The 143,481-nt window shown below is 45.5% G+C and overlaps 4 protein-coding genes across 4 annotated transcripts; 3 read left to right on the forward strand and 1 right to left on the reverse strand.

The window, feature by feature from the left end:
* Nucleotides 1-5,876: 5,876 nt before the first annotated feature.
* gpr157 (G protein-coupled receptor 157) lies at nt 5,877-17,330 on the forward strand. The gene is made up of 4 exons (XM_039007514.1): nt 5,877-6,415; nt 14,558-14,771; nt 15,070-15,258; nt 16,067-17,330. The coding sequence occupies exons 1-4, from the start codon at nt 6,039-6,041 to the stop codon at nt 16,304-16,306; spliced, it is 1,020 nt and encodes a 339-aa protein (XP_038863442.1). The 5' UTR covers nt 5,877-6,038; the 3' UTR covers nt 16,307-17,330.
* A 9,084-nt stretch (nt 17,331-26,414) lies between these two features.
* On the forward strand, nt 26,415-45,605 carry ca6 (carbonic anhydrase VI). Its single transcript, XM_039007515.1, has 11 exons — nt 26,415-26,562; nt 27,534-27,713; nt 28,117-28,265; nt 30,592-30,687; nt 35,288-35,354; nt 35,509-35,666; nt 36,685-36,811; nt 37,991-38,074; nt 38,160-38,192; nt 44,009-44,214; nt 44,651-45,605. Exons 1-11 carry the CDS (start codon nt 26,478-26,480, stop codon nt 45,062-45,064), a joined length of 1,599 nt encoding a protein of 532 aa, XP_038863443.1. The 5' UTR covers nt 26,415-26,477; the 3' UTR covers nt 45,065-45,605.
* A 1,923-nt stretch (nt 45,606-47,528) lies between these two features.
* Nucleotides 47,529-74,279, reverse strand: LOC120059546 (solute carrier family 2, facilitated glucose transporter member 5-like). The gene is made up of 12 exons (XM_039008679.1): nt 74,232-74,279; nt 73,387-73,485; nt 72,987-73,147; nt 72,674-72,798; nt 72,006-72,158; nt 71,671-71,796; nt 71,176-71,363; nt 70,086-70,196; nt 63,956-64,057; nt 60,081-60,156; nt 56,703-56,830; nt 47,529-47,753 (listed from the first exon to the last, which is right to left on the reverse strand). The coding sequence occupies exons 1-12, from the start codon at nt 74,277-74,279 to the stop codon at nt 47,529-47,531; spliced, it is 1,542 nt and encodes a 513-aa protein (XP_038864607.1).
* Nucleotides 74,280-87,147: 12,868 nt separating this feature from the next.
* eno1a (enolase 1a, (alpha)) lies at nt 87,148-125,457 on the forward strand. Its single transcript, XM_039007801.1, has 12 exons — nt 87,148-87,281; nt 93,405-93,499; nt 105,320-105,415; nt 108,206-108,264; nt 108,753-108,822; nt 109,077-109,210; nt 111,908-112,130; nt 113,084-113,281; nt 113,858-114,059; nt 124,203-124,311; nt 124,573-124,631; nt 124,883-125,457. The coding sequence occupies exons 2-12, from the start codon at nt 93,415-93,417 to the stop codon at nt 124,944-124,946; spliced, it is 1,299 nt and encodes a 432-aa protein (XP_038863729.1). The 5' UTR covers nt 87,148-87,281; nt 93,405-93,414; the 3' UTR covers nt 124,947-125,457.
* The last annotated feature ends 18,024 nt before the right edge of the window (nt 125,458-143,481 follow it).

Here is a 143,481-nt window from a genome sequence, read left to right on the forward strand (position 1 = left end):
TATATTTTATAATTGAGATTCTTCAAATAGCCAACCTTTGCCTTGATGACAGCTTTGCACACTCTTGGCATTCTCTCAACCAGCTTCACCTGGAATGCTTTTCCACAGTCTTGAAGGAGTTCCCACATATGCTGAGCACTTGTTGACTGCTTTTCCTTCACTCTGCAGTCCAACTCATCCCAAACCATCTCAATTTGGTTGAGGTCAGGTGACTGGGGAGGCCAGGCTATTTGATGCAGCACTCCATCACTCCTTCTTGGTCAAATAGCCCTTACACAGCCTGGAGGTGTGTTGGGACATTGTCCTGTTGAAAAACAAATGTTAGTCCCACTAAGCCCAAACCAGATGGGATGGTGTATCGCTGTAGAATGCTGTGGTAGCCATGCTGGTTAAGTGTGCCTTGAATTCTAAATAAATCACACAGTGTCACCAGCAAAGCACCCCCATACCATAACACCTCCTCCGCCATGCTTAACGGTGGGAAATACACATGCTGAGATCATCCGTTCACCCACACCGCATCTCACAAAGACACGGAGGTTGGAACCAAAAATCTCCAATTTGGACTCCAGACCAAAGGACAAATTTCCACCGGTCTAATGTCCATTGCTCGTGTTTCTTGGCCCAAGCAAGTCGCTTCTTCTTATTGGTGTCCTTTAGTAGTGGTTTCTTTGCAGCAATTCAACCATGGAGGCCTGATTCACACAGTCTCCTCTGAACAGTTGATGTTGAGATGTGTCTGTTACTTGAACTCTGTGAAGCATTTATTTGGGCTGCAATTTCTGAGGCTGGTAACTCTAATGACTCTAATGAACGTATCCTCTGCAGCAGAGGTAACTCTGGGTCTTCCTTTCCTGTGGTGGTCCTCATGAGAGCCAGTTCCATCATAGCTCTTGATGGTTTTTGCGACTGCACTTGAAGAAACTTTCAAAGTTCTTGAAATGTTCCGTATTGACTGACCTTCATGTCTTAAAATAATGATGGACTGTCGTTTCTCATTGCTTATTTGAGCTGTACTTGCCATAATATGGACTTGGTATTTTATCAAATAGGGCTATCTTCTGTATACCTACCCCCCCCCCCCCCCCCCCCCCCCCCAAAACGCATTAAGAAGGAAAGAAATTCCACAAATTAACTTTTAAGAAGGAACACCTGTTCATTGAAATGGATTCCAGGTGACTACCCCATGAAGTTGGTTGAGAGAATGTCAAGAGTGTGCAAAGCTGTCATCAAGGCAAAGGGTGGCTACTTTGAAGAATCTCAAATACTTTTTTGGTTACTACATGATTCCATATGTGTTTTTTCATAGTTTTTGATGTCTTCACTATTATTCTACAATGTAGAATTATTATTTTTTAAATAAAGAAAAACCCTTGAATGAGTAGGTGTTGTAAAAACTGTGGACCAGTAGTGTAATTCAAATCAATATATTGAAAAGTATAGAACAATGAAGATAATACTGTAGCTATAGATATAGCAGTAAAACATTTAAAACACAGGAAGAACAGCTATTTTATAAAAATAGGTACAATTTTCTTGTTTTTTAAATTAACGGATAGCCAGGGGCACACTCCAACACTCCGACATTTTACAAACTAAGCATATATGTTTAGTGAGTCCGCAATATCAGAGGCAGTAGGGATGACCAGGGATGTTCTCTTGAGAAGTGTGTGAATTTTTGCTAAGCATTCAAAATGTAACAAGTACTTTTGGGTGTCAGGGAAAATGTATGGAGTAAAAAGTACATGATTTTCTTTCAGAATGTAGTGAAGTAAAGGTAAAAGTTGTAAAAAATATATAAATAGTAAAGTAAAGTACAGATACCCCCAAAAAAACAATTTAAGAAGTACTATAAAGTATTTTTACTTAAGTATTTTTACACCATTGCACACTCAAACTAAAGGGCAACAGTAGGGCCAAACATAGTCCTTACTGCTTATTTTTAGAAGTCTCTAGCGCAGTTTACCCAACTGAATGGTTTCCGGGTGAATGTTTCAAGGAGAGTCAATGAGGGGTTAATATGTCCAGCAGAGAAACTTTTGTGTGGGTTTCCTACCAGCGTGTAACCAACATTAGCATGAGCAGCAATAGTGCCATCCAAGGTTCGCTTTCAAAATAAAAGTCCCCCCCCCATTGAAACACACGACAACATTCCAAATTTGTTTAGAATTTCCTAAACTTTTTATAGTCCCGTACCCCTTCAAACATTCAACCCTCAGCTGCGTGCCTCCTCTAGCACCAGGGTCAGCGCACTCTCAAATGTGGTTTTTTTGACATCATTGCAAGTCTGCCACACACACTATATGATACATTTATTAAACATAAGAATGAGTGTGAGTTTTTGTCACAACCAGGCTCGTGGGAAGTGACAAAGAGCTCTTATAGGATCAGGACACAAATAATAATTAATAATTTGTCTCTTTTTTTAGGACAGAACAGCAGCCTCTGATGAGACACGGGGTGGGGGCCTATGCATATATGTGAACAACAGCTGGTGCACGATATCTAAAGAAGTCTCGACGTTTTGCTCGCCTGAGGTGGAGTATCTCATGATAAGCTGTAGACCACACGATCTACCTAGAATGTTTTCAGTGGCGCTCCTAGTGGCCGAGGACTTTAATGCAGGGAAACTCAAATCAGTTTTACCTAATTTCTATCAGCATGTTAAATGTGCAACCAGAGGAAAAAAAATTCTAGACCACCTTTACTCCACACACAGAGACATGTACAAAGCTCTCCCTCGCCCTCCATTTGGCAAATCTGACCATAATTCTATCCTCCTGATTCCTGCTTACAAGCAAAAATTAAAGCAGGAAGCACTAGTGACTCAGTCTATAAAAAAGTGGTCAGATGAAGCAGATGCTAAACTACAGGACCGGTTTGCTAGCACAGACTGGAATATGTTCCGGGATTCTTCCGATGGCATTGAGGAGTACACCACATCAGTCACTGGCTTTATCAATAAGTGCATTGATGACGTTGTCCCCACAGTGACTGTACGTCACAACCAGAAGCCATGGATTACAGGCAACATTTGAAATGCTGGTCATGGCTCACATCAACACCATTATCCCAGAAACCCTAAACACACTACAATTTGCATACAAATCCACAGATGATGCAATCGCTATTGCACTCCACACTGCCCTTTCACACCTGGACAAAAGGAGCACCAATGTGAGAATGCTATTCATTGATTACAGCTCAGCGTTCAACACCATAGTGCCCTCAAAGCTCATCACTAAGCTAAGGACCCTGGGACTAAACACCTCCCTCTGCAACTGGATCCTGGACTTCTTGACGGCCCCCAGGTGGTAAGGGTAGGTAACAACACATCCGCCACGCTGATCTTCAATACGGGGGCCCCTCAGGGGTGCGTGCTCAGCCCCCTCCTGTACTCCCTGTTCACTCATGACTGCACTACCAGGTACAACTCCGACACCATCATTAAGTTTGCTGATGTCACATCAGTGGTAGGCCTGATCACTGACAACGATGAGACAGCCTATAGGGAGGAGGTCAGAGACCTGACCATGTGGTGCAAGGACAACAACCTCTCCCTCAACGTGATCAAGAAAAAGGAGATGATTGTGGACAATAGGAAAAAGAGGGCCGAGCACGCCCCCATTCTCATCAATGGGGCTGTAGTGGAGCAGGTTGAGAGCTTCAAGTTCCTTGGCGTCCACATCACCAACAGGGTCCAAGCACACCCAGACAGTCGTGAAGAGGGCACGACAAAACCTATTCCCCCTCAGGAGACTGAAAAGATTTTGCATGGGTCCTCAGATCCTCAAAAGGTTTTACAGCCGCACCATCGAGAGCATCCTGACGGGTTGCACCACTACCTGGTATGGCAACTGCTCGGCCTCCGACCACAAGGCACTATAGAGGGTAGTGCGTACGGCCCAGTACATCACAGGGGCCAAGCTTCCTGCCATCCAGGACCTCTATACCAGGCGGTGTCAGAGAAAGGCCCTAAAAATTATCAAAGACTCCAGCCACCCTAGTCATAGACTGTTTTCTCTGCTACCGCACGGCAAGCGGTACCGGAGCGCCAAGTCTAGTTACAAAAGCCTCCTAAATAGCTTCTACCCTCAAGCCATAAGACTCCTGAGCAGCTAATCAGCTGCTGCTACTCTCTGTTATTATCTATGCATATCTATGCATAGTCACTAAAACCTTATTTGTTCATCATTGTGAATAACTCACCACAGGTTAATGAGAATGAGAAGGGATTTCTTGAAATGATGCACATCACTCTGCAATGTTGGGTTGTATGGGAGAGAGTCTCAGTCTTAAATCATTTTCCACGCACAGTCTGTGCCTGTATTTAGTTTTAATGCTAGTCAGTGCCGAGAATCCATTCTCACATAGGTACGTGGTTGGAAAGGGCATCAGTGTCTTAACAGCGCGATTTGTCAAGGCAGGATACTCTGAGTGCAGCCCAATCCAGAAATCTGCCTGTGGCTTCTGATTAAATTCAATTTTCACAGAACCGCTTGTTGGAATTTTGATGAGGCTCTCTTGTTCAGATATGGGTAAGTGGACTGGAGGCAGGGCATGAAAGGGATAACGAATCCAGTTGTTTGTGTCGTCTGTTTCGGGAAAGTACCTGCGTAATTGCTCACCCAACTCACTCAGGTGCTTCGCTATATCACATTTGACATTGTCCATAAGCTTGAGTTCATTTACACACAAAAAATCATACAATGATGGAAAGACCTGTGTGTTGTTCTTGTTAATGCAGACAGAGAAGAGCTCCAACTTCTTAATCATAGCCTCAATTTTGTCCCGCACATTGAATGTAGTTGCGGAGAGTCCCTGTAATCCTAGATTCAGATCATTCAGGCGAGAAACAACATCACCCAGATAGGCCAGTCGTGTGAGAAACTCGTCATCATGCAAGTGAAAATTATGGTCAGTAAAGAAAACTTTAAGCTCGTCTCTCAATTTAAAAAAAAAACGTGTCAATACTTTGCCCCTTTATAACCAGCGCACTTCTGTATGTTGTAAAAGCGTTACATGGTTGCTGCCCATATCATTGCGTAATGCAGAAAATACACGAGAGTTCAGGGGCCTTGCTTTAACAAAGTTAACCATTTTCACTGTAGTGTCCAAAACTTCTTTCAAGCTGTCAGGCATTCCCTTGGCAGCAAGAGCCTCTCGGTGGATGCTGCGGTGTAGCTAAGGGTCGTCGGGAGCAACTGCTTGCACACACGTTACCACTCCTCTATGTCTCCCTGTCATGGCTTTTGCGCCATCAGTACAGATACCAACACATCTTGACCACCAAAGTCCATTTGATGCCACAAAGCTGTCCAGTACTTTAAAAATATCCTCTCCTATTGTTCTGTTTCCAGTGATTTGCAGAAGAGGATGTCTTAATTGACCCCCCATAAACGTAACGGACATATACCAGGAGCTGTGCCAGGCCTGCCACGTCTGTTGATTCATCGAGCTGTAACGCATAGAATTCACTGGCTTGTATGCGAAGCAGTAATTGTTTCAAAACATCTCCTGCCATGTCACTGACGCATCGTGAAACAGTGTTGTTTGATGAAGGCATTGTCCGTCTAGTTTTTGTTGGCCTTTTCATCACCCAAATGTATAGCCGTGTTGGAAAATCTAAATGAACTGTTTGAAAATGTGTATCACATTTTTATTTGGCTTACCCCCGACGGCATTGCACGTACACCTGGGGGTACGCTTATCTCAGTTTGGGAATAGCCGATCTAGTTCAATTGTGTCATGATTCCACATTTGGATCCGTTTGCATGTTTCGATGGGGGACTTTTATTTTGAAGGCAAACCACCGATTCCATGAGTGTGCTTACGCTAATGTTGTTCACGACACACACATGAACTTTACAACTACCTGGGTACACTACAGTTTTCAGGATCCTTTGACGCGGTGACTTGTTCACCCAAGCAACTAGGCCTATTCGTTGATGGAATGAGTTCATATTGGAATGCTGGAAAACTATTCGTGCCTTATTAGTGAGTGTAGATTGACCTAGCGCGCAGTAGTTTTGGATATCATGGCCGTTGATAATCAGACAGTTGTGTACATTTCAGAACAGATAGTTATTTTGATTTCGTGTGCCCTGTCTTTTTTGGGCTCTTTACTTATTATCTGTACGTACATCATTTGGCCAGATTTGAGGACAACGCCGAGAACACTTCTGGTCTACTTGTCCGTGGCTGACTTTTTGTCTGCGGGCTCGTACGCATACGGAGTTTGGAGTGTCTTTGAATCAAACTCTGTGGATTGCGTCGTTCAAGGAGCGATATCTACTTTCGCCAACACAAGTTCGTTTTTCTGGACTGTCGCTATCGCTATATATCTGTACATTTTAATCGTCAAGTCGAATCAAAGACAAGCTGACAGCTTCGTGTTATGTTTTCACGTTATCAGGTGGGTACTTGCGCTTGATTCATTTTCATATCATAATAATAACAGTTGTATAAACTGTGAAATGTTTTGATTGATTAGATTTAAGTTTGGGATAGGGTCTGTGAAATATCAAGGCCAAGAGTCACCTGATCCAGCTATGTTGTTTCTCTACTCTAGTATGACGCGTTTATGAATATTCATGAGGAATATATTACCTTCCCATACCTGGGCATTTCAGCACTTCTGACGTTAGGCTATTTCACCATGTAACTTGGTATTAATTCCGCGTTCACATGCGAGTCGCAACTATGAAACTGACATTTCCAACCTTCTAACTGGTTGTAGTTATGCACGTGCTGCGTTCAAGGAGTCAGCAAGTCAGACATTTCCGAGTTTTCTAGTTCGGACTAGCATGTGAACGCGGCATATAAATAAGGTCACCTGGTATTGTACATATGGTAGAGGTATTATACATTGTACTATAGTGTAAACTATTGATACTGTTTCAAACCTTATGAAAATTAGACTTTGAGCATCTTCGGGGCTACACCTGAAGCACCTGCACGCCTATTGTCTCCTGTTTACTCAATTAGGCTAAATTAACATCCAATTAATACTCAATTAATGGTCAATTAATACCCAATGACACATTAGAGAATGTTTTGCAGTACACCTTACACCCAGTCCACTGAAATAATAGTTGAATAGACACCACAGAAACACATGGTAGGTTTTTTATTGATAAACAATACAGAAAGGATAGTCTGCCTTTTGGACAATTCTTCACTGAGTTGCTATTTAAGCAATAAGACCTGAGGAGGTGTGGTCTATGGCCAATATACCTCTGCTAAGGGTTGTTCTTATGCACGACGCAATGCGGAATACCTGTGTATATTGGCCATATACCACAAACCCCCCTTAGGTGCCTTATTGCTATTATAAACTGGTTACCAATATAATTACAGCAGTAAAAATATATATTTTGTCATACCTGTCATATACGGTCTGATATACCACGGCTGTCAGCGCTCGACCCATCCAGTTTATAATTTTTTTGTATATAACATCAAAACCCTTTCTCCACCCCAGAGCCCAGGCAATGGACATGCCTTGTCACAATGTGTGTTGTGTTCTATAATGAATTCTTCAGTGATCCCTTTTCTATTGAACCTCACACAACAAGGTACATAGTACATGGATAATAATGTTAGAGGAATTTCATTCCAATGTGTTCGTTAACCAATTCAATTAAAACACTCTGTCCGTTTCTAAGAATTTGTAAGGTTCTTATTTGCATAAAATGGACAGAGACCGGCCACCAAATTAATCAATAGCTTTTATTCTCGAGAGCTCTGTTTATCATTTCCGGTACATTGGTTTATATACCTCACATTTCGTCATAAACGTCCCTCCTCCTCTCAGATACAATGGCAACATAGTTCACAAGTCTTCTTCTCATACATTGTCCGCCACCTGTTATACAATCTACTACAAGGCCAAGGTCTCTCCCCTCCCTGGGTGGGGAGACTTCCACCCCTGTTATACAATCTACTACAAGGTCAAGGTCTCTCCCCTCCCTGGGTGGGGAGACTTCCACCCCTGTTATCAGTTTCACAGTGGTCACAAGTTGTCTGCCACAGTTCCTTGCCTGCTAACAGTCCCTCTTTCTTATGGACAAACATTCTCCATCAGACAGGATATAATTCTGTTAGTTATAATTCTACGTTAAATGTATAAATCCTTTAGTCATTATTCATAAAATTCCCATAACAAATAACAAACGTACAGTTGAAGTCAGAAGTTTATATACACCTTAGCCAAATACATTTAAACTCAGTTTTTCACAATTCCTGACATTTAATCAGAGTAAAAATTCCTTGTCTTAGGTCAGTTAGGATCACCACTTTATTTTAAGAATGTGAAATGTCAGAATAATAGTAGAGATGGATTTATTTAAGATTTTATTACTTTCATCACATTCCCAGTGGGTCAGAAGTTTACATACACTCAATTAATATTTGGTAGCATTGCCTTTTTAAATTGTTTAACTTGGGTCAAACGGTTCGGATAACCTTCCACAAGCTTCCCACAATACGTTGGGTGTATTTTGGCCCATTCCTCCTGACAGAGCTTGTGTAACTTAGTCAGGTTTGTAGGCCTCCTTGCTCGCACATGCTTTTTCAGTTCTGCCCACACATTTTCTATGGGATTGATGTCAGGGCTTTGTGATGGCCACTCCAATACCTTGACTTTGTTGTCCTTAAGCCATTTTGCCACAACTTTGTAAGTATGCTTGAGGTCATTGTCCATTTGGAAGACACATTTGCGACCAAGCTTTAACTTCCTGACTGATGTCTTGAGATGTTACTTCAATATATCCACATAATTTTCCTTCCACATGATGCCATCTATTTTGTGAAGTGCACCAGTCCCTCCTGCAGCAAAGCACCCCACAACATGATGCTGCCACCCCCGTGCTTCACGGTTGGGATGGTGTTCTTCGGCTTGCAAGGCTCCCCCTTTTTCCTCCAAACATAACGATGGTCATTATGGCCAAACAATTCTATTTTTGTTTCATCAGACCAAAGGACATTTCTCTAAAAAGTACAATCTTTGTCCCCATGTGCAGTTGCAAACCATAGTCTGGCTTTTTTTATGGTGGTTTTGGAGCAGTGGCTTCTTCCTTGCTGAGCAGCCTTTCAGGTTATGTCGATATAGGACTTGTTTTACTGTGGATATAGATACTTTTGACCCTGTTTCCTCCAGCATCTTCACAAGGTCCTTTGCTGTTGTTCTGGGATTGATTTGCACTTTTCGCACCACAGTACGTTCATCTCTAGGAGACAGAACACGTCTCCTTCCTGAGCGGTTTGACGGCTGCGTGGTCCCATGGTGTTTATACTTGCGTACTATTGTTTGTACAGATGAACGTGGTACCTTCAGGCGTTTGGAAATTGCTCCCAAGGATGAACCAGACTTGTGGAGGTCTACAATTTTTTTCTGACGTCTTGGCTGATTTCTTTTGATTTTCCCATGATGTCAATCAGAGGCACTGAGTTTGAAGGTAGGCCTTGAAATACATCCACAGGTACACCTCCAATTGATTCAAATGATGATGATGTCAATTAGCCTATCAGAAGCTTCTAAAGCCATGATGACGTTTTCTGGAATTTTCCGAGCTGTTTAAAGGCACAGTCAACTAACTGTATGTACACTTCTGACCCACTGGAATTGTGATACAGTGAAATAATCTGTCTGTAAACAGTTGTTGGAAGAATTAATTGTGTCATGCACAAAGTAGATGTCCTAACCGAGTTGCCAAAACTATAGTTTGATATCAAGAAATTTGTGGAGTGGTTGAAAAAACGAGTTTTAATGACTCCAACCTAAGTGTATGTAAACTTCCGACTTCAACTGTATATGTGATTATAGGTGCCAAGTCAGACTTTGGTTCCAGTACTATTTGAAATCATTTGTAATACTTTATCTGGGTTTGATTGAGCTTGCCTGCTGCAATGAAAGGAATAGAGTAGTTGCAAAAGTGCAACCCCCATCCTGCACTCCAGACAGACCAGAGCAAACGCTGAAATTATTTGTAAGATGTTGAATAGTATTTGAACCAAGTTTTGATCCCAGTACACTTTTTAAAAATATAAACCAGCTCAAAAGGGAGTAGCAATACAGTTGATTGAGGTTTCTGTACCTTCAGCTGTGACCCAAATCCTACAGCGCATTCGGAAAGTTATCAGACCCCTTTTTTCACATTTTGTTACGTTACAGCCTTATTCTAAAATGGATTCAATTGTTATTTTCCCCTCATCCATCTACACACAATACCCCATAATGACGAAGCAAAAACAGTTTTTTAAATATTTTTTTTATCCTTATTTAAAAAAATATTCAGACCTTTTGCTATGAGACTTGAAATGGAGCTCAGGTGCGTCCTGTTTCCATTGATCATCCTTGAGATGTTTCTACAACTTGATTGGTGTTGTCTCTACCTTCTTGCCCTTTGTGCTGTTGTCTGTGCCCAATAATGTTACTGCCATGTTTTGTGTTGCTGCCTTGCTATGTTGTTGTCTTTAGGTCTCTCTTTATGTTGTGGTTTCTCTCGTCGTGATGTGTGTTTTGTCATTTATTTATTTAAATATAGTTATATATGTATGTAAATTAGAATATATATACATTTTTGTCCCCGTCCCCGCTGGAGGTCTTTTGGTCGTCATTGTAAATTAGAATTTGTTCTTAACTGACTTGCCTGGTTAAATAAAGGTTTAAATAACAAAGAATTGGAGTCCACCTGTGGTAAATTGCACTGTCAACTGTGCCAACTGTGGCACAGTTGACAGTGTATGTCAGAGCACCAAGCCATGAGGTCGATGGAATTGTCCGTAGAGATCCGAGACAGGATTGTGATGAGGCACAGATCTGGGGAAGGGTACCAAAAAATGTCTGCAGCATTGAAGTTCCCCAAGAACACAGTGGCCTCCATTCTTAAATGGAAGAAGTTTGGAACCACCAAGACTCTTCCTAGAGCAGGCCGCCCGGCCAAACTGAGCAATCGGGGGAGAAGGAGGTGACCAAGAACCCGATGTTCCTCTGGAGATGGTTGTCCTTCTGGAAGGTTCTCCAATCTCTGCAGCACTCCACCAATCAGGCCTTTATGGTAGAGTGGCCAGACGGAAGCCACTCCTCAGTAAAAGCCACATGACAGCCCGCTTGCAGTTTGCCAAATGCCACCTAAAGGACTCTCAGACCATGAGAAACAAGGTTCTCTGGTCTGATGAAAACAAGATTGAATAGTTTGGCCTGAATGCCAAGTGTCACGTCTGAAGGAAACCTGGCACCAATCCTACAGTGAAGCATGGTAGTGGCAGCATTATGCTGTGGGGATGTTTTTCATTGGCAGGGACTGGGAGACTAGTCAGGATCGAGGGAAAGATGAACGGAGCAAAGTACAGAGAGATCCTTGATGAAAACCTGCTCAGGACCTCAGACTGGGGCGAAGGTTCACCTTCCAACAGGACAACGACCCAAAGCACACAGCCAAGACAACGCAGGAGTTGCTTCGGGACAAGTCTATGAATGTCCATGAGGGGCCCGGACTTGAACCCGATCGAACATCTCTGAAGACCTGAAAATAGCTGTGCAGGTCCCCTCTAACCTGACAGAGCTTGAACGGATCTGCAGAGAAGAATGGGAGAAACTCCCTAAATACAGGTGTGCCAAGCTTGTAGCTTCATACCCAATAAGACTCGGATGTACTGGCCGAATGCACTGTATTTATGAAATGTTGGCCTTACCCATGCCTCCTTTAAGACTCTGTAATGTTTCATCTGTATGTGCTACAAAGCAAAAATGAGTCATATGAAGGTTTACCGTTTTTGTATTTTGATTTTGAAAACTTTTTTTCTACATTTAATTTATAAATATAGAAAATGATACATGAATATTGAACTATTTTTGATTTTGTACATTTTTCAATATATATTTTGAACATAATATACTCTACAAGCATATGCGTTCCAGAGTGGGATTACTGGGGGGGGAGGGGGGAGATATTTCAGTACTTTTTGTATTTATTCGTTTGCTAAAATTGAAACCTGTTTTTGCTTTGTCATTTATGGGGTCTTGTGTGTAGATTGATGAGGGGGGGGAAAACGATTGTAATCCTTTTTAGAATAAGGCTGTTACGTAACAATGTGTAAAATGTCAAGGGGTCTGAATACTTTTTTTAATGCTCCGTATATAATGCCCTGGTCAACAGTAGTGTCCTATATATGGAATAGGGTACCTGAAAGGAATGAGTCCAGAAATATCCTTCAATTATATAACGAGTCATGAAATGTTAAGAGTGAATTGAAGATGTTGGCCCTCAGTGAGTGGAAGATTACCTGAACACGCAGGGCGTCACGGTCTCCCTCAGTGAGTGGAAGATTACCTGAACACGCAGGGCGTCACGCTCTCCCTCAGTGAGTGGAAGATTACCTGAACACGCAGGGCGTCACGCTCTCCCTCAGTGAGTGGAAGATTACCTGAACGCGCGGGGCGTCACGCCCTCCCTCAGTGAGTGGAAGATTACCTGAACGCACAGGGCGTCACGCTCTCCCTCAGTGAGTGGAAGATTACCTGAACACGCAGGGCGTCACGCTCTCCCTCAGTGAGTGGAAGATTACCTGAACACGCAGGGCGTCACGGTCTCCCTCAGTGAGTGGAAGATTACCTGAACACGCAGGGCGTCACGCTCTCCCTCAGTGAGTGGAAGATTACCTGAACACGCAGGGCGTCACGCTCTCCCTCAGTGAGTGGAAGATTACCTGAACACGCAGGGCGTCACGGTCTCCCTCAGTGAGTGGAAGATTACCTGAACGCGCGGGGCGTCACGCCCTCCCTCAGTGAGTGGAAGATTACCTGAACGCACAGGGCGTCACGCTCTCCCTCAGTGAGTGGAAGATTACCTGAACACGCAGGGCGTCACGCTCTCCCTCAGTGAGTGGAAGATTACCTGAACGCGCAGGGCGTCACGCTCTCCCTCAGTGAGTGGAAGATTACCTGAACACGCAGGGCGTCACGCTCTCCCTCAGTGAGTGGAAGATTACCTGAACACGCAGGGCGTCACGGTCTCCCTCAGTGAGTGGAAGATTACCTGAACACGCAGGGCGTCACGGTCTCCCTCAGTGAGTGGAAGATTACCTGAACACGCAGGGCGTCACGCTCTCCCTCAGTGAGTGGAAGATTACCTGAACACGCAGGGCGTCACGCTCTCCCTCAGTGAGTGGAAGATTACCTGAACACGCAGGGCGTCACGCTCTCCCTCAGTGAGTGGAAGATTACCTGAACACGCAGGGCGTCACGCTCTCCCTCAGTGAGTGGAAGATTACCTGAACGCGCAGGGCGTCACGGTCTCCCTCAGTGAGTGGAAGATTACCTGAACGCGCAGGGCGTCACGCTCTCCCTCAGTGAGTGGAAGATTACCTGAACACGCAGGGCGTCACGCTCTCCCTCAGTGAGTGGAAGATTACCTGAACGCACGGGGCGTCACGCTCTCCCTCAGTGAGTGGAAGATTACCTGAACGCACGGGGCGTCACGCTCTCCCTCAGTGAGTGGAAGATTACCTGAACACGCAGGGCGTCACGCTCTCCCTCAGTGAGTGGAAGATTACCTGAACACGCAGGGCGTCACGCTCTCCCTCAGTGAGTGGAAGATTACCTGAACGCGCGGGGCGTCACGCTCTCCCTCAGTGAGTGGAAGATTACCTGAACGCCAGGGAGTCACGCTCTCCCTCAGTGAGTGGAAAATTACCTGAACACGCAGGGCGTCATGCTCTCCCTCAGTGAGTGGAAGATTACCTGAACGCCAGGGAGTCACGCTCTCCCTCAGTGAGTGGAAAATTACCTGAACACGCAGGGCGTCATGCTCTCCCTCAGTGAGTGGAAGATTACCTGAACGCGCAGGTAGTCACGCTCTCCCTCAGTGAGTGGGAGATTACCTGAACCCGCAGGGCATCACGCTCTCCCCAGAACTGCTGATGTGTGCTTCAGTATCACAAGTGACGCAATGGGCTTGTTGAGCATTGCGGATGACAGTGCAGGCGACTACCGACCGACTGATCTACAAATCACCTTGATCATCATAAATAACTGCTCACTTATTATTTTTTTTAGATCAGTCAGTCAGTTACCATTTACCCCCAATGCATCATGGATTTGATTCTCTCGAACATCTCATCTTCGGTTTTAAGGCTCAACATGTAAAGGGGTAGCATGCTGAAATGTTAGCCTTGATCCACACTGAGTGGTTCTGTTTCGTATAGTGAAATAAAAGCAATTCAGTTTACATACAGGGTGCTGAAATGTTACACTGTGTGTGACTCGTGACTTTTCAGGAAATGAGTTGCAGATTTTGGGGTTGCACTTTCAACATGTAGGCTATATAGCGAGGCCTAAGCAGCTTTCCTTGGTAGCATGACATAGTTGCACATAATGATCACCAGACTTTAGAGGAAATGTGTGGCTGGCAAGCTTGTCAGGGGGTTCACAATGATATGTTCATTAATTCATTCATTCTGCTCATCCATCACCGCTTCCTCTTCCCCTGTCTTCCTCTTCCCCTGTCTCTTCCTCCTCCCCTGTCTCTTCCTCCATCTCTCCCCTCCCCACCAGCTGGGGCATCCCTCTAGGTATCACAGTAGCAGCTCTGTCACTGGGCCGTATTGGCTACGATGCATCGGAGGTGTCTGTGGGCTGGTGCTGGGTGAGTATCCAGGCTCCAGACCATGTCCTGTGGATGCTGCTCACTGGGAAGATATGGGAGTTCCTGGCCTATCTCACCCTTCCCGTTCTCTATGTCCTCATCAAGAAGCACATCCACAGAGCGGTGAGGATCTGTTACAATCTATACCCCAGTACTATTGATAAGTGTCACTGGGGTGAAATTTGAGAAGGAATGCATGTAATTTAAAAAATATATTTTAGACAAATTAAAGATTTATTTTTTTTATTTATTTTTTTTAGCTGAAGTCATGATTTCACTGCGGTTTTACATTGATTTTTGCAGAGTTCTCAAGGTGGCTTTACTAATTCCAGTGTAGACTATCACAAACATTTTCTCCATGGCAGGTCTCAAGCACATTTAGCCACTTGATAAATATTCCTGTTTTGTCTCTGTCGACCAGCATGCGGCTCTGTCTGAGTACCGGCCCATCCTGGCCTGCAGTCCTCTGTCCCTTTCCAATATGGCCGACAGGAAGTTGACCCTTATCCCCATCATCTTCATCGCCCTGCGTATCTGGAGCACCGTGCGCTTCCTGCTGATGCTGACTGACTCCCCCGCCAGGCAGAACCCTGTGCTCGTCACTCTACATGTGAGTTTGTATTGGCACATCTCCAGGCCTCATGTTCTATCCTCACCAATGATTCTCAAAACCTGCCGCAGCATTTGTGCAGCATGTGTGCAGCATGTGTGCAGCATGTGTGCAGCATTTGTGCAGCATGTGTGCAGCATGTGTGCAGCATGTGTGCAGCATGTGTGCAGCATGTGTGCAGCATGTGTGCAGCATGTGTGCAGCATGTGTGCAGTAGGGTTTCTGTTAGCCGGTAATAGCCGACTTTTGTCCGATTTAGAAAAGCCAATAAATAAAAATGGCACCGGCCCATTGTCCAGGAGAAGAAACAATCCCATTGTGAAATAATGTTTTATAGCCTCTTCATTGATGGAAATACATTAGACTGGTCATGCTTATCGGTCTGTAGGTTCATTTAGCAAAATATAGTGGAATTAAATTGACGTTTGTGCAGTATATTCGTATCTTATTTACAGCATACAGATACATGGCCTTTGAAAATATATTAGACAGAGCAAGAGCTGTTGCTACAGCATCTTATGGTGCTTTCAAGACAACTGCGAACTCGAAAAATATGAGGTCAAATCATGACATCAGTGATCTTCAGGTCGGAAAGTTGGACCTCTAGAAAGAGGCTTGACTTCCCGAGTTGGAATTCCGAGTTGGATGACCATTTGAAAACAACTTTTCCCAGTCGGAGCTCGTATATCAAATATCAGTACCTAACTGTCTATCCATCCACCAAACCTCTCTTTCCTTCATTCATCTTTACATTCATCCTTTAGTCATATATCTGTCCGTCCATTAATGGTTGAATCTGTTTCTCTAGGGCATTGGGAATACCTTCCAGGGAGCTGCAAACTGTATCATGTTTGTCCTGTTCACCCAGCCAATCCGCTCCCGTCTCCTCACCATGCTCTGCTGCTGCTCCTGCAGGGTCGGGTCTGGGGCCTCCCTCATACCTTCCAACACATCCAACCACAGTGGTTTGGTCCTGGATGTGGAGACCCCCTCACAACCAGAGGACATCCCCAATACCAGCCCTCGTGGCTGGCCGGACGGCTGCTGACCCTGGGTCTGAATGGATGGACGGAGCACACTCGCACCCTGGCTGGCTTTCTGAGACACTTTTCACAATATTGAGCCGAGCTGTACTTGGCTGGCCTGGTTCCACATCCTCTGCTATAGATGCCTGGTGCTGTGTGAAAGGAGAACATCAGAGTTAGCACTGTAGTGTGAAAAGGGCAGGTCTAATAATGTGGGGGGGGGGGGGGGGGTTGGAAACAAGCTTCCTTACTGCAGTCCACTCATTAATGCAAGTGCCCCCCCCCCCCCCCCCAAGGGAGGGTCGCAAATTCTGCAGACGTGTGCACGTTGTACGGCCTCTCCTGACAGGCCACACACTCAACATGCACTTTAGGTGATGAGGATAATTAAAGCACGCATGTCGTTTTTATTTGTTGGTTTTTTTTGGAAGAGATTCCTTGCTGTGCTCAGTCACTAGCATTGGACACATTGGACCATCCATAAGGGTGATCGCCAAGGTCATTCTAGTGGGGAAGTTGTACATAGGGGCTCTGTTCAAAAGTTGTGCACTATATAGGGTGCCATTTAGGATGCACATGTGGATGTATTTTTAAGGGGTTTTTCCAAGGCAACATTTTATATTGTTCTTACTTATCGGTGTCTTCCTATTCTTGTATTAGAGCAACAGACACTGCACAGTGCAATTTAATATTGTTATTTTTATACCGGGTTATCGTTGAGTTTATAGCATTGTTTAACAATGTACTTTGTATCTCAAATTAAATGTTGCATCTACTGTTTTGGTAAATGGCACCATATCACTACTACCAATGACGTTTACAAAAGCCACAACCTACTGAAAGATGGCGTGGAATTTGGCTGTACGAAGAGTCTATGTTCTGAAAAGGGCTCTCACGCAACATGGTATATTGGTAAAGAGGAAAGTAAAAGTTGTGCCTTATCAATAGCCTTCTACTTTGCCAAATCTCTTTCTACTTTATTTTTTATTACTGACGTTTTTTGAAATGTAAATCATAATAAAGACTAATAAATCCACTAAAGACTGATCTCTGAGCTACAACTATCATTTATCCCTCTGTCAACTAGATGTCTTGAACAATGTATTTTAATTAGGCGATTCATTGCTTTTTGCAGAAAAATAACATTTTAAAGCCTTTTATTTAATTTTCTTTTGCTGATGTGTCAGGCCTGGTCAAAAGTAGTGCACTATATAGGAAATAATGATCAAAAGTAGTGCACTATATAGGAAATAATGGTCAAAAGTAGTGCACTATATAGGAAATAATGGTCAAAAGTAGTGCACTATATAGGAAATAATGGTCAAAAGTAGTGCACTATATAGGAAATAATGGTCAAAAGTAGTGCACTATATAGGAAATAATGGTCAAAAGTAGTGCACTATATAGGAAATAATGGTCAAAAGTAGTGCACTATAATAGGAAATAGGGTGTCGTTTTGGATGCAGACAAAGTGCTGCTGTGTGTAGGGGGAGAACTGCTCTCGACCAGCAGTGATTATTGTTTAATTGACCTTTCCAGAGGTCAAGTAGCTGTTGCAGAAGTCACTGATTGAAGAGGGAGGATGGTTGGTAAGTTGATTTATTGATCATTGCTGTCGTCTCTCTAATTGTGATTGATTAGACATGTTATGTGAAGGAAAAAGAGGAAGGTTTTTTTTGTTTTGTCACAAGACACACAGAATAGTTTTTGTGTCTCTGGCTTGGTGGATGTGGTCCTCTGTGGGCAGTCTAACACTGTATGTGGTGTCATTTGCCATGGGGGATCAGTCAGTCCTTCTCCTTTAAGGCCCTAACCAAAACATACAGTCCCTACATTGTGCTCTTGATGTTGCAGTTCAGTTTCCCTTATTTATTATGGGGTCAACAAACAATGGATTATTTGTTTAATAACAACAACAACAAAGCCATGAGGATAGAACCTATTCTAGCCTGGTGCCAGATCTGTTTGTGCTGTTTTGCCAACTCCTATGGTCATTGCAGTGGAGGCTGCTGAGGGGAAGAAGGCATAATGGCTGGGAACCATGTATTTGATACCATTCCGCTGCATCCATTACCACGAGCCCGTCCTCAACAATTAAGGTGCCTCCAACCTCCTGTGTGTTGTCACGTCATACGAGTTTTCTGTAGATCTGGGATCTGTCCTTGTGGAAGGAAAGGCTATGGTTATATGTATCAGTTCTGTTTTAGATGGCCGAGCAGTTAGTCTCGAAACCTAGAGGGTTGCCAGTTTAAATCCTGCGTCTGACAGGGGGAGAAAAAAAATCAGGTGAGAATTGAGCTGTCAACCTTAGGGTTGCTAGTATCAAATCCTAGATGTCATTGCCTGTCTGCTGTTGTGCCCTTAAGCAATGCACTTAACCTATCACAACAGCTGCTCTACGGACATCCCACTGTGCCAGTCCCCTCTCCAACCTGTGTGTGTGTTTCAGAGGGTTTGGGATAGAGCGGAAGTCACATTTCGGTTGCACCTTGTGTACAATTGACAAATAAAGGGATCATATTGAAATTTTATTTTCCTTCAGCTATATAGTATAGTTGACCTTTTGATCTATAGCCAACAGTCACAATGACCAAGCATGATGATGGCTTGGAGGCTGTTGAGGAAGTGTAGTATCTCGTCCCAAATGACACCCCATTTTCTATATAGTGCACTACTTTTGACCAGGGCATTTTTGGGACACTGTCCTAGGTCTGTTTATGCTGATGAAAACGGACAGTAAACTGTTTTGTACCCTTGAGAACAACCAAGGGAGGGGAGGGGGGAGGTGTAAAGACGCTACTGCATTTTTGTCCACGCATACGTCCCAAATGGGACCCTATTCCCGATTGTAGTGGGCCTCTGGTCAAAAGTAGGGCACTATGTAGGGAATAGTGGCCCATTTGGAATGCTGGGTCATACTATGACTTAATCCATTGTGTTGGTCTTGGGAGTGATCGGGCACATTTGGCTGACATTGAAATGGCTGTATGCCCATAGATAGATGGGTTTTTCTCTCTGTCTGGTTGATGCCTATCGACCCACTTCATTCATTAACTTATGACTGGGACCTATTGGAGCAGAAGGGCTGGGGGGGTAGGGGGGCATTTACACACCATCTTAATGCAAGGCCTTCTACTCACAACAGTGTCCATTACAGTGTGTTGATGGCTCTTTGAACCAATGCCAGGTTGAATGTATTAGACCGAAGGTTGGAGGGGGGAAAAAAGGGGTTTGGGTCATAACGTGAAATATCTCACTTGTTAATTAGGGATGAGATAGATAAGATGACTGAGAGATGTTTTCACCACAAACTAATGAGAGATCAACAGCGTTTAATGCTGGAGGTGGACGGTAATAACCTCTTCTCAAGTCTATTCTTTCAGTCTTGCCAACTTGGCAATTAAATGTAGACCAAAGACAAAGTATTCAATCTAGCTAACAGCATTGCGATTTTATGCACAATGACATGTACAATACACAATACATGTGATTGAATCATACTTGAATCAAGCATACTTGAAGGGGTGGCAGGTATCCTAGTGGTTAGAGCGTTGGGCCAGTAACCGAACGGTTGCTGTATCGAATCCCGGAGCTGGCGGGGTAAAAATCTGTTGTTCTGCCCCTGAACAAGGCAGTTAACTGTAAATAACAATTTGTTCTTAACTGACTATCCTTTTTAAATAAAAAACTACTGGTTAGGATAACTAATGTGTATTGCCTAATAGATCGACAGCGCCATCTTTAGGGCACAACCGGTCTGTAACTACACACAGTCTCTGCTCTGGAACGCCTCTGCGGTTTAGCACCGTGTGTAGATACTGACAAGTCCATAGAGCTGGACTGCAATATATGGCCAGTGGGGGGTGCCAACATTCTGTGCAAATGTATATATCAAGGGTACTACCAAAGACAATACAGTATGAAGATAGGCTAAAACTGCTTCTCCAATAGAAATCCCCGATCACACTTGTAGGCGATGTCACGGCGACGTTGGCTAGCAAAACTCAGGTTCACTTTCTGAACGTCATCGTGTCTGCGCATGTACAGGCAGTAAAATCAGAGTCACTCCTTGCGATATAAAGTTGATTTTGACGAAAAAGACATTGTCTCGAATCTAGGTTGTGCCTTTAGATTTCGAGAAAATTAACAACTGGTCTGTTTCGCAAGTGTTACCGGAAGTCTTATGATGTTGAACCTCTGGGTTTAGAAACTCTGTGCAAGTACTGTAGTTTTCTGCTACATTCCAAATCAAATTGTATTCGTCACATACACTCGGTTAGCAGGTGTTAATGCGAGTGTAGCGAAATGTTTGTGCTTCTAGTTCACGACTGTGCAGTAATATCTAACAATTCCCCAACAACTACCTAATACACACACATCTAAAGGGGTGAAAGAGAATATTTGCATGTAAAGTACAGTTGAAGTCAGAAGTTTACATACACCTTAGCCAAATACATTTAAAATTCCTGACATTTAATCCAAGTAATAATTCCCTGTTTTAGGTCAGTTAGGATCACCACTTTTTATTTTAAGAATGTGAAATGTCAGAAGAGAATAGTAGAGAGAATTATTTATTTCAGCTTTTATTTCTTTCATCACATTCCCAGTGGGTCAGAAGTTTACATACACTCAATTAGTATTTGGTAGCATTGCCTTTAAATTGTTTAACTTGGGTCAAACGTTTCAGGTAGCCTTCCACAAACTTCCAACAATAAGTTGGGTGAATTTTGGCCCATTCCTCATGACAGAGCTGGTGTAACTGAGTCAGGTTTGTAGGCCTCCTTGCACGCAAATGCTTTTTCAGTTCTGCCCACACATTTTCTATAGGATTGAGGTCAGGGCTTTGTGATTGCCACTCCAATATCTTGACTTTGTTGTCCTTAAGCCATTTTGCCACAACTTTGGAAATATGCTTGAGGTCATTGTCCATTTGGAAGACCCATTTGCAACCAAGCTTTAACTTCCTGACTGATGTCTTGAGATGTTGCTTCAATATATCCATATAATTTTCCATCTATTTTGTGAAGTGCACCAGTCCCTCCTGCAGCAAAGCACCCCCACAGCATGATGCTGCCACCCCTGTGCTTCATGGTTAGGTTGGTGTACTTTGGCTAGCAAGCCTCCCCCTTTTTCCTCCAAACATAACGATGGTCATTATGGCCAAACAGTTCTAGTTTTGTTTCATCAGACCAGAGGACATTTCTCCAAAAAGTACGATCTTTGTTCCCATGTGCAGTTGCAAACCGTAGTCTGGCTTTTTTATGGCGGTTTTCGAGCGGTGGCTTCTTCCTTGCTGAGCAGCCTTTCAGGTTATGTCGATATAGGACTCGTTTTAATGTGGATATAGATACTTTTGTACCTGTTTCCTCCAGCATCTTCACAAGATCCTTTGATGTTGTTCTGGGATTGATTTGCACTTTTCACCAAAGTACGTTCATCTCTAGGAGACAGAACGCGTCTCCTTCCTGAGCGGTATGATGGCTGCGTGGTCCCATGGTGTTTATACTTGCGTACTTATGTTTGTACAGATGAACGTGGTACCTTCAGGCGTTTGGAAATTGCTCCCAAAGATGAACCAGACTTCTGGAGGTCTACAATTCTTTTTCTGAGGTCTTGGTTGATTTCTTTTGATTTTCCCATGATGTCAAGCAAAGAGGCACTGAGTCTGAAGGTAGGCCTTGAAATACATCCACAGGTAAACCTCCAATTGACTCAAATGATGTCAATTAGCCTATCAGAAGCTTCTCAAGCCATGATATAATTTTCTGGAATTTTCCAAGCTGTTTAAAGGCACAGTCCACTTAGTGTATGTAAACTTCTGACACACTGGAATTGTGATACACTGAATCATAAGTTAAATAATCTGTCTGTAAACAATTGTTGGACAAATTACTTGTGTCATGCACAATGTAGATGTCCTAACCGACTTGCCAAAACTATAGTTTGTTAACAAGAAATTTGTAGAGTGTTTGAAAAATGAGTTTTAATGACTCCAACCCAAGTGTATGTAAACTTCCGACTTCAACTGTATATGGATGAGTGATGGCCGAGGCAAGGTGCAATAGATGGTATAAAATACAGTATATAGTACATGTGATATGAGTAATGTAAGATATGTAAACATTATTAAAGTGGCATTATTTAGAGTGGCATTGTATAAAGTGACTAGTGATCCATTTATTAACGTGTCCAGTGATTGGGTCTCAATGTAGTCAAGCAGCTTCTCTGTTTAGCAGTCTGATGGCCTTGAGATAGGAGCTGTTTTTTCAGTCTCTCGGTCCCAGCTTTGATGCACCTGTACTGACCTCGCCTTCTGGATGGCAGCGGGGTGAACAGGCAGTGGCTCGGGTGGTTGATGTCCTTGATGATCTTTTTTTGGGGTCCTTTTCCTGTGACATCGGGTGTTATGATCCTAATCCATAATATCTTTTGTTTTGCCTTGTTGGTTAAAGAACTTGACCAGGACTCACTTCAATGTGACTAAAATATTATTCTGTACATAGGTTACGTCACAATTTCACACCATTTAACCAACAATTGGTGAATTCAACAAGCAAACTGAGAATAATCTACTGATGTAGGATCTTAATTTGAGCCAGTTTGACACAGCATGAAAATAATCCTGCAGCAACAGGAAATGTAAATTATTATGTGGATTATAACATTTTTTGGACATTTTTTTAGGAGTTGGTACATTTCTCTTAAGGGTTAATGAAGTCTGAAATGTCAAAGTGGAAATGACAAACTTTAGAAGCCTTTAGAAGCCGTCAAAAGTATGTGGACACACCTTCAAATGAGTGGATTCAGCTATTTCAGCCAAATGGTGAAGTGTGATTCATCACTCCAGAGAACAAGTTTCCACTGCTTCAGAATCCAATGGTGGAGAGCTTTACACCACTGCTGGCAACACATGGCCTTGCGCATGGTGATCTGAGGCATTGTGTGTGGCTGCTCGGTCATGGAAACCCATTTCATGAATCTCCTGACGAACAGTTCTTGTGCTGAGGTTGCTTCCAGGGGCAGTTTGGAACTCGGTAGTAGTGAGTGTTGCAACCGAGGACAGGTGATTTTTATGTGCTATGCGCTTCAGCACTCGGAGGTCCCGTTCTGTGAGTTTGTGTGGCCTACCACTTCCGGGTCGGCTCTAGCAGGGCAGAAATATGATGAACTCACTTGTTGGAAAGGTGGCATCCTATGATGGTCACATTGAAAGTCTCTGAGCTCTTCAGTAAGGCCATTCTACTGCCAATGTTTGTCAATGGAGATTGCATGGCTCTGTTCTTGATTTTATACACCTGTCAGCAACGGGTGTGGCTGAAATAGCCAAATCCACTCATTTGAATGGGTGTCCACATACTTTTGTATATAAAGTGCACTCGGAAAGTATTCAGACCCCTTCCCTTTTTACACATTTTGTTACGTTACAGCCTTATTCTAAAATGGATTCAATAATTCCTTTCCCTCATCCATCTACACACAATTCCCCATAATGACAAAGTGAAAACAGATTCCTAGAAATGTTTGCAAGTTTATTAAGTGTTCAGACCCTTTGCTATGAGACTCGAAATTGAGCTCAGGTGCATCCTGTTTCCATTGATCGTCCTTGAGATGTTTCTACAACTTGATTGGAGTCCACCTGTGGTAAATTCAATTGATTGGACATGATTTGGAAAGGCACACACCTGTCTATATAAGGTCCCACATGTCAGAGAAAAAAACAAGCAATCAGGTCAAAGTAATTGTCCATAAGAGCTCCGAGACAGAGTTGTGTTGAGCCACAGATCTGGGGAAGGGTACCAAAAAATATCTGCAGCATTGAAGGTCCCCAAGAACACAGTGGCCTCCATCATTCTAAAACGGAAGAGGTTTGGAACGACCAAGACTCTTCCTAGAGCAGGCCGCCCGGCCAAACTGAGCAATTGGGGGAGAAGGGCCTTGGAGTTTGCCAAAAGGCACCTAAAGGACTCTCAGATCATGAGAAACAATATTCTCTGGTCTGATGAAACCAAGTTTGAACTCTTTGGCCTGAATGCCAAGTGTCACGTCTGGAGGAAACCTGGCACCATCCCTACGGTGAAGCATGGTGGTGGCAGCATCATGCTGTGGGGATGTTTTTCAACGGCAGGGACTGGGAGACTAGTCAGGATCGAGGGAAAGATGAACAGAGCAAAGCAGCAAGAGAGACCCTTGATGAAAACCTGCTCAGGACCTCAGACTGGTACGAAGGTTCACCTTCCAACAGGACAACAACCCTAAGCACACAGCCAAGACAACACAGGATTGGCTTCGGGACAAGTCTCTATGTCCTTGAGTGGCCCATCCAGAGCCCGGACGAACCCAATCGAACATCTCTGGAGAGACCTGAAAATAGCTGTGCAGCGACACTCCCCATCCAACCTGACAGAGCTTGAGAGGATCTGCAGAGCAGAATGGGAGAAACTCCCCAAATACAGGTGTGCCAAGCATGTAGCTTCATACCCAATAAGACTTGAGGCTGTAATCGCTGCCAAACCTCGTTCTACAAAGTACTGAGTATAGGGTCAATGTAAATGTGATATTTCAGTATTAGATTTTGTATTATTTGCAAGCATTTCTAAAAACCTGTTTTTGCTTCATCATTATGGGGTATTGTGATGTCATGATGGCGTATTGTGATGTCATTATGGAGTATTGTGTGTAGATTGATGAGGGGGAAAAAACGATTTAATCAATTTTAAAATATGGCTGTAGCTTAACAAAATGTGTCAAAAGTCAAGGGGTCTGAATACTTTCCGAATGCACTGTATAATGTATAAAGAGTGTGAACTTAAATACCCTTGAGGGATGACATGAAAAAGTAAAGAAAAAAAGCACACACACACACGCACGCACACAGAGGAGGCTTGTGGTTATTTGATTTTCTTTGAGGCAGTAGGGCCTGGTCAGGAGCATGTTGTAACAGGTGGTGCTCCCAGCAAATTATACCTGTTATCCCACTCTCTCTGTATTCAGACCCGTCTAAAGGTTGTTCTGATGCGCTGATGGGTGAAACATCTGTTAGATGAGACTCATTGCTCTGTCCCAAATGCCAACCTATTCCCTATATAGTGCACTACACTGCTATGGGTCCTGGTCAAAAGTAGTGCACTAAGTAGGGAATAGGGTGCCATTTGGGACTCATACACTCTCTGACAGGGTAACATCCCCTCTGGCACACATTATAGTGACAGATGTCAACATGACTGTACTTGCAGGATGTTTCTGTTGAAGTGATGATAGCGGGCTTGGCTTTCCTCATCACTAAGCCAGGCAGTGAAAAAAATATGTTGTGGGAAATTGAACAATATTTTCTAATACATTATTATAGTCAAGGGCAAGTTTGCCTCTCAAAATACTTGGTGAAACACCTGTCAAATATTTCATAATTTTGTCTACAAATTCAAAGTGAATTTATAACATTATTAGAGATCAATATAAATGAATTGTTTCTTAGTGTTGACTGTTAGTGTTAAAAGTTTAATGTCCACCTATTTTCCCTATAAACCCACATCTTGACACATTTGCCATTATAACCATAACAATAAAAGTAACCTATCAATGTAAAATGTGTCTACAATATTATCTCAACACATTAATCAATAAAATAGACTAAATAAATAAACTGGTCTGTTTAGATTATGGGACAAATGTTAACAAGAACCAGATGTGCTTGTGGACCACATTCCCCTTGATCACGATGGTCATGACGCATCCCAAATTAATCCTCCGTTTTAAAAGAAACAATATTATTTACATTAAGTACAATTTACAACAAGAATTTAACAACTGGACAACGAAGGGAGCAAAAAAAACATTCAAAACTAAAAAGTAAAGAGCATTTCATGACATTTCATTCCACAGAACTCTCGATGCCTCCCAAGCAAAAGAGCCATGAGCCTACACCAATATTTGTACACAAAGAGTCACACTTGGGGAAGTGTGCTGTTACCATTTCGTTTTGTAAAACATTTTGGTTAAAGCTCAAGTAATCAATAGTCAACCAGAGGTTGGTGCTCTTGTGTAACACTGTGTTGAGCAAAGGGGAGCAGTTAGCCTGGGGCGTTGGTTTCACGGAAGTTTCAATACCTCCTTTCAGTCGCAGTTGGAGAGAGAGAGAGAGAGAGAGAGAGAAGTGAGGGACGTGTGTATGTGTGTGTCAAGAGGATTTCCATTGAAATGGAGTGCTTCAGTCTTTTGGTTAATTTCATGTTGGTAAGCTTTGCCTCTGCTGGGATAGATGGAATACATTGGACATATACAGGTATGGATTAATTGATGAGCTATATCCTCTTCGTTATCCATTGTGGGGTTTTTTGTGTTTTTTTGGGGGACTCCAAACCCCCAGAAAAAAAAACACAAAGTCTTGAACTCATTCTCAAATATTTCAATTTATTTTTCATGTCTTATTTGTAGAGATGATCAACTCTATGATATTTTAAGTGAATAGAAATAGTTGTAGTTTTAGACATGATAAAACTGATGAAAGTTTGCAATGTGTGTGGTATATGGTCAATATACCAGGGCTAAGGGCTGTCCTTAGGCAAGACGCAACGCGGAGTGCCTGGACACAGACCTTAGCCCTGGTATATTGGCCATATATCACAAACCCCCGGAGGTGCCTTATTGCTGTTATAAACTGGCTACCAACGTAATTAAAGCAGTAAAAATACATGTTTTGTCATGTCGGTGGTATACGGTCTCATATACCACAGCTGTCAACCAATCAACATTCAGAGCTGGAGCCACCCAGTTTATAATTGCTGTTTAAATCATAAATCTCTACCGCTCATGATGACAAACGGGTAACATGACGATTAGATCCTCAGTGTATACTGTAGACGTATATGATTACAGCTAGGAACGATATCATTTGTGTTCATTATCATAGTGTGTAATGTCTGAGCCCTTTCAGACAGCCATTTGGTTCGTGACAGACGTACAGTTTACTGTAATACCTCTCTTACAAACCATCACTCAGACATTTGGCTTTAGAGGTTTTGTGGTTACATCAAGGTGCTGTGAAGGTAGAGGGAGAAACAGAGGAACTTTATACGGCAGTGTTCCGTTGGTTCCTTCTCTCCTCTGCGTGAACAAACTGGCCTCTGTGGGAATGTCTACTTGGACTATAGTTGGAGGCTTGGGCAGCCAGTTTTAGACATTGGGCCAAGTTCACATTGTTGTATTGTTCATCGTCGTCGTTATCATCCATCCGTTCCGTTTCTCCTTCTTCAGAAGGGGCCCTGGACCAGGTGCACTGGGCGGAGGAGTATCCAGCGTGCGGCGGTCGGAGACAGTCCCCGATCGACATCCAGCGGCGGAGCGTGCGTCACAACCCCCGCATGCTGCAGCTCGAGCTCACTGGATATGATGCTCAGAAGGGTAACTTCCTCATGAAAAACAACGGACACTCAGGTAAAAAGTAGTGTGATATGGTGTACCCCCCCCACCCCCCAAAAAAACGGAAATAATGTACAACAAAAAATAAAAAAATTAAACCAACTTCATATACCCGGTGAAGTTTATAACAGTTTTAGATTTGACTGTTTTGTTATAGTGAACGAACAATGAACATTCAATACCATTGAAACATATTTTGTCAACAATAACATCTTCAACATTGTATCTAAATTAGTTAGTATTGGTCCCTTTAACCTAATCTCAATGGGGACTAAGTTTACTTGGATAAAAGCATCTGTTAAATGGCATATATTTAATTAATTCATTAAATGGCATATATTTATTAATTCATTAATTCATTAAATGGCATATATTTTAATATTATTGTAAATATTAAAATGTCTTGTGTTGTGGGCAGTTGAAATCGTCCTCCCTCCCAGCATGGTGATTACCAAGGGTCTCCCTGGGGGCTACACGGCCGTCCAGATGCACCTCCACTGGGGCGGCTGGGACCTGGAGGAGAGCGGGGCAGAGCACACCCTGGATGGCATCAGATACATGGCAGAGGTAGGCTAATGTTACAGATACATTAACCCCCCCCCCCAAAAAATGTATGTTTCTGAACGATTTAAAACAGCAGAGCAAATAGAGGTGCGCTTGACTTGACCATAGTGGAACTAAGGCCTTAACAGCAGCCTTTGTACCATCATGACACTCATTGCCACTCCTCGTCATGGCAACATCAAAAGGAGTTGACCTGATATAGCACAAACAGTTCTGAGACCGGGCTACCTCTAACTCAACAGTGCATCTCCATTATAGCCATACAACAGTCACAAGTCTAGCATAGCAAATGTATTCAAATATTACTTTATTTGATATTGATGTTGAAGGTCATTCGCAGCTGGAAGCTGAATTGCTGTATAAATATTGTAGGCTGAAACAGCTGCACTACCCCGAAACAACTCATCCCTCTTTCAGTTTCTGAAGGATGTCAATACTACATTTTATTATCCATAAAACAATCCAGCAATGCAAATGTTCAATATATATTTATATTTGTATACAGCACCAGTCAAACGTTTCTACACACCTACTCATTCAAGGGTTTTTCTTTATTTTTACTATTTTCTACATTGTAGAATAATAGCGAAGACATCAAAACTATGAAATAATACATATGGAATCATGTAGTAACCCCCCAAAAATTTCAACAAATAAAAATATATTTTAGATTCTTCAAAGTAGCCACCATTTTCCTTGATGACAGCTTTGCACACTCTTGGCATTCTCTCAACCAGCTGCATGAGGTAGTCAACTGGAATGCATTTCAATTAACAGGTGTGCCTTGTTAAAAGTTAATTTGTGGAATTTATGTCCTTCTTAATGCGTTTGAGCCAATCAGTCGTGTTGTGACAAGGTATGTGTGGTATACAGAAGATAGCCCTATTTGGTAAAAGACAAAGTCCATATTATGGCAAGAACAGCTCAAATAAGCAAAGAGAAACGACAGTCCATCATTATTTTAAGACATGAAGGTCAGTCAATTCGGAAAATTTTAAGAACTTTGAAAGTTTCTTCAAGTGCAGTCGCAAAAACCATCAAGCAAAATGATGAAACTGGCTCTCATGAGGACCGCCACAGGAAAGGAAGATTGCGTGCTGTTTGGCCCGCTGAGGGAAAGTTGGCTTCTAGAGATAGGAACAAATGGCAGCCAGCCAGCCAGCCAGTCACCCAGTCATCCAGCCAGCCAGTCAAACCTTCAGCCAATCAGCCAGTCAGGCAATCAGCCAGCCAGCCAGTCAGTTAGTCATTCACTCTGCTGCAAAGGATAAGTTCATTAGAGTTAACTGCACCTCAGATAGCAGCCCAAATAAATGCTTCACAGAGTTCAAGTAACAGACACATCTCAACATCAACTGTTCAGAGGAGACTGCGTGAATCAGGCCTTCGTGGTCGAATTTCTGCAAAGAAACCACTACTAAAGAAGACCAGTAAGAAGAAGATAATTGCTTGGGCCAAGAAACTCGAGCAACGGACATTAGACCGGTGGAAATCTGTGACGGAGTGCTGCATCAGATGACCTGGCCTCCACAATCACCCGAGCTCAACCTAATTGAGATGGTTTGGGATGTGTTGGACCGCAGAGTGAAGGAAAAGCAGCCAACAAGTGCTCAGCATATGTGGGAACTCCTTCAAGACTTTTGGAAAAGTATTCCAGGTGAAGCTGGTTGAGAGAATGCGAAGAGTGTGCAAAGCTGTCATCAAGGCAAAGGGTGTCTACTTTGAAGAATCTAAAATATATTTAGTTTTGTTTAACACTTTTTTGGTTACTACATGATTCCATATGTGTTATTTAATCGTTTTGATGTCTTTACTATTATTCTACAAAGTAGAAAATATTAAAAATAAAGAATAACCCTTCAATGAGTAGGTGTGTCCAAACGTTTGACTGGTACTATATATATATAGATAGATACTGTAGATATATGCTAGTAATATATACTATAATATATACTCTGCTGGACTATTTATATGGATGACTGTTGTATGGATTATTTACTTAATCCTCTTGGTTCTTGGAGGAACATAGGTTATGTACTAAAGTTATCCTCTTGGTTCCCGGAGGAACATAGGTTATGTACTAAAGTTATCCTCTTGGTTCTTGGAGGAACATAGGTTATGTACTAAAGTTATCCTCTTGGTTCCCGGAGGAACATAGGGCCTGTACTAAAGTTATCCTCTTGGTTCCATAGAGGAACATAGGGCCTGTTGATTGGATAAAGTACAGATTAGTACTTAACATATGGATGTTTACAAATTAAATTACTTCCAACCTGGTGTTTGACAACTGGAGCAACTTTCAACTTACAATTTGTCCTCTGTTTTGCAGCTCCATGTTGTCCATTATAACTCTGATAAGTACAAGAGCTTTCAAGAGGCCAGCGACAAGCCTGACGGGCTGGCAGTTCTAGCCTTCTTCTACGAGGTGAGATCTAAAGACAGGTTGTTCATCTTCTTGTTCGTATTTTACCTTCTTCTTGTGGTATTCCAGTATATTAACTCGGAACAGATGACACATAGAACAGCTTTGTGGGTAACTGGCCCGGTGCCCCCTGGCCCGGTGCCCGCTGGCATAACATTTGATAGTATAATAGTATTGGACATCCTGCCTGCAAGGTTAATGGGCCCATTGATTGGGCGATTGCGTGCTGTTTGGCCCGCTGAGGGAAAGTTGGCTTCTAGAGATAGGAACAAATGGCAGCCAGCCAGCCAGCCAGTCACCCAGTCATCCAGCCAGCCAGTCAAACCTTCAGCCAATCAGCCAGTCAGGCAATCAGCCAGCCAGCCAGTCAGTTAGTCATTCAGCCAGCCAACCAGCCAGCCAGTCAGTCAGTCAGTCAGCCAGTCAGTCAAACCATCAACCAGCCAGTCAGCCACTCAGCCAGTCAGTTAGTCATTCATTCAGCCAGCCAACCAGTCAGTCAGCCAGTCAGTCAAACCGTCAACCAGCCAGTCAGCCAGTCAGTTAGCCATTAATTCAGCCAGTCAGGCAGCCAGCTAGCCAGTCAGTTCCAACACTTTGCTGTTGGGTTAGAGGTCATCGCTTTGGCAACGCTGCCACAGGGCACAGGCATCCTTCCCAGCTACCTAATGGACTGCAGCTGTGTAGCGTGTGTGTGTGTGTGTGTGCTGGTGTTCTATTGCCCTAGTACTGGTCGTCCTGCTTACTGAGACAATGTTCTAGTCACACATACAGCTGGAGTTTTCTCCCACCAATAGCTCTCCTTTTTGCCTTTTATTTTAATTTTAAAGGAGAGTATATTTCATATTTTTTGTTTTCATTTAGACATTTAAAGAAAGGTGATGAGAGATACATGGAATGTGAAGAGACTAACATGGGAGTGTACTGATAAGTAGGAAATATGTGCAGCAAGCAGCAGCAGTAACCCGCTAGACCAGCCCGACCCCAGCCACTGCTGATGTGCCTATTGCGCCACAGCCAACTGTCATTGTTTCAGTCTCACACACAGTGATGAAACACAGCTGGACATGTCTATCACCTCTTGGTTCTCACCCGCTGTAGTCGTGATGCCAGTTTGTTTATCTCTCCTGTAGTCATGTTGCCAGTTTGTTTACATCTCCTGTAGTCATGTTGCCAGTCTGTTTATCTCTCCTGTAGTATGTTACCAGTCTGTTTATCTCACCTGTAAACATGTTGCCAGTCTGTTTATCTCTCCTGCAGTATGTTACCAGTCTGTTTATCTCTCCTGTAACCATTTTGCCAGTCTGTTTATCTCTCCTGTAACCATGTTGCCAGTCTGTTTATCTCTCCTGTAACCATGTTGCCAGTATGTTTATCTCTCCTGTAACCATGTTACCAGTCTGTTTATCTCTCCTGTAAACATGTTGCCAGTCTGTTTATCTCTCCTGTAACCATGTTACCAGTCTGTTTATCTCTCCTGTAGTATGTTACCAGTCTGTTTATCTCACATGTAACCATGTTGCCAGTCTGTTTATCTCTCCTGTAACCATGTTGCCAGTATGTTTATCTCTCCTGTAACCATGTTACCAGTCTGTTTATATCTCCTGTAAACATGTTGCCAGTCTGTTTATCTCTCCTGTAACCATGTTACCAGTCTGTTTATCTCTCCTGTAGTATGTTACCAGTCTGTTTATCTCTCCTGTAAACATGTTGCCAGTCTGTTTATCTCTCCTGTAACCATGTTACCAGTCTGTTTATCTCTCCTGTAGTATGTTACCAGTCTGTTTATCTCTCCTGTAACCATGTTACCAGTCTGTTTATCTCTCCTGTAAACATGTTACCAGTCTGTTTATCTCACCTGTAACCATGTTGCCAGTCTGTTTATCTCTCCTGTAGTATGTTACCAGTCTGTTTATCTCACCTGTAAACATGTTGCCAGTCTGTTTATCTCTCCTGTAGTATGTTACCAGTCTGTTTATCTCTCCTGTAACCATGTTGCCAGTATGTTTATCTCTCCTGTAACCATGTTACCAGTCTGTTTATCTCTCCTGTAAACATGTTGCCAGTCTGTTTATCTCTCCTGTAAACATGTTGCCAGTCTGTTTATCTCACCTGTAACCATGTTACCAGTCTGTTTATCTCTCCTGTAACCATGTTACCAGTCTGTTTATCTCTCCTGTAACCATGTTGCCAGTCTGTTTATCTCTCCTGTAGTATGTTACCAGTCTGTTTATCTCTCCTGTAACCATGTTGCCAGTCTGTTTACATCTCCTGTAGTCATGTTACCAGTCTGTTTATCTCTCCTGTAACCATGTTACCAGTCTGTTTATCTCTCCTGTAACCATGTTGCCAGTCTATTTATCTCACCTGTAGTGTGTTACCAGTCTGTTTATCTCTCCTGTAGTATGTTACCAGTCTGTTTATCTCTCCTGTAAACATGTTGCCAGTCTGTTTATCTCTCCTGTAACCATGTTACCAGTCTGTTTATCTCTCCTGTAGTATGTTACCAGTCTGTTTATCTCTCCTGTAACCATGTTGCCAGTCTGTTTATCTTTCCTGTAGTCATGTTACCAGTCTGTTTATCTTTCCTGTAGTATGTTGCCAGTCTGTTTATCTCTCCTGTAGTATGTTACCAGTCTGTTTATCTCTCCTGTAGTATGTTACCAGTCTGTTTATCTCTCCTGTAGTATGTTACCAGTCTGTTTATCTTTCCTGTAGTATGTTGCCAGTCTGTTTATCTCTCCTGTAGCCATGTTGCCAGTCTGTTTATCTCTCCTGTAGTATGTTACCAGTCTGTTTATCTCTCCTGTAGTATGTTACCAGTCTGTTTATCTCTCCTGTAGTATGTTACCAGTCTGTTTATCTCTCCTGTAGTATGTTGCCAGTATGTTTATCTCTCCTGTAGTATGTTGCCGGTATGTTTATCTCTCCTGTAGTATGTTGCCAGCCTGTTTCTGTTTCAGCCAACATGTGGTTGTTTTGCCAGTTCTGTTCTTCCAAAATGAATGCGTGGCCACGCACAACGCCGTCATTAAGTTTGCAGACAACATGACAGTGTTTTGCCTGATCACCGACAAGGATGAGGCAGCCTACAGGGAGGAAGTCAGAGACCTGGCAGTGTGGTGCCAGGATAACAATCTATCCCTCAACGTCAGCAAGATAGAAGAGCTGATCGTGGACTACAGGGCTGAGATGGAGGGCTGAGTACACCCTCATCCACATCTACAGGGCTGAGATGGAGGGCTGAGTACACCCTCATCCACATCTACAGGGCTGAGATGGAGGGCTGAGTACACCCTCATCCACATCTACAGGGCTGAGATGGAGGGCTGAGTACACCCTCATCCACATCTACAGGGCTGAGATGGAGGGCTGAGTACACCCTCATCCACATCTACAGGGCTGAGATGGAGGGCTGAGTACACCCTCATCCACATCTACAGGGCTGAGATGGAGGGCTGAGTACACCCTCATCCACATCTACAGGGCTGAGATGGAGGGCTGAGTACACCCTCATCCACATCGACAGGGCTGTTGTGGAGCAGGTCGAGAGCTTCAAGTTCCTCGGTGTCCACGTTACTGAGGAACTATCGTGGTCCACAGACCAACACAGGCGTGAAGAGGGCATGATAATGCCTCTTCCCCCTCAGCGGGCTGAAACGATTTGGCACTGGCCCTCTGATCCTCAAAAAGTTCTACAGCTACACCACTGAGAACATCTTGACTGGCTGCATCACCGCCTGGTATAGCAACTGCTTGGCACCCGACCGCAAGGCGCTACAGAGGGTAGTGCGTATGGCCCAGTACGTCAGTGGTACAGAGCTCCCTACCATCCAGGACCTCTATACCAGGCGGTGTCAGAGGAAGGCCCTAAAAATGGTCAAAGACTCCGGCCACCCAAGTCATAGGCTGTTCTCTCTGCTACCGCACGGCAACCGGTAATGATGCGCCAAGTCTGGAACCAACAGGACCCTAAACAGCTTCGACCCACAATCTATAAGACTGCTAAATAGTTGACCCACATACACTGCTACTGTTTATTATATATCCTGTTACCTAGTCACTTTATCCCTAGTTATATGTACATATATACGTCAATGACCTCCTATCCCTGCACTATGGACTCAGTACTGTTAGCCTGTGTATGTAGCCAAGTTATCGTTACTCATTGTGTATTTATTCCTTGTGTAATTATTTTCCTATTTATTCTTCATGTTATTATTTATAAATGTTCGACTATTTCTTATTTTTTTCCTATCTCCTCATTGTTGGGAAGGGCCCGTCCGTAAGCATTTCACTGTTAGTCTACACCTGTTGTTTACGAAGCACGTGACAAAAAAAAACATTTTATTTGACATTTTATTTGATATAGAACCTTTAGCCAGTTAGTTTGATGGACATTTTTGAGAACACCTACTAGCGGCGATTTCATCAACAACCTAACTCATTCTCTCGTTGTTGTCTAGTTGCTGTCGGGCCGGGTTTCTTTTTCAGCCGGTGTGGTTGTTTTGCCTCATTTTGGCAAGGAGACCATGTAGCCTAGGAATGCAGAATCCATCACGTACCCGTTCAGTAGGTTTGATTGTGTTTTTGTCCGTTACAGGACGGACATTTTGAGAACACCTACTACAGCGATTTCATCAGCAACCTGGGAAAGGTCAAGTACGCAGGTGATTTGGGTTTTCTTTGGAATATTACTGAATGTATCTACATTAACAACAGTATTACTGAATCTATCTACATTAATAACAGTATTACTGAATCTATCTAATAACAGTATTATTGATGCTCAGTTTCTGTTTCACCTGTTGGGATGTTGTACAGGCCAGTCCATGAACATATCCACCCTCAACGTGCGTTCCATGCTACCTGAGAACCTGAACCATTTCTTCAGGTACCAAGGCTCTCTCACCACCCCTCCCTGTTACGAGAGCATTCTGTGGACCGTGTTCGATACGCCCATCACCCTCTCTCACAACCAGGTACTATACCCATCACCCTCTCTCACAACCAGGTACTATACCCATCACCCTCTCTCACAACCAGGTACTATACCCATCACCCTCTCTCACAACCAGGTACTATACCCATCACCCTCTCTCACAACCAGGTACTATACCCATCACCCTCTCTCACAACCAGGTACTATACCCATCACCCTCTCTCACAACCAGGTACTATACCCATCACCCTCTCTCACAACCAGGTACTATACCCATCACCCTCTCTCACAACCAGGTACTATACCCATCACCCTCTCTCACAACCAGGTACTATACCCATCACCCTCTCTCACAACCAGGTACTATACCCATCACCCTCTCTCACAACCAGGTACTATACCCATCACCCTCTCTCACAACCAGGTACTATACCCATCACCCTCTCTCACAACCAGGTACTATACCCATCACCCTCTCTCACAACCAGGTAACCCTGCTCTCTCTCTCTCACAAACCGTCTGATTTGTAAAATTTACTTTTCAATTCTCCACATCAATTTTCTTTGAAATTTAACTCACCTTTTTTGTTGTTGAAATTTGTCCCTATAGCCGTGAATGAAAAGGAGATCAAACAGCCCTGTGATTGATTGATTGATTGATTACTTGATTGGTTAGTTCAGCTCTCCCTGCTGTCTCACAAAACTGCTGAGGTGTAAATTAAACCTTTACATTTTTCAATAATGGACGTGAACTCTTACACTCTGCTCCTAGCCTCCCTAAAAAGCAGATGAAACAGCCCTGTGAAACATTTACTAATTCACCCATTTATTCATTCATCCTTTTATTGATTGATTCATTGATTCATTATTTAATTAATTGATTCAATGATTCATTATTTAATTAATTGATTAATTGATTCATTATTTAATTAATTGATTCATTATTTAATTAATTGATTCATTGATTCATTATTTATTTAATTGATTAATTGATTCATTATTTAATTAATTGATTCATTGATTCATACACTCTCTTTCCTATCCTCTCCCCCTATCCAGATCAGAAAGTTGGAAAGTACTCTGATGGACATGGACAATAAGACTTTGTGGAATGATTACCGCATGGCCCAACCGCTCAACGATCGCGTGGTCGAGTCCTCCTTCCTGCCTCGCCTGGGAAAAGGCAGTACGTAGACAGAACCTACTCTTAGGGAATTAAAAAGATAAACTAAATGGGAAAATATTATTATATATCTATGTAGATATAGGTCCTGCTGTATATGATAGGGAATGGATCAATTAGTTGTCCTAATTTGGCTGTAACCTCCATTTGAAAATGTAGCACTGTATCTACAGATGTAGGATCTTAATTTGAGCCAGTTTTCTACAACAGGAAAATTATCCTGCAGCAACAGGATACGTGAATTATTATGTGGATTATAATTAATGAACATTTTTATAGGGGTTGATGCATTTTTTGTTAGGGAAAACCTTGTCTGAAATTACAAAATTTAGAAGTCTTTTAAAAACTTTAATACACTACAAGTTTGAATTTACTGCTGAGCAGGAAAATTCTCAGCAACAAAAGAGTGATCAAATTGAGATCCTACATCTGTATACAGGCCCTGGCATGTGTGTGTGTTAGGGAATGGATAGTCTTGTGTTGCCAGACTGTAATTTTGCCTTCGCTCTTCTTACTATCTTTCTGGTTTCCCGAGTAACCCTTGGGACATGAAAAGACTGAGATCAATGTTAAGGAATGGATCAACTTTAACAGGCAAATAGATACAGATAGATATATCTCATATTGATGCTCAACATATGTCTTTAATATAGTGGATTTCTAAGATGCTGCTCATCTCACAGTATGTTTTTAGATGATTTATGATGCTCAACATATGGAACCCATCTGAGAGGAATCAGCCTCAAGGCCTTTCCCTGACCATGTTCACTTCCTCTTTCTTTCTCTCTATCTCTGTCTCTCCCCCCTCTCGCTTCCTCTTTCTCTCTATCTCTGTCTCTCCGCCCTCTCGCTTCCTCTTTCTCTCTATCTCTGTCTCTCCCCCCTCTCGCTTCCTCTTTCTCTCTATCTCTGTCTCTCCCCCCTCTCGCTTCCCCTCGCTCTATCTCTCTCTCTCCCTCTCTCACTCTATCTCTCTTTCTTTCTCTCTTTCTTTCCCTCTCTCCCTCTCTTTCACTCTCTATATCTCTCTTTCTTTCCCTCTCTCCCTCACTCCCTCTCTTTCACTCTCTATATCTCTCTTTCTTTCCCTCACTCCCTCTCTCTCACTCTCTCTTTCTCTCTTTCTCTCTCTTTCTTTCCCTCTCTCACTCACTCTCTCTTTCTCTCTCTTTCTCCACTCAGCGTTCTGTCGCCAAGATGAAATCGAATCAAAGCTTCTGAAGATCGAGGGTCTGATTACTTCTCTTGGAAAACACATACATTCAAGTAAGATTTATCTTTATTGACATTTAAAAGTATAACAATGAGTGAAGGTTTAGGTGACTCTGACTCTGTGTTTCTGTTAATGTAGGTGCAATTGGGGAAGCAAGGCCTTCCAAACAAGGTGAGTACTGTAGTTAGGTATGGAGTACACCGTATTCTACGAGGTTGCTCTTATATATTACATGTAATAACACCAACGTGTTATCACAATGTTATTACAATCAGGGGTTGGAACCAACATTATTTTCCAATCGTTATGTTCTGAACAGAAACACTGTTTTTATAGTTTCATTCCACTGTTCCGACCAGCAAAATAAAGTTCTGAACTGGTTCTAACCCCCAAAAAGTACTGGTTTATTGCGTTCCTTTCTGTTCCTTTATTTAACCCGTTAAATCAACAGTATTTTACATTTAGCTTATTAAACTCCTTCACCAATCAGTGACAGAACAGCTATTTCCATGTTCAAATATTATGGGATTCATTTTCTCTATTGTTTTTGATGGTAGGCAACTCTGATAGGCCTAAATTATGATCAAATAGCCACGGTAGCCAACTTGACCACTGTCTGAAACTGTAACTTAAAGCGGGTACAGCCTCAGTGTTCACAGTAAAACTGTAACTTAAAGCGGGTACAGCCTCAGTGTTCACAGTAAAACTGTAACTTAAAGCGGGTACAGCCTCAGTGTTCACAGTAAAACTGTAACTTAAAGCGGGTACAGCCTCAGTGTTCACAGTAAAACTGTAACTTAAAGCGGGTACAGCCTCAGGGTTCACAGTGAAACGGTAACTTAAAGCGGGTACAGCCTCAGTGTTCACAGTAAAACTGTAACTTAAAGCGGGTACAGCCTCAGTGTTCACAGTAAACGCTGGCTGGAAGTTGCACATAATTTTCATAACATTCAAGTTTGCGCTCAGCAGATCTGACATTTGCTCAGTGCCGAAAAAAAGGGAAAATTGGTTACAATAGTAGTTACACTAGTAGTCACACTAGTAGTCACACTAGTAGTCACACTAGTAGTCACACTAGTAGTCACACTAGTAGTCACAATAGTAGTTACAATAGTAGTCACAATAGTAGTCACAATAGTAGTCACACTAGTAGTCACACTAGTAGTCACAATAGTAGTCACACTAGTAGTCACAATAGTAGTTACAATAGTAGTCACAATAGTAGTTACACTAGTAGTCACAATAGTAGTCACACTAGTAGTCACAATAGTAGTTACAATAGTAGTCACACTAGTAGTCACACTAGTAGTCACAATAGTAGTCACACTAGTAGTCACAATAGTAGTCACAATAGTAGTTACAATAGTAGTCACACTAGTAGTCACAATAGTAGTCACACTAGTAGTCACAATAGTAGTCACAATAGTAGTTACAATAGTAGTCACACTAGTAGTCACACTAGTAGTCACAATAGTAGTCACACTAGTAGTCACAATAGTTGTTACAATAGTAGTCACACTAGTAGTCACACTAGTAGTCACACTAGTAGTCACACTAGTAGTCACACTAGTAGTCACAATAGTAGTCACAATAGTAGTCACAATAGTAGTCACAATAGTAGTTACAATAGTAGTTACAATAGTAGTTACAATAGTAGTCACACTAGTAGTCACAATAGTAGTCACAATAGTAGTTACAATAGTAGTTACACTAGTAGTCACAATAGTAGTCACAATAGTAGTCACAATAGTAGTCACACTAGTAGTCACAATAGTAGTCACAATAGTAGTCACAATAGTAGTCACAATAGTAGTCACAATAGTAGTCACACTAGTAGTCACACTAGTAGTCACAATAGTAGTCACACTAGTAGTCACAATAGTAGTCACAATAGTAGTTACAATAGTAGTCACACTAGTAGTCACACTAGTAGTCACAATAGTAGTTACAATAGTAGTCACACTAGTAGTCACAATAGTAGTTACAATAGTAGTCACACTAGTAGTCACAATAGTAGTTACAATAGTAGTCACACTAGTAGTCACAATAGTAGTCACACTAGTAGTCACAATAGTAGTCACAATAGTAGTTACAATAGTAGTCACACTAGTAGTCACACTAGTAGTCACAATAGTAGTCACACTAGTAGTCACAATAGTTGTTACAATAGTAGTTACAATAGTAGTCACACTAGTAGTCACACTAGTAGTCACAATAGTAGTTACAATAGTAGTCACACTAGTAGTCACAATAGTAGTTACAATAGTAGTCACACTAGTAGTCACAATAGTAGTCACACTAGTAGTCACAATAGTAGTCACAATAGTAGTTACAATAGTAGTCACACTAGTAGTCACACTAGTAGTCACAATAGTAGTCACACTAGTAGTCACAATAGTTGTTACAATAGTAGTTACAATAGTAGTCACACTAGTAGTCACACTAGTAGTCACAATAGTAGTCACACTAGTAGTCACAATAGTAGTCACAATAGTAGTCACAATAGTAGTCACAATAGTAGTCACAATAGTAGTTACAATAGTAGTCACAATAGTAGTCACACTAGTAGTCACAATAGTAGTCACAATAGTAGTCACAATAGTAGTCACACTAGTAGTCACAATAGTAGTCACAATAGTAGTCACAATAGTAGTCACAATAGTAGTCACAATAGTAGTCACACTAGTAGTCACAATAGTAGTCACAATAGTAGTCACAATAGTAGTCACACTAGTAGTCACAATAGTAGTCACAATAGTAGTCACAATAGTAGTCACAATAGTAGTCACAATAGTAGTTACAATAGTAGTCACACTAGTAGTCACACTAGTAGTCACAATAGTAGTCACACTAGTAGTCACAATAGTTGTTACAATAGTAGTTACAATAGTAGTCACACTAGTAGTCACACTAGTAGTCACAATAGTAGTCACACTAGTAGTCACAATAGTAGTCACAATAGTAGTTACAATAGTAGTCACACTAGTAGTCACAATAGTAGTCACACTAGTAGTCACAATAGTAGTCACAATAGTAGTTACAATAGTAGTCACACTAGTAGTCACACTAGTAGTCACAATAGTAGTCACACTAGTAGTCACAATAGTAGTCACAATAGTAGTTACAATAGTAGTCACACTAGTAGTCACAATAGTAGTTACACTAGTAGTCACAATAGTAGTTACACTAGTAGTCACAATAGTAGTTACACTAGTAGTCACAATAGTAGTCACACTAGTAGTTACACTAGTAGTCACACTAGTAGTTACAATAGTAGTCACAATAGTAGTTACAATAGTAGTCACACTAGTAGTCACACTAGTAGTCACACTAGTAGTCACACTAGTAGTCACACTAGTAGTCACACTAGTAGTCACAATAGTAGTTACAATAGTAGTTACAATAGTAGTCACAATAGTAGTTACAATAGTAGTCACACTAGTAGTCACACTAGTAGTCACAATAGTAGTCACACTAGTAGTCACAATAGTTGTTACAATAGTAGTCACAATAGTAGTTACAATAGTAGTCACAATAGTAGTCACAATAGTAGTCACAATAGTAGTTACAATAGTAGTTACAATAGTAGTTACAATTGTAGTCACACTAGTAGTCACAATAGTAGTCACAATAGTAGTTACAATAGTAGTTACACTAGTAGTTACACTAGTAGTCACACTAGTAGTTACACTAGTAGTTACACTAGTAGTCACACTAGTAGTCACAATAGTAGTCACAATAGTAGTCACAATAGTAGTCACAATAGTAGTTACAATAGTAGTTACACTAGTAGTTACACTAGTAGTCACAATAGTAGTTACACTAGTAGTCACACTAGTAGTCACACTATTAGTTACACTAGTAATTACATTAGTAGTTACACTAGTAGTCACAATAGTAGTCACAATAGTAGTTACACTAGTAGTCACACTAGTAGTCACACTAGTAGTTACAATAGTAGTCACAATAGTAGTTACAATAGTAGTTACACTAGTAGTCACACTAGTAGTTACAATAGTAGTCACAATAGTAGTCGCACTACTAGTCACACTAGTAGTCACAATAGTAGTTACAATAGTAGTTACAATAGTAGTCACAATAGTAGTCACACTAGTAGTCACACTAGTAGTCACAATAGTAGTCACACTAGTAGTCACAATAGTAGTTACAATAGTAGTTACAATAGTAGTCACAATAGTAGTTACAATAGTAGTCACAATAGTAGTCACACTAGTAGTCACAATAGTAGTTACAATAGTAGTCACACTAGTAGTCACACTAGTAGTCACAATAGTAGTTACAATAGTAGTTACAATAGTAGTTACACTAGTAGTTACACTAGTAGTCACACTAGTAGTTACACTAGTAGTCACACTAGTAGTCACAATAGTAGTCACAATAGTAGTTACAATAGTAGTCACAATAGTAGTTACACTAGTAGTTACACTAGTAGTCACAATAGTAGTTACACTAGTAGTCACACTAGTAGTCACACTATTAGTTACACTAGTAATTACATTAGTAGTTACACTAGTAGTCACAATAGTAGTCACAATAGTAGTTACAATAGTAGTTACACTAGTAGTCACACTAGTAGTTACAATAGTAGTCACAATAGTAGTCACACTAGTAGTCACAATAGTAGTTACAATAGTAGTTACACTAGTAGTCACACTAGTAGTTACAATAGTAGTCACAATAGTAGTCACACTACTAGTTACACTAGTAGTTACACTAGTAGTTACAATAGTAGTCACACTAGTAGTTACACTAGTAGTCACAATAGTAGTCACACTAGTAGTTACAATAGTAGTTACAATAGTAGTCACAATAGTATTCACACTAGTAGTCACACTAGTAGTCACACTAGTAGTCACAATAGTAGTCACACTAGTAGTCACACTAGTAGTTACAATAGTAGTTACACTAGTAGTCACACTAGTAGTCACACTAGTAGTCACAATAGTAGTCACACTAGTAGTCACACTAGTAGTTAGAACACTACAGGTATATGTAATGTATAGTGGAACATTTTACACTAAGTTTCTATTTTATGATCTATTTAGAGTACTTCTATTTAGAGTACTTCTATTTACAGTACTTCTATTTACATTACTTCTATTTACAGTACTTCGCTTTAGAGTACTTCTATTTACAGTACTTCTATTTAGAGTAATTCTATTTAGAGTAATTCACTTTAGAGTACTTCTATTTAGAGTACTTCTATTTAGAGTACTTCTATTTAGAGTACTTCTATTTAGAGTACTTCTATTTAGAGTAATTCTATTTACAGTACTTATATTTAGAGTACTTATATTTACAGTACTTATATTTAGAGTACTTATATTTACAGTACTTCTATTTACAGTACTTCTATTTAGAGTAATTCTATTTAGAGTACTTATATTTACAGTACATATATTTAGAGTATGTATGTTTAAATTACTTATATTTACAGTACTTCTATTTACAGTACTTCACTTAGAGTACTTCTATTTAGAGTACTTCTATTTAGAGTACTTCTATTTACAGTACTTATATTTACAGTACTTCTATTTACAGTACTTATATTTACAGTACTTCTATTTAGAGTAATTCTATTTAGAGTACTTCTATTTAGAGTACTTCTATTTAGAGTACTTCTATTTAGAGTACTTCTATTTAGAGTACTTATATTTAGAGTACTTCTATTTAGAGTAATTCTATTTACAGTACTTCTATTTAGAGTAATTCTATTTACAGTACTTCGCTTTAGAGTACTTCTATTTACAGTACTTATATTTAGAGTAATTCTATTTAGAGTAATTCTATTTACAGTACTTCACTTTAGAGTACTTCTATTTAGAGTAATTCTATTTACAGTACTTCTATTTATACTATTTCTATGTGGAGTACTTATATTTTGAAAATTGTTGTGTGATGCAGTAGATATTTAGCATTCCTTCTTCTGTGTCAGATGTTAACCCTATCATTTTTGTCCCCCATAGAGCCCAGAGTGATGTCTCCCCTGGTGCTCCACTTCCCAGAGAGGAACACAGAGAGCTATGCCCGGGCCCACCTGGCTCACTCCATGGACCTGCACTCCTTCACCGCCTGCATGCACCTGAGGACGCGCCCTGGAGAGATACACACTGTCCTGTCATACTCCAGCCAGGGCAACGATAACGAACTAATGATCACCATGGGATATGAGGTGGGTGGGAGTCATGGAGGGAGTCAGGGAGGGAGTCAGTGTGGGAGGTGAGGGGAGGGAGTCATGGAGGGAGGGGAGGGAGTCAGGGAGAAATGAGTCAGGGAGGGAGGGGAGTCAGGGAGGGAGTCAGGGAGGGAGTCATGGAGGGAGGGGAGGGAGTCAGGGAGAGAGGGAGTCAGGGAGGGAGGGGAGTCAGGGAGGGAGTCATGGAGGTAGGGGAGGGAGTCAGGGAGAGAGGGAGTCAGGGAGGGAGTCATGGAGGGAGGGGAGGGAGTCAGGGAGAGAGGGAGTCAGGGAGGGAGGGGAGTCAGGGAGGGAGTCATGGAGGGAGGGGAGGGAGTCATGGAGGGAGGGAGGGAGTCGGGGCGGAGTAAGCGAGGGAGGGATGGAAAAGTCATCAACAGTCTTATTTCTATTTTTCATGTGATCCATCCAGGTGGGTCTGTGGATCGGCAACGAGTTTGTCAACCTGCCCCACAACTTCCACTCCCGTGACTGGGTCAACTACTGTGTCACCTGGTCGTCCCACTCGGGGGGGGCTGAGCTGTGGATCAACGGGCTGGTGGGGGAGGAGCAGTACCTCCGGAGGGGATACACAGTCAGCCCAGCAGGGGTCTTCATCCTGGGGAAGGACCAGGACGGCTTCCTGGGGATCTCTGACACGGACGCCTTCTTAGGTCAGATGACAGATGTCAACGTGTGGGACTATGTTTTGAACTCGGCTGAGATCCGGGAACAGATGTCCTGTGAGAACACCACCTCTCCCAGGGGGAACGTGCTCAGCTGGGGGGTCACTCCTATGAGTCTCTATGGGGGGGTGCAGCTGGAGACAGACTACAGGTGTCCCTGAGAGGAGGGGTCAGCTGGAGACAGACTACAGGTGTCCCTGAGAGGAGGGGTGGGGGGGTGCAGTTGGAGACAGACTACAGGTGTCCCTGAGGTGAGCGGACAGCTGAAGCACAGGGAAGCCTGGGTGGTGTTCAGTAGGGCACAACGTAACAAAACGTTTTGCAACGGGGGAAAACATTTAATAAATCATAGTTCTTATTGGACAAGTTCAGGAAGTCCAGTACCACCGTGTTCCATGCCGTTTCAAAACGTTTTGTCTCTACTGAACATTACCCTGTTCTCACAGAGCAGAGGATTCCCACTATCAACACAATGTAGTGCTGTTCGGTCTGTCATTATGTCCAGTCAATATATCAAATCTATCCTTTACTGCCCATGATTATTGGGTATGAAGGATAACTCATCTGTTTGAGACATGGGTATCAGGTTTAGTAATGACAATGTTTATTGTATAAGTGAAGTAAAACACAGAAGCTCTCTGTGGGCTCAGAGCATCAGCCATCTATCGTATTCATATCTATTTATCTTCAATAAAGTTCTATATTAAAGCATCTTGTATGTTTATTTCATCAACTATAACAGCCATGAATCGTTAGACAGGCCACAGAGCCAGTGAACTATAAAACAGACACACTCATCAAGACAGACATCGCCATAGAAAGAAAAAAACAAGAAAAAAATAACATTTAAAACATTATTTAAAGGCCCAGTACAGTCAAACCTCTGCCCCCCCCCCCCCCCCCCCCTGTGTTCTGTATCATATTGTACAAGAGCCAATGAAACAGTGTTTCTTGATTTTAAAAAAAATAAAAAAAAATAAATAGATATGTTTTTATCAGTGTTATTTCCTGATAGTTACTGGTTGAAAATATCATCTTCACAGTACCTTCTAATCAGCTTCTTTGCATATGGGCGTGAGTTTTGGCTTGGTAGACCAATAACAAAGCGAGTTCCAAACCTGTCTGCCAATAACACTAGTTTTAAGTCCCCCCCCCCCCCCCCCGCTCAGACCACTCCCACACAATCTTAGCAAAATTCTTCCTTGAGAAATATTTTTTTGTTGTTGATAAAAAAGCTATTTATTAGAATTTTAATGGGAAAACTATTACAGTAAGGGACTTAAAGGGGAGGGGGTGTATACAAGTATTTTTGCCCGCGCTACAGACTATCGGTTTGATAAATAAGGACTAATAAAGGGCCAGTGCACTACTTTATAGTCTTAGAGGTGTGTTTCCTGACCGATTCCGCGTTTGGTTAATTATGTTTGTCCCCCATGAGATACTGTAGGAAGCCTATTTCACTTCCTCACGATCTTCAGAGTGAAACTAAGATAACTGGACTGTGACTTCTTGGTGTAATCTGTATTTATTAAATTATACGACCAATGCAGACGGTATGATGTCAATACCAAATCATTTCTGGGTAACAGGCCTTTAAACAGCAATGAATCCCTTTAAACAGCAATGAATCCCTTTAAACAGCAATGAATCCCTTTAAACAGCAATGAATCCCTTTCAAGGTGGCCTGTATGTCATTGATTTGAGTCAAACACAGTTATTCCTGTGTCAAAGTTGACTACAAAGTGTAAACAGGATAATTTTGGTCATAAAGTCAGTCTCGTCTGAAATGGAGTTTGGAACATCTGTGCATCACAACAGGAACATTAAGGTTGGGTTTTGATTTGACGATGATCCATTTGCCCACTAACATGTGGTGAACAGCTGCGGTGATTTCTCTCTATCCAATAGCATAGACAATGAGACAGACCTGCCAAGCAGCTCCGACTTTGTTTACATAAGACAACATGTCACACGTTCGTTTTACTTGAGAAATACCGTACCAAACACCTTCATTAGATGTCAAATTGCACAACTCAAACATCCTCTGCAAAACTTTAAAATGTGTTAAAGATTTCTTGTTTGAGTTGTGCAATTTGACATCTAATGAAGGTGTTTGGTACGGTATTTCTCAAGTAAAACGAACGTGTGACATGTTGTCTTATGTAAACAAAGTCAGAGCTGCTTGGCCGGTCTGTCTCATTGTCTATGCTATTGGATAGAGAGAAATCACCGCAGCTGTTCACCACATGTTAGTGGGCAAATGGATCATCGTCAAATCAAAACCCAACCTTAATGTTCCTGTTGTGATGCACAGATGTTCCAAACTCCATTTCAGACGAGACTGACTTTATGACCAAAATTATCCTGTTTACACTTTGTAGTCAACTTTGACACAGGCCACTTTCAAAGGGATTCATTGCTGTTTAAAAGCAGCCGCCTGTTACCCAGAAATGATTTGGTATTGACATAATAACGTCTGCATTGGGCGTATAATTTAATAAATACAGATCACACCAAGTGGTTCCGGTCCAGTCTGTCAACCTTCAAACAGAACAACCTGTTTTTGTTCTTCTCCTTTCTCGTCTCAAACAGAGTCCTTAAATAAATGGCCTTAATCCTCCTGCTTTAGAAGGCAGTGGCCTTGAACGCGTCATCGTCCCTGCCGTCTCCGGTCTCTGGTTTCAACGGAGCATTTCCCACCTGTATCTCCACCTGGTTCCTGTGAGCGAACATCTGGCTGATCTCCAGGAAGGTCTTGTTCTTGGTCTCCGGGACGACCAGCCAGATGTAGAACAGAGTCGCCAAGCAGATGAAGCAGAAGATGATGAAACTGTTGGAGCCCAGGCCACTCTGGAGGGCAGAGATAGATATATAGAAACACAGACAGAAAGAGGAAGACATTCAGGTCACACACAACTCCTGGACATAACAACTTATATACTCTACGGTACTGTACTGATAATGAAACCATTGGTGCTCGGGTATCTCTGGAGACGGACATAAAGAGGTAGAGACATAGAGGTAGAGGTAGAGAGATAGGTAGAGGTAGAGAGATAGATAGGTAGAGGTAGAGGTGGAGAGATAGGTAGAGGTAGAGGTGGAGAGATAGGTAGAGGTAGAGGTGGAGAGATAGTTAGAGGTAGAGGTGGAGAGATAGGTAGAGGTAGAGGTGGAGAGATAGGTAGAGGTAGAGGTAGAGAGAGAGGTAGAGGTAGAGGTAGAGAGATAGGTAGAGGTAGAGGTAGAGAGATAGGTAGAGGTAGAGAGATAGGTAGAGGTAGAGGTAGAGAGATAGGTAGAGGTAGAGGTAGAGAGATAGGTAGAGGTAGAGAGATAGATAGGTAGAGGTAGAGGTGGAGAGATAGGTAGAGGTAGAGGTGGAGAGCTAGGTAGAGGTAGAGAGAGAGAGATAGGTAGAGGTAGAGGTGGAGAGATAGGTAGAGGTAGAGGTGGAGAGATAGGTAGAGGTAGAGGTAGAGAGAGAGGCAGAGGTAGAGGTAGAGAGATAGGTAGAGGTAGAGGTAGAGACAGAGGTAGAGGTAGAGAGATAGGTAGAGGTAGAGGTAGAGAGATAGGTAGAGGTAGAGAGATAGGCAGAGGTAGAGGTAGAGAGATAGGTAGAGGTAGAGAGATAGGTAGAGGTAGAGGTAGAGAGATAGGTAGAGGTAGAGGTAGAGAGATAGGTAGAGGTAGAGAGATAGGTAGAGGTAGAGAGATAGGTAGGTAGAGGTAGAGAGATAGGTAGGTAGAGGTAGAGAGATAGGTATGTAGAGGTAGAGAGATAGGTAGGTAGAGGTAGAGAGATAGGTAGGTAGAGGTAGAGAGATAGATAGGTAGAGGTAGATAGATAGGTAGAGGTAGAGAGATAGGTAGGTAGAGGTAGAGAGATAGGTATGTAGAGGTAGAGAGATAGGTAGGTAGAGGTAGAGAGATAGGTAGGTAGAGGTAGAGAGATAGATAGGTAGAGGTAGAGAGATAGGTAGAGGTAGAGAGATAGGTAGGTAGAGGTAGAGAGATAGGTAGGTAGAGGTAGAGAGATAGGTAGGTAGAGGTAGAGAGATAGGTAGGTAGAGGTAGAGAGATAGATAGGTAGAGGTAGAGAGATAGGTAGGTAGAGGTAGAGAGATAGGTAGGTAGAGGTAGGGCTAGAGAGATAGATATGTAGAGGTAGAGAGATAGATATGTAGAGGTAGAGAGATAGGTATGTAGAGGTAGAGAGATAGGTAGGTAGAGGTAGAGAGATAGGTAGGTAGAGGTAGAGAGATAGATAGGTAGAGGTAGACAGATAGGTAGGTAGAGGTAGAGAGATAGGTACAGTGGGGCAAAAAAGTATTTAGTCGAGGGCCTCCCGGGTGGCGCAGTGGTCTAGGGCACTGCATCGCAGTGCTAACTGCGCCACCAGAGTCTCTGGGTTTGCGCCCAGGCTCTGTCGCAGCCGGCCGCGACCGGGAGGTCCGTGGGGCGACGCACAATTGGGCTAGCGTCGTCCGGGTTAGGGAGGGTTTGGCCGGTAGGGATATCCTTGTCTCATCGCGCTCCAGCGACTCCTGTGGCGGGCCGGGCGCAGTGCGCGCTAACCAAGGGGGCCAGGTGCACAGTGTTTCCTCCGACACATTGGTGCGGCTGGCTTCCGGGTTGGAGGCGCGCTGTGTTAAAGAAGCAGTGCGGCTTGGTTGGGTTGTGCTTCGGAGGACGCATGGCTTTCGACCTTCGTCTCTCCCGAGCCCGTACGGGAGTTGTAGCGATGAGACAAGATAGTAATTACTAGCGATTGGATACCACGAAAATTGGGGAGAAAAAGGGGATAAAATTTAAAAAAAAATAGGTAGAGGTAGAGGTGGAGAGATAGGTAGAGGTAGAGGTGGAGAGATAGGTAGAGGTAGAGGTAGAGAGAGAGGCAGAGGTAGAGGTAGAGAGATAGGTAGAGGTAGAGGTAGAGAGATAGGTAGAGGTAGAGAGATAGGTAGAGGTAGAGGTAGAGAGATAGGTAGAGGTAGAGAGATAGATAGGTAGAGGTAGAGGTGGAGAGATAGGTAGAGGTAGAGGTGGAGAGCTAGGTAGAGGTAGAGAGAGAGAGATAGGTAGAGGTAGAGGTGGAGAGATAGGTAGAGGTAGAGGTGGAGAGATAGGTAGAGGTAGAGGTAGAGAGAGAGGCAGAGGTAGAGGTAGAGAGATAGGTAGAGGTAGAGGTAGAGACAGAGGTAGAGGTAGAGAGATAGGTAGAGGTAGAGGTAGAGAGATAGGTAGAGGTAGAGAGATAGGCAGAGGTAGAGGTAGAGAGATAGGTAGAGGTAGAGAGATAGGTAGAGGTAGAGGTAGAGAGATAGGTAGAGGTAGAGGTAGAGAGATAGGTAGGTAGAGGTAGAGAGATAGGCAGAGGTAGAGGTAGAGAGATAGGTAGGTAGAGGTAGAGAGATAGGTAGGTAGAGGTAGAGAGATAGGTATGTAGAGGTAGAGAGATAGGTAGGTAGAGGTAGAGAGATAGGTAGGTAGAGGTAGAGAGATAGATAGGTAGAGGTAGATAGATAGGTAGAGGTAGAGAGATAGGTAGGTAGAGGTAGAGAGATAGGTAGGTAGAGGTAGAGAGATAGATAGGTAGAGGTAGAGAGATAGGTAGGTAGAGGTAGAGAGATAGGTAGGTAGAGGTAGAGAGATAGGTAGGTAGAGGTAGAGAGATAGATAGGTAGAGGTAGAGAGATAGGTAGGTAGAGGTAGAGAGATAGGTAGGTAGAGGTAGAGAGATAGGTAGGTAGAGGTAGAGAGATAGGTAGGTAGAGGTAGAGAGATAGGTAGGTAGAGGTAGGGCTAGAGAGATAGGTAGGTAGAGGTAGGGCTAGAGAGATAGGTAGGTAGAGATAGGGGTAGAGAGATAGGTAAGTAGAGAGATAGGTTCCCGACGATGTTCACATCGTCAGGAACATGAGGTTGACTTCCGTCAACGGGCTTTTGTATTTACGAGGGAAGAACGTGTTTCATAGTTCTCAACCAATGTCTGTTCGCTTGGGCGTGGCCACTGAGTGAGCATAGTTTACTTATGAAAACAGTTCTCTCATTTAGAATCAAAAATGACATTTCATCTTTTCACAAATAGTTTCATATTTAAACATTTAAATTGCAGAACAATTCCATGTGAATCTGATAACTAGAATGTGTCGACTTTCAAAGATACAATTTATGTCGTCCTATCATCAGTAATAAAGTCTCAGACGACAACTGATCTGACATCATATTCTTTAAGTACCAACGGATATTTTCAACTGGTTGGATTACAGAAATATTGTTCCATTCCCCAACCTTTTGATGTTACCATACTCTCTCTATGTTAACAAAGGGCTTTCCAAGAGTCCATTCTGTAGAGTGGAGAGAAAAGGAAAAAAGGTATTTATGGGGCTCATAAACCTCACCCAACAGGGCAATGTCATGACAACTGACTCTAAGTAAAGCCTGTGTGTCTATGAATGTGGATGACTAAACACTATACACGTCAACTACTACAGAGTATGAAATCACTGCAACGCTTAGCTTAGCTTAGTGATGAGCTTTGAGGGCACTATGGTGTTGAACGCTGAGCTGTTGTCAATGAATAGCATTCTCACATAGGTGTTCCTTTTGTCCAGGTGGGTAAAGGACAGTGTGGAGTGCAATAGAGATTGCATCATCTGTGGATCTGTTGGGGCGGTATGCAAATTGGAGTTGGTCTATGGTTTCTGGGATAATGGTGTTGATGTGAGCCATGACGAGCCTTTCAAAGCATTTCATGGCTCCAGACGTGAGTGCTACGGGTCGGTAGTAATTTAGGCAGGTTACCTTAGTGTTCTTGGGCACAGGGACTATGGTGGTCTGCTTGAAACATGTTGGTATTACAGACTCTGACAGGGAATGGTTGAAAATGTCAGTGAAGACAGCGCATGCTCGGAGTACACGTTCTGGTAATCCGTCTGACACTGCGGCCTTGTGAATGTTGACCTGTTTAAAGGTCTTACTCACATCGGCTGCGGAGAGCGTGATCACACAGTCGTCCGGAACAGCTGATGCTCTCATGCATGTTTCAGTGTTACTTGCCTTGAAGCGAGCATAGAAGTTATTTAGCTCGTCTGGTAGGCTTGTGTCACTGGGCAGCTCTCAGCTGTGCTTCCCTTTGTAGTCTGTAATAGTTTGCAAGCCCTGCCACATCCGACGAGGATTGGAGCCGGTGTACTATGAATCGATCTTAGTACTGTATTGACGCCTTGCTTGTTTGATGGTTCGCCGGAGGGCATAGCGGGATTTCTTATAAGCTTCCGGGTTAGAGTCCTTGAAAGCGGCAGCTCTACCCTTTAGCTCAGTGCGAATGTTGCCTGTAATCCATGGCTTCTGGTTGGGGTATGTACGTACGGTCACTGTGGGGACGACGTCATCAATGCACTTATTGATGAAGCCAGTGACTGATGTGGTGTACTCCTCAATGCCATCGGATAAAACCCGGAACATATTCCAGTATGTGCAAGCAAAACATTTGTCACGCCCTGGCCTTAGTATTCTTTGTTTCCTTTATTATTTTAGTTAGGTCAGGGTGTGACATGGGGAAGGTATGTGGTTTTGTATTGTCTAGGGTGGTTGTATGGTTTAGGGGGTTAAGTAGAGTAGATGGGTTTGTGTTTAGTGTAGGTGTCTAGCTGTGTCTATGGTTGCCTGATGGTTCTCAATCAGAGACAGATGTCATTAATTGTCTCTGATTGGGAGCCATATTTAAGACAGCCATAGGCACTAGGTTAATGTGGGTAATTGTCTATGTTGTACGTTTGTAGCTTGTGTGTGCACTTACGTTTATAGCTTCACGATCGTTTGTTGTTTTTGTTTCGTTTTGTTTATAGTGTTCGTTGCGTGTTTTTCCCTTCTCGAAATAAAGAGAATGTATTTTGCACACGCTGCGCCTTGGTCCTCTCTCTCACCCATAGACGATCGTGACAGAATTACCCACCAGAATCGGACCAAGCGGCGTGTAAAGCAGCAACAGGAGCAATACACACAGGATTTATGGCAAAAGGAGCAGGATCTGGGCTACACTACGTGGGAGGAGATCGACAGGTGGGCGATCGACCCAGGGCGAGTGCCGGAGCCCGCCTGGGATTCTCTGGCGCAGTGCGAGGAGGGATACCGGCGAATGGAGGCAGCACGAAGACGCGGTAGGAAGCCTGTGTCAGCCCCAAAAATGTCTTGGGGGGGGGGGGCTTAAAGGGAGTGTGGTGAAGTCAGGTAGGAGACTTGCGCCTACTCCCTGTACTTACCGTGGAGAGCGAGAGTACGGGCAGACACCGTGTTACGCAGTAGAGCGCATGGTGTCTCCTGTACGCGTGCATAGCCCGGTTCGGTACATTCCAGCTCCACGTATCGGCCGGGCTAGATTGAGCATTGAGCCAGGTGCCATGAAGCCGGCTCAACGCGTCTGGTCTCCAGTGCGTCTCCTCGGGCCGGCTTACATGGCACCAGCCTTACGCATGGTGTCCCCGGTTCGCCTACATAGCCCGGTGCGGGTTATTCCACCTCCCCGCACTGGTCGGGCGACGGGGAGCATACAACCAGGTAAGGTTGGGCAGGCTCAGTGCTCAAGGGAGCCAGTACGCCTGCACGGTCCGGTATTTCCGGCGCCACCTCCCCGCCCCAGCCCAGTACCACCAGTGCCTACACCACGCACCAGGCTTCCAGTGTCTCCAGAGCCCTGTTCCTCCTCCACGCACTCGCCCTATGGTGCGTGTCTCCAGCCCGGTACCACCAGTTCCGGCACCACGCACCAAGCCTCCTGTGCGTCTCCAGAGTCCTGTGCGTCCTGTTGCTGCTCCCCGCACTAGCCCTGAGATGCGTGTCCCCAGCCCGGTACCACCAGTGCCGGCACCACGCACTAGGCCAAATGTGCGTCTCCAGGGTCCAGTATGCCCTGTTCCTTCTCCCCGCACTAGCCCTGAGATGCGTGTCCCCAGCCCGGTACCACCAGTGCCGGCACCACGCACTAGGCCAAATGTGCGTCTCCAGGGTCCAGTATGCCCTGTTCCTTCTCCCCGCACTAGCCTTCAGGTGCGTGTCCCCAGCCCGGTACCACCAGTTCCGGCACCATGCACCAGGCCTACAGTGCGCCTCAGCCGGCCAGAGTCTGCCGTCTGCCCAGCGGCGCCTGAACTGCCCGTCTGCCCAGCCCCATCTGAGCCATCCGTCTGCCCAGCGCCATCTGAGCCATCCGTCTGCCCAGCGCCATCTGAGCCATCCGTCTGCCCAGCGCCATCTGAGCCATCCGTCTGCCCAGCGCCATCTGAGCCATCCGTCTGCCCAGCGCCATCTGAGCCATCCGTCTGTCCCGAGCCATTAGAGCCGCCCGTCTGTCCCGAGCTGTCAGAGCCGTTCGTCAGTCAGGAGCCGCTAGAGCCGCCAGTCAGCCAGGATCCGCCAGAGCCGCCAACCAGCCAGGATCCGCCAGAGCCGCCAACCAGCCAGGATCCGCCAGAGCCGCCAACCAGCCAGGATCCGCCAGAGCCGCCAACCAGCCAGGATCCGCCAGAGCCGCCAACCAGCCAGGATCCGCCAGAGCCGCCAACCAGCCAGGATCCGCCAGAGCCGCCAGTCAGCCAGGATCCGCCAGAGCCGCCAGTCAGCCAGGATCCGCCAGAGCCGCCAGTCAGCCAGGATCCGCCAGAGCCGCCAGTCAGCCAGGATCCGCCAGAGCCGCCAGTCAGCCAGGATCCGCCAGAGCCGCCAGTCAGCCATGAGCAGCCAGATCCGTCAGCCAGCCATGAGCAGCCAGATCCGTCAGCCAGCCATGAGCAGCCAGATCCGTCAGCCAGCCATGAGCAGCCAGATCCGTCAGCCAGCCATGAGCAGCCAGATCCGTCAGCCAGCCATGAGCAGCCAGATCCGTCAGCCAGCCATGAGCAGCCAGATCCGTCAGCCAGCCATGAGCTGCAGTCCCTCAGTCCGGAGCTGCCGTCCCTCAGTCCGGAGCTGCCGTCCCTCAGTCCGGAGCTGCCGTCCCTCAGTCCGGAGCTGCCGTCCCTCAGTCCGGAGCTGCCTTCCAGTCATGAGCTGCCTTCCAGTCATGAGCTGCCTTCCAGTCATGAGCTGCCTTCCAGTCATGAGCTACCCCTCAGTCCGGAGCTACCCCTCAGTCCGGAGCTACCCCTCAGTCCGGAGCTACCCCTCAGTCCGGAGCTACCCCTCAGTCCGGAGCTACCCATCCGTCCGGTGGCGCCCTCTGGGATGGTCTTCAGTCCGGGACTTGCTACAAGGGTCGCCGCTCCAGAGGCGCTACCAAAGCGGGTATTGACAATGGTGGAGTGGGGGCCTCGTCCCGCGCCCGAGCCGCCGCCATGATGGGGGTCACCCCGGACCCTCCCCTTCTGTTTCAGGTTCTGCGGCCGGAGTCTGCACCTTTGGGGGGGGGGGGGGGGGGTACTGTCACGCCCTGGCCTTAGTATTCTTTGTTTCCTTTATTATTTTAGTTAGGTCAGGGTGTGACATGGGGAAGGTATGTGGTTTTGTATTGTCTAGGGTGGTTGTATGGTTTAGGGGGTTAAGTAGAGTAGATGGGTTTGTGTTTAGTGTAGGTGTCTAGCTGTGTCTATGGTTGCCTGAATGGTTCTCAATCAGAGACAGATGTCATTAATTGTCTCTGATTGGGAGCCATATTTAAGACAGCCATAGGCACTAGGTTAATGTGGGTAATTGTCTATGTTGTACGTTTGTAGCTTGTGTGTGCACTTACGTTTATAGCTTCACGATCGTTTGTTGTTTTTGTTTCGTTTTGTTTATAGTGTTCGTTGCGTGTTTTTCCCTTCTCGAAATAAAGAGAATGTATTTTGCACACGCTGCGCCTTGGTCCTCTCTCTCACCCATAGACGATCGTGACAACATTTCTGTAGCATCTGCTTAATCTGACCACTTTTTTATAGACCAAGTCACTGGTGCTTCCTGCTTTAATTTTTGCTTGCAAGCAGGAATCAGGAGGATAGAATTATGGTCAGATTTGCCAAATGGAGGGCGGGGGAGATCTTTGTATGCATCTCGTGTGTGGAGTAAAGGTGGTCTAGAGTTGTTTTTCCTCTGGTTGCACATTTAACATGCTGATAGAATTGAGGTAAAACCGATTTAAGTTTCCCTGCATTTAAGTCCCCGGCCACTAGGAGCGCCACCTCTCTTTGCTTATGCCGGTATACAGCTCATTGAGCACGGTCTGTGGTGGTATGTAGACAGCTACGAAAAATACAGATAAACTCTCTAGGTAGATAGTGTGGTCTACAGCTTATCATGAGAACAACCAGCTGTTGTTTACAATTATACATAGGTCCCCGCCCCGTGTCTTACCAGAGGCTGCGGTTCGATCCTGCCGATAGAGTGTATAACCCACCAGCTGTATGTTATTAATGTCGTCGTTCAGCCACGACTCGGTGAAACATAAGAGGTTGACTCCTGTATGTATTGACATAACATACACACTATACACACACACACACACACCTGGATAGTGTGTAGTAGTAGAGTAGTGGCCTGAGGGGACACACTTAATGTATTGTGAAATCTGTTGTTAAATGTATTTGAATGTTTAAAAATTGTATTATAATGTATATTACAGCCATAATTTTTGCTGGACGCCAGGAAGAGACAGCAGCTACTGGGGATCCATAATAAATACAAAATACATACAAATACAAATGGTCCAAAAACACTACTGAGACTGTTATGGACATCAAAATGGCTTGTTTAACTATGAACAATATTTCCAGAATCTTTCTTTGTTGACATCAAAATGGCTTCTTTCCTGCTTGGAGCACTGACCTCCATGAAGGGGAACACAAGTCCCACAGTGAAGTTGGACAGCCAGTGGATCGACCCTGCCACCATGAAGGCTGCTGGTCTAGACGACTGGCGGAACATCTCTGTGGTCACCACGTAGGGAATAGTACCTTGGGACAGAGGTCAGAGGTTAGACATCCGGGATTGCCTCCCACAATGTTGCAATGTTCCAGGCTTAACACGTCTGTACGAAACAGAACGTCAGTTTGGCATAGAGGAAGTACGTCACTGCGTTATTCGCTTCTTCATACCCCAAACACAAAATAGTAGCTAGCAAGATAGCGATTGCAGAGGTTATTTTTAATGAATGTATTTCTGAAGTGGCTAGTTTGCATCTACGTTAGAGACTAGTGAGAGGTCTATGTTAGAGACTAGTGACAGGTCTATGTTAGAGACTAGTGACAGGTCTATGTTAGAGACTAGTGACAGGTCTATGTTAGAGACTAGTGACAGGTCTATGTTAGAGACTAGTGACAGGTCTACGTTAGAGACTAGTGACAGGTCTACGTTAGAGACTAGTGACAGGTCTACATTAGAGACTAGTGACAGGTCTACATTAGAGACTAGTGACAGGTCTACATTAGAGACTAGTGACAGGTCTATGTTAGAAACTAGTGACAGGTCTATGTTAGAGACTAGTGACAGGTCTATGTTAGAAACTAGTGACAGGTCTATGTTAGAGACTAGTGACAGGTCTATGTTAGAGACTAGTGACAGGTCTATGTTAGAGACTAGTGACAGGTCTACGTTAGAGACTAGTGACAGGTCTACGTTAGAGACTAGTGACAGGTCTACGTTAGAGACTAGTGACAGGTCTACATTAGAGACTAGTGACAGGTCTACATTAGAGACTAGTGACAGGTCTACATTAGAGACTAGTGACAGGTCTATGTTAGAGACTAGTGACAGGTCTATGTTAGAAACTAGTGACAGGTCTATGTTAGAGACTAGTGACAGGTCTATGTTAGAAACTAGTGACAGGTCTATGTTAGAGACTAGTGACAGGTCTATGTTAGGGACTAGTGACAGGTCTATGTTAGGGACTAGTGACAGGTCTATGTTAGGGACTAGTGACAGGTCTATGTTAGGGACTAGTGACAGGTCTATGTTAGGGACTAGTGACAGGTCTACGTTAGGGACTAGTGACAGGTGTATGTTAGAGACTAGTGACAGGTCTATGTTAGAAACTAGTGACAAGTCTATGTTAGAAACTAGTGACAAGTCTATGTTAGAGACTAGTGACAGGTCTATGTTAGAGACTAGTGACAGGTCTACGTTAGAGACTAGTGACAGGTCTACGTTAGAGACTAGTGACAGGTCTACCTTAGAGACTAGTGAGATGTCTATGTTAGAGACTAGTCACAGGTCTATGTTAGAGGCTAGTGACAGGTCTACGTTAGAGACTATTGACATGTCTACGTTAGAGACTAGTGACAGGTCTATGTTAGAGACTAGTGACAGGTCTATGTTAGAGAATAGTGACAGGTCTATGTTAGGGACTAGTGACAGGTCTACGTTAGAGACTAGTGACAGGTCTATGTTAGGGACTAGTGACAGGTCTATGTTAGGGACTAGTGACAGGTCTATGTTAGAGACTAGTGACAGGTCTATGTTAGAGACTAGTGACAGGTCTATGTTAGAGACTAGTGACAGGTCTACGTTAGAGACTAGTGACAGGTCTACGTTAGAGCAACATCATCTCTGTACTCACTGGGAATAGGACTTATGGGAACAGACACGTGGTCTATGTGATCGGCGATGAAAAGCCAACTGACACTTACTCCTGAGGTGCTGACTTGTTGCACCCTCGACAACTACTGTGATTATTGTTATTTGACCATGCTGGTCATTTATGAACATTTGAACATCTTGGCCATGTTCTGTTATAATCTCCAACCGGCACAGCCAGAAGAGGACTGGCCACCCCTCATAGCCTGGTTCCTCTCTAGGTTTCTTCCTAGATTTTGGCCTTTCTAGGGATTTTTCCTAGCCACCGTGCTTCTACACCTGCATTGCTTGCTGTTTGGGGTTTAAGTCTGGGTTTCTGTACAGCACTTTGAGATATCAGCTGATGTAAGAAGGGCTATATAAATACATTTGATTTGATTTGGTCTGTGACTAATGCTACAGTATAGATAGTATATATTCTATATGCACCAGCTAATGCTACAGTATAGATGGTATGTATTCTATATGCACCAGCTAATGCTACTGTATAGATGGTATGTATTCTATATGCACCAGCTAATGCTACAGTATAGATGGTATGTATTCTATATGCACCAGCTAATGCTACTGTATAGATGGTATGTATTCTATATGCACCAGCTAATGCTACAGTATAGATGGTATGTATTCTATATGCACCAGCTAATGCTACTGTATAGATGGTATGTATTCTATATGCACCAGCTAATGCTACTGTATAGATGGTATGTATTCTATATGCACCAGCTAATGCTACTGTATAGATGGTATGTATTCTATATGCACCAGCTAATGCTACTGTATAGATGGTATGTATTCTATATGCACCAGCTAATGCTACAGTATAGATGGTATGTATTCTATATGCACCAGCTAATGCTACTGTATAGATGGTATGTATTCTATATGCACCAGCTAATGCTACTCTGTATTCTATATGCACCAGCTAATGCTACTGTATAGATGGTATGTATTCTATATGCACCAGCTAATGCTACAGTATAGATGGTATGTATTCTATATGCACCAGCTAATGCTACTGTATAGATGGTATGTATTCTATATGCACCAGCTAATGCTACAGTATAGATGGTATGTATTCTATATGCACCAGCTAATGCTACTGTATAGATGGTATGTATTCTATATGCACCAGCTAATGCTACTGTATAGATGGTATGTATTCTATATGCACCAGCTAATGCTACAGTATAGATGGTATGTATTCTATATGCACCAGCTAATGCTACTGTATAGATGGTATGTATTCTATATGCACCAGCTAATGCTACAGTATAGATGGTATGTATTCTATATGCACCAGCTAATGCTACTGTATAGATGGTATGTATTCTATATGCACCAGCTAATGCTACTGTATAGATGGTATGTATTCTATATGCACCAGCTAATGCTACTGTATAGATGGTATGTATTCTATATGCACCAGCTAATGCTACTGTATAGATGGTATGTATTCTATATGCACCAGCTAATGCTACTGTATAGATGGTATGTATTCTATATGCACCAGAACCTGACATTATGTAATTACATGTTTTTGACATGTTATTATACTGCATATCGCATGTTTGAAAGGCAATTGAATATTCAAACCATTACAGTGTCTGACCACAGATGAGGGTGACTTACTGGGTCCGACGGCGTGTCCAACAACATAGACGATGACACAGGCGATGCTGACGTAGGGCATCCACTCCGTACTCTCCTGTGTGTCAACAAAACTGGGGCTGTTATTATAAACCAGCTGTATTTACAGCTGTTCACTTCCTCGTTCTTTCTACAGCTCTATATAACTCTCTATAACTCTCTGTATCTCTATAACTCTATATATCTCTCTATAACTCTATATATCTCTCTATAACTCTCTATCTCTATATATCTCTCTATAAATCTCTCTATATCTCTATAACTCTATATATCTCTCTATATACAGTGGGACAAAAAAGTATTTAGTCAGCCACCAATTGTGCAAGTTCTCCCACTTAAAAAGATGAGAGAGGCCTGTAATTTTCATCATAGGTACACTTCAACTATGACAGACAAAATTAGAAAAAAAATCCAGAAAATCACATTGTAGGATTTTTAATGAATTTATTTGCAAATTATGGTGGAAAATAAGTATTTGGTCAATAACAAAAGTTTATCTCAATACTTTGTTATATACCCTTTGTTGCCAATGACAGCGGTCAAACGTTTTCTGTAAGTCTTCACAAGGTTTTCACACACTGTTGCTGGTATTTTGGCCCATTCCTCCATGCAGATCTCCTCTAGAGCAGTGATGTTTTGGGGCTGTTGCTGGGCAACACGGACTTTCAACTCCCTCCAAAGATTTTCTATGGGGTTGAGATCTGGAGACTGGCTAGGCCACTCCAGGACCTTGAAATGCTTCTTACGAAGCCATTCCTTCGTTGCCCGGGCGGTGTGTTTGGGATCATTGTCATGCTGAAAGACCCAGCCACATTTCATCTTCAATGCCCTTGCTGATGGAAGGAGGTTTTCACACAAAATCTCACGATACATGGCCCCATTCATTCTTTCCTTTACACGGATCAGTCGTCCTGGTCCCTTTGCAGAAAAACAGCCCCAAAGCATCATGTTTCCACCCCATGCTTCACAGTAGGTATGGTGTTCTTTGGATGCAACTCAGCATTCTTTGTCCTCCAAACACGACGAGTTGAGTTTTTACCAAAAAGTTCTATTTTGGTTTCATCTGACCATATGACATTCTCCCAATCTTCTTCTGGATCATCCAAATGCTCTCTAGCAAACTTCAGACGGGCCTGGACATGTACTGGCTTAAGCAGGGGGACACGTCTGGCACTGCAGGATTTGAGTCCCTGGCGGCGTAGTGTGTTACTGATGGTAGGCTTTGTTACTTTGGTCCCAGCTCTCTGCAGGTCATTCACTAGGTCCCCCCGTGTGGTTCTGGGATTTTTGCTCACCGTTATTGTGATCATTTTGACCCCACGGGGTGAGATCTTGCGTGGAGCCCCAGATCGAGGGAGATTATCAGTGTGTCTTCCATTTCCTAATAATTGCTCCCACAGTTGATTTCTTCAAACCAAGCTGCTCACCTATTGCAGATTCAGTCTTCCCAGCCTGGTGCAGGTCTACAATTTTGTTTCTGGTGTCCTTTGACAGCTCTTTGGTCTTGGCCATAGTGGAGTTTGGAGTGTGACTGTTTGAGGTTGTGGACAGGTGTCTTTTATACTGATAACAAGTTCAAACAGGTGCCATTAATACAGGTAACGAGTGGAGGACAGAGGAGCCTCTTAAAGAAGAAGTTACAGGTCTGTGAGAGCCACAAATCTTGCTTGTTTGTAGGTGACCAAAATTCTTATTTTCCACCATAATTTGCAAATAAATTCATTAAAAATCCTACAATGTGATTTTCTGGATTTTTTTTCTAATTTTGTCTGTCATAGTTGAAGTGTACCTATGATGAAAATTACAGGCCTCTCTCATCTTTTTAAGTGGGAGAACTTGTACAATTGGTGGCTGACTAAATACTTTTTTGCCCCACTGTATATCTCTATATCTCTCTATAACTCTATATATCTCTCTTTATTTCTCTCTAAATCCCAACCCCAGTAGATCCCATCCCCAGTAGAATCCCTCCACCACTGATCCCAACTCTAGTAGAATCCTTCTACCACCGATCCCATCCCCAGTAGATCCCCTCCACCACTGATCCCAACCCCAGTAGATCCCATCCCCAGTAGATCCCATCCACCACTGATCCCAACCCCAGTAGATCCCATCCACCACTGATCCCATCCCCAGTAGATCCCATTCACCACTGATCCCATCCCCAGTAGATCCCTTCCACCACTGATCCCATCCCCAGTAGATCCCCTCCACCACTGATCCCAGCTCCAGTAGATCCCCTCCACCACTGATCCCATCCCCAGTAGATCCCTTCCACCACTGATCCCATCCCCAGTAGAATCCTTCTACCACTGATCCCAACCCCAGTAGATCCCTTCCACCACTGATCCCATCCCCAGTAGATCCCCTCCACCACTGATCCCAGCCCCAGTAGATCCCCTCCACCACTGCTCCCAGGGTTGAAGTCTTAGGCCCTCAGCTCAGTCTGGTCCTGTGCCAACTGGTGGATACCTGATTTATGGGACTATAATTCTGTAAACTAAGTATCACGTTACCGGTATTCACTGCAGGTGCAATAAAGCATTCATACTAAAGGCTTTAGGGGATATTGAGTTGGAGTTTTAGCTTGTAATGTTTGGCTGGTGTTATGGGAGTTGTAGTTTTAGCTTGTAGCGTTTGGCTGGTGTTTTGGGAGTTGGAGTTTTAGCTTGTAGTGTTTGGCTGGTGTTATGGGAGTTTGAGTTTTGCTTGTGGTGTTTGGCTGGTGTTATGGGAGTTGGAGTTGGAGTTCTAGCTTGTAGTGTTTGGCTGTTGTAGTGTTTGGCTGGTGTTATGGGAGTTGTAGTTATAGCTTGTAGTGTTTGGCTGTTGTAGTGTTTGGCTGGTGTTATGGGAGTTGTAGTTATAGCTTGTAGTGTTTGGCTGTTGTAGTGTTTGGCTGGTGTTATGGGAGTTGTAGTTTTAGCTTGTAGTGTTTGGCTGGTGTTATGGGAGTTGGAGTTTTAGCTTGTAGTGTTTGGCTGGTGTTATGCGAGTTGGAGTTTTAGCTTGTAGTGTTTGGCTGGTGTTATGGGAGTTGGAGTTTTAGCTTGTAGTGTTTGGCTGGTGTTATGCGAGTTGGAGTTCTAGCTTGTAGTGTTTGGCTGGTGTTATGGGAGTTGGAGTTTTAGCTTGTAGTGTTTGGCTGGTGTTATGGGAGTTAGAGTTTTAGCTTGTAGTGTTTGGCTGGTGTTATGGGAGGTGGAGTTTTAGCTTGTAGTGTTTGGCTGGTGTTATGGGAGGTGGAGTTTTAGCTTGTAGTGTTTGGCTGGTGTTATGCGAGTTGGAGTTCTAGCTTGTAGTGTTTGGCTGTTGTAGTGTTTGGCTGCTGTTATGGGAGTTGTAGTTTTAGGTTGTAGTGTTTGGCTGTTGTAGTGTTTGGCTGTTGTAGTGTTTGGCTGTTGTAGTGTTTGGCTGGTGTTATGCGAGTTGGAGATTTAACTTGTAGTGTTTGGCTGGTGTTATGCGAGTTGGAGATTTAACTTGTAGTGTTTGGCTGTTGTAGTGTTTGGCTGGTGTTATGCGAGTTGGAGATTTAACTTGTAGTGTTTGGCTGGTGTTATGCGAGTTGGAGATTTAACTTGTAGTGTTTGGCTGTTGTAGTGTTTGGCTGGTGTTATGCGAGTTGGAGATTTAACTTGTAGTGTTTGGCTGGTGTTATGGGAGTCGTAGTGTTTGGCTGGTGTTATGGGAGTCGTAGTTTTAGGTTGTAGTGTTTGGCTGGTGTTATGGTAGTTGCAGCTGATTTACTATATATGCCTAGTGCACTACTATTGATCATAGTGTGCACTACTTTGGACCAGACCCAATGGCTTTGGTCCAAAGTAGGGCACTATGAAGGGTGCAGTGTAGCTTACCTGGAAGGTGAGTGCCACAGTGAGGAGAGCACAGGACACACAGCAGATCCCAAACCCAATGAGGAGGAGCAGCCTCCTGCCTGCGGCCTCCACAATGAACACCTGTTGAACCACAGTCACAAACATGAAGGAAAGGTCGAAGGTGACTCCTGAAAACTGGAAGCATTTACTTGTGAGTCTATGGCTGCATTACACAGGCAGCCCAATTCTGATCTTTTCCCACTAATTAGTCTTTTGGCCAATCAGATCAGCTCTTTTGTCCATATTTGGGCAAAAGACCAGAATTGGGCTGCCTGTGTAAACCCAGCCTTATGTTTCTACAGTACTTCAAATGTGTGTTCAATTGAACTGAGTCCTTCGGTACAGTGTTGGAGACTGGAGAGAGGGTATTTCGTACCGCGGTGAACTGAGTCCTTCGGTACAGTGTTGGAGACGGGAGAGAGGGTATTTCGTACCGCGGTGAACTGAGCCCTTCTGTACACTGTTGGAGACGGGAGAGAGGGTATTTCGTACCGCGGTGAACTGAGTCCTTCGGTACAGTGTTGGAGACGGGAGAGAGGGTATTTCGTACCGCGGTGAACTGAGTCCTTCTGTACACTGTTGGAGATGGGAGAGAGGGTATTTCGTACCGTGGTGAACTGAGCCCTTCGGTACACTGTTGGAGACGGGAGAGAGGGTATTTCGTACCGTGGTGAACTGAGTCCTTCGGTACAGTGTTGGAGACGGGAGAGAGGGTATTTCGTACCGCGGTGAACTGAGTCCTTCGGTACACTGTTGGAGACGGGAGAGAGGGTATTTCGTACCGCGGTGAACTGAGCCCTTCGGTACACTGTTGGAGACGGGAGAGAGGGTATTTCGTACCGCGGTGAACTGAGCCCTTCGGTACAGTGTTGGAGACGGGAGAGAGGGTATTTCGTACCGCGGTGAACTGAGTCCTTCTGTACACTGTTGGAGACGGGAGAGAGGGTATTTCGTACCGCGGTGAACTGAGCCCTTCGGTACAGTGTTGGAGACGGGAGAGAGGGTATTTCGTACCGCGGTGAACTGAGTCCTTCGGTACAGTGTTGGAGATGGGAGAGAGGGTATTTCGTACCGCGGTGAACTGAGTCCTTCGGTACAGTGTTGGAGACGGGAGAGAGGGTATTTCGTACCGTGGTGAACTGAGCCCTTCAGTACAGTGTTGGAGACTGGAGAGAGGGTATGTTGTACCGCATTGAACTGAGTCCTTCGGTACAGTGTTGGAGAGGGAGAGAGGGTATTTCGTACCGCGGTGAACTGAGTCCTTCGGTACAGTGTTGGAGAGGGAGAGAGGGTATTTCGTACCGCGGTGAACTGAGTCCTTCTGTACAGTGTTGGAGACGGGAGAGAGGGTATTTCGTACCGCAGTGAACTGAGCCCTTCGGTACAGTGTTGGAGACGGGAGAGAGGGTATTTCGTACCGCGGTGAACTGAGTCCTTCGGTACAGTGTTGGAGACGGGAGAGAGGGTATTTCGTACCGCGGTGAACTGAGCCCTTCAGTACAGTGTTGGAGACTGGAGAGAGGGTATTTCGTACCGCATTGAACTGAGTCCTTCGGTACAGTGTTGGAGAGGGAGAGAGGGTATTTCGTACCGCGGTGAACTGAGTCCTTCGGTACAGTGTTGGAGACGGGAGAGAGGGTATTTCGTACCGCGGTGAACTGAGTCCTTCGGTACAGTGTTGGAGACGGGAGAGAGGGTATTTCGTACCGCGGTGAACTGAGCCCTTCAGTACAGTGTTGGAGACGGGAGAGAGGGTATTTCGTACCGCGTTGAACTGAGTCCTTCGGTACAGTGTTGGAGACGGGAGAGAGGGTATTTCGTATCGCGGTGAACTGAGCCCTTCGGTACAGTGTTGGAGACGGGAGAGAGGGTATTTCGTACCGCGGTGAACTGAGTCCTTCGGTACAGTGTTGGAGACTGGAGAGAGGGTATTTCGTACTGCGGTGAACTGAGCCCTTCGGTACAGTGTTGGAGACTGGAGAGAGGGTATTTCGTACCGCGGTGAACTGAGTCCTTCGGTACAGTGTTGGAGACGGGAGAGAGGGTATTTCGTACCGCGGTGAACTGAGTCCTTCGGTACAGTGTTGGAGACGGGAGAGAGGGTATTTCGTACCGCGGTGAACTGAGCCCTTCGGTACAGTGTTGGAGACTGGAGAGAGGGTATTTCGTACCGCATTGAACTGAGTCCTTCGGTACAGTGTTGGAGACTGGAGAGAGGGTATTTCGTACCGCGGTGAACTGAGCCCTTCGGTACAGTGTTGGAGACGAGAGAGAGGGTATTTCGTACCGCGGTGAACTGAGTCCTTCGGTACAGTGTTGGAGACGGGAGAGAGGGTATTTCGTACCGCGGTGAACTGAGTCCTTCGGGACAGTGTTGGAGACTGGAGAGAGGGTATTTCGTACCGCATTGAACTGAGTCCTTCGGTACAGTGTTGGAGAGGGAGAGAGGGTATTTCGTACCGCGGTGAACTGAGCCCTTCGGTACAGTGTTGGAGACGGGAGAGAGGGTATTTCGTACCGCGGTGAACTGAGTCCTTCGGTACAGTGTTGGAGACGGGAGAGAGGGTATTTCGTACCGCGGTGAACTGAGTCCTTCGGTACAGTGTTGGAGACGGGAGAGAGGGTATTTCGTACCGCGGTGAACTGAGCCCTTCGGTACAGTGTTGGAGACGGGAGAGAGGGTATTTCGTACCGCGGTGAACTGAGTCCTTCTGTACACTGTTGGAGACGGGAGAGAGGGTATTTCGTACCGCGGTGAACTGAGCCCTTCGGTACAGTGTTGGAGACGGGAGAGAGGGTATTTCGTACCGCGGTGAACTGAGTCCTTCGGTACAGTGTTGGAGATGGGAGAGAGGGTATTTCGTACCGCGGTGAACTGAGTCCTTCGGTACAGTGTTGGAGACGGGAGAGAGGGTATTTCGTACCGTGGTGAACTGAGCCCTTCAGTACAGTGTTGGAGACTGGAGAGAGGGTATGTTGTACCGCATTGAACTGAGTCCTTCGGTACAGTGTTGGAGAGGGAGAGAGGGTATTTCGTACCGCGGTGAACTGAGTCCTTCGGTACAGTGTTGGAGAGGGAGAGAGGGTATTTCGTACCGCGGTGAACTGAGTCCTTCTGTACAGTGTTGGAGACGGGAGAGAGGGTATTTCGTACCGCAGTGAACTGAGCCCTTCGGTACAGTGTTGGAGACGGGAGAGAGGGTATTTCGTACCGCGGTGAACTGAGTCCTTCGGTACAGTGTTGGAGACGGGAGAGAGGGTATTTCGTACCGCGGTGAACTGAGCCCTTCAGTACAGTGTTGGAGACTGGAGAGAGGGTATTTCGTACCGCATTGAACTGAGTCCTTCGGTACAGTGTTGGAGAGGGAGAGAGGGTATTTCGTACCGCGGTGAACTGAGTCCTTCGGTACAGTGTTGGAGACGGGAGAGAGGGTATTTCGTACCGCGGTGAACTGAGTCCTTCGGTACAGTGTTGGAGACGGGAGAGAGGGTATTTCGTACCGCGGTGAACTGAGCCCTTCAGTACAGTGTTGGAGACGGGAGAGAGGGTATTTCGTACCGCGTTGAACTGAGTCCTTCGGTACAGTGTTGGAGACGGGAGAGAGGGTATTTCGTATCGCGGTGAACTGAGCCCTTCGGTACAGTGTTGGAGACGGGAGAGAGGGTATTTCGTACCGCGGTGAACTGAGTCCTTCGGTACAGTGTTGGAGACTGGAGAGAGGGTATTTCGTACTGCGGTGAACTGAGCCCTTCGGTACAGTGTTGGAGACTGGAGAGAGGGTATTTCGTACCGCGGTGAACTGAGTCCTTCGGTACAGTGTTGGAGACGGGAGAGAGGGTATTTCGTACCGCGGTGAACTGAGTCCTTCGGTACAGTGTTGGAGACGGGAGAGAGGGTATTTCGTACCGCGGTGAACTGAGCCCTTCGGTACAGTGTTGGAGACTGGAGAGAGGGTATTTCGTACCGCATTGAACTGAGTCCTTCGGTACAGTGTTGGAGACTGGAGAGAGGGTATTTCGTACCGCGGTGAACTGAGCCCTTCGGTACAGTGTTGGAGACGAGAGAGAGGGTATTTCGTACCGCGGTGAACTGAGTCCTTCGGTACAGTGTTGGAGACGGGAGAGAGGGTATTTCGTACCGCGGTGAACTGAGTCCTTCGGGACAGTGTTGGAGACTGGAGAGAGGGTATTTCGTACCGCATTGAACTGAGTCCTTCGGTACAGTGTTGGAGAGGGAGAGAGGGTATTTCGTACCGCGGTGAACTGAGCCCTTCGGTACAGTGTTGGAGACGGGAGAGAGGGTATTTCGTACCGCGGTGAACTGAGTCCTTCGGTACAGTGTTGGAGACGGGAGAGAGGGTATTTCGTACCGCGGTGAACTGAGTCCTTCGGTACAGTGTTGGAGACGGGAGAGAGGGTATTTCGTACCGCGGTGAACTGAGCCCTTCGGTACAGTGTTGGAGACGGGAGAGAGGGTATTTCGTACCGCGGTGAACTGAGCCCTTCGGTACAGTGTTGGAGACGGGAGAGAGGGTATTTCGTACCGCGGTGAACTGAGTCCTTCGGTACAGTGTTGGAGACGGGAGAGAGGGTATTTCGTACCGCGGTGAACTGAGCCCTTCGGTACAGTGTTGGAGACGGGAGAGAGGGTATTTCGTACCGCGGTGAACTGAGCCCTTCGGTACAGTGTTGGAGACGGGAGAGAGGGTATTTCGTACCGCATTGAACTGAGTCCTTCGGTACAGTGTTGGAGACGGGAGAGAGGGTATTTCGTACCGCGGTGAACTGAGCCCTTCGGTACAGTGTTGGAGACGGGAGAGAGGGTATTTCGTACCGCGGTGAACTGAGCCCTTCGGTACAGTGTTGGAGACGGGAGAGAGGGTATTTCGTACCGTGGTGAACTGAGTCCTTCGGTACAGTGTTGGAGACTGGAGAGAGGGTATTTCGTACTGCGGTGAACTGAGCCCTTCGGTACAGTGTTGGAGACTGGAGAGAGGGTATTTCGTACCGCGGTGAACTGAGTCCTTCGGTACAGTGTTGGAGACGGGAGAGAGGGTATTTCGTACCGCGGTGAACTGAGTCCTTCGGTACAGTGTTGGAGACGGGAGAGAGGGTATTTCGTACCGCGGTGAACTGAGCCCTTCGGTACAGTGTTGGAGACTGGAGAGAGGGTATTTCGTACCGCATTGAACTGAGTCCTTCGGTACAGTGTTGGAGACGGGAGAGAGGGTATTTCGTACCGCGGTGAACTGAGCCCTTCGGTACAGTGTTGGAGACGAGAGAGAGGGTATTTCGTACTTCGGTGAACTGAGTCCTTCGGTACAGTGTTGGAGACGGGAGAGAGGGTATTTCGTACCGCGGTGAACTGAGTCCTTCGGGACAGTGTTGGAGACTGGAGAGAGGGTATTTCGTACCGCATTGAACTGAGTCCTTCGGTACAGTGTTGGAGAGGGAGAGAGGGTATTTCGTACCGCGGTGAACTGAGCCCTTCGGTACAGTGTTGGAGACGGGAGAGAGGGTATTTCGTACCGCATTGAACTGAGTCCTTCGGTACAGTGTTGGAGACGGGAGAGAGGGTATTTCATACCGCGGTGAACTGAGTCCTTCGGTACAGTGTTGGAGACGGGAGAGAGGGTATTTCGTACCGCGGTGAACTGAGCCCTTCGGTACAGTGTTGGAGACGGGAGAGAGGGTATTTCGTACCGCGGTGAACTGAGCCCTTCGGTACAGTGTTGGAGACGGGAGAGAGGGTATTTCGTACCGCGGTGAACTGAGTCCTTCGGTACAGTGTTGGAGACGGGAGAGAGGGTATTTCGTACCGCGGTGAACTGAGCCCTTCGGTACAGTGTTGGAGACGGGAGAGAGGGTATTTCGTACCGCGGTGAACTGAGCCCTTCGGTACAGTGTTGGAGACGGGAGAGAGGGTATTTCGTACCGCATTGAACTGAGTCCTTCGGTACAGTGTTGGAGACGGGAGAGAGGGTATTTCGTACCGCGGTGAACTGAGCCCTTCGGTACAGTGTTGGAGACGGGAGAGAGGGTATTTCGTACCGCGGTGAACTGAGCCCTTCGGTACAGTGTTGGAGACGGGAGAGAGGGTATTTCGTACCGCAGTGATGGTCATGAAGACGTTGACAGCCCCAGTTCCAACTGTGACGTACTGGATGTGACTCTCCTTGACTCCCGCTGAGCTGTAGATACTGTCAGCATAGTAGTATATCTGAGGAGAGGAGAGACAGGATTCTAGCTTCAGATAATTTAATGACAAAATTAGGGTTCTGGGAACTTTACCAAGATTCCCAGGTTTTCCAAAAATCCTGGTTGGAGGATTCCCGGATTCCTGGCTTATTCCCTCCCAATTCAGGGAATCTTCCATCCGGGATTTATGGAAAACCTGTGACTTTTGGGAAAGTAACTGGAATTTTGCAACCTAGCCAAAATAATGATTTCTCCCACTAGAGGGTCATCATAATATTCAGTGTAGAATCAACATTAGTGGATCTGTAACGCAGATGGTTCAGGGGACCAAGCTTGTGTGAGGAATAAACTTGTCCCAGACCTGAAGACTTGCGTTAGCTCCCTTGCGGTAGCTTACCTTAGCATTAGCTCAGCGGGATAACACTGTCTTGTCGTACTCAGGAAACCTGGGTTTGAATCCCGGTTGGTTACACACATAGAGACGTATAGAGATTGCATCGTTGTATCTGTCCCATTAGGGCGTCTGTGAGAGCGCAGGTAGCGCCATTGAGGCCATCTCCATTTTGAAGTAGTCCATTTTCTTCTTCTACTATTTCTATGAGTTGGTAAACAAACTGAAAGGGTGCATACTGTCATCTGGAGGGTGTTTGAACAGGTATAAAGACAAAGTTGGTGATTTACTGCCACCTGTAGTTATGAAATGTTTTCTCACAAGTATAATTAATTGGCTGATCCCTCCTGATGCCCTGGATGGAACTATGTGATCCTTAACCCATAGGAAGTCCCACCCAATTGACTACTTCAAAATGGTGAAAGTCCTGAATGGCACTGCCCTTGCTAAAACAGGCTTTTGGCCACTAGAGTTCTCTGTACATCTCTATGGTTACACCTTACCTCATTGATCCCTAGACAGCTGCTCATGTTCATACACATTTGACTGTGTTAGCCCGCTGATCTAAAGCCATTAGCTCAGGTCTTCTGGTCTCATACGCATGTTTTACCGCGTTGATGCCAGACAGCTGTTGACCCATGTTCATGGCTACGATGGAGATGAGCTGCCAGCGCAGGGAGCGGAGGGACAGGAGGTTGAGGACGGACAGGCGGCCCTCGGCTTGTTCTGACTGGTGCTCCAGTCTCATCTCATCCATCTCTCCGTCCACATCCTCCCAGCCTCGTAGACGCTGCAGCGCTGAGGGAGAGGAACGCACAACCTCCTCATCAATCAGTCAGTCAACCAACCAACCAACCAACCATTATTTATCTATCCCCCCCCCCCCCCAAGTGCCTTGCTCAAGGACAAATTGGCAGATCTTTCACCTAGTCAACTTGGGGATTCAAATCAGCGACATTTTGGTAACTGGCCCAACGCGCGCGCTCTCTCTCTCTCTTCTCTCTCTCTCTCTCTCTCTCTCTCTCTCTCTCTCTCTCTCTCTCTGTCTCTCTGTCTCTCTGTCTCTCTGTCTCTCTGTCTCTCTCTCAAATGTCAGATGTGTTACCTCTCCGGGCGGTCTTGTCGTCTCCTTTCTGGATCAGCATGTACCTGGGGCTCTCTGGGAAGAACGGCAGCAGAAACAGCTCTACCAGGGCAGGGATACCTGTTAGACCCAGCATGAGAGGCCAGCCTGGTGAGAGGACAGGACACACACACCTTATTGAGCCACAAACTCTCCAGCTACAGGTCAACCTCTCTAACCTCGAGGCCGGTGGTTCCCAAACTTCGGGTTGGGTGGTGTGACTTTTCAATTAGTCGCGATCCCACAGAATTCCCTGATATCAATGTGGCGTTGTGTACCAGAATGCTTTGTGGAACCTCTGCTTGAGGCTGCCCTACCTGTGCTGTTTCCCAGAATGCTCCTGATGCCTAACACCTGTGCACTGAGGATTCCGATGGTGATGAAGAGCTGAGGCACGACGCCGATCGCTCCTCTCAGGTTCTTAGGAGAGAGTTCACCCAGGTACATAGGCACCACGTTGGACGAAAGACCTAGAGGAAGGGTGACGACAGAGAACGCATCCGGCTACAGGCTACATTTCAATTAGCATCTGATTGATCAATAAATAAGGTCATTTTTATTTATTTAACCTTTATTTAACCAGGAAAGTCAGTTAAGAACAAATTCTTATTTTACAATGACGGCCTACCCCTGGCCAAACCCTCCCCGAACCCAGACAATTGTGCACCGCCCTACGGGACTCCCAATCACTGCCAGTTGTGATACAACCCGAGATCGAACCAGGGTCTGGAGTGACACATCTAGCACTGAGATGCAGTGCCTTAGACCTCTGCGCCAGTCGCCTTGGGAGATTGCCGTTATTAATAAAGTTTAATTAGAAACTGAGACAGTTTACATACATATAGCTACGAATTCAAAGTATATGTTGTTCTTGAATAAAAGTTTGGAAAGATAAGAAAATATTAAAGGAGATAAGATATACAAACTTTTCTGTCCATTAAATGTGATCAAAATTAGTGTGATAGAGGTTGTTTTTTTTGCTGACCTGCGCAGATCCCCACTATAACCCTAGCCACGATGATGATCTCATATGACTTAGCGATCTCGCTCACTCCCATCATCACAGCAGGAACAATGGAGAATATGTTATTGAAGAGGAGGGTGCCTTTCCTGTCAGACAATTATTTTTTTCATTAGAGATAAACAACGATTGACGATCAAAGCTAGCTATATGTATGTATGTTTTCTGAATTTCCGTAGATCATTTACAAGCCTATTCCAGTTGTATTTCAGTTTAAAAAACGGATACTTATTTGGGTGTATAGACAGTTAATACATATTTAATAACCAGTCATTACCTTCCTAGTTTGTTGACGAGCGGGGCCACCATCAGTGAGCCAAAGAATCCTCCCAGGGGATACATGGAAACGGACAGGGACCACAGGAGGGTGAGGAAGCTATCCTCCATGGGTTGGCCGTAACGCTCCACGTAGGTACTGTTGTAGAACTGCCGTATGAACTGGACAAAGACAGATTTTATTGTATTTAACTTGTATTTATACAGGAAGTCCCATTAAGGTCAAAATACCTCTTTTTTACAAAAAAATTGATTACGTGTGAACACAACAATTCAATTAAATTTAGCTCAAATACAATAGGTAGAAATGTGAAGTTTCAGTGCAGTTTAATCAGGGAAATAGATTATATTATATTATATATTTTTTAAACTTCAGATAAATTCAGTGTGGTATAAATTACCACAGATGGGGAGTTGATCACAGCCACGTTGTATCCATACTGGAAGGATGATCCAAAGGCAGATACGAGGGTAGCCAACGTCAGGACAACAGTCAGCTTCTGTCACGTGAAAAAGGAGAACGTACTGTAGTGTCACGCCCTGATCTGTTTCACCTGTCCTTGTGCTTGTCTCCACCCCACCTCCAGGTGTCGCCCATCTTCCCCCATTTATCCCCTGGGTATTTATACCTGTGTTTTCTGTCTGTCTGTGCTAGTTCGTTTTGTTCGTTCAAACCTACCAGCGGTTTTCCTTGCTGCTGTCTTTGCTACAGTATAGTCCCTGTTTTCTAGTTTCCTGGTTTTGACCTTTCCTGCCCTGAGCCTGCCTGCCATTCTGTACCTTTGCCTCTATTCTGGATTACTGACCTCTGCCTGCCCTGACCCTGAGCCCGCTTGCTGTTCTGTACCTTCGCCCCACTACTCTGTATTACTGACCTCTGCCTGACCTGACCCTGAGCCTGCCTGCTGTTCCGGTGACTTACACCCTCTCTGAATTATTGACCCCTGCCTGCCTTTGACCTGTTGTTTGCCTATCCCTGTTAAAATAATAAGCTTTAGTTTCTCCAACACTGTCTGCACCTGGGTCATACCTTAAAACATGATACTGTAGGAATGATCATAATCTGCAAATAACCACACATTTCCTACCTTATAGCTAACACTTTTCATGCAGTAGTTATGTTTCCTATTTAGTAACATGCTAAGCATAATAAAACATGTATTTTTTTTATTATAAAAAAAATCCAACATCAAAGTATACAACTTAACATCATTTTGGGATGTTCAATGTAACGTCATTGGCTTACCCCTCTCCTCTCTTCCAAAGGTTTCCCCAAATCCTTTTCTTCTTCCATGGCTCTGGACTTGAGGTTTCTATTGTCACCTCTCTCAGCCACAGATAGCTGCTCCACTGGATTCAGATGTACTTTGGACATTGGATCAGAGGATCAGACGGTAGATTAGAGTTTACTACCACCGCTTGTGCTAATACTTCAAACGCACTATTGTGTTATTGTTGCTTTTATGGCATGTTACAGTGTCTTCAGAAAAGGGTTCACACCGCTTTACTTTGTTTCACATTGTGTTGCTGTTACAGCCTGCGTGTTAAATGGATTAAATTGAGATGTTGTGTTACTGGCCTACACACAATACCTATAATGTCAAAGTGGAATGAAGTTTACAAATTAATTAAAAATGAAAAGCTGAAATGTCTTGAGTCAAGTATTAAACCCATTTGTTATGGCAAACCTAAAATAAGTTCAGGAGTAAAAATGTGCTTAACAAGTCACATAATAAGTTACGAGTACGGACTCCGAAACACAACCCAACCGAGCCGCACTGCTTCTTGACACAATGCCCACTTAACCCGGAAGCCAGCCGCACCAATGTGTCGGAGGAAACACTGTGCACCTGGCGACCGTGTCAGCGTGCACTGCGCCCGGCCCGCCACAGGAGTCGCTAGTGCGCAATGGGACAAGGACATCCCTGCCGGCCAAACCCTCCCCTAACCCGGACGACGCTGGGCCAATTGTGCGCCGCCCCATGGGTCTCCCGGGTCACGGCCGTCTGCAACAGAGCCTGGACTCGAACCCAGGATCTCGCCAGGTGTACGGTGTTTCCTCCGACACATTGGTGCGGCTGGCTTCCGGGTTAAGTGGGCATTGTGTCAAGAAGCAGTGCGGCTCGGCTGGGTTGTGTTTCGGAGTCCGTACGGGAGTTGCAGCGATGAGACAAGACTGTAACTACCAATTGGAAACCACCAAATTGGGGAGAAAATCAAACAGTTACAGTTTAATGGCTGTGAGAAAACTGAGGATGGATCAACAACATTGTAGTTGCTCCACAATACTAACCTGAAGCCTATACAGAATAAAAATATTCCAAAACATGCATCCTGTTTGCAATAAGGCACTAAAGTAAAATGTGACAAAGAAATTAACTGTATGTCCTGAATACAAAGTGTTATGTTTGGGGCAAATCCAACACATTTATATTTTCAAGCATGGTGGTGGCTGCATCCTGTTATGGGTATACTTGTCATTGGCAAGGGAGTTTTTTAGGATAAAAAGTAACAGAATAGAGCTAAGCAGAGGCAAAATCCTAGAAGAAAACCTGCCTCAGTCTGCTTTCCAACAAACACTGGGAGACAAAAAAGGGAGTTGATTGTGGACTACAGGAAAAGGAGGGCTGAGTACGCCCCCATTCACATCGAAGGGGCTGGAGCGAGTCGAGCGCATCAAATTCATTGGTGTCCAGATAACTAAGGACCTATCATGGTCCAAACACACCAAGACAGTCGTGAAGAGGGCACAACAAGATTTGGCATGGGACCTCAAATCCTCAGAAAGTTCTACAGCTGCACCATCGAGAGCATCCTGACTGGTATGGCAAATGCTCGGCATTCCGATCGCAAGATGCTACACAGGGTAGTGCGTACGTCACTGGGGCCGAGCTTCATGCCATCCAGGATCTCTATGCCAGGCGGTGTCAGAGGAGGGACCTAAAAATTGTCAAAGACTCAAGTCATAGACTGTTCTTTCTGCTACTGCATGGCAAGCGATACCGGAGCACCAAGTTGAGACCTAATGGCTCCCCAACCTTTTACTGCAGTGGGCTAAATCAGGGTCACACATAGCATTTCTTAAACAAATCTACTTTGAAGCCAGAGTAGACACCTCACACACATGTTTATGGGCTTAATAAAAGAAGACACCTGTACCATGTCAGATATAGAGTTTAAATGTATTCAATTTTGCGTTTGCATCCCAATATTACACTTTATATACAGTACCAGTCAAAAGTTTGAACACACCTACTCATTAAAGGGTTTTTCTGTATTTTTACTATTTTCTACATTGTAGAATAATAGTGGAGACATCAAAACTATGAAATAACACATATGGAATCATGTAGTAACCAAAAAAGTGTTAAATAAATCAAAATATATATATTCTTTAAAGAAGCCACCCTTTGCCTTTATGACAGCTTTGCGCACTCTTGGAATTCTCTCAACCAGATTCACCTGGAATGCTTTTCCAACAGTCTTGAAGGAGTTCACACATATGCTGAGCAATTGTTGGCTGCTTTTCCTTCACTCTGCGGTCCAACTCATCCCAAACCATCTCAATTGGGTTGAGGTCGAGTAATTGTGGAGGCCAGGTCATCTGATGCAGCACTCCATCACTCTCCTTATTGGTCAAATAGCCCTTACACAGCCTGGAGGTGTGTTGGGTCATTGTCCGGTTTAAAAACAAATGATAGTCCCACTAAACGCAATCCAGATGGGATGGCATATCGCTGCAGAATGCTGTAGTAGCCATGCTGGTTAAGAGAGCCTTGAATTCAAAATAAATCACAGACAGTGTCACCAGCAAAGCACCAGCACACCATCACACCTCCTCCTCCATGCTTCACTTGGGAACCACACATGCGGAGATCATCCGTTCACGTTCTCTGCGTCTCACAAAGACATGGCGGCTGGAACCAAAAATCTCACATTTAAACTCATCAGACCACAGGACAGATTTCCACCGGTCTAATGTCCATTGCTCATGTTTTTTGGCCCAAGCAAGTCTCTTCTTATTATTGGTGTCCTTTAGTAGTGATTTCTTTGCAGTAATTCGACCATGAAAGCCTGATTCATAGCAGCCTCCTCTGAACAGTTGATGTTGAGATGTGTCTGTTACTTGAACTCTGTGAAGCATTTATTTGGGCTGCAATGTGAGGTGCAGTTAACTCTAATGAACTTATCCTCTGAAGCAGAGGTGTCTTCCTTTCCTATGGCGGTCCTCATGAGAGCCATTTTCATCATAGCGTTTGATGGTTTTTTCGACTGTACTTGAAGAAACTTTCAAAGTTCTTGAAATGTTCCATATTGACTGACCTTCATGTCTTAAAGTAACTGTAGTGATTGTTGTAATAGTGCTGTGTCCTAAACCCTGTGTCCTAAACCCTGACTGTAGTGGATGTTGTAATAGTACTGTGTTCTAAACCCTGTGTCCTAAACTCTGTGTCCTAAACCCTGTGTTCTAAACCCTGTGTCCTAAACCCTGTGTCCTAAACCCTGTGTCCTAAACCCTGTGTCCTAAACCCTGTGTCCTAAACCCTGTGTTCTAAACCCTGACTGTAGTGGATGTTGTAATAGTGCTGTGTCCTAAACCCTGTGTCCTAAACCCTGTGTTCTAAACCCTGTGTCCTAAACCCTGTGTCCTAAACCCTGTGTCCTAAACCCTGTGTCCTAAACCCTGTGTTCTAAACCCTGACTGTAGTGGATGTTGTAATAGTACTGTGTCCTAAACCCTGTGTCCTAAACTCTGTGTCCTAAACCCTGACTGTAGTGGATGTTGTAATAGTACTGTGTCCTAAACCCTGTGTCCTAAACTCTGTGTTCTAAACCCTGACTGTAGTGGATGTTGTAATAGTACTGTGTCCTAAACTCTGTGTACTAAACCCTGTGTTCTAAACCCTGACTGTAGTGGATGTTGTAATAGTACTGTGTCCTAAACCCTGTGTCCTAAACTCTGTGTCCTAAACCCTGACTGTAGTGGATGTTGTAATAGTGCTGTGTCCTAAACCCTGTGTCCTAAACCCTGTGTCCTAAACCCTGTGTCCTAAACCCTGACTGTAGTGGTTGTTGTAATAGTACTGTGTCCTAAACCCTGTGTACTAAACCCTGACTGTAGTGGTTGTTGTAATAGTGCTGTGTCCTAAACCCTGTGTCCTAAACTCTGTGTCCTAAACCCTGTGTTCTAAACCCTGTGTCCTAAACCCTGACTGTAGTGGATGTTGTAATAGTGCTGTGTCCTAAACCCTGTGTCCTAAACCCTGTGTTCTAAACCCTGTGTCCTAAACCCTGTGTCCTAAACCCTGTGTCCTAAACCCTGTGTTCTAAACCCTGTGTTCTAAACCCTGACTGTAGTGGATGTTGTAATAGTGCTGTGTCCTAAACCCTGTGTCCTAAACTCTGTGTCCTAAACCCTGACTGTAGTGGGTGTTGTAATAGTGCTGTGTCCTAAACTCTGTGTCCTAAACCCTGACTGTAGTGGATGTTGTAATAGTGCTGTGTCCTAAACCCTGTGTTCTAAACCCTGTGTTCTAAACCCTGACTGTAGTGGATGTTGTAATAGTGCTGTGTCCTAAACCCTGTGTCCTAAACCCTGACTGTAGTGGTTGTTGTAATAGTACTGTGTCCTAAACCCTGACTGTAGTGGGTGTTGTAATAGTGCTGTGTCCTAAACCCTGTGTTCTAAACCCTGACTGTAGTGGTTGTTGTAATAGTGCTGTGTCCTAAACTCTGTGTCCTAAACCCTGTGTCCTAAACTCTGACTGTAGTGGATGTTGTAATAGTGCTGTGTCCTAAACCATGTGTCCTAAACCCTGTGTCCTAAACCCTGTGTCCTAAACTCTGTGTCCTAAACCCTGTGTCCTAAACCCTGTGTCCTAAACCCTGTGTCCTAAACCCTGACTGTAGTGGATGTTGTAATAGTGCTGTGTCCTAAACCCTGTGTCCTAAACCCTGTGTCCTAAACCCTGACTGTAGTGGGTGTTGTAATAGTGCTGTGTCCTAAACCCTGTGTCCTAAACCCTGACTGTAGTGGTTGTTGTAATAGTGCTGTGTCCTAAACCCTGTGTCCTAAACCCTGTGTCCTAAACCCTGACTGGTTTACATTCTAAATACATTTCTCAGATACAAAAAAAAAAGAGCAAAGTTGTACATTTACCCAGGATTCAATACTCTTATCTAGACCAGGAAGTCTTGAAATGGGATTGATAAGTATTGAGATCACGACATAAAACACATGTTCTTTATTATGCTGTCTATCTAAAACACTATAGACATGAGAGGCATGGACTTTATGGCTCATCCACACTCTGACAGGGTAGCTATAGATTACATAACAGCCTTTTTGTTTATAAACTGTAGAAACAGGAAGTGGAGAGACACTGGTTTAAAGATGAGGTAAGGCGCTGTAACTATTTAGGAAGACCATGGACGTGTCCTAGCCAGGCTTACCTGACTGTAGCCAACCAAAACCAGCGGACAATAAAATAGAAATAGAATATAATAAATTCTTCATTGTCAACTTCTGTGAGAAACGGACGTTGTATTCTGTCTATAGCTGGCCCGGCAGGACCAGTGGGACCTAAAGCTTTAGTATATGTGTTGCCATAGCGAGAACTTTAAATCTTTAACCCCACGGTGGTGCCCACTTGATATGAGATCCTGCTGCTACTATGTTCAACAGCAACACTTCCCCTCACTTTCACTTTATGACTTGCTATTTTCAATAGCAGGGAGCTGACAGCAGATGGCGGCGTTGTGGCTCTATTGGTCTCAAAGTCACTGCAGCAAACAGTCGGTCGTCAAATCAAATCAAATCAAATGGTATTGGTTCACATACACGTGATTAGCAGATGTTATTGCGGGTGTAGTGAAATGCTTGTGCTTCTAGCTCCGACAGTGCAGTAATATCTAACAAGTAATATCTAACAAATTACACGACATATACCCAATACACACAAATCTAAGTAGGAATGAATTAAGACTATATACATATGGACGAGCGACGTCAGACCGGAACGGACTAAGATACAGTAGAATAGTATAGAATACAGGATATACATATGAGATAAGTAATGCCAGATATATAAACATTAAGTGTTCCATTCCTTAAAGTGGCCAGTGATTTCTGATCTATGCCTCACGGTAGCAGCATCTAATGTGCTAGTGCTGTTTAACAGTCTGATGGCCTTGAGATAGAAGCTGTTTTTCAGTCTCTCGGTCCCAGCTTTGCTGCACCTTTACTGACCTCGCCTTCTGGATGATAGTGGGGTGAACAGGATGTGGCACAGGTGGTTGATGTCCTTGATGATCTTTTTGGCCTTCCTGTGACATCGGGTGCTGTAGGTGTCCTGGAGGACAGGTAGTTTGACCCCGGTGACGCGTTGGGCAGACCGCACCACCCACTAGAGAGCCTTGCGGTTGCGGGTGGTGCAGTTGCCGTACCAGGCGGTGATACAGCCCGACAGGATGCTTTCAATTGTGCATCTGTAAAAGTTTGTGATGGTTTTAGGTGACAAGCCAAATTTCTTTAGCCTCCTGAGGTTGAAGAGGCTCTGTTGCGCCTTCTTCACCACACTGTCTGTGTGGGTGGTCCATTTCAGTTTGTCAGTGATGTGTACGACAAGGAACTTGAAGCTTTCCACCTTCTCCACTGCGGTCCCATCGATGTGGATAGGGGGTCGCACCCTCTGCTGTTTCCTGAAGTCCACGATTATCTCCTTTGTTTTGTTGACATTTAGTGAGAGGTTGTTTTCAAAGCACCACACTCCCAGAGCCCTCACCTCCTCCTTGTAGGCCGTCTCGTCATCGTTGGTAATCAAGCCTCCTCGTGGAGGATGGATGCTCATCATACTCTAGAATGGCCTTTTGGTTCAGGTCTGCCTAGCTGCATGACAGTAGTAGGCTGCATCACAGCACTAGCTCTATCTCCATTCATCTTTCTCAATTCCTTGCACCCTCTCTCCTCGCCTCGTTCACAAAAACCCATTGGAGAAGAAGGTCCTGATGGTCGGGACCTTGGACCTTGTCCTCCAATACAGTTGAGAAGGAGGCGAAGAGATAGGATGAAAGGAATGCTTTAGCAAGGCTCCAATCTCTTTAACATGGCCCTTCCTCTCTAGCATGGCCCCAATCTCTTTAACATGACCCCAATCTCTTTAACAAGGCCCCAATCTCTTTAACATGACCCCAATCTCTTTAACATGGCCCCAATCTCTTTAACATGACCCCAATCTCTTTAACATGACCCCAATCTCTTTAACATGGCCCCAATCTCTTTAACATGACCCCAATCTCTTTAACAAGGCCCCAATCTCTTTAACATGACCCCAATCTCTTTAACATTGCCCCAATCTCTTTAACATGACCCCAATCTCTTTAACATTGCCGTTCCTCTCTAGCATGGCCCCAATCTCTAACCTTTTTATTTTATTTAACTAGGCAAGTCAGTTAAGAACAAATTCTTATTTACAATGACGGCCTACACCGGCCAAACCCAGACGACGCTGGGCCAATTGTGCGCCGCCCTATGGGACTCTTAATCACTGCCAGTTGTGATACAGCCTGTATTCGAACCAGGGTGTCTGTAGTGATGCCTCTAGCACAGAGAGGCAGTGCCTTAGACCCCTGCGCATTGGCCCTTCCTCTTGTTGCAACCCCTATTACTAGCCTGTTCAACCTCTCTTTCGTCTGAGATCGTTTGAGATCCCTAAAGATTGGAAAGCTGCCGCGGTCATCCCCCTCTTCAAAGGGGGAGACACTCTAGACCCAAACTGTTACAGACCTATATCTATCCTACCCTGCCTTTCTAAAGTCTTCGAAAGCCAAGTTAACAAACAGATCACTGACCATTTCGAATCCCACCGTACCTTCTCCGCTATGCAATCTGGTTTCTGAGCTGGTCACGGGTACACCTCAGCCACGCTCAAGGTCCTAAACGATATCATAACCGCCATCGATAAAAGACATTACTGTGCAGCCGTATTCATCGACCTGGCCAAGGCTTTCGACTCTGGCAATCACCGCATTGTTATCTGCAGACTCAACAACCTTGGTTTCTCAAATGACTGCCTCGCCTGGTTCACCAACTACTTCTCCGATAGAGTTCAGTGTGTCAAATCGGAGGGCCTGTTGTCCGGACCTCTGGCAGTCTCTATGGGGGTGCCACAGGGTTCAATTCATGGGCCGACTCTTTTCTCTGTATACATCAATGATGTCGCTCTTGCTGCTGGTGATTCTCTGATCCACCTCTACGCAGACGACACCATTCTGTATACTTCTGGCCCTTCTTTGGACACTGTGTTAACAAGCCTCCAGACGAGCTTCAATGACATAAAACTCTCCTTCCGTGGCCTCCAACTGCTCTTAAATGCAAGTAAAACTAAATGCATGCTCTTCAACCGATCGCTGCCTGCATCTGCCCGCCCGTCCAGCATCACTACTCTGGACGGTTCTGACTTAGAATATGTGGACAATTACAAATACCTAGGTGTCTGGTTAGACTGTAAACTCTCCTTCCAGACTCACATTAAGCATCTCCAATCCAAAATTAAATCTAGAATCAGCTTCCTATTTCGCAACTAAGCCTCCTTCACTCATGCTGCCAAACATACCCTCGTAAAACTGACTATCCTACCGATCCTTGACTTCGGTGATGTAATTTACAAAATAGCCTCCAACACAGTGTCATCCGTTTTGTCACCAAAGCCCCATATACTACCCACCACTGCGACCTGTATGCTCTCGTTGGCTGGCCCTCACTTCATATTCGTCGCCAAACCAACTGGCTCCAGGTCATCTATAAGTCTTTTCTAGGTAAAGCCCCGCCTTATCTCAGCTCACTGGTCACCATAGCAGCACCCACCCGTAGCACGCGCTCCAGCAGGTATATTTCACTGGTCACCCCCAAAGGCAATTCGTCCTTTGGCCGCCTTTCCTTATACGTCCCTCACTAACTTTAAGCATCAGCTGTCAGAGCAGCTTACCAATCATTGCACCTGTACACAGCCCATCTGTCACGACTCCACCGAAGGTGGCTCCTCTCCCTGTTCGGGTGGCGCTCGGCGGTCGTCGTCGCCGGTCTACTAGCTGCCACCGATCCCTTTTCTTTTTCGTTTGGTTTTGTCTGTCTTGTGTTCACCTGTGTCCAGATTAGGTTAATCAGTGGGGTATTTAATCTCGCCCTACCCGCTAGGTTTTGTGCGGGATTGTTTGTGTATCTGTCGTTGGTTTGGGTTGCGTTTTGTTTTGGTCTGTTAAACAGGTGTTTTAACGGGACTGCATTCCCGCACGTTAGTTTACTCAGAGGAGTGTGTTCCTCCGTGTTCTAGTGGCTGCTGTTGTGGTCCAGTGCCTGTTCTGTTGATGGACTTGTAATAAAACGCCTTCTCGAAATTCTTACTCTCCTGCGCCTGACTCCACACCCACCTCTCCTAGGGAAAATCTGACACCCTCTGTAAATAGCCCAACCAAATTCCTCCTCCCCATATTGTTATTTCTTTTTTGCTTCTTTGCACCCCAGTATCTCTACTTGCACATTCATCTTCTGCGCATCTATCACTCCAGTGTTACATTGCTAAATTGTAATTATTTCGCCACTATGGCCTATTTATTGCCTTACCTCCCTAATCCTACTACATTTCGTTGTACTACTCGCAGTTGTAAATGAGAACTTGTTCTCAACTGGCCTACCTGGTTAAATATAGGTCAAATACATTTTAAAAAATCCGCCCTTCCTCTCTAACATGGCCCCTCCTCTCTAACATGGCCCCTCCTCTCTAACATGGCACCTCCTCTCTAACATGGCCACTCCTCTCTAACATGGCCACTCCTCTTTAACATAGCCCCTCCTCTCTAACATGGCCCCTCCTCTCTAACATGGCCACTCCTCTCTAACATGGCCCCTCCTCTTTAACATGGCCCCTCCTCTCTAACATGGCCCCTCCTCTCTAACATGGCCCCTCCTCTCTAACATGGCCCCTCCTTTCTAACATGGACCCTCCTTTCTAACATGGCCCTTCCTCTCTAACATGGCCCCTCCTCTCTAACATGGCCCCTCCTCTCTAACATGGCCCCTCCTCTCTAACATGGCCCCTCCTTTCTAACATGGACCCTCCTTTCTAACATGGCCCTTCCTCTCTAACATGGCCCCTCCTCTCTAACATGGCCCCTCCTCTCTAACATGGCCCCTCCTCTCTAACATGGCCCCTCCTCTCTAACATGGCCCCTCCTCTCTAACATGGCCACTCCTCTCTAACATGGCCCCTCCTCTTTAACATGGCCCCTCCTCTCTAACATGGCCCCTCCTCTCTAACATGGCCCCTCCTCTCTAACATGGCCCCTCCTCTCTAACATGGCCCCTCCTTTCTAACATGGCCACTACTCTCTAACATGGCCCCTCCTCTCTAACATGGCCCCTCCTCTCTAACATGGCCCCTCCTCTTTAACATGGCCCCTCCTCTCTAACATGGCCCCTCCTCTCTAACATGGCCCCTCCTCTCTAACATGGCCCCTCCTCTCTAACATGGCCCCTCCTTTCTAACATGGACCCTCCTTTCTAACATGGCCCCTCCTCTCTAACATGGCCCCTCCTCTCTAACATGGCCACTACTCTCTAACATGGCCCCTCCTCTCTAACATGGCCCCTCCTCTCTAACATGGCCCCTCCTCTTTAACATGGCCCCTCCTCTCTAACATGGCCCCTCCTCTCTAACATGGACCCTCCTTTTTAACATGGCCCCTCCTCTCTAACATGGCCCCTCCTTTCTAACATGGACCCTCCTTTCTAACATGGCCCCTCCTCTCTAACATGGCCCCTCCTCTCTAACATGGCCACTCCTCTCTAACATGGCCCCTCCTCTTTAACATGGCCCCTCCTCTCTAACATGGCCACTCCTCTCTAACATGGTCCCTCCTCTCTAACATGGCCCCTCCTTTCTAACATGGACCCTCCTTTTTAACATGGCCCCTCCTCTCTAACATGGCCCCTCCTCTCTAACATGGCCACTCCTCTCTAACATGGCCCCTCCTCTTTAACATGGCCCCTCCTCTCTAGCATGGCCACTCCTCTCTAACATGGCCCCTCCTTTCTAACATGGCCCTTCCTCTCTAACATGGCCCCTCCTTTCTAACATGACCCCTTCTCTCTAAAATGGCCCTTCTCTCTAACATGGCCCCTTCTCTCTAAAATGGCCCTTCCTCTAACATGGCCCCTTCCTCTCTAACATGGCCCTTCTCTCTAAAATGGCCCTTCCTCTAACATGACCCCTTCTCTCTAAAATGGCCCTTCTCTCTAAAATGGCCCTTCCTCTAACATGACCCCTTCTCTCTAACATGGCCCTTTCTCTCTAACATGGCCCTTTCTCTCTAACATGGCCTTTTCTCTCTACCATGGCCCTTTCTCTAACATGGCCCTTCCTCTCTAAAATGGCCCTTCCTCTAACATGACCCCTTCTCTCTAAAATGGCCCCTCTCTCTAACATGGCCCCTTCTCTCTAAAATGGCCCTTCCTCTAACATGGCCCTTCTCTCTAAAATGGCCCTTCCTCTAACATGACCCCTTCTCTCTAAAATGGCCCTTCCTCTAACATGACCCCTTCTCTCTAAAATGGCCCTTCTCTCTAAAATGGCCCTTCCTCTAACATCAGTTAAGATGAAACACTGCCAGTGAAACGCCCACTCCATGCACCAGAGAGCAATTTAGTCCGAGTTGGTTTGATTTAGTGTGTGATTCATTTAGCACAAGATTATTCATTCTCCAGGATATTCCTTTTTAGAAATGGAGGGCCAATCTCTAAACTGTTACTATAGGCCTCTTGTTGGATGATAATTGAATTGGTACATCATGCATGGACAAGACCAGATAATACTTTGCATGGGAATTTTTTTCTTAAAGTGAAAGTATAATTTAAAAATGTAGGCTATTCTGGAACATTTTCAACAGTGGTCTTTATGGGACTGGAGTACACACCTTTGGAAGGAATGGCAATACACGGTAGATGGCAATACACGGTAGATGGCAATACACGGTAGATGGCTTTACACGGTAGATGGCAATACACACACGGTAGATGGCAATACACGGTAGATGGCAATACACGGTAGATGGCTTTACACGGTAGATGGCTTTACACGGTAGATGGCAATACACACACGGTAGATGGCAATACACGGTAGATGGCAATACACACACGGTAGATGGCTTTACACGGTAGATGGCAATACACACACGGTAGATGGCAATACACGGTAGATGGCTTTACACGGTAGATGGCAATACACACACGGTAGATGGCAATACACGGTAGATGGCAATACACGGTAGATGGCTTTACACGGTAGATGGCTTTACACGGTAGATGGCAATACACGGTAGATGGCTTTACACGGTAGATGGCAATACTCGGTAGATGGCTTTACACGGTAGATGGCAATACACGGTAGATGGCTTTACACGGTAGATGGCAATACACGGTAGATGGCAATACACGGTAGATGGCAATACACGGTAGATGGCAATACACGGTAGATGGCAATACACGGTAGATGGCAATACACGGTAGATGGCTTTACACGGTAGATGGCTTTACACGGTAGATGGCAATACTCGGTAGAGCCTGGTGTGTAATAAGCAAAGTGGTACTAGATTCAATATCCTGTTACATAATACATAAATAAAAAATCCCATTACATCGGGGAGGATAAATGAGAAATGACATATAGCAGGCCTGCATTTCAACCCGGTGAAACAAATGTGCATCCCCTACAGAGTTTGAGACATAAAGACACTGAAACATGAGATGCAAGCTGGGGAATGTGACAAAAAAAAGCTGATGTGTCTCTTGAAAATCTGTGTTGTCGCAGAGGAGATATGAGTACGTGCAGCTGATATTCTGCACGTACTCAACTCTGCGTCAGTTTCCTGCATCGTTACGTCACCCTCTCCGTGCCCACTCATGTTGGATCATTTCAACAATTTGTAGCCTATTACATTTCTGCTGCATTTAGTTTTTTTATGCGTGATATCCCTTACGTTTTGGGGGGTGACGCTAAGGTTTAAAAGACACCACATGTTTTTTTCCCCCAAGGCGTAGTCGTAGTCGTGATTCCGCTGGAGAACGTGCAGTATGTCTCGCACTCTCATGCCGCGTGAGTCTATCCTAGCCAATCAGATAGCGAGGTGGAAATCACTTCCTGGATTCTGTCCACTTATCAGCCCCGTGGACTGTCACGAGCGCCTTCTCTGTCGACTGAACGAGAGAGAACACTACCCTTGCACACGGTTAGGCCTGATAAAGGTAAGATGAAAACGTATATTGTATTTATTATTTTGCGGAATTAGTTTACTTAGTAATGACTATAATTGCTTCTTGTCTCAAATTTGATAAAATATCCGCTACTTTTAGACTATTTGTCTGATGACATTGTAGATGACATCTGATGACATGCCCTCTTCATCATCATCATCATCATCATCACCGAAAATGCCGAGTTCTCTCAGTGGTCTATATCTTTAGTCTTTTGTGTTTTCATCAGAGCTTTCAGTTTTTGGAATGCTATTCATGACATGATGTTGCCTGGCCATGTCTTGAAGCTTGGTAGCTAGTCTATTTTAAACTCTCCCGTCAGCTGGCGACATGTTACTCATTTAGATACAGCAGTGTGTGAGTCTGGGGGAGAGGAAAGGGAGTCAAGTTGCGATCACATAGCTAGATAACAGTGTTTTCTCACGACTGAAATACTCTGCCACACCTTTCTGTACCATTTTGATAGATGTTGACAGTTCACTATTGTTTGCTTGCCGTTCACTGGTATGCAGTGTGGCCAAGTTAGTACTAGATGTGGGAGGGTGTAGCTACAGAATGTAGCAATCTGTTGCTGAAACAATGTAGCCAACTGTGGTTATTTTGTGGTTCTCTTTCAGAGATGTTGAGAAATCAATGCTGCTATGTTACCATTTGCACATCGACAATGGAATAGACATAGAGCACGTTTACTTAGATAAATAGTTTCATTTACTATCTTTATTGATTTTATTTAACCTTTTATTTAACTGGGCAAGTCAAATTATGTTTTACAATGGCGTCCTACCCCGGCCAAACCCCGGACGACGCTGGGCCAATTGTACGCTGCCCCTATGGGACTCCCAATCACAGCCGGTTGTGATACAGCCTGGAATCGAACCAGGGTCTGTAGTGACGCCTGTATCACAGAGATGCAGTGCCTAAGACCGCTGCGCCACTCGGGAGCGCCTCGGGAGCCCCACCTGTTAGAGATAATTTAACCTCCTTGTCATACCCACTCAGAGATAATGAAAAACAGGTGAAGGCAAGAAGCTGAATTTAATCCTGGAATGTCAAGTCCCTTTTATAATTTATTTCATTGTGAGAAAGCCATTTAGGAGCCTATCAGACAAGGCAGACGGAAAAAGCATAACTAATGTGTTAATCCTGTGGTAGTAATAACAGCTATATGTTTTGTTTCCTTAAATGTCAGGTGACTTTAGGTGCTGTGTGGTCCGACTGTAGGCTAAACATTACTGTGCTATAGAGAGCAGAGTCGTGTCTCTGTATGCATGCGTCTGTTAATGCGGGCTGACAGTTGCCCCTCTGCCCTCCCTTTCTGTCATTTGTAGCCAGTGGCAAGTTTCCACACTATGGACATTTAAGGCCAGAGTATTTTCCATTGGTCCAGCAGGGGTTGGTTGGTGGAGTGTCTGTCTGTCGGGCTTTAGTGGCTGGGGCTGGAACATGGGGTTCATTCATGCATTTATAACAGTGGGGGTAGATGAACTGAAAGTCCAGGCAAATACAGATAAAAACAGATCTATACGCTATGTTCTGTATTGGGGGACATAGTCCAGTCACTCTAGTGCAGGGTTCATCAACTAGATTCAGCCGCGGGCCGATTTTTCTTGAGCGGATGGTCAGGGGGCCGGAACATAATTACAAATCATTTGTAGACAGTAAAATTGACTGCAAGAAGCCCAAACAGATATAATATTTGATCATTTCAAACCTTGCTTACATTTGTATACTATCACGTGTCTCTCTATTATGCGTGGGAATACTTGGGAACAAAATTAATATCACTTGGAGCTGATTTCCTGGTGTTTTTATAGTCTTTTCATGTCCAAGAATGAAAATTCTGAAAAATTTGCGGCGGCCAAATAAAACCACATCGCAGGCCAAATTCGTCCCTCGGGCCGCTAGGTTGGGGAACCCTGCTCCAGGGGCAACCAGGGCCTTGGCTGTGTTCCAAATGGTGCCCCATTCCCTATATAGGGCACTAGTTTTTATAGAGTTGGCATTTGGGAAGCTGAATATAGAGCCTCTGTCTGGTCTAAAATCTCTCTTTCCTCACACTTGAGACTTGGAATGTGAAGAGATAGCTGGGCTGCTAATAGACAAGAGAAATGCTCCGGACTAGGCTACATCACAGTGCATGTATAAGGTAAAGTAAGTAAGCTCACAAGCCAGGGTTAAGAAGACACAACCACTGAGGTACATGTACAGCGCATTCGGAAAGTATTTAGACCCCTTGACTTTTTGTTTTTGTTACATTTACATAAGTATTCAGACTCTTTACTCAGTACTTTGTTGAAGCACCTATGGCAGCAATTACAGCCTCGAGTCTTCTTGGGTTATGATGATACAAGCTTGGTACACCTGTATTTGGGGAGTTTCTCCCATTCTTCTCTGCAGATCCTCTCAAGCTCTGTCAGGTTGGATGGAAACCACCAAGACTCCTCCTAGACCTGGCCGCTGGGCCAAACTGCACAGCTATTTTCAGGTCTCTCCAGAGATGTTCAATCGGGCTCTGGCTGGGCCACTCAAGGACATTCAGAGACTTGTCCTGAAGCCACTCCTGCGTTGTCTTGTCTGGTTGCTTAGGGTTGTTGTTCTGTTGGAAGGTGAAACTTCGCCCTAGTCTGGTCCTGAGCACTCTGGAGCAGGTTTTCATCAAGGATCTCTCTGTACATTGCTCCGTTCATCTTTCCCTTGATCTTGACTAGTCTCCCAGTCCCTGCTGCTGAAAAACATTCCCACAGCATGATGCTGCCACCACCATGCTTCACATTAGGAATGGTGCCAGGTTTCCTCCAGACATGATGCTTGGCATTCAGGCCGAAGAGTTCAATCTTGATTTCATCAGACCAGAGAATCTTGTTCCTCATGGTCTGGGACTCCTTTAGGTTCCTTTTGGCAAACTCCAAGCGGGCTGTCATGTGCCTTTTACTGAGGAGTGGCTTCCGTCTGCCCACTCTACCATAAATGCCTGGTTGGTGGAGTGCTGCAGAGATGGTTGTCCTTCTGGAAGGTTCTCGCATCTTCACAGAGGAACTCTGGAGCTCTGTCAGATTGACCATCGGGTTCTTGGTCACCTCCCTGACCAAGGCCCTTCTCTCCCGATTGCTCAGTTTGGCCCGGCGGTCAGCTCTAGGAAGAGTCTTGGTGGTTCCAAACTTCTTCCATTTAAGAATGATGGAGGCCACTGTGTTCTTGGGGACCTTCAATGCTGCAGAAATAGTTTGGTACCCTTCACCAGATCTGTGCCACACAATCATGTCTCGGGGCTCTACGGACAATTCCTTCAAACTCATGGCTTGGTTTTTGCTCTGACATGCACTGTCAACTGTGGGACCTTATATAGACAGGTGTGTGCCTTTCCAAATCATGTCCAATCAATTGAATTTACCACAGGTGGACTCTAATCTATTTGTAGAAACATCTCAAGAATGATCAATGGAAACAGGATGCACCTGAGCTCAATTAAGAGTCTAGTTGCAAATGGTCTGAATACTTACGTGAATAAAGTTTTTCTGTTTTTAATTTATAATACATTTGCAAACATTTCTTAAAACCTGTTTTTGCTTTGCCATTATGGGGTATTTGTATAGATTGACGAGGAAAACATTTAATCTAATCCATTTTAGAATAAGGCTGTAACGTAACAAAATGTGGGAAAAGTGAAGGGGCCTGAATACTTTCAGAATGCACTATATGTTGTTTGTTCCACCAATGTTTTTGTCAAGAGCCTCCTGTTTCTGTAGTGAGACAGCTTGATGTACAAGTACACCCACTAGACAGGACATTAGCAATGCAGTAAATGTATACTGTAGAGTGAGAAATTACTTTGAACCAAAACGTTGTACTGTGAGGCTGTATGTTCCCTGTAAGGCCTCATACTGTATGTTCCCTGTAAGGTGTTATACTGTGTGTTCCCTGTCAGGTGTCATACTGTATGTTCCCTGTCAGGTGTCATACTGTATGTTCCCTGTCAGGTGTCATACTGTGTGTTCCCTGTCAGGTGTCATACTGTGTGTTCCCTGTCAGGTGTCATACTGTGTGTTCCCTGTCAGGTGTCATACTGTGTGTTCCCTGTCAGGTGTCATACTGTGTGTTCCCTGTCAGGTGTCATACTGTGTGTTCCCTGTCAGGTGTCATACTGTATGTTCCCTGTCAGGTGTCATACTGTATGTTCCCTGTCAGGTGTCATACTGTGTGTTCCCTGTCAGGTGTCATACTGTGTGTTCCCTGTCAGGTGTCATACTGTATGTTCCCTGTCAGGTGTCATACTGTATGTTCCCTGTCAGGTGTCATACTGTATGTTCCCTGTCAGGTGTCATACTGTATGTTCCCTGTCAGGTGTCATACTGTGTGTTCCCAGAACAGGGCTCCACGTTTTGCTCTTCATTGTAATCAGAGGGCTAATATCAATACTATGCACGCCAGCCCCTCTTGGCTAAGAGTTGCGAAGAGACTGACTGCATCAATTCTAGTTTTTATAAGAAACATTGTGTTTTAACAAAGCAGGACACACACACACACACACACACTTACTCCACCAGACAATCAACTACCTTTCATTTCAATTAGCGCAAGTGAACAGCAAAACTGTTGTTTTTTAAAAAACAGATAAAGCAACACCTCACGGCACAACGCCTCTCCCCCATGTGACCTACTTGTTGTGTGTATTTACTGACATGTATGTGGAACTGATAGATGCACACACACTGATTATCAGCCCCCCCAACCCCACCCATCAATCCCCTGTGTCTCCCTTTACATCCTCCCCCGCTCTCCCCACGACGACCAGAGAACCACACCCCTTCCCTGTGGGACTGAAAGGAAAGAAAACATATAGATATATATATATATATATATATATATGTATATATATATATATATATATATATATATATATATATAGATATATATATATATATCAGTATAACTGGTTTGTATATGTGGGGCTTCAGCTGAGATTGTTCTTTAGAGTCAAGTATATTTATCCAGGCCTCAATTGTTCGTTGACTAGCACCATTCATTTTCACTGTTGATAATTCTGATGTTATAACTTCTAATAGTAACTTTATCCACTGGTTAAATGGGGAGAGAGTGAGGTGGCGGCCATTTTAGAGCTAACATCCTCTTTCTTACTTTCTCTCCTCTCTCTCCTCTCTCTTCCACCCTCTTTCTCTCCTCTCTCTTCCACTCTCTTTCTCTCCTCTCTCTTCCACTCTCTTTCTCTCCTCTCTCTCTCCACCCTCTTTCTCTCCTCTCTCTCTCCACCCTCTTTCTCTCCTCTCTCTCTCCACCCTCTTTCTCTCCTCTCTCTCTACCCTCTTTCTCTCCTCTCTCTCTCCACCCTCTTTCTCTCCTCTCTCTCTCCACCCTCTTTCTCTCCTCTCTCTCTCCACCCTCTTTCTCTCCTCTCTCTCTCCACCCTCTTTCTCTCCTCTCTCTCTCCACCCTCTTTCTCTCCTCTCTCTCTCCACCCTCTTTCTCTCCTCTCTCTCTCCACCCTCTTTCTCTCCTCTCTCTCTCCACCCTCTTTCTCTCCTCTCTCTCTCCACCCTCTTTCTCTCCTCTCTCTCTCTCCACCCTCTTTCTCTCCTCTCTCTCTCTCCACCCTCTTTCTCTCTCTCCTCTCTCTCTCTCCACCCTCTTTCTCTCTCTCCTCTCTCTCTCTCCACCCTCTTTCTCTCTCTCCTCTCTCTCTCTCCACCCTCTTTCTCTCCTCTCTCTCTCCCACCCTCTTTCTCTCCTCTCTCTCTCTACCCTCTTTCTCTCCTCTCTCTCTCCACCCTCTTTCTCTCCTCTCTCTCTACCCTCTTTCTCTCCTCTCTCTCTCCACCCTCTTTCTCTCCTCTCTCTCTCCACCCTCTTTCTCTCCTCTCTCTCTCCACCCTCTTTCTCTCCTCTCTCTCTCCACCCTCTTTCTCTCCTCTCTCTCTCCACCCTCTTTCTCTCCTCTCTCTCTCCACCCTCTTTCTCTCCTCTCTCTCTCTCCACCCTCTTTCTCTCCTCTCTCTCTCCCACCCTCTTTCTCTCCTCTCTCTCTCTCTCCCACCCTCTTTCTCTCATCTCTCTCTCTCTCCCACCCTCTTTCTCTCATCTCTCTCCTCTCCTGTGTAGTTCCAGAACCATGTCGATCCTGAAGATTCACGCTCGTGAGATTTTCGACTCCCGTGGAAACCCCACCGTGGAGGTCGACCTGTACACCAAGAAAGGTAAGAGATTATACTGGAGCAGGGCTATCTGTACATTTTGTTCTCTCAAGGGTTTGTGTTCGACTTTGGGTGCATGCCTTGCAGACGCTGCCTTTGCCCGAATAATTTTTGGGACTTTTACTTTACATTATTAAGTCATGTGGCGTGAATGTTGTCCATACCACAGTTCTCTCTAATGGGGCAGTTTGAACAGTTTGAGCACCTTATCTAGGATATATTTAGCAACACTACTATCTGTACTGTGTCAGATTTGCTAATTCTTTTGTTTTGTTTAATGGTTTCATGAATTGATCACTTTAGAGTGATGAATACATTTTAAAGTGGGGCAGCAGTCCGTCAGCTTACGGTGAATAACACCTAGCAGAGCTAAGTGCCCCATGAGCTAATGAATCAAACATGTAATGTCCCTTGCAGGCAGCACTGGTCTGGCTCTGATAAAGTGCTCTGATAAAGTGCTCTGATAAAGTGCTCTGATAAAGTGCTCTGATAAAGTGCTCTGATAAAGTGCTCTGATAAAGTGCTCTGATAAAGTGCTCTGAAAGTGCCCTGAAAGTGCCCTGAAAGTGCCCTGAAAGTGCTCTGAAAGTGCCCTGAAAGTGCCCTGAAAGTGCCCTGATATGCTCTGATTTAGTACTCTGATTTAGTACTCTGATTTAGTACTCTGATAAAGTGTTCTGATAAAGTGTTCTGATTTAGTGTTCTGATTTAGTGTTCTGATAAAGTACTCTGATTTAGTGTTCTGATAAAGTACTCTGATTTAGTGTTCTGATAAAGTACTCTGATTTAGTGTTCTGATAAAGTGTTCTGATAAAGTACTCTGATTTAGTGCTCTGATAAAGTGCCAACTCACTGTGATACTGCTCATTGTGTCGTGCAGGGGAGGGCGGAAGTGGAGGAGGAGGAGGAGGAGGATTGTTTCCTTGGCCCACTCCTTTAATGTTCATGTTGTTTATACAGTGCATTCTGAAAGTATTCAGACCCCTTGACTTTTTCCACAGTTTGTTACGTTACAGCCTTATTCTAAAATTGATTCAATTGTTTTTTCCCCCTCAACAATCTACACACAATAGCCCATAATGACAAAGCAAAAACAGATTTTTTGAAATGTTTGCAAAAAGCGATTGCAGTCTCGAGTCTTCTTGGGTATGACGCTACAAGCTTGGCACACCTGTATTTGGGGAGTTTCTCCCATTCTTCTCTGCAGATCCTCTCAAGCTCTGTCAGGTTGGATGGGGAGCATCGCTGCACAGCTATTTTCAGGTCTCTCCAGAGATGTTCGATCGGGTTCAAGTCCGGGCTCTGGCAGGGCCACTCAAGGACATTCAGAGACTTGTCCCGAAGCCACTCCTGCATTGTCTTGGCTTTGTACTTAGGGCCGTTGTCCTGTTGGAAGGGGAACCTTCGCCCCAGTCAGATGTTCTGAGCGCTCTGGAGCAGATTTTCATCAAGGATCTCTCTGTACTTTGCTCTGTTTATCTTTTCCCTGCCAATGAAAAACATCCCCACAGCATGATGATGCCACCACCATGTTTGACCGTAGGGATGGTGCCAGGTTTCCTCCAGATGTGACACTTGGCATTCAGGCCAAAGAGTTCAATCTTGGTTTCATCAGACCAGAGAATCTTGTTTCTCATGGTCTGAGAGTCCTTTAGGTGCCTTTTGGTAAACTCCTAGCAGGCTGTCATGTGCCTTTAACTGAGGAGTGTCTTCCATCTGGCCACTCTACCATAAACACCTGATTGGTGGAGTGCTGCAGAGATGGTTGTCCTTCTGGAAGGTTCTCCCATCTCCACAGAGGAACTCTGGAACTCTGTCAGAGGGACCTCCCTGGCCAAGGCCCTTCTCCCACCGATTGCTGCCAAAGGTGCTTCAACAAAGTACTGAGTAAAGGGTCTGAATACTTATGTAAATATGATATTTCAGCTTTGTCATTATGGGGTATTGTGTGTAGATTGATGAGAACAATTATTTTATTTTATCCATTTTAGAATAAGGTTGTAACGTAATAAGGTTGTAGTACTTTCTAAATGTACTGTATCTCCATGAATTTAAAGTATAAAAATACTTATTAGATCTTGGAATTGGAAGAAGTAACATTAATTCCGGAACATTCCACATTATAAGTGATGGAAAGGTCAACAACTGCTTTGGTTAACAATAGCTTGTTGTTGACAAGACATGTACTGCCTTATTGGAATAAAGTGGACTGCAATGCAGAGGTTCCAATCACAAATATCATTGCAATGTGGAAACAAATATGTTCATCATAGCTCTGCTATGTTAATCAATAGTGTTAATCAATAGTGTTAATCAATAGGTATTTTAGGTATTCCAGCTCTTGGCCTGTCTGTTTCTCTGTGTTCCCACATGCTAATTCAAATCAATTCTATTCAAAATACAACAATTAACAAGACATGACATAACACCAATAGTTTTAGCTCCAGGCAGAGTGAGTTAGCTCCAGGCTAGTCCCCCTCCTACTGGCAGAGTGAGTTAGCTCCAGGCTAGTCCCTCTCCTACTGGCAGAGTGAGTTAGCTCCAGGCTAGTCCCTCTCCTACTGGCAGAGTGAGTTAGCTCCAGGCTAGTCCCTCTCCTACTGGCAGAGTGAGTTAGCTCCAGGCTAGTCCCCCTCCTACTGGCAGAGTGAGTTAGCTCCAGGCTAGTCCCTCTCCTACTGGCAGAGTGAGTTAGCTCCAGGCTAGTCCCTCTCCATCTGGCAGAGTGAGTTAGCTCCAGGCTAGTCCCTCTCCATCTGGCAGAGTGAGTTAGCTCCAGGCTAGTCCCTCTCCATCTGGCAGAGTGAGTTAGCTCCAGGCTAGTCCCTCTCCTACTGGCAGAGTGAGTTAGCTCCAGGCTAGTCCCTCTCCTACTGGCAGAGTGAGTTAGCTCCAGGCTAGTCCCCCTCCTACTGGCAGAGTGAGTTAGCTCCAGGCTAGTCCCTCTCCTACTGGCAGAGTGAGTTAGCTCCAGGCTAGTCCCTCTCCTACTGGCAGAGTGAGTTAGCTCCAGGCTAGTCCCTCTCCTACTGGCAGAGTGAGTTAGCTCCAGGCTAGTCCCTCTCCTACTGGCAGAGTGAGTTAGCTCCAGGCTAGTCCCTCTCCATCTGGCAGAGTGAGTTAGCTCCAGGCTAGTCCCTCTCCATCTGGCAGAGTGAGTTAGCTCCAGGCTAGTCCCTCTCCATCTGGCAGAGTGAGTTAGCTCCAGGCTAGTCCCTCTCCTACTGGCAGAGTGAGTTAGCTCCAGGCTAGTCCCTCTCCTACTGGCAGAGTGAGTTAGCTCCAGGCTAGTCCCTCTCCTACTGGCAGAGTGAGTTAGCTCCAGGCTAGTCCCTCTCCTACTGGCAGAGTGAGTTAGCTCCAGGCTAGTCCCTCTCCTACTGGCAGAGTGAGTTAGCTCCAGGCTAGTCCCCCTCCTACTGGCAGAGTGAGTTAGCTCCAGGCTAGTCCCCCTCCTACTGGCAGAGTGAGTTAGCTCCAGGCTAGTCCCCCTCCTACTGGCAGAGTGAGTTAGCTCCAGGCTAGTCCCTCTCCTACTGGCAGAGTGAGTTAGCTCCAGGCTAGTCCCTCGTACTGGCAGAGTGAGTTAGCTCCATGGTAAGGGTAGCCTACTGTACATCCTACAACCTACTAGAGAGAGCTAGCAGATCAGATCGTTTTGGGGGAGTGAAAATAGCTACTGTCTGTAATGGTACACTGCTTGGACAGCTCTACTATGTTACTGTAATGGTACACTGCTTGGACAGCTCTTCTATGTTACTGTAATGGTACACTGCTTGGACAGCTCTTCTATGTTACTGTAATGGTACACTGTTTGGACAGCTCTACTATGTTACTGTAATGGTACACTGCTTGGACAGCTCTTCTATGTTACTGTAATGGTACACTGCTTGGACAGCTCTTCTATGTTACTGTAATGGTACACTGCTTGGACAGCTCTACTATGTTACTGTAATGGTTCACTGCTTGGCCAGCTCTTCTATGTTACTGTAATGGTACACTGCTTGGACAGCTCTTCTATGTTACTGTAATGGTACACTGCTTGGACAGCTCTTCTATGTTACTGTAATGGTACACTGCTTGGCCAGCTCTTCTATGTTACTGTAATGGTACACTGCTTGGACAGCTCTTCTATGTTACTGTAATGGTACACTGCTTGGACAGCTCTACTATGTTACTGTAATGGTACACTGCTTGGACAGCTCTTCTATGTTACTGTAATGGTACACTGCTTGGCCAGCTCTTCTATGTTACTGTAATGGTTCACTGCTTGGACAGCTCTTCTATGTTACTGTAATGGTACACTGCTTGGACAGCTCTTCTATGTTACTGTAATGGTACACTGCTTGGACAGCTCTTCTATGTTACTGTAATGGTTCCTTCTGGTAAATGTTGGTCATACTGAGACACATGCAGTAGAATCAGTGTTTCCCCTGTAGTCATTTAGCAGCAGAACATTTGAATGGGATAGTGCTGAGATTTGAGCAATTAAGCCCTTTTTCTACTTACCCAGAGTCAGATGAATTCATGGATACTATTTTAATGTCTCTGCGTGCAGTTTGAAGGAAGTTGTCAACTAACGTTAGCGCAATGACTGCTAGCTGTTCCCATATACTTTCAGTCATTGTGCTAACGCTAGTTAGCAATGGCTCGCAAAACGACCTTCCACTTCTTCAAACTGTATGCAGAGACATACAAATGGTTCATTTTGACTCGAGGTGAGTAGAAAAATTGCTTGATTGTCAAAATCTCGCGCTATCCCTTTAAGATCAGAGTGACACGTTTCAACATGTATTTGTAGCACACAGAGTGACATTTAGAAATGGCAGTGAGTGAGTCTGGGGGAGAGGAAAGGAAGTCAAGGTGCAGCTTATATAATAGTGTTTTCTCACTACTGAAATACTCTGCCACACCTTTCTCTACCATTTTTAATAGGTGAAGACAGTTCACTATTGTTTGCTTGCCATTCGATGGTATGCAGTGTGGCCAACTACCAGTTGCTGACTGCCAGTTAGTACTAGGGTGTACAGAATATGAAATGCTGCAATCTGTTGCTGAAACAATGTAGCCAACGGTGGTTATTTTGTGGTTCTCTTTCAGAGATGTTGAGAAATCAGTGCCGCTATGTATGTTTCCATTTGCACATCGACACTGGAATAGACATAGAGCACATTTACTCAGATAAATATTTAAATAAATAGTTTCATTTACTATCTGTTAAGAGTTAATCATTAAACTAGGGAGTACACACAGCAAAATACTTCTTATCACACCCAAAGATATAAAATCAGGTGAAGGCAAGAAGCTGAATTAAATCCTGTAATGTCAAGTATTTTATTACGTTCTTCATTGTGAGGAAGTCGTTTAGGAGACTATCATCAAGTTCTATCCCTCCATTTCCAATCTGTCACCGCTGGAAAACAGAAAACCCAAACCAGGCTGTTTCCCAAATGCCACTACTTTAGCACGATTACTTTAAGTGTACCCCTATGATCCCTGGTCAAAAGTAGTGTACTATGTAGTGAAAAGGGGAACCATTTGACACACACACAGTACTGTAAAGTTGAATTCTATGACTAAAGTTCCATCATTCTAGTGTCAGTTGGGCTATCTATAAACAATAGTTATAGCTGGTGCTTTCAAAGTTGATTTATATTATATATTATTTGAAAGGTGATGTCATGACCTTTCAGAACCACTTGTAAAACAACGTTTAAAATCTATCAGGGTTTCCTTTTTTTAAAGCAATTTATACAGGTAATTACGATATGTATCCTAGAGGTCGAAGGTCAAAGTTGTGTTTTATCTGAACATTCCTGAAGATGTGCTTGATGGATAGCTGTGAACCCAAGCTTTCCAATTATATACTGGATGATTTAAAGGGTATACGTGAGCAATAAGTAACATTCATTCCGGAACATTCCACATTATAAGTGATGGAAAGGTCAACACCTGTATACTGACATGTTTTGTGATAGGGTCAAATCCATGGGGGAAAAGTGAATGGGAGGGATGAATGAAAGAGTAATAACACAGAGGAAGCTGCCATTGCTGCAGTGCTATCACACGTTTTACAACTAGGGACATAGAGATTCTAGAAAATCCCTATGGGACATCATCACCCTGAGTCCAACTCCAGTCCTCCAGTACCCGTAACAGTCCAACTCCAGTCCTCCAGTACCCCTAACAGTCCAACTCCAGTTCTCCAGTACCCCTAACAGTCCAACTCCAGTCCTCCAGTACCCCTAACAGTCCAACTCCAGTTCTCCAGTACCCCTAACAGTCCAACTCCAGTTCTCCAGTACCCCTAACAGTCCAACTCCAGTTCTCCAGTACCCCTAACAGTCCAACTCCAGTTCTCCAGTACCCCTAACAGTCCAACTCCAGTTCTCCAGTACCCCTAACAGTCCAACTCCAGTCCTCCAGTACCCCTAACAGTCCAACTCCAGTCCTCCAGTACCCCTAACAGTCCAACTCCAGTCCTCCAGTACCCCTAACAGTCCAACTCCAGTCCTCCAGTACCCCTAACAGTCCAACTCCAGTCCTCCAGTACCCCTAACAGTCCAACTCCAGTCCTCCAGTACCCCTAACAGTCCAACTCCAGTCCTCCAGTACCCCTAACAGTCCAACTCCAGTCCTCCAGTACCCCTAACAGTCCAACTCCAGTCCTCCAGTACCCCTAACAGTCCAACTCCAGTCCTCCAGTACCCCTAACAGTCCAACTCCAGTCCTCCAGTACCCCTAACAGTCCAACTCCAGTCCTCCAGTACCCCTAACAGTCCAACTCCAGTCCTCCAGTACCCCTAACAGTCCAACTCCAGTCCTCCAGTACCCCTAACAGTCCAACTCCAGTCCTCCAGTACCCCTAACAGTCCAACTCCAGTCCTCCAGTACCCCTAACAGTCCAACTCCAGTCCTCCAGTACCCCCTAACAGTCCAACTCCAGTCCTCCAGTACCCCCTAACAGTCCAACTCCAGTCCTCCAGTACCCCCTAACAGTCCAACTCCAGTACCCCCTAACAGTCCAACTCCAGTACCCCCTAACAGTCCAACTCCAGTACCCCCTAACAGTCCAACTCCAGTACCCCCTAACAGTCCAACTCCAGTACCCCCTAACAGTCCAACTCCAGTACCCCCTAACAGTCCAACTCCAGTACCCCCTAACAGTCCAACTCCAGTACCCCCTAACAGTCCAACTCCAGTACCCCCTAACAGTCCAACTCCAGTACCCCCTAACAGTCCAACTCCAGTACCCCCTAACAGTCCAACCCCTAACAGTCCAACTCCAGTACCCCCTAACAGTCCAACTCCAGTACCCCCTAACAGTCCAACTCCAGTACCCCCTAACAGTCCAACTCCAGTACCCCCTAACAGTCCAACTCCAGTACCCCCTAACAGTCCAACTCCAGTACCCCCTAACAGTCCAACTCCAGTACCCCCTAACAGTCCAACTCCAGTACCCCCTAACAGTCCAACTCCAGTACCCCCTAACAGTCCAACTCCAGTACCCCCTAACAGTCCAACTCCAGTACCCCCTAACAGTCCAACTCCAGTACCCCCTAACAGTCCAACTCCAGTACCCCCTAACAGTCCAACTCCAGTACCCCCTAACAGTCCAACTCCAGTACCCCCTAACAGTCCAACTCCAGTACCCCCTAACAGTCCAACTCCAGTACCCCCTAACAGTCCAACTCCAGTACCCCCTAACAGTCCAACTCCAGTACCCCCTAACAGTCCAACTCCAGTACCCCCTAACAGTCCAACTCCAGTACCCCCTAACAGTCCAACTCCAGTACCCCCTAACAGTCCAACTCCAGTACCCCCTAACAGTCCAACTCCAGTACCCCCTAACAGTCCAACTCCAGTACCCCCTAACAGTCCAACTCCAGTACCCCCTAACAGTCCAACTCCAGTACCCCCTAACAGTCCAACTCCAGTACCCCTAACAGTCCAACTCCAGTACCCCCTAACAGTCCAACTCCAGTACCCCCTAACAGTCCAACTCCAGTACCCCCTAACAGTCCAACTCCAGTACCCCCTAACAGTCCAACTCCAGTACCCCCTAACAGTCCAACTCCAGTACCCCCTAACAGTCCAACTCCAGTACCCCCTAACAGTCCAACTCCAGTACCCCCTAACAGTCCAACTCCAGTACCCCCTAACAGTCCAACTCCAGTACCCCCTAACAGTCCAACTCCAGTACCCCCTAACAGTCCAACTCCAGTACCCCCTAACAGTCCAACTCCAGTACCCCCTAACAGTCCAACTCCAGTACCCCCTAACAGTCCAACTCCAGTACCCCCTAACAGTCCAACTCCAGTACCCCCTAACAGTCCAACTCCAGTACCCCCTAACAGTCCAACTCCAGTACCCCCTAACAGTCCAACTCCAGTACCCCCTAACAGTCCAACTCCAGTACCCCCTAACAGTCCAACTCCAGTACCCCCTAACAGTCCAACTCCAGTACCCCCTAACAGTCCAACTCCAGTACCCCCTAACAGTCCAACTCCAGTACCCCCTAACAGTCCAACTCCAGTACCCCCTAACAGTCCAACTCCAGTACCCCCTAACAGTCCAACTCCAGTACCCCCTAACAGTCCAACTCCAGTACCCCCTAACAGTCCAACTCCAGTACCCCCTAACAGTCCAACTCCAGTACCCCCTAACAGTCCAACTCCAGTACCCCCTAACAGTCCAACTCCAGTACCCCCTAACAGTCCAACTCCAGTACCCCCTAACAGTCCAACTCCAGTACCCCCTAACAGTCCAACTCCAGTACCCCCTAACAGTCCAACTCCAGTACCCCCGAACAGTCCAACTCCAGTACCCCCGAACAGTCCAACTCCAGTACCCCCGAACAGTCCAACTCCAGTACCCCCGAACAGTCCAACTCCAGTACCCCCGAACAGTCCAACTCCAGTACCCCCGAACAGTCCAACTCCAGTACCCCCGACTGTTCACATTTTTGTTGTAGCCCCCAGACAAAAACACCTGATTCTACTTGTCAAGGATTTGATGATTTCGTTGACAAGTAGAATCAGGTGTACTTGTCCATGGCCACAAAAATAAAGATGTACTATTGGTGGTACTCGAGTGCCTAGATCAGAGTTGGGAAACACTGATCTAGGGATTAGGGAATAGGGAATAGGAAATAGGGTGGCATTTGGGATGCACAATTTGTGTTGTCTGCTGCTGTATAAAAAGGGTATTGTTGGAGCAGAAGGGCAACCAGATGTAACGTGTCTCTGATATATAACATAAAGGGGCTTGAATTACTTTCTCTATATCGTCTTTTGTTTCCGTTTCTATTTTCAGATCCAGTAGGAATCCTCTGGGGTGAAAGTGACTTTCACACCCTCTGATTGATGGGTTTTCTAACAACAACAACAACAACAAAAAAAGCCATATTTGGCTATTAGTAGGTAGACAAAGGTATCTAACGGAATGTAGGCCTATGATATAAAAAGATACCTACGAGTTCAAAAGATGAACTTACTGCAGTATTATTCTCGGTTAAAGGGTGAATTCGGCGTTCCAATTCATCCCAAAATGTGTTCGATGGGGTTGAGGTCAGGGCTCTGTGTAGGCCATTCAAGTTCTTCCACACCGATCTCAACAAACCGTTTCTGTATGCTTTGTGCACGGGGGTATTGTTATGCTGGAACAGGAAAGGGCCTTCCCCAAACTGTTGCCATAGATGATTCTGTGCTTTCAACTTTAACATGTCATTGTATGCTGTAGCGTTAAGATTTCCCTTCACTGGAACTAAGGGGCCCGAACCATAAAAAACAGCACCAGACCATTATTCCTCCTCTACCAAACAGTTGGCACTATGCATTGGGGCAGGTAGCGTTCTCCTGGCATCCGCCAAACCCAGATTCGTGCGTCCGTCCATCTGCCAGATAGTGAAGTGTGATTCATCACTCCAGAGAACGCGTTTCCACTGCTCCAGAGTAAATGGCGGAAGCTTTACACCACTCCAGCTGACGCTTGGCAGTGCGCATGGTGATCTTAGGCTTGTGTGCGGCTGCTCGGCCATGGAAACCCATTTCATGAAGCTCCCAACGAACAGTTACTGTGCTGACGTTTCTTCCAGAGGCAGTTTGGAACTCGGTAGTGAGTGTTGCAACCGAGGACAGATATTCTTTACGCGCTTCAGCACCCAACGGTCCTGTCCTGTGAGCTTGTGTGGCCTACCACTTAGCAACTGAGCCGTTGTTGCTCCTAGACATTTCCACTTCACAATAACAGCACTTACTGTTGACCAGGGCAGCTCTAGCAGGGCAGAAATTTAGCAAACTGACTTGTTGGAAGGGTGACATCCTATGACGGTGCCACGTTGAAAGTCATTGAGCTCTTCAGTAATGCCATTCTACTGCCAATGTTTGTCTGTGGAGATTGCATGTGACCAAAATGCAATATGTTGCATGCTTTGTATTGCTGTTTTGATTGTAGTTGACTTGAAAACAAGTCACTAAGACTCAATCAATCAGAGTAGGTTTATTGGGATTTAGTGCTAGGCTATATCAAGCATCCCATGTCTCATTTCCAGATGATTTGGTAATCCTGAATTTATGGCCTAAATCTCTCTGTGTGTCTCCTATGAGCAGTTAGAATCAAATGTGCATATCCACTATCTTTCTTCACATGGTTGAATCCAAAATGTCTGCCCTTGGTGTGTGCCTGAGGCTGAGACAGCAGTCGCATCCTGGAGACATCGTCTGTATCAGTCAATGTGTTAGGAACTGGATCGGTAATGTAGTCTGTATCAGTCAATGTGTTAGGAACTGGATCGGTAATGTAGTCTGGATCAGTCAATGTGTTAGGAACTGGATCGGTAATGTAGTCTGGATCAGTCAATGTGTTAGGAACTGGATCGGTAATGTAGTCTGGATCAGTCAATGTGTTAGGAACTGGATCGGTAATGTAGTCTAGGCCCATATTTACAAAGTGTCTCAGAATTAGAGTGCTGATCTAGGATCAGGTCCCCCCTCTCATTCATTATGGTTTAAAAGACAAAACTGATCCTAGGTCAGCACTATTACTCTGCAACACTTTGTGAATACCGGACCTAGTTTCAGATCAGTTTGTGGATACCGGACCTGGTTTCAGATCAGTTTGTGGATACCGGACCTGGTTTCAGATCAGTTTGTGGTTACCGGACCTGGTTTCAGATCAGTTTGTGGATACCGGACCTGGTTTCAGATCAGTTTGTGGATACCGGACCTGGTTTCAGATCAGTTTGTGGATACCGGACCTGGTTTCAGATCAGTTTGTGGATACCGGACCTGGTTTCAGATCAGTTTGTGGCTACCGGACCTGGTTTCAGATCAGTTTGTGGCTACCGGACATGGTTTCAGATCAGTTTGTGGATACCGGACATGGTTTCAGATCAGTTTGTGGATACCGGACATGGTTTCAGATCAGTTTGTGGCTACCGGACCTGGTTTCAGATCAGTTTGTGGCTACCGGACCTGGTTTCAGATCAGTTTGTGGATACCGGACCTGATTTGGTATTTGGTATTTTATTAGGATCCCCATCAGCTGTTGCAAAAGCAGCAGCTACTCTTCCTGGGGTTCCACACAAAACATGAAACTTAACACAGAATTACATAATACAAAACATCAATAGACAAGAACAGGTCAAGGACAGAACTACATAGTTTGTGATGTTCTACCACATGGTTCACTTCTGTCTTCTTCAGGTTTCATCCTACAGTATGTCAGTAAATAGAGATGAAATAGACTCATTATATCCTCTCTTTCTTCCTCAGATGAAATTGATTAGACTCATTACATCCTCTCTTATTCTGTGTTCTCCAGGTCTGTTCAGGGCTGCAGTCCCCAGCGGTGCCTCTACTGGTATCTATGAAGCTCTGGAGCTCCGTGACAACGATAAGACACGCTACCTGGGCAAAGGTACGCACAACTCCCTCTTCTGTTTGGACTAGCTAGTAACACTCCCTGTTCTGATTGGACTAGCTAGTTACTAGTCATTTACAGTGCATAGTGAAGGTCTACACACCCCTTGCACAGTCTTCACATTTTGCTGCCTTAAAATTAAAACAATTCATATACAGTGCATTTGGAAAGTATTCAGACCCCTTGACTTTTTCTACATTTTGTTACGTTACAACCTTATAAATCGTTTTTTCCCTCATCAATCTACACACAATACCCAATGCCAAAGCAAAAACACATTTTTATACATTTTTGCAAATGTATAAAAATCAGAAATTTCAAATTTACATAAGTATTCTAACTCTTTACTCAGTACATTGTTGAAGCACCTTTGGCAGAGATTACAGCCTTGAGTCTTCTTGGGTATGACACTACAAGCTTGGCACACCTGTATTTGGGGAGTTTCTCTGCAGATCCTCTCAAGCTCTATCAGGTTGGATGGGGAGCGTCGCTGCACAGCTATTTTCAGGTGTCTCCAGAGAAGTTCGATCGGGTTCAAGTCGGGCTCTGGCTGGGCCACTCAAGGACATTCAGAGACTTGTCCTGAAGCCACTCTTGTGTTGTCTTGGTTGTGTGCTTAGGATCGTTGTCCTGTTGGAAGATGAACCTTCACCCCAGTCAGATGTCCTGAGTTCTCTGGAGCAGGTTTTCATCAAGGATCTCGCTGTACTTTTCTCCGTTCATCTTTCCCCCCGAAGGTAACTGGTCTCCCAGTCCCTGCCACTGAAAAACATCCCCACAGCATGATGCTGCCACCACCATGCTTCATCGTAGGGATGGTGACAGGTTTCATCCAGATGTGACGCTTGGTATTCAGGCCAAAGCGTTCAATCTTGGTTTCATCAGACCAGAGAATCTTGTTTCTCATGGTCTGAGAGTCCTTTAGGTGCCTTTTGGCAAACTCCAAGTGGGCTGTTATGTGCCTTTTACTGAGGAGTGGCTTCCATCTGGCCGCTCTCCCATAAAGGCCTGATTGGTGGAGTGCTGCAGAGATGGTTGTCCTTCTGGAAGGTTCTCCCATCTCCACAGAGGAACTCTGGAGCTCTGTCAGAGTGACCATCGGGTTCTTGATCACCTCCCTGACCAAGGCCCTTCACAACCGATTGCTCAGTTTGTCCGGACGGGCAGCTCTAGGAAGAGTCTTGGTGGTTCCAAACTTCTTCCATTTCAGCATGATGGAGGCCACTGTGTTCTTGGGGACCTTCAATGCCGCAGACATTTTTTGGTACCCTACAGACAATTAATTTTACCTCATGGCTTGGTTTTTTGCTCTGACAACTGTGGGACCTTATATAGACATGTGTGTGCCTTTCCAAATCATGTCCAATCACTTGAATTTACCACAGGTGGACTCCAAGTTGTAGAAACATCTCAAGAATAATTATGAGCTTAATTTTCTAGTCTCATAGCAAAGGGTCTGAATACTTATATAAATAAGGTATTTCTGCGTTTTCTTTTTTATAAAGTTGCAAAAAAAATCTAAACTTAATTAAAATGCCTTTATTTGTATGGCATGTTCAATAGAAACGAGGTTTTAAAAACCGACGTGTTTCAGCTGCATGTCCTTCGTCAGGGAGTACAATTTTCTTTTTGATGACCAATTTACCCCTTTTACAAAAGAGCACCTTCTATCTACCAAGATGTACTATTGTGTACCTTAGTAGAGCTTTCCTTCCTCCTCTTTCTACTTGGTAGAATCTTATTCAAAATGGTTTACAGCTGTAATAGCTGCCAAAGGTGCTTCCATCAGGTATTAACACAGGGGTGTGATGACATCAAGACATGTTACTTATTTATTAATTTAGAAATGTTTCTATAACTTTCTTTCACTTTCAAATGTTTCAAATCCCTTTTTAGATAGTATTTTAAGGCAATAAAATGTGAAGACTGTGCTAGGTATGTGTAGACTTTTCACTAGGCTATAGGCACTGTATTTTGAAGGGGACTTTAGCAACATACTAATCTTAGAATGTATCGTTGACATAGCTAGTTTCCAATGTTTGCTTTCATTTCCAATGTCCACGTACTCTAGCCTGGTCCTAGATCTCGTTGTGTTGTATGGCCAGCTCTTGTGGTTGGCGTGGTAATAACCATAGGAGTTGGCAAGACAGCACAGACAGATCTGGGACCAGGCTAGTACACAGCTCACTCTATACCATTTTTCCATTACATTTTTCTTTCTTTCCTTCGTTCTTCATCATTCCTTTCTCTGACGCTTCATCCTTCTCTCCTCCTCTGTCAGGAGTGAAAAGGGCTGTTAAACATATTAATGAGTTCTTGGCCCCAGCTCTGTGTAACCAGGTAAATACACAGTGTGGTGGAGCAACAGGAGTAAGACAGAGATGACACAGAAATGAACTGGTTGATGATGAAAGCATGACTTTCGAGTGGGTTTGCCGTGATTTGACAACTAACTAACCTCTGTGGCAGGCATTCACAGACGATCACAGATTTTCTAAATCGTTATTACGGCCATAAAAATATAATGACTAGAAGGGACATTCTTCCAAGTCAACGTTCCCGGGATGGGTGGACCGGCCGGCGGCCATATTGTCATTCTATTTCTGTGATTACCCCATGATCCCAATAGTAGATCATTCCACTTGATGTTTGTTTAACCAGCCTAGTTGCTGCCACCACAGCAGATAATATTAACGAGATCTTGCTCTGTGATCGTCTAGTAATGCCTGCTGCTCTTGCATGGTCTACTTCTCCCTGGGTCGTGACGCTCTGCTTGTCCCTCTGCAGGTGTCTCAAAAGCTGTTGATCATATCAATAAAACTATTGCACCTGCACTTGTACGGCAGGTAGGAACATTTACTGTTTGACTAACATTCTGCATGTCGTGCTAGTGTCAAGTCAGTGTTGCATAGAATGTACAGTATGACACAGAGCAGCTATTTACAATCCTGACTGAGTACAATGACGTCAGCGTGTAAGAGAAGAAACGTCACTTCAAGTTCCGTTTAGAGTTCTTCTTTACCCCATGGAGTTTGCTAGATACAATACATCCTCTTGGTCTGTTGAACTTATCTGTAAGATGTTATTATTGGTATGTACACAACACTGTACTCACCTCAGTGACCAGAGCTACAGAGGTCTCAGGTAATTTACCTAACCTGGCTAGTAGCACCTCAAGATGCTGTGTGTACTAGTGAACCTAAATGTCCTTCGAGACGGGTGTTTTGAGCTAACCTGTTTGAACTTTGAACTAACCTTTTTGTCTGTTTGTTGTCAGTTCCCTCCCATATCTCTAATGACCGGTGTGTTGTTCTGTGTCTGTCCTGTTGTTCAGAATGTCAACGTCCTGGAGCAGGAGAAGGTTGACAAGCTGATGCTGGACATGGATGGCACAGAGAACAAGTGTAGGTTACTTTCCTTTTGTTGGTATATGGAATTTTAGCATAGAGTTGAGAGTGTACAGTGAAGGCAGTGCATTCCAGTGTAATAGGCTTCAATGCAGGTACAGACATGTCATGTTACCTTCTGTAGTCCCTCTGCAAACAAAAAGAACAGCAGTCAACTTGAATACAGCCCAAATCAACAATTTAGGAAAATGAGGAAAAAAGGCAGAAATTGTTTGTTTTATGGGCTCTTCGTTTTCTGTTCCCCCCCTCAGCTAAGTTTGGTGCCAACGCCATCCTGGGCGTGTCCCTGGCTGTGTGCAAGGCCGGTGCTGCTGAGAAAGGCGTCCCCCTTTATCGTCACATCGCTGACCTCGCTGGCAATCCCAATGTCATCCTCCCCGTCCCCGTAAGTTTATCGTCATCCTCCCAGTCCCATTAATCGTCATCCTCCCAGTCCCATTAATCGTCATCCTCCCAGTCCCATTAATCGTCATCCTCCCAGTCCCATTAATCGTCATCCTCCCAGTCCCATTAATCGTCATCCTCCCAGTCCCATTAATCGTCATCCTCCCAGTCCCATTAATCGTCATCCTCCCAGTCCCATTAATCGTCATCCTCCCAGTCCCATTAATCGTCATCCTCCCAGTCCCATTAATCGTCATCCTCCCAGTCCCATTAATCGTCATCCTCCCAGTCCCATTAATCGTCATCCTCCCAGTCCCATTAATCGTCATCCTCCCAGTCCCATTAATCGTCATCCTCCCAGTCCCATTAATCGTCATCCTCCCAGTCCCATTAATCGTCATCCTCCCAGTCCCATTAATCGTCATCCTCCCAGTCCCATTAATCGTCATCCTCCCAGTCCCATTAATCGTCATCCTCCCAGTCCCATTAATCGTCATCCTCCCAGTCCCATTAACCGTCATCCTCCCAGTCCCATTAACCGTCATCCTCCCAGTCCCATTAACCGTCATCCTCCCAGTCCCATTAACCGTCATCCTCCCAGTCCCATTAACCGTCATCCTCCCAGTCCCATTAACCGTCATCCTCCCAGTCCCATTAACCGTCATCCTCCCAGTCCCATTAACTGTCATCCTCCCAGTCCCATTAACTGTCAACCTCCCAGTCCCATTAAGTTTATCGTCATCCTCCCAGTCCCATTTTGTGTTTACTAATGTGTGAGTCATCTTTATGTGACCAACACTGTGTTATCCTGCTGAGCTAAAGCTGATTTACAGTTGAAGTCAGAAGTTTACGTACACTTAGGTTGGAGTCATTAAAACTCGTTTTTCAACCACTCCACAAATTTCTTGTTAACAAACTATAGTTTTGGCAAGTCGGTTAGGACATCTACTTTGTGCATGACACAATAATTTTTCCAACAATTGTTTACAGACAGATTATTTCACTTATAATTTACTGTATCACAATTCCAGTGGGTCAGAAGTTTACATACACTAATTTGACTGTGCCTTTAAGCTGCTTGGGAAATTCCAGAAAATTATGTCATGGCTTTAGAAGCTCCTGATAGGCTAATTGACATCATTTGAGTCAATTGGAGGTGTACCTGTGGATGTATGTCAAGGTCTACCTTCAAACTCAGTGCGTCCTTGCTTGACATCATGAGAAAATCAAAAGAAATCAGCCAAGACCTCAGAAAAAAGTCTGGTTCATCCTTGGGAGCAATTTCCAAACGCCTGCAAGTACCACGTTCATCTGTACAAACAATAGTACACAAGTATAAACAACATGGGACCACGCAGCCGTCATACCACTCAGGAAGGAGACGCGTTCTGTCTCCTAGAGATGAACGTACTTTGGTGCGAAAAGTGCAAACCAATCCCAGAACAACAGCAAAGGACCTTGTGAAGATGCTGGAGGAAACGGGTACAAAAGTATCTATATCCACAGTAAAACCAGTCCTATATTGACATAACCTGAAAGGCTGCTCAGCAAGGAAGAAGTCACTGCTCCAAAACCGCCAAAAAAAAGCCAGACTACGGTTTGCAACTGCACATGGGGACAAAGATCGTACTTTTTGGAGAAATGTCCTCATCTGATGAAACAAAAATAGAACTGTTTGGCCATAATGACCATCGTTATGTTTGGAGGAAAAAGGGGGATGCTTGCAAGCCGAAGAACATCATCCCAACCGTGAAGCACGGGGGTGGCAGCATCATGTTGTGGGGGTGCTTTGCTGCAGGAGGGGCTGGTGCACTTCACAAAATAGATGGCATCATGAGGCAGGAAAATTATGTGAATATATTGAAGCAACATCTCAAGACATCAGTCAGGAATTTAAAGCTTGGTCTCAAATGGGTCTTCCAAATGGACAATGACCACAAGCATACTTCCAAAGTTGTGGCAAAATGGCGTAAGGACAACAAAGTCAAGGTATTGGAGTGGCCATCACAAAACCCTGACCTCAATCTTATGGAAAATAGGTGGGCAGAACTGAAAAAGCGTGTGCGAGCAAGGTGGCCTACAATCCTGACTCAGTTACACCAGCTCTGTCAGGAGGAATGGGGCAAATTTCACTCAACTTATTGTGGGAAGATTGTGGAAGGCTACCTGAAACGTTTGACCCAAGTTAAACAATTTAAAGGCAATGCTACCAAATACTAATTGAGTGTATGTAATCTTCTGACCCACTGGGAATGTGATGAAAGAAATAAAAGCTAAAATAAATAATTCTCTCAACTATTATTCTGACATTTCACATTCTTAAACTAAAGTAGTGATCCTAACTGACCTAAGACGGGGAATATTTACTTGGATTAAATGTCAGGAATTGTGAAAAACTGAGTTTAAATGTATTTGGCTAAGGTGTATGTAAACTTCCGACTTTAACTGTACGTTAGCTCCCCGAGCTAATGCTTAGACTTTAGCTGAGCTGGATAATACAGTCCAGTGTCGCTGTGGTTCACTGAGCTGCTTACCTCCGATATGTTGGTCTGAAGGTGTAACCCGTCTCGTCTCTCTCAGGCATAGCTCTCCTCCGTTATAATGTACACATTGCTTTGCTCTTTCTTCAGTCGTCTATGAAAACTTTTTCATTCAGTTTGATTTGAAACTTCAGTTCAAACCTCTGTCTCTGTCCAAGGCCTTCAACGTGATCAACGGAGGTTCCCACGCAGGCAACAAGCTGGCCATGCAGGAGTTCATGATCCTCCCTGTAGGAGCCAGCACCTTCAAGGAGGCCATGAGGATCGGAGCCGAGGTCTACCACAACCTGAAGAACGTCATCAAGAAGAAGTACGGTCAGGACGCCACTAACGTGGGAGACGAGGGAGGCTTCGCCCCAAACATCCTGGAGAACAAAGAAGGTGAGAGAGAGGATGAGCGTCAGTCACTTAATCAATCAATCCATTAATCAGTCAGATGTATCGTCCTTTTCTACGGCAACAGTTGTCACATGACCAGCAGTATGGCACCACTGTGGCGTCAACTACAGTTGGATAATCAGCTGTGATACTACTTCCTTACACTTCTGCGCCTTAGCTGAGAGGGAATGTCCACTGAGTTTAACATTCCTAGAACCCTCTAGTACTTCACCTAAGACTCCTTCGCCTCCTCTCCCCCATCTTCCCCTCGGTGTGGCGCTTTCTATTCATTGCCTAGGAATGCTACTCCGGAGGCGACAGATGATTTTTCTAAATGAAGGCCTCAATCCAATACTGAATAATGTACAGACTGGGCAGCCACTGTAGTAGCTCTGTTCGACTCAGTGTAGCTCAGTGAATTTCAATCAGCACATGTGAGTGGAGTTGAGCGGTTGGAAATCCCACTCATACGCTCCGCTCCGGTGCATACGCTCCGCTCCGGTGCATACGCTCCGCTCCGGTGCATACGCTCCGCTCCGGTCCATACGCTCCGCTCCGCTCCATGTCTTTCCTAACGCTCTGCTAAAAAAAAACGTTTCCACACTCACTTTTTTTTATTACTCCCGCTCCAAATTTGCTCCATTCATTAAAATCACAGTTTAACCAACACCCATCTATTTTTGTGACTAAATGGACCTACCAATTGGTTTAAGTATTGAAACCAAACCATATGGATTTGAATGAAAAGTTTTTGAATAAATATGGAAAGGTGAATTTAAGAAGCGAACATCATTTCAAATAGGCTACATGTCATATTAAACAGCATATGAACACTCGATATAGGTCAGGAGTTAGACAGGGAGCCTAAGAATGAATGAATAAATATATAAAGCCCAACAAATCTCATTATTTATCGTGAGGGAATCTTAACTCTAATTTATCTATGTTCCTCTCAGCTCTGGAGCTGCTGAAGGAAGCCATTAGCAAAGCCGGCTACACCGACAAGATTGTGATCGGCATGGACGTGGCCGCCTCCGAGTTCTACAAGGACGGGAAATACGACCTGGACTTCAAGTCACCTGACGACTCCAGCCGTTACATCACCCCAGACCAGCTGGGAGACCTCTACAAGAGCTTCGTCAAGGATTATCCAGGTGGGTGGTGATGCATCCTAAATTCCACACTATTCCCTATATAGTGCACTACTTTAGACCAGAGCCCTATTCCCTATATAGTGCACTACTTTTGACCATGGCCACCATCACCAAGGGGGATAGGTTGCCTGGGGTCGGCAGTACCACGACCTCTAGATGAAGGATTACCCAGGTCTGCTACTGAGAGAAACACTGATCCTCATTATACTGTTAAGACTCCGGTCACAGTCCCAAATGGCAGACTATTCCCTATAGGGCACACTACTACCCATAGGGCTCTGGTTAATAGTAGTGCACTATCTAGGGAATAGGGTGCCATTTCTGTTAGGCTAAGTGACTGACTTTCGCCCCCTGAAAGAGGCCAGAGCCTCTGTTTATCTTTAACGTACTGTAATACTTCTCTAGCTAGAGTTATCCCTGATGTATGGGAACCGAAGGTAAATCCGTTGAACAACAAATGTCTAATTGCAGTCAATTAGGCTTTAAAGTTGCTTACCACTTCTCTCCCCAGTAGTGTCCTCAACGACGTGCTCTAACAACTAACCCATTACAACCATCCTCCTCTGTCTTCTACAGTGGTGTCCATTGAGGATCCCTTCGACCAGGATGACTGGGCGGCATGGTCCAAGTTCACGGCGGAGACCAGCATTCAGGTGGTGGGTGACGATCTGACCGTCACCAATCCCAAGCGCATCGCCAAGGGTGTGGCCGACAAGGCCTGCAACTGCCTGCTGCTCAAGGTCAACCAGATCGGCTCCGTCACAGAGTCCCTGCAGGCGTAAGTACTGGTCCACACACAGGCGGCCAATTCATATTTAGTGAGCGACACCAACTGGCTCTGTACCACTGGCATCCATTTTGACTTGCTCAGGGAAACAGCAGGCAGTCCAAGTGTTTTTTTTTCACACAGAATAGAATGTAGTGTACTACCAGATATAATGAAAAAATGCACAAGATACAAGGGGAACTAAGGTGATGTATTATCTTCCTTGACTCCAGGCCTAGTTTTCTTAGGTAGACATTTTACAATACCTTGAATAAAATGAGTGAAACCATACTACAGTAGCTGTATGTAGGAACTAGCTAATGAACCTGTAGTGGTGATAGTGGTAGTAGTGGTGATAGTGGTAGTAGTAGTGGTGATAGTGGTAGTAGTAGTGGTGATAGTGGTAGTAGTAGTGGTGATAGTGGTAGTAGTAGTGGTGATAGCGGTGGTGGTGGTGGTAGTAGCGGTGGTGGTGGTAGTGGTGGTAGTAGTAGTGGTAGTGGTAGTAGTGGCGGTAGTGGTAGTAGTAGTGGCGATAGTGGTAGTAGTAGTGGCGATAGTGGTGGTGGTGGTAGTAGCGGTAGTGGTGGTAGTGGTAGTAGTAGTGGTAGTGGTGGTGGTAGGGGTGGTGGTAGTAGTGGTAGTAGTAGTGGTAGTGGTAGTAGTGGTAGTGGGGGTGGTAGTGGGGGTGGTAGTAGTGGTGGTGGTAGTGGTAGTAGTAGTAGTGGTGGTAGTAGTAGTGGTAGTGGGGGTGGTAGTAGTGGTAGGGGTAGTGGTAGTGGGGGTGGTAGTGGGGGTGGTAGTAGTAGTAGGGGTGGTAGTAGGGGTAGTAGTGGTGGTAGTGGTAGTGGGGGTGGTAGTGGTAGTGGGGGTAGTGGTAGTGGGGGTGGTAGTAGTGGTAGTGGGGGTGGTAGTAGTAGTAGTGGGGGTAGTAGTAGTGGGGGTAGTAGTAGTGGGGGTAGTAGTGGTGGTGGGGGTGGTAGTAGTAGTAGTGGTGGTAGGGGTAGTGGTAGTAGTGGTGGTAGTGGTAGTAGTATTAATGGGGGTGGTAGTAGTAGTAGTATTAATGGGGGTGGTAGTAGTAGTAGTAGTAGTAGGGGTAGTGGGGGTGGTAGTAGTGGTAGTGGGGGTAGTAGTAGTAGTAGTGGGGGTAGTAGTGGTGGTGGGGGTGGTAGTAGTGGTAGGGGTAGTGGTAGTGGGGGGGGGGGTAGTGGTAGTGGGGGTGGTAGTAGTAGTAGTGGTGGTAGGGGTAGTAGTGGTAGGGGTAGTGGTAGTGGGGGTGGTAGTGGTAGGAGTAGTAGTGGAGGGGTAGTAGTAGTAGTGGAGGGGTAGTGGTAGTAGTAGTAGTGGTGGTAGTGGGGGTGGTAGTAGTGGTAGTGGGGGTAGTAGTAGTAGTAGTGGGGGTAGTAGTGGTGGTGGGGGTGGTAGTAGTGGTAGGGGTAGTGGTAGTGGGGGGGGGGGGGTAGTGGTAGTGGGGGTGGTAGTAGTAGTAGTGGTGGTAGGGGTAGTAGTGGTAGGGGTAGTGGTAGTGGGGGTGGTAGTGGTAGGAGTAGTAGTGGTAGGGGTAGTAGTGGTAGTGGGGGTGGTAGTAGTAGTAGTGGTGGTAGGGGTAGTAGTGGTAGTGGGGGTGGTAGTGGTAGGGGTAGTGGTAGTGGTAGTAGTGGTGGTAGTGGGGGTGGTAGTAGTGGTAGTGGGGGTAGTAGTAGTAGTGGGGGTGGTGGTGGGGGTAGTAGTGGTGGTGGGGGTGGTAGTAGTGGTAGGGGGGTAGTGGTAGTAGTAGGGGTGGTAGTAGTAGTAGTGGTGGTAGGGGTAGTAGTGGTAGGGGTAGTGGGGGTGGTAGTGGTAGGAGTAGTAGTGGTAGGGGTAGTAGTGGTAGTGGGGGTGGTAGTAGTAGTAGTGGTGGTAGGGGTAGTAGTGGTAGTGGGGGTGGTAGTGGTAGGGGTAGTGGTAGTGGTAGTAGTGGTGGTAGTGGGGGTGGTAGTAGTGGTAGTGGGGGTAGTAGTAGTGGTAGTGGGGGTAGTAGTAGTAGTAGTGGGGGTAGTAGTGGTGGTGGGGGTGGTAGTAGTGGTAGGGGTAGTGGTAGTGGGGGGGGGTAGTGGTAGTGGGGGTGGTAGTAGTAGTAGTGGTGGTAGGGGTAGTAGTGGTAGGGGTAGTGGGGGTGGTAGTGATAGGAGTAGTAGTGGTAGGGGTAGTAGTGGTAGTGGGGGTGGTAGTAGTAGTAGTGGTGGTAGGGGTAGTAGTGGTAGTAGTGGTAGTGGGGGTGGTAGTGGTAGTGGTAGTAGTGGTAGTGGTAGTAGTGGTAGTGGTAGTGGTAGTAGTGGGGGTGGTAGTAGTGGTAGTGGTAGTAGGGGTAGTGGTAGTAGTGGTAGTGGTAGTAGGGGTAGTGGTAGTGGTAGTAGGGGTAGTGGTAGTAGGGGTAGTGGTAGTGGTAGTAGGGGTAGTAGTGGTAGTAGGGGTGGTAGTAGGGGTGGTAGTGGTAGTAGGGGTAGTGGTAGTAGTGGTAGGGGTAGTGGTGGTAGTAGTGGTAGTGGTAGTAGTGGTAGTAGGGGTAGTGGTAGTAGTGGTAGGGGTAGTGGTGGTAGTAGTGGTAGTAGTAGTGGTAGTGGTAGTAGTGGTAGTGGTAGTAGGAGTAGTGGTAGTAGGGGTAGTGGTAGTGGTAGTAGGGGTAGTAGTGGTAGTAGGGGTAGTGGTAGTGGTAGTAGGGGTAGTGGTAGTAGTGGTAGTAGGGGTAGTGGTAGTAGGGGTAGTGGTAGTAGGGGTAGTGGTAGTAGTGGTAGGGGTAGTGGTGGTAGTAGTGGTAGGGGTAGTGGTGGTAGTGGTAGTGGTAGGGGTAGTGGTAGTAGGGGTAGGGGTGGTAGTGGTGGTGGTGGTGGTGGTAGTAGTAGTGGTAGGGGTAGTAGTGGTAGGGGTAGTAGTGGTAGGGGTAGTGGGGGTGGTAGTGGGGGTGGTAGTGGTAGTAGTAGGGGTAGTGGTAGTGGTAGTGGTGGTGGTAGTGGGGGTGGTAGTAGTAGTGGTAGGGGTAGTAGTGGTAGGGGTAGTAGTGGTAGTGGGGTTGGTAGTAGTAGTGGTAGGGGTAGTGGTGGGGGTGGTAGTGGTGGTAGTGGTAGTAGTGGTAGTGGTAGTGGTGGTGGTGGTGGTGGTGGTGGTAGTGGGGGTGGTAGTAGTAGTGGTAGGGGTAGTAGTGGTAGGGGTAGTAGTGGTAGTAGTGGTAGGGGTAGTGGGGGTGGTAGTGGGGGTGGTAGTGGTAGTAGTAGTGGTAGTGGTAGTGGTGGTGGTAGTGGGGGTGGTGGTAGTAGTGGTAGGGGTAGTAGTGGTAGGGGTAGTAGTGGTAGTGGGGTTGGTAGTAGTAGTGGTAGGGGTAGTGGGGGTGGTAGTAGTAGTGGGGGTGGTAGTGGTGGTAGTGGTAGTAGTGGTGGTGGTAGTGGTAGTGGTGGTAGTAGTGGGGGTGGTAGTAGTAGTGGTAGTGGGGTTGGTAGTAGTAGTGGTAGGGGTAGTGGGGGTGGTAGTGGTAGGGGTAGTGGGGGTGGTAGTGGGGGTGGTAGTGGGGGTGGTAGTGGCGGTGGTGGTGGTGGTGGTGGTGGTAGTGGTGGTAGTGGTAGTGGTAGTGGTGGTAGTAGTGGGGGTGGTAGTAGTAGTGGTAGGGGTAGTAGTGGTAGGGGTAGTAGTGGTAGGGGTAGTAGGGGTGATGGTAGTAGTGGTAGGGGTAGTAGGGGTGGTGGTAGTAGTGGTAGGGGTAGTAGGGGTGGTGGTAGTAGTGGTAGGGGTAGTAGTGGTAGGGGTAGTAGTGGTGATGGTAGTAGTGGTAGGGGTAGTAGGGGTGATGGTAGTAGTGGTAGGGGTAGTAGGGGTGGTAGTGGGGGTGGTAGTGGTAGTAGTAGTGGTAGGGGTAGTAGTGGTGGTAGTGGGGGTGGTAGTAGTAGTGGTAGGGGTAGTAGTGGTAGTGGTAGTAGTGGTAGGGGTAGTGGGGGTGGTAGTGGTAGTAGTGGTGGTAGTGGGGGTGGTAGTGGTAGTGGGGGTGGTGGTAGTGGTGGGGGTGGTAGTGGGGGTGGTAGTGGTAGTAGTAGTGGTAGTGGTAGTGGTGGTGGTAGTGGGGGTGGTAGTAGTAGTGGTAGGGGTAGTAGTGGTAGTGGGGTTGGTAGTAGTAGTGGTAGGGGTAGTGGGGGTGGTAGTAGTAGTAGTGGTAGGGGTAGTGGGGGTGGTAGTAGTAGTGGTAGGGGTAGTGGGGGTGGTAGTGGTGGTAGTAGTGGTAGTAGTGGTAGTGGTAGGGGTAGTGGTAGTGGTAGTGGTGGTGGTAGTAGGGGTGATGGTAGTAGTGGTAGGGGTAGTAGTGGTAGGGGTAGTAGTGGTGGTAGTGGGGGTGGTAGTAGTAGTGGTAGGGGTAGTGGGGGTGGTAGTGGTGGTAGTAGTGGTGGTAGGGGTAGTGGGGGTGGTAGTGGTGGTAGGGGTAGTGGGGGTGGTAGTGGTGGTAGTAGTGGTGGTAGTGGGGGTGGTAGTAGTAGTGGTCGGGGTGGTAGTGGTGGTAGTGGGGGTGGTAGTAGTGGGGGTGGTAGTAGTAGTAGTGGTAGTGGTAGTGGTGGTAGTAGTGGTAGGGGTAGTGGTAGTGGTGGTAGTGGGGGTGGTAGTAGTGGTAGTGGGGGTAGTAGTAGTGGTGGTGGGGGTGGTAGTAGTGGTAGGGGTAGTGGTAGTGGGGGGGGGGTAGTGGTAGTGGGGGTGGTAGTAGTAGTAGTGGTGGTAGGGGTAGTAGTGGTAGGGGTAGTAGTGGTAGGGGTAGTGGTAGTGGTAGGGGTAGTAGTGGTAGGGGTAGTAGTGGTAGTGGGGGTGGTAGTAGTAGTAGTGGTGGTAGGGGTGGTAGTGGGGGTGGTAGTGGTAGTAGTGGTAGTGGTAGTAGGGGTAGTGGTAGTAGGGGTAGTGGTAGTAGGGGTAGTGGTAGTAGGGGTAGTGGTAGTAGGGGTAGTGGTAGTGGTAGTAGTAGTGGTAGTGGTAGTGGTAGTGGGGGTGGTAGTGGTAGGAGTAGTAGTGGTAGGGGTAGTAGTGGTAGTGGGGGTGGTAGTAGTAGTAGTGGTGGTAGTGGTAGTAGTGGTAGTAGTGGTAGTGGTAGTAGTGGTAGTGGTAGTAGGGGTAGTGGTAGTAGGGGTAGTAGGGGTAGTGGTAGTAGGGGTAGTGGTAGTGGTAGTAGGGGTAGTGGTAGTGGTAGTAGTAGTGGTAGGGGTAGTGGTAGTAGGGGTAGTGGTAGTAGGGGTAGTGGTAGTAGTGGTAGTGGTAGTAGGGGTAGTGGTAGTGGTAGTAGGGGTAGTGGTAGTGGTAGTAGGGGTAGGGGTAGTGGTAGTAGGGGTAGTGGTAGTGGTAGTAGGGGTAGTGGTAGTGGTAGTAGTAGGGGTAGTGGTAGTGGTAGTAGTAGTGGTAGGGGTAGTGGTAGTAGGGGTAGTGGTAGTAGGGGTAGTGGTAGTAGTGGTAGTGGTAGTAGGGGTAGTGGTAGTGGTAGTAGGGGTAGTGGTAGTAGTAGTGGTAGGGGTAGTGGTAGTAGGGGTAGTGGTAGTAGTGGTAGGGGTAGTGGGGGTAGTGGTAGTAGTGGTAGGGGTAGTGGTAGTAGTGGTAATAGTAGTGGTGGTAGTGGTAGGGGTAGTGGTAGTAGTAGTAGTAGTAGTAGTAGTAGTGGTAGGGGTAGTGGGGGTGGTAGTGGTGGTAGTGGGGGTGGTAGTAGTAGTGGTAGGGGTAGTGGGGGTGGTAGTGGTGGTAGTAGTGGTGGTAGTGGGGGTGGTAGTGGGGGTGGTAGTGGTAGGGGTAGTAGTGGTAGGGGTAGTAGTGGTGATGGTAGTAGTGGGGGTGGTAGTAGTAGTGGTAGGGGTAGTAGTGGTAGGGGTAGTAGTGGTAGTGGTAGTAGTGGTAGGGGTAGTAGGGGTGGTGGTAGTAGTGGTAGGGGTAGTAGGGGTGGTGGTAGTAGTGGTAGGGGTAGTAGTGGTGGTAGTAGTGGTAGGGGTAGTAGGGGTGATGGTAGTAGGGGTGATGGTAGTAGTGGTAGGGGTAGTAGTGGTAGGGGTAGTAGGGGTGGTAGTGGTAGTAGTGGTGGTAGTGGGGGTGGTAGTGGTAGAGGGGGGGGGGGTAGTAGTGGGGGTGGTAGTGGGGGTGGTAGTGGTAGTAGTAGTGGTAGTGGTAGTGGTGGTGGTAGTGGGGGTGGTAGTAGTAGTGGTAGGGGTAGTAGTGGTAGTGGGGTTGGTAGTAGTAGTGGTAGGGGTAGTGGGGATGGTAGTAGTGGTAGGGGTAGTAGGGGTGATGGTAGTAGTGGTAGGGGTAGTAGGGGTGATGGTAGTAGTGGTGGTAGTAGTGGTGATGGTAGTAGTGGTAGGGGTAGTAGTGGTGGTGGTAGTAGGGGTGATGGTAGTAGTGGTAGGGGTAGTAGTGGTAGGGGTAGTAGTGGTGGTAGTAGGGGTGATGGTAGTAGTGGTAGGGGTAGTAGGGGTGGTAGTGGTGGTAGTAGTGGTGGTAGGGGTAGTGGGGGTGGTAGTGGTGGTGGGGGTGGTAGTGGTGGTAGTAGTGGTGGTAGTGGGGGTGGTAGTAGTAGTGGTCGGGGTGGTAGTGGTGGTAGTAGTGGTGGTAGTAGTGGTGGTAGTGGGGGTGGTAGTAGTGGGGGTGGTAGTAGTAGTAGTGGTAGTGGTAGTGGTGGTAGTAGTGGTAGGGGTAGTGGTAGTGGTGGTAGTGGGGGTGGTAGTAGTGGTAGTGGGGGTAGTAGTAGTAGTAGTGGGGGTAGTAGTGGTGGTGGGGGTGGTAGTAGTGGTAGGGGTAGTGGTAGTGGGGGGGGGGGGGTAGTGGTAGTGGGGGTGGTAGTAGTAGTAGTGGTGGTAGGGGTAGTAGTGGTAGGGGTAGTAGTGGTAGGGGTAGTGGTAGTGGTAGGAGTAGTAGTGGTAGGGGTAGTAGTGGTAGTGGGGGTGGTAGGGGTGGTAGTGGGGGTGGTAGTGGTAGTAGTGGTAGTGGTAGTAGGGGTAGTGGTAGTAGGGGTAGTGGTAGTAGGGGTAGTGGTAGTGGTAGTAGGGGTAGTGGTAGTGGTAGTGGTAGTAGTAGTGGTAGTGGTAGGGGTAGTGGTAGTAGGGGTAGTGGTAGTGGTAGTGGGGGTGGTAGTGGTAGGAGTAGTAGTGGTAGGGGTAGTAGTGGTAGTGGGGGTGGTAGTAGTAGTAGTGGTGGTAGGGGTAGTGGTAGTAGTGGTAGTGGTAGTAGTGGTAGTAGGGGTAGTGGTAGTAGGGGCAGTAGGGGTAGTGGTAGTAGGGGTAGTGGTAGTGGTAGTAGGGGTAGTGGTAGTGGTAGTAGTAGTGGTAGGGGTAGTGGTAGTAGGGGTAGTGGTAGTAGGGGTAGTGGTAGTAGTGGTAGTGGTAGTAGGGGTAGTGGTAGTAGGGGTAGGGGTAGTGGTAGTGGTAGTAGGGGTAGTGGTAGTGGTAGTAGGGGTAGTGGTAGTGGTAGTAGTAGTGGTAGGGGTAGTGGGGGTAGTGGTAGTAGGGGTAGTAGTGGTAGTGGTAGTAGTGGTAGTGGTAGTAGGGGTAGTGGTAGGGGTAGTGGTAGTAGGGGTAGTGGTAGTAGTGGTAGGGGTAGTGGGGGTAGTGGTAGTAGTGGTAGGGGTAGTGGTAGTAGTGGTAATAGTAGTGGTGGTAGTGGTAGGGGTAGTGGTAGTAGTAGTAGTAGTAGTAGTAGTGGTAGGGGTAGTGGGGGTGGTAGTGGTGGTAGTGGGGGTGGTAGTAGTAGTGGTAGGGGTAGTGGGGGTGGTAGTGGTGGTAGTAGTGGTGGTAGTGGGGGTGGTAGTAGTGGTGGTAGTGGGGGTGGTAGTGGTAGGGGTAGTAGTGGTAGGGGTAGTAGTGGTAGTGGGGGTGGTAGTAGTAGTGGTAGGGGTAGTGGTGGTAGTGGGGGTGGTAGTAGTAGTGGTAGTGGTAGTGGTAGTGGTGGTAGTAGTGGGGGTAGTAGTGGTAGGGGTAGTAGGGGTGATGGTAGTAGTGGTAGGGGTAGTAGTGGTAGGGGTAGTAGTGGTGATGGTAGTAGTGGTAGGGGTAGTAGTGGTGGTAGTAGGGGTAGTGGTAGTGGTGGTGGTAGTGGTAGGGGTAGTGGGGGTGGTAGTGGGGGTGGTAGTAGTAGTGGTAGGGGTAGTAGTGGTAGTGGGGGTGGTAGTAGTAGTGGTAGTGGTAGTAGTAGTGGTGGTAGTGGTGGGGGTGGTAGTGGTAGTGGTGGTGGGGGTGGTAGTGGTAGTGGTAGTGGTGGTGGTAGTGGGGGTGGTAGTAGTAGTGGTAGGGGTAGTAGTGGTAGGGGTAGTAGTGGTAGTGGGGGTGGTAGTAGTAGTGGTAGGGGTAGTGGGGGTGGTGGTAGTAGTGGTAGGGGTAGTGGTGGTAGTGGGGGTGGTAGTAGTAGTGGTAGTGGTGGTAGTAGTGGGGGTGGTAGTGGTAGTGGTAGTGGTGGTGGTAGTGGGGGTGGTAGTAGTAGTGGTAGGGGTAGTAGTGGTAGGGGTAGTAGTGGTAGTGGGGGTGGTAGTAGTAGTGGTAGGGGTAGTGGTGGTGGTAGTAGGGGTAGTGGTAGTGGTGGTGGTAGTGGTAGGGGTAGTGGGGGTGGTAGTGGGGGTGGTAGTAGTAGTGGTAGGGGTAGTAGTGGTAGTGGGGGTGGTAGTAGTAGTGGTAGTGGTAGTAGTAGTGGTGGTAGTAGTGGGGGTGGTAGTGGTAGTGGTAGTGGTGGTGGTAGTGGGGGTGGTAGTAGTAGTGGTAGTGGTGGTGGTAGTGGGGGTGGTAGTAGTAGTGGTAGGGGTAGTAGTGGTAGGGGTAGTAGTGGTAGTGGGGGTGGTAGTAGTAGTGGTAGGGGTAGTGGGGGTGGTAGTGGTGGTAGTAGTGGTAGTGGTAGTGGTAGTGGTGGTGGTAGTAGGGGTAGTGGTAGTGGTGGTGGTAGTGGTAGGGGTAGTGGTAGTGGTAGTGGGGGTGGTAGTGGGGGTGGTAGTAGTAGTGGTAGGGGTAGTGGTGGTAGTGGGGGTGGTAGTAGTAGTGGTAGTGGTAGTAGTAGTGGTGGTAGTAGTGGGGGTGGTAGTGGTAGTGGTAGTGGTGGTGGTAGTGGGGGTGGTAGTAGTAGTGGTAGGGGTAGTAGTGGTAGGGGTAGTAGTGGTAGTGGGGGTGGTAGTAGTAGTGGTAGGGGTAGTGGGGGTGGTAGTGGTGGTAGTGGTGGTAGTAGTGGTAGGGGTAGTGGTAGTGGTAGTGGGGGTGGTAGTAGTAGTGGTAGGGGTAGTAGTGGTGGTGGTAGGGGTAGTGGGGGTGGTAGTGGTGGTAGTAGTGGTGGTAGGGGTAGTGGGGGTGGTAGTGGTGGTAGGGGTAGTGGGGGTGGTAGTGGTGGTAGTAGTGGTGGTAGTGGGGGTGGTAGTAGTAGTGGTAGGGGTGGTAGTGGTGGTAGTAGTGGTAGTGGTAGTAGTGGTAGTGGTGGTAGTAGTGGTAGGGGTAGTGGTAGTGGTAGTGGGGGTGGTAGTAGTAGTGGTAGGGGTAGTAGTGGGGGTGGTAGTGGTGGTAGTAGTGGTGGTAGGGGTAGTGGGGGTGGTAGTGGTGGTAGGGGTAGTGGGGGTGGTAGTGGTGGTAGTAGTGGTGGTAGTGGGGGTGGTAGTAGTAGTGGGGGTGGTAGTGGTGGTAGTAGTGGTGGTAGTGGGGGTGGTAGTAGTGGTGGTAGTGGGGGTGGTAGTAGTAGTGGTAGGGGTAGTAGTAGTGGTAGTAGTGGGGGTGGTAGTGGTAGTAGTGGTGGTAGTGGGGGTGGTAGTAGTAGTGGTAGTAGTGGTAGTGGGGGTGGTGGTAGTGGGGGTGGTAGTGGTAGGGGGGGTGGTAGTAGTAGTGGTAGTAGTGGTAGTAGGGGTAGTAGTAGTGGTAGTAGGGGTAGTAGTAGTGGTAGTAGGGGTAGTAGTAGTGGTAGTGGGGGTGGTAGTAGTAGTGGTGGTAGTGGGGGTGGTAGTAGTAGTGGGGGTGGTAGTAGTAGTGGGGGTGGTAGTAGTAGTGGCAGTAGTAGGGGTAGTGGTGGTAGTTGTAGTAGGGGTGGTAGTAGTAGTGGCAGTAGTAGCTCTAGCAGCAGTAGTTGTTGTTGTTTATTAATCCCAAGAAGGGAATTTGATTCATCATCACAAGCATCTTTATACAAAGACAGACATTGATCCTGTTTCCTGTGTAGCTGCAAGATGGCCCAGACAAACGGCTGGGGAGTGATGGTCAGCCATCGCTCTGGAGAGACAGAGGACACCTTCATTGCTGACCTGGTTGTCGGTCTCTGCACCGGACAGGTAGGCTTCACCTCTTTTTCAGATCAATACGTAGATATTACTACTGGTGTGGCCTGGAAACCACAATGTTGTTGGCTCAAACCTCTACAGATAGACATTTGTTCTGTCCTTTAGTGATATTCTACATGTTATTACATTCAATGCAACTGCCAAAGTTGTTCAGCGTCAGTTTTGCCCTGAGCTACAGTGAGTGTACTGATAACTTGGTATGCTGTGTTCCAGTGAACTTCAGTAATTGATATGCTGTGTTTCCTTCTCCAGATCAAGACTGGTGCTCCGTGCAGGTCTGAGCGTCTGGCTAAGTACAACCAGCTGCTCAGGTGAGCTCCGTTTTAAAAAAAACTCTTAACTCAGCTGTATAAAATGCTGTCGCTAGGATATCTACCATGTCATATGTTCTTCATTAGATATATCATATGACTTAAACGAGCTAGACTTGGCCCAAATATCACTTGTCTAAATGTACAAATATCAAGGATAATACTAGGCTGTTTTATGACTTCCTCTTTTAGCCGTTATAACGGTTCAAGTGTTGAAACCTCAAACTGACTGACTTCCTTCCCTTCCATAGGATTGAGGAGGAGCTTGGAGACAAGGCTGTTTTCGCTGGCAAAAACTTCAGGCACCCAATCTAAGGAGATCTTCTATCCTTGGGCCTTCTTGATTTCATCCTGCATACATACAGTAACCCCCCCCCTTCCCCACACACACACAAAAGCCACGCTAGGTCGCTCGCCCTGCCCTGTCCAGAGGAGGGGAAGATGGAACGGCAATGAAACCTAAGGTCCAAGCTGTGTAAACCCTCATCTAACTCTCACTGCAGTACACCAACCCATCCTCTATGTTTTGGCTCCTCAATAGTGTCGGTCCTTTGTTTGTGTCGGTGTGTAACATTGTCGTGTGAAGACGAGAGGTTTTTTGTTTTGGCTTCTTGTGAGTTGTAGTGATTCTTGGTTGTCTCCTATGACTACTACTATTCTAGCGGAGAGCTACTTTTAAGTTTACCACTGTGCTGTTATTGAGCAGGACAGAGTATTGTATGTGCAATGTGTTGCCTCTGAAGAGATGTTCCTGGTGTTGCTACTGTAAACGTTGGCGGAATTACAAGAAATAAACAATCTCCTTTGAAACGGTGAAGAGATGTCATTCGGTGTCCCTGTGTGCTTTCTTGTCACAAGAAAATGTATCTAACTATTTTATACTGGCAATCCTGACCCACATTTTATTAGCCTTGTAATCACCAGGCTGATTACCGTTGTAGACAAACAGAATCGCATGACTTCTGGATGATTGTACAAGGTTCATGTTTAATATCCTTTTGCAATGATTATTTACAAACTTTAGTGACGTGTCATGGATGAAGTCTTGAGACCTGCAGTTGAAGTCGGAAGTTTACATACACTTAGGTTGTATTGATTAAAACTCGTTTTTAAAACACTCCACAAATGTCTTGTTGGCAAACATTAGTTTTGGCAAGTCGGTGAGGACATCTACTTTGTGCATGACACAAGCAATTTTTCCAACAGTTGTTTACAGACAGATTATTTCACTTATAATTCACTGTATCACAATTCCAGTGAGTCAGAAGTTTACATACACTAAGTTGACTGTGCCTTTAAACAGCTTGGAAAACTCCAGAAACTGATGTCAGGGCTTTAGAAGCTTCTGATAGGCTAATTTACATCATTTGAATCAATTGGAGGTGTACCTGTGGATGTATTTCAAGGTCTACCTTCAAACTCAGTGCCTCCTTGCTTGACATCATGAGAAAATCAAAAGAAATCAGCCAAGACCTCAGGAAAAAAGTCTGGTTCATCCTTGGGAGCAATTTCCAAACGCCTGCAGGTACCACGTTCATCTGTACAAACAATAGTACGCAAGTATAAACAACATGGGACCACGCAGCCGTCATACCACTCAGGAAGGAGACGCATTCTGTCTCCTAGAGATGAACGTACTTTGGTGCGAAAAGTCCAAATCAATCCCAGAACGACAGCAAAGGACCTTGTGAAGATGCTGGAGGAAACAGGTACTAAAGTATTTATATCCACAGTAAAACGAGTCCTATATCGACATAACCTGAAAGGCCGCTCAGCAAGGAAGAAGCCACTGCTCCAAAACCGCTATAAATAACCTAGACTACGGTTTGCAACTGCACATGGGGACAAAGATTTTACTTTTTGGAGAAATGTCCTCTCATCTGATGAAACAAATATAGAACTGTTTGGCCATAATGACCATCGTTATGTTTGGAGGAAAAAGGGGGATGCTTTCAAGCTGAAGAACACCATCCCAACCGTGAAGCATGGGGGTGGCAGCATCATGTTCTGGGGGTGCTTTGATGCAAGAGGGACTGGTGCACTTCACAAAATAGATGGCATCAGTCAGGAAGTTACAGCTTGGTCGCAAATGGGTCTTCCAAATGGACAATGACCCCAAGCATACTTCCAAAGTTGTGGCAAAATGGCTTAAGAACAACAAAGTCAAGGTATTGGAGTGGCCAACACAAAGCCCTGACCTCAATCCTATAGAAAATGTGTGGGCAGAACTGAAAAAGTGTGTGCGAGCAAGGAGGCCTACAAACCTGACTCAGTTACACCAGCTCTGTCAAGAGGAATGGGCCAAAATTCACCCAACTTATTGTGGGAAGGTTGTGGAAGGCTACCTGAAACGTTTGACCCAAGTTAAACAATTTAAAGGCAATGCTACCAAATACTATTTGAGTGTATATAAACGTCTGACCCACTGGGAATGTGATGAAAGAAATAAAAGCTGAAATAAATCATTCTCTGCTATTATTCTGACATTTCACATTCTTAAAACAAAGTGGTGATCCTAACTGACCTAAGACAGGGAATTTTTACTCTGATTAAATGTCAGGCATTGTGAAAAACTGAGTTTAAATGTATTTTGCTAAGGTGTATGTAAACTTCCGACTTCAACTGTACTCCTGCTAATAAACGGCCCTAGCGGTATCTATGTTGTGATGTAATTGGAACTGCCAGTGAGAGGCAGTAACATGAGCCGGCGCCGAGAGGGACAGGGACGCCATTTTTGGACGTAAAAGGATCCAGCAGGGCAGAGATGCCTCTCTTGAAGGGCATGTGAGTTCCAGACCTAGGTTCAACTATTATTTGAAAGATCTAATATTATATATGTGCTTGATTGAGCTTGCCTGGTACAATGGAACCAATGAAATAGTGCCAAAAATTGCCAACCCCACCTATCTGGCCCTCCAGACAGGCTAAAGCAAACGCTCAATGTATTTGAAAGATTTTAAATAATATTTGAACCCAGCTCTGACATTTTATGCTGTAGGCCTACTGTCACGTCTACTCCCGCTCCCCCTCTCCAGCACTCAACGTCGCCGGACTATTAACCACTGGATCTGGCAACCCATCATTACACCACCTGACAACCCTCATTACACACACCTGGCAACCCTCATTACACACACCTGGCAACCCTCATTACACACACATGGCAATCCTATTTACACACACCTGGCAACCCTCATTACACGAACCTGGCAACCCTCATTACACCACCTGTCAACCCTCATTACGCACATCTGGCAACCCTCATTACGCACACCTGGCAGCACTCATTAAACACACCTGGCAATCCTCATTACGCACATCTGGCAACCCTCATTACGCACACCTGGCAGCCCTCATTTAACACACCTGGCAACCCTCATTTCACACACCTAGCAACCCTCATTTCACACACCTAGCAACCCTCCTTACGGACACCTGGCAACCCTCATTACACCACCTGGCAACCATCATTACGCATACCTGGCAAACCTCATTACGCACACCTGGCAACCCTCATTACACCACCTGGCAACCCTCATTACGCACACCTGGCAACCCTCATTACGTACACCTGGCAGCCCTCATTAAATACACCTGGCAACCCTCATTTCACACACCTAGCAACCGTCATTACCCACACCTGGCAACCCTCATTACGCACACCTGGCAACCCTCATTACGCACACCTGGACTCCATCACTACCCTGATTACTCCCCCTTTATCTAGCATCACTCTTCAGGCAGTATTTGTTATGTTTCCTTCTCGAACTGTTCGCTTGTTGTTTTATAGGTCTACGTTCATTATTATTAAACTACCTGACTCCCTGCATCAACGTTACAGAATATTGCCTCAACAAATGGAAGCAGCAGTTAATCAGGACATCTCCTAGATGGTCAGCGAACAGGGACACCTACTTCGCCAACACCACGACTAGCTGGCAGAACTGGGGACGGCTACGGATGAGGTCCTCTGTGTTCTTCAACCTCTCGACATTCCCCGAGGGGCGTCAACTCCAAAATGCGGAGGATTCTCTACCACAAGTCGAGCCAGCACCCCAACCCATCCAACAGTCCGCCTAGGTCAGCGATGCCCATTTATCCTTCCCGGACAAATAGTAAAGGTCACCATCCAAATGCCGTGGCACACCGTCAACCCATGTTCAGTATGTACTCACGTAAACTCCTTCCCTGTGCCTCTGCGTCCCTGGTCTCATCTGTCCATTGATTTCGTCACTGATCTCCCCTCTGATCACAATTTTGGTGGTTGTGGACAGATTATCAATCATGCCGTTTCATCCCTTTCTCTGGTCTCCCTACCGTTCTCCAGGTCGCTGAGGCACTATTCCAGCAGGTCTTCTGGCACTATGGCCTTCCGGAGGATATCGTGGCCCCCAATTCACATCACGTGTACGACGGAAGGCTTTCATTGAAAAGCTGGGGGTCACGGTCAGCCTCACTTCCAGGTATTGGCCTCAGTCAAACGGGCAGGTGGAGAGGTAGTAGTGGTGGTTTTATCAATTTTAGAATAAGGCTCTAACATAACAAAATGTGGAAAAAGTCAATGGGTCTGAATACTTTCCAAATGCACTGTATGTCATACTTGTATTTTTTTATTTAACATTTATTTAACTTGGCAAGTCAGTTAAAAACAAATTCTTATTTACAATCACGGCCTACACTGGCCAAACCCGGAAGACGCTAGGCCAATTTTGCGCCGCAATATGGGACTCCCAATCACGGCCGGTTGTGATACAGCCTGGATTCAAACCAGGGCGTCTGTAGTGATGCCTCTAGCACTGAGATGCAGTGCCATTGACCGCTGCGCCACAACCGGCCATGATTGGGAGTCCAATAGGGCGGTGCACAATTGGTCCAGCGTCATCCGGGTTAGGGTTTGGCCTGGGTAGGCAGTCATTGTAAATAAGAATTTGTTTTTAACTGACTTGCCTAGTTAAATAAAGGTTAAATATTATATATATATATTTTTTTTAAATACTTTCAGTATATATGTCTTATACTTCCAGTATACATGACTCATAGTGAATTATTGCAATCAACTGCATTTCTGTAAGGAAATGGGTCTTACGGATGTCTTTTGCCAAACTGATATGAAAAAAGTAGAATTTGGGGAAATCAGAATGACCTTGGTTGTAACCCTGACCAAGCCCTGACCAAGCCCTGACCAAGCCCTGGCCAAGCCCTGACCAAGCCCTGACCAAGCCCTGACCAAGCCCTGACCAAGCCCTGGCCAAGCCCTGGCCAAGCCCTGACCAAGCCCTGGCCAAGCCCTTACCAAGCCCTGACCAAGCCCTGACCAAGCCCTGGCCAAGCCCTGACCAAGCCCTGACCAACTCCTGCCTTGTTAGAGTACTTCCACCTCTTCTCTTTGGATCATACGCCACCTGGTGGTTACTGCTGTGTTACTACTATATTCATACTACTGATCCACATCAGATGTAATGCTTTTGAGGCCTCTCTTTTTCCTCATTTAGATGTGTTGTGGTTTACAACTTGACCGTTATAAAGTACACTACATCACCAACGGTATGTGGACACCCCTTCAAATGGGGTGTCCGCTATTTCAGCCTCACCCGTTGCTGACAGGTACTGTTCCTAGGTTTGTCATTGTCAATAAGAATTTGTTCTTAACTGACTTGCCTAGTTAAATTAAAATAAAAAAATGGAGTATGTGCACACACACACACACACACACACACACACATCCCAGAGGAGTCGTTCAAATAGCCTCAATCTTTTCAACTAACGGCTCCAGATGACAGACAGTAGATGGGAGGCGAAGAGAGAAAAACGTTACAAAATCAAATATGCTAAATATGTGTATGGATTTTGATTTGACAATAGTCCTACTATAGGTCTAGTACCGGTGGAGGAGATCTACCTAAAGGAGTAGCAGTCATATACATCACTATTGTGGATGTCTTTCTGGTCTTCACACCCATATAAAGGAGTGGTATGGTGATGCATACTATCAATACTATCAATGGCAGTATATGAAGATGTATATTTTACTAACCGTCAAGGCAGGGCAGGCCTATTACTGGCAGAGAAATAGCTTGCCTACCGAAGTTGGTCCCCTTTTGCTTCATATAACAGCCTCCACTCTTCTGGGAAGGCTTTCCACTAGATGTTGGAACATTGCTGCGGGGACTTGCTTCCATTCAGTCACAAGAGCATTAGTGAGGTCAGGCACTGATGTTGGGCGATCAGGCCTGGCTCGCAGTCGGCGTTCCAATTCATCACAAACATGTTTGATGGAGTTGAGGTCAGGAATCTTTGCAGGCCAGTCAAGTTCTTCCACATCGATCTCGACAAACCTTTTCTGTATGGACCTCGCTTTGTGCACGGGGGCCATTGTCATGTTGAAACAGGAAAAGGGCCTTCCCCAAACTGTTGCCACGAAATTAGAAGCACAGAATCGTCTAGAATGTCATGTTGTAGCGTGAAAAACAGGCATGAAAAACAGCCCCGGACCATTTGTATTTGTATTTGTATTTATCATGGATCCCCATTAGCTGCTGCCAAGGCAGAACACACTGTGTGCCCTCAGGCCCCTACTCCAGCACTACCACATATCTACAGTACAAAGTCCATGTGTACATGTGTGTATAGTGCGTATGTTATCGTTTGTGTGTATGCATGTGTCTGTGACTATGTTTGTGTTAATTCACAGTCCCCGCTGTTCCCTAAGGTGTATTTTTATCTGTTTTTTAAATCTAATTTTACTGCTTGCATCAGTTACTTGATGTGGAATAGAGTTCCATGTAGTCATGGCTCTATGTAGTACTGTGTGCCTCCCATAGTCTGTTCTGGACTTGGGGACTGTGATGGTGGCATGTCTTGTGGGGTATGAATGGGTGTCCAAGCTGTGTGCCAGTAGTTTAGACAGAGAGCTCAGTGCATTCAACATGTCAGTACCTCTCATAAATACAAGTAGTGATGAAGTCAATCTCTCCTCCACTTTGAGCCAGAAGAGATTGACATGCATTGTATTAATATTAGCTCTCTGTGCACATTCATGGGCCAGCCGTGCTGCCCTGTTCTGAGCCAATGCTCAGAACTAAGTCCCTTTTTGTGGCACCTGACCACACGACTGAACAGTAGTACAGGTGGGACAAAACTAGGGCCTGTAGGACCTGCCTTGTTGATAGTGCTGTTAAGAAGGTAGAGCTGCACTTTATTATGGACAGACTTCTTCCCATCTTAGCTACTGTTGTATCAATATGTTTTAACCATGACAGTTTACATTCCTGGGTTACTCCAAGCAGTTTAGTCACCTCAACTTGCTCAATTTCCACATTATTTATCACAAGATTTAGTTGAGATTTAGGGTTTAGTGAATGATTTGTCCCAAAACAATGCTTTCAGTTTTAGAAATATTTGGGACTAACTTATTCCTTGCCTCCCACTATGAAACTAATTGCAGCTCTTTGTTAAGTGGTGCAGTCATTTCAGTCGCTGTGGTAGCTTACATGTATAGTGTTGAGTCATTTGCATACATAGACATACTGTCATTAGTAAAGATTGAAAAAAAGGAAGGGGCCTAGACAGCCGCACTGGGGAATTCCTGATTCTACCAGGATTATGTTGGAGAGGCTTTCATTAAAGAACACCCTCTGTGTTCTGTTAGACCGGTAACTCTTTATCCACAATATAGCAGGGGATGTAAAGCCATAACACATACGTTTTTCCTGCCTCAGACTATGATCGATAATGTCAAAAGCCGCACTGAAGTCTAACAAAACAGCCCCCACAATCTTTTCATCATCAATTTCTCTCAGCCAATCATCAATCATTTGTACTGTGCATGTTGAATGTCCTTCCCTATAAGCATGCTGAAAGTTGGTAACAGGCTGATTGGTCAACTAGGGGGCTTTACTATTCTTAGGTAGCGGAATGACTTTTGCTTCCCTCCAAGCCTGGGGGCACATGCTTTCTAGTAGGCTTAAAAATTGGGCAAATAGGAGTGGCAATATCGTCCGCTTTTATCCTCAGTAAATTTCCATCCAAGTTGTCAGACCCCGGTGGCTTGTCATTGTTGATAGAAAACAATAATTTTTTCACCTCTTCCACACTCACTTTACAGAATTCAAAATTCCAATGCTTGTCTTTCATAATTTGGTCAGATACACTTGGATATGTAGTGCCAGCGGTCGTCCCTGGCATGTCATGCCTAAATTTGCTAATCTTGCCAATGAACAAAATCATTAAAGTGGTTGGCAATATCAGTTGGTTTTACGATGAATGAGCCATCTGATTCAATGAATGATGGAGGTGAGTTTGCCTTTTTTCCCCAAAATTTAATTCTAGTGCTTTTTTTATTTTCAAAGCTTTTTACTATCATTCTTTATGTCATTTATCTTTGTTTCATAGAGTAGTTTCTTCTTCTTTTTTCTCAGGTTAGTCACATGATTTCTCAATTTTCTCAATTTCTCACATGATTTCTGATGGCAGTGTATTCCAGACATGGGAAGCTCTCACAGAGAAAGCGGATTGAATAAAGGTGCTTTTCCTTAAGGGAACTATACAGTCACCTCTCATGGCAGACCTTGTGGATCTGCTGCTATAGGTTTGGGTTTTCTGTTTAGCAAAAGTACTGAGTGGAGGGGGAGGAGCCAGGCCATTTAGGATCTTGAATACAAGACATGCGTCGGTGTATTGCACAAGATTTTCCCAACTCAGGAGCTCATGCTTTCTGAGGATGTAACAGTGATGATAGCTATTGGGCTTCCTATCAAGCACTTTGAGAGCCTGTTTGTAGACAGACTGAATGGGTTTTAATGTTGTAAAGCAACCTTGGGCCCAACTAGTCAAACAGTATGTTAAGTGGGGGAGTATCGTAGATTTGAAGTACAGTTTTGCTACCTCTGTAGTCAAACAATTTCGTATAAATCGGAAATGAGCTAGGTTGAATTTGGTTATTTGAATGACCTTTTTCACCTGCTTTTTAAAAGAGAGGTTGGAATCAAGTATGATGCCAAGGTACTTAAAATCAGATACCACCTGGAGCTTCTCCCTTGACACACAGACATCTGGCTCAGTAGCATCTGTTGCCCTCTTTGTGAAGAACATGCAGACAGTTTTTTTCACATTGAGATGCAAACATGAGTCACTGAGCCACTTTGTAACCTGGACCATTACAGTAGTGAGTTCTTGTGCAACTTGTTGTTTGCTCTTTGCATGGACATATATCACTGTATCATCTGCATACATTTGAATTTCAGACCCAGTACAGACAGAAGGCAGGTCATTAATGTACAGGCTGAACAGGAGGGCCCCCAGTATTGACCCTTGGGGCACGCCCACATCATAGCTAAGAGTGGGCGACAGCTCATTGCTCACTCTGACACACTGAGTTCTGCCTTCAAGGTATGATTTCATCCATCTCAAGGCATCGGGGGAAAAGTTGAACTTGGACAATTTTGTGATGAGAATCTCATAGTTAACAGTATCAAAAGCCTTTCTTAGGTCCAGAAACACAGTCCCAACAACGCTCACCCTAACGAAGATGGTATTCTGTTTTTTTTGTAAGCTACCTGAACTAGAACCAGACCCGTACCCTAACAGGTCTGGGTCTAGACAGCAGGTAGCCTAGTGGTTAGAGTGTTGGACTTGTTACGGAAAGGTTGCAAGATCAAATCCCCGAGCTGACAAGGTAAAAAATATATATAAATATATTGTTCTGCCCCTGAACAAGGCAGTTAACCCACTGTTCCTCGGCCGTCATTGAAAACAAGAATATGTTCTTAACTGACTTGCCTAGTTAAATAAAGATAAAAATAGACTAGACCAAAGTGACCAAAAAATATGTTTATCAGCCAAGTTTCTCTTCTGGTTAATGAATTGGTTGTATATGTTGGCTAGGCTAGTCAATAGCCTTTATGTTGGCCAGTCAATACATGTAGCAACCTTATTTAGCATAGAATAAATATCTTATGCAGAGCCGTGGTCGGGTCCATTTGGGTCTATCAGCTGTAGTTACATAGACTGGAGACCAGATGACAAGATGACACCGGAGACCAGATGAAAAGTCCCGTGAAAAACTCGGGTGGACCCGTGAAAAACTCTGTGGTCACGTTATTGGAGTTTCTAATTTCTTCTACAGTAGGTGGCAGTAATTTACCAGTAGATGGAATAACTATCTCCACATCCGAAAATGAAGAAGAGGAGGTGTCATGCTTAGTACACCTCTCAAAGATACCGGTTCCTTCTGCTAGTTGTACTCTCACACTGTGCCTCTTTAGCCAACTGAAGAGAAAATACCCGACACCGATTACTCCCTACGCCATCATTTTTATGACAGAATTAATATCAAACGTGGTCAGTTGCGTTTTTAATTAAAAACATCCCACAGTGGCTCGTGGCTGGCTAGCTAGGCTAGCTACTCCTGTATTAGCAGCAGCAACAGCACTTGGCTGGCTAGCTAGCTGCCTGAATTATTGTTACTTGTTGTTGTTGCAGTCACATCTCAAACAAATCACAGATGTAGAACAAGCTCTTCAAGGTAAGTGTTGCAATAGCTGTGGCTATCTAAGTTATACTCCTGCTTTGATGGCCATGAATAAAAGGGCGTAATGTCATAAAATAAGTAACCTTAGCTATTTAGCTAATTTTAGCTTTATCACGAATTAGCTTGATTGGAGTGTCGTTGGTGGCGATGACAACGAAATGTTTAATCAAGCTGACGTTAGCTAACAGTTTGCTAGTAAGCATAACGTTAGCTAGCCATCAATCAAAGCAATGATTGTCTGAGATTATCGGATGATCCTATGCTATTGTCACACTGACGATTAACTAACGTTACCTCACTCACAAATATTATCTCTAACCTAGTCAGTTCAGTTAGCTAAATTCAACTCCACCAGAGACAGGCTAACGTTAGCAACTGCTGGTAGCTAGCTAGCTAACCATATACTGCACCTGCCAGTTGTTAGCTAGCAAGCAAGCTAGTTATGCTAACTAACATAGCTAGCTAACTAGTTACCCAGAAAAATTATGTTAATGTTAGCAAACAAGATAGTCATTCAAAGCAACTTGCTAGCAACATTTGAAAGGTTTTGTTTGACTAGCTGGCCAAATTTGTTAGATAAGCTCGCTAACTTCGGATAATTAACGTTAGTTAGCTAGTTAACGTTAGTTGTTTGTACTTTGAATAACTCGGCTAATTTGCTAGCTAACAATTATATTGTTAAGGACTGTCAAGGAGATGGCTAGGTTGTAGCTTCTAGACAAGTCTCTTTCACTAGCAAACTGTTAGTGAAATCTGTGAATTCAGATATTGAGCCATCATTTAAATACAATAGATGCTTCAGGATAAGAGTTGGTATCTAACTAGCTAACACATATTTGTTGTGCAAACAATAAGTTAATAAATGATAACTGATGATTTCCTGAACTGCAGCAGTGTTGTGTCAAAGACTAATCCAAACTTAACCTGTTGTATTTCAATGCTTTGTGATGTTTGTCCTGAATGTTGCTATAATTTGGCAAGTTAAGTATCATTGTTATGGGTTTGATTTGAAAGCTGTTCTGCATATGTGTAGCTTACTGTTCTCAACATATGGATCAAATTATCTTTTTTTGCTATTGGATGTCTGTTACTCTATTGTACAATGAGTTTTTCCAAACTGAGTATTGGATCTTCATACTGTCTGGAGCACAATGTATTGACTTGCCTGCCAATTTATTTTAGCACTGTCTCCCAGTGCTCTCAGAGGACAGTGATTGTGAAACCACTGCTACTCAGTTGCCATAGCATATAAGACTGATGGAGTTTTCACCATAAGCATTGAATGATAATGGGGTACTGTCTGGGACCATTCTGTTCAGTAGTACGTACACACACACACACACACACACACACACACACACAACATCAAATAGGCATATGATGTACTGTCTACCGTTGCACAAGGCATTTTCTTGGGTTAGCTTGGATGGCTGCTGACAGAATAGGAGTTATCTGACGAGTGTCAATGTCTGGAGAGAAGAACACTTTACATTCACCCAAGAGAGTCATTTGGAAATGTTTAAGGCTTGATTTAAGCTGGGAATGGCAGCTGGGAGAGCAGGGAATGATATGTAGCGTACATCTGGAAGGCTTTTCCTATGAAGTGTGTGTCAGACTGACTGAGTAAAGTGAGGATCCCTTGTGAGTGCCTGGTTGCCTTGGCAGGATGGATGGATGGGGGGGGGGTTCAGTCAGTGTTTATATGTTGCGTTCGTATGCAGCCAGGCAGTGTGTGTGTGTTGTTCTTTGCCTAGATCTCTCTTCAGAAACATCTTCTCCTCGGCACCTATTATCTGGGAATACAGCATTATGGTAGTCTCGATGGAAGTCAACAGTGAGTCAGAGAGTTGCAGTGAAAGAGGTATATCATCATATATCCTCTATGGTTTGGCATGTATCCAAATTTTCATACCGTTTCTGTACCATACCGTGGTATACTGTATTACTGAAAGTGCACACAAGGGGTGCTAATTCTATCAAATAAAAACACACAAAAACATTTTGGCAACAGGGATATTGATCCGGGAGGGGATTGAATGCTGTAACCAAGAAGCTTGATGCTGGTGTCCAACCAAGGAGTTTAGCAAACCAAATGCATAGCTGGAGCCTTGACCTGCATACCATTTATTTGACACATCTTAGGTTTCTTATAGTTTATACTTAACTTATAGTTTTATAAGCAGTGGCGTAGCACGCACCCCCACAGCCAAATGCCCCCCCCCTTCCAAAAAAAAAAATCATACCGTCTGTATTTTGAATTACCCTGGTATACGGTATAAACAGTATATCGCCAAACGCATAATATCCAATATCTGTGGTGGTATGTTTTTGAAATTGAATTATTTCTATTTCGTTTTCTTCTTTGGGATTTGAAGAATCCCTGTACTGTGAAAGCACTTTGTGACAACTGGTTTAAAAAGGCCTGCATGAGTAGGTTACATTTGATTAGTGGGCTATTTCTCCATTGAAACGTTCTCCTTGTAATGTATGAAGTAAGATGATACAGGTTAATGCTCGTGATTTGGGGGGGCGAATACAGTTACTTATCGGGATATTATTTTTGCGCTAGTTTGCTGTACTCCAGTATTTTTTCCTTCATAGCTTGTTCTCCATCTTTTTAAATAGGCAGCCAATTAGTTTTTCGACACTTTTTTATTTCCATGACTAATTAAAATACGTGTTCTCATGGCTCTCTCTCTTGTCCCTCCGCAGCAGACATATGGTGGGCAATATGTTTGGAACATTGAATCGCAATAAAATCACAGTATCGAATCGCAATACATTTAGAATCGTGAGAATCGCAATACATATCTATCGTATCGGCACCTAAGTATCGTGATAATATTGTATCGCGAGGTTCCTGGTAATTCCCAGCCCTAGTTAATGCATCAGAGGATCGTCTGCATAAAATTTCAGTGCTAGGTTTCTTAGATGGCTTATTTATGAGCCATGGCCAGCTTCTATCACCAATCATATACTATCTGTGCTTCAGGGGGACTACCTCGACACACAAGACTGCACTTGATATTTTAAGGACTGGTTGATCCGTCTTAATAATCTAGTTTTTGGGGGGGGGGGGTTTCTCCCTCTGTGTCTTGTGTTTTGATATCTATTTAATTGTTATCTGCCTGGTTACATTGTTACCTTGTAGGACAATGTTCCTTTGTCCAGAGAATTTTCAGTGTTCCCTCAAAGTGCTCTTGATGGGGCCATTCAAGTGCTGAACATTCATTAAAAAGAGCCATCTGTCAGCCCTTACTGACAGGCAGGCAGCATGTGATGCTCTCACAACAATTCAAGCAGGCTTCTCTCTCTCTCTCTGTCTCTCTCTCTGTCTCTCTCTCTGTCTCTCTCTCTGTCTCTCTCTCTCTCTGTCTCTCTCTCTCTCTGTCTCTCTCTCTCTCTGTCTCTCTCTCTCTCTCTCTCTCTCTCTCTCTCTCTCTCTCTCATTGTTCTCCTCAAAATATGTTTTTCTGTGTCGAGTGCCAACAACCAGAGTAATTGGCTGTTGCAGTGCTTCTCATGTGGTGTTTTAAGATATTGGGTTGACACACAGGCCGCGGCACACTGGCAGGAATGAGACCGAGAAAGTGAGACACACAGACATTCTCTCTCTTATTTTCTACTCCAGCCAGACAGCACTGACATGGTGAATACATATTCTGTAGCCTGTCAGCTACCCTTCACCTCTCATAACATGAGATCACAGACGAGGCGAGGCAAAGCACGCTGGCTCTAGATGGATCATCCTATCTCATCTTTGTTTGACAAAGCACCTCTGTTGTGTTGCACTACTATGGCTATCAGATACTATCAGCACTATTCTACCCATGTTAACAATTCAGGAACGTCTTTGCCAACAACAGGGTTGTGTTTGGCGTGTGGTACAAGATGATGGAATCTGTTTGAGAATTTTTCTCTCCCAGAAAGCTCACTAAGGGTTGTCTTGTCTTATCTTTTCCAGGGTTTCTCCTAGCTTGTTTTTGCAGTGATACAGATCACTCTACCAATGTGGGCTAGTGCGCATTACTGTAATAACTAGTTGATATTTGAAAGGCTACATGCCTAAATTCCAATGTATGCTATGCTTACAGTTTTCAGGAATTTGGGGTATTGTTTTGTTTGATCAACAAATCTCTCAGTAAACTGGTGTTTTCCCTTCAATGTGCCGTTTTGCCTCTTGAGTAAAAGAAGATTATCTCTGTCCCTGGAGGATTGGTGAGCACAGCTGAGCGGGTGGAACCGCTGTTTGTGCCAGAGCTGATTTTAAAAACGGAGATTGCCACATGTAATGACACATCGTGACACTAGTGATGCAGTTAAAACACACTCAGCACAATGAACACCAGTGTCTTATAATTCACCGTCTGCAGGGCAGGATGAACAAATCATAGGCCCCCGGAGATTGTTGATTGATTTCATTCCATTATATGCCTATTCTTACTGTACAATATGTGTTGTTGACTGTGATAAAGGTATGGGAGCAGAGGCAGCGCGTGACTTTGGGGAAGCTGATTTCCGCTGTAACATTGCACCTTTATAATAAAGCGTTGTATGCGTCATCATTTACAGACCTATGGAAGATAGCCTGCTATTTTTAATGGGATGAGTAGATAGTCCCCTCTACTGTAGTGTAGTCTGGGACACTAGAAGGATGAGGGCTTCCCCTCTACTGTAGTGTAGTCTGGGACACTAGAAGGATGAGGGCTTCCCCTCTACTGTAGTGTAGTCTGGGACACTAGAATGATGAGGGCTTCCCCTCTACTGTAGTGTAGTCTGGGACACTAGAAGGATGAGGAGGGCTTCCCCTCTAGTGTAGTGTAGTCTGGGACACTAGAAGGATGAGGAGGGCTTCCTCTCTACTGTAGTGTAGTCTGGGACCCTAGAATGAGGAGGGCTTCCCCTCTACTGTAGTGAGTCTGGGACACTAGAAGGATGAGGAGGGCTTCCCCTCTACTGTAGTGCAGTCTGGGACCCTAGAAGGATGAGGAGGGCTTCCCCTCTACTGTAGTGAGTCTGGGACCCTAGAATGATGAGGAGGGCTTCCCCTCTACTGTAGTGTAGTCTGGGACCCTAGAATGATGAGGAGGGCTTCCCCTCTACTGTAGTGTAGTCTGGGACCCTAGAAGGATGAGGAGGGCTTCCCCTCTACTGTAGTGAGTCTGGGACCCTAGAATGATGAGGAGGGCTTCCCCTCTACTGTAGTGTAGTCTGGGACACTAGAATGATGAGGGCTTCCCCTCTACTGTAGTGTAGTCTGGGACACTAGAATGATGAGGGCTTCCCCTCTACTGTAGTGCAGTCTGGGACCCTAGAAGGATGAGGGCTTCCCCTCTACTGTAGTGCAGTCTGGGACCCTAGAAGGATGAGGAGGGCTTCCCCTCTACTGTAGTGTAGTCTGGGACACTAGAATGAGGAGGGCTTCCCCTCTACTGTAGTGCAGTCTGGGACCCTAGAAGGATGAGGGCTTCCCCTCTACTGTAGTGTAGTCTGGGACACTAGAATGATGAGGAGGGCTTCCCCTCTACTGTAGTGTAGTCTGGGACACTAGAATGATGAGGAGGGCTTCCCCTCTACTGTAGTGTAGTCTGGGACACTAGAATGATGAGGGCTTCCCCTCTACTGTAGTGCAGTCTGGGACCCTAGAATGAGGAGGGCTTCCCCTCTACTGTAGTGTAGTCTGGGACACTAGAATGATGAGGGCTTCCCCTCTACTGTAGTGTAGTCTGGGACACTAGAATGATGAGTGCTTCCCCTCTACTGTAGTGTAGTCTGGGACACTAGAATGATGAGTGCTTCCCCTCTACTGTAGTGTAGTCTGGGACACTAGAATGATGAGGGCTTCCCCTCTACTGTAGTGTAGTCTGGGACACTAGAATGATGAGGAGGGCTTCCCCTCTACTGTAGTGTAGTCTGGGACACTAGAATGATGAGGGCTTCCCCTCTACTGTAGTGTAGTCTGGGACACTAGAAGGATGAGGAGGGCTTCCCCTCTACTGTAGTGCAGTCTGGGACACTAGAATGATGAGGAGGGCTTCCCCTCTACTGTAGTGCAGTCTGGGACCCAAGAATGATGAGGAGGGCTTCCCCTCTACTGTAGTGCAGTCCGGGATCCTAGAAGGATGAGGAGGGCTTCCCCTCTACTGTAGTGTAGTCTGGGACACTAGAATGATGAGGAGGGCTTCCCCTCTACTGTAGTGTAGTCTGGGACCCTAGAAGGATGAGGAGGGCTTCCCCTCTACTGTAGTGCAGTCTGGGACACTAGAATGATGAGGGCTTCCCCTCTACTGTAGTGTAGTCCGGGACACTAGAAGGATGAGGAGGGCTTCCCCTCTACTGTAGTGCAGTCCGGGATCCTAGAAGGATGAGGAGGGCTTCCCCTCTACTGTAGTGCAGTCCGGGATCCTAGAAGGATGAGGAGGGCTTCCCCTCTACTGTAGTGCAGTCTGGGACCCTAGAAGGATGAGGAGGGCTTCCCCTCTACTGTAGTGTAGTCTGGGACACTAGAATGATGAGGGCTTCCCCTCTACTGTAGTGTAGTCTGGGACACTAGAATGATGAGGGCTTCCCCTCTACTGTAGTGTAGTCTGGGACCCTAGAAGGATGAGGAGGGCTTCCCCTCTACTGTAGTGCAGTCTGGGACACTAGAATGATGAGGAGGGCTTCCCCTCTACTGTAGTGCAGTCTGGGACACTAGAATGATGAGGAGGGCTTCCCCTCTACTGTAGTGCAGTCCGGGACACTAGAAGGATGAGGAGGGCTTCCCCTCTACTGTAGTGTAGTCTGGGACACTAGAAGGATGAGGAGGGCTTCCCCACTACTGTAGTGTAGTGTGGGACACTAAAAGGATGAGGAGGGCTTCCCCTCTACTGTAGTGCAGTCTGGGACACTAGAATGATGAGGAGGGCTTCCCCTCTACTGTAGTGTAGTCTGGGACCCTAGAATGATGAGGAGGGCTTCCCCTCTACTGTAGTGCAGTCTGGGACCCTAGAAGGATGAGGAGGGCTTCCCCTCTACTGTAGTGCAGTCTGGGACCCTAGAAGGATGAGGAGGGCTTCCCCTCTACTGTAGTGCCGTCTGGGACCCTAGAAGGAGGAGGAGGGCTTCCCCTCTACTGTAGTGCAGTCTGGGACCCTAGAAGGATGAGGAGGGCTTCCCCTTTACTGTAGTGTAGTCTGGGACCCTAGAAGGAGGAGGAGGGCTTCCCCTCTACTGTAGTGTAGTCTGGGACCCTAGAAGGATGAGGAGGGCTTCCCCTCTACTGTAGTGCAGTCCGGGATCCTAGAAGGAGGAGGAGGGCTTCCCCTCTACTGTAGTGTAGTCTGGGACCCTAAAAGGATGAGGAGGGCTTCCACTCTATTGTAGTGTAGTGTAGTTTGGGACACTAGAATGATGAGGGCTTCCCCTCTACTGTAGTGCAGTCTGGGACCCTAGAAGGATGAGGAGGGCTTCCCCTCTACTGTAGTGTAGTCTGGGACACTAGAAGGATGAGGAGGGCTTCCCCTCTATTGTAGTGTAGTCTGGGACACTAGAAGGATGAGGAGGGCTTCCCCTCTACTGTAGTGTAGTCTGGGACACTAGAAGGATGAGGGCTTCCCCTCTACTGTAGTGTAGTCTGGGACACTAGAATGATGAGGGCTTCCCCTCTACTGTAGTGTAGTCTGGGACACTAGAATGATGAGGAGGGCTTCCCCTCTACTGTAGTGTAGTCTGGGACACTAGAAGGATGAGGGCTTCCCCTCTACTGTAGTGTAGTCTGGGACACTAGAAGGATGAGGAGGGCTTCCCCTCTACTGTAGTGTAGTCTGGGACACTAGAAGGATGAGGAGGGCTTCCCCTCTACTGTAGTGCAGTCTGGGACACTAGAATGATGAGGGCTTCCCCTCTACTGTAGTGCAGTCTGGGATCCTAGAAGGATGAGGAGGGCTTCCCCTCTACTGTAGTGTAGTCTGGGACACTAGAAGGATGAGGGCTTCCCCTCTACTGTAGTGTAGTCTGGGACACTAGAAGGATGAGGAGGGCTTCCCCTCTACTGTAGTGCAGTCTGGGACACTAGAATGATGAGGGCTTCCCCTCTACTGTAGTGTAGTCTGGGACACTAGAAGGATGAGGAGGGCTTCCCCTCTACTGTAGTGCAGTCTGGGACACTAGAAGGATGAGGAGGGCTTCCCCTCTACTGTAGTGTAGTCTGGGACCCTAGAATGATGAGGAGGGCTTCCCCTCTACCGTAGTGCAGTCTGGGACCCTAGAAGGATGAGGAGGGCTTCCCCTCTACTGTAGTGTAGTCTAGGACACTAGAATGATGAGGAGGGCTTCCCCTCT

Source organism: Salvelinus namaycush, chromosome 14 (assembly GCF_016432855.1).
Source record: "Salvelinus namaycush isolate Seneca chromosome 14, SaNama_1.0, whole genome shotgun sequence".
NCBI classification, from domain to species: Eukaryota; Metazoa; Chordata; class Actinopteri; order Salmoniformes; family Salmonidae; genus Salvelinus; species Salvelinus namaycush.

Coding starts and splice junctions, on each gene's coding strand:
- gpr157 (XM_039007514.1), top strand. CDS start 6,039: ATGGCCGTTGATAATCAGACAGTTGTGTACATTTCAGAACAGATAGTT. Junction 6,416..14,557: donor TTATGTTTTCACGTTATCAG/GTGGGTACTTGC, acceptor CCTCCCCACCAG/CTGGGGCATCCCTCTAGGTA. Junction 15,259..16,066: donor CTGTGCTCGTCACTCTACAT/GTGAGTTTGTAT, acceptor CTGTTTCTCTAG/GGCATTGGGAATACCTTCCA.
- ca6 (XM_039007515.1), top strand. CDS start 26,478: ATGGAGTGCTTCAGTCTTTTGGTTAATTTCATGTTGGTAAGCTTTGCC. Junction 28,266..30,591: donor GCATCAGATACATGGCAGAG/GTAGGCTAATGT, acceptor TCTGTTTTGCAG/CTCCATGTTGTCCATTATAA. Junction 36,812..37,990: donor GCCTCGCCTGGGAAAAGGCA/GTACGTAGACAG, acceptor TTCTCCACTCAG/CGTTCTGTCGCCAAGATGAA.
- LOC120059546 (XM_039008679.1), bottom strand. CDS start 74,279: ATGGAAGAAGAAAAGGATTTGGGGAAACCTTTGGAAGAGAGGAGAGGG. Junction 71,797..72,005: donor CATTCTGGGAAACAGCACAG/GTAGGGCAGCCT, acceptor TCCTCTCACCAG/GCTGGCCTCTCATGCTGGGT. Junction 70,197..71,175: donor AGCTGTCTGGCATCAACGCG/GTAAAACATGCG, acceptor TCCTCTCCTCAG/ATATACTACTATGCTGACAG.
- eno1a (XM_039007801.1), top strand. CDS start 93,415: ATGTCGATCCTGAAGATTCACGCTCGTGAGATTTTCGACTCCCGTGGA. Junction 113,282..113,857: donor CTTCGTCAAGGATTATCCAG/GTGGGTGGTGAT, acceptor TGTCTTCTACAG/TGGTGTCCATTGAGGATCCC. Junction 124,632..124,882: donor AAGTACAACCAGCTGCTCAG/GTGAGCTCCGTT, acceptor TCCCTTCCATAG/GATTGAGGAGGAGCTTGGAG.